This window comes from Myodes glareolus, chromosome X (assembly GCF_982192425.1).
Source record: "Myodes glareolus chromosome X, mMyoGla1.1, whole genome shotgun sequence".
Taxonomy (NCBI): domain Eukaryota; kingdom Metazoa; phylum Chordata; class Mammalia; order Rodentia; family Cricetidae; genus Myodes; species Myodes glareolus.
This window is the reverse complement of record NC_142053.1, coordinates 52916608-53031074: the sequence shown is the minus strand read 5'-3', so window position 1 is coordinate 53031074 and position 114467 is coordinate 52916608. Positions and strand designations below refer to the sequence as shown.

Sequence of the window (114467 nt, the reverse complement as noted above, 5' to 3'; positions counted from 1 at the left end):
GGTTCACTTGCATTTTGGAGTTTCTTGAGTTTTATTTATTTTTTGTGGTCATTGAAATGTGATACGAGGCCATTTGAAAATTCAATTCTTTGATGATAAGTGACACTGTGTACATGTCCATGTTTGGTGGCCTTTTGTGTGTCTCAGGAAATGTGTAGCAGAGTCTCTCATCCATTTGAAAGCCCAGCTTGCTGGTCTGATCAACTACGGTCACGGGGAGACGGCAGGTTCAGCTGGTGTCACGTGTCATCTGATCATCTACCTCTCTTTATTGCATCTTTTCCAATCAGAGTGTCTGATTGCATGAACCCCTGCAGCCCCTCTGCACATTCAAGCCTCTAAATACAATGGCTTGCACCAGAGAAATGCAAATCTAAACAACTCTGAGATTCCAAATTACACCTGTAAGAATGGCCAAGACCAAAAACACTGATAACAGCTTATGCTGGAAAGGTTGTGGCTAAAGGTAACACTCCTGCATTGTTGTTGGGAGTGCAAGCTGGCACTGCCCTTTGGATATCAGTATGGCTATTTCTTAGAAAATTAAAAAACAACCTTCCTCAAAATCCAACAATTTCACTTTTGGGTATATATCCAAAGGATGCTCAAGCATACCAGAAGGACATGTGCTCAACTATGTTCTCATTACAAAACATGTGCTCATTACAAACCAATAAAAAATGGTTTTTAATATCTCACTTAACTCAAACCTCACCAAGCTAATGTTCTAATCTACACATTTTTAAACTGTGCGCTGTGTGACTCACTGTGTCACATTACAGCTTCCACCATGAGATTTTTCTCCGTTTTTCTCTTTTCTCTCAAAGTTTGTTCTATTTTACTTTACTGGGGGAGGGTGGAAGGGCAGAGGGCAGATAAGAAGGGATGGGGAAATGAATGGGATGGACATGTGAGTGGTGGAAGACATAAAAAATAACTAAAAAGCTTATTAAAAAACTGAACTCTAACTGTATAAGTACACTGAATTGTGTCAACGCCTGGAGAAACATTTGCATGCAAATCCTAAATACTGGGTTATTATCTATTTTCTGTGAGATTCACTTACCAATGGGGATGACAGGTAGGGATCTCATTGAGCAGCTTGTACAACATATTTTACTATGTGAAAGCACAAGCGCTCCTGAGTTACCGAGGACCGTGAGCGTATGAAGGGGAAAGAGCAGCTTCAGTGGAAGCTCTCTGCTGCAGTTCTACTACTTTAAAATGGTGTGGTCATGTGGGAAGGTGGAATGGTTGTGGGCTAAAGCGGTGGGTCAGAGGGGTGTCCCCAGTCTGTGAGTGAGACACCTCTGAACCATGAGGAAGGAACTGGTCCACTGAGAAAATGATTTCCCTCTACAATGCCATTTGCTCTAGCTTTGAACTTTCTGTCGTCAAGACGAAAGGAATTTCATAATTTAAGAAAGCTGAGACTATAATTGTATGCAGATTAACACAAGTATTTTGGATATACATGTGTCGCGAGCCTTATTCCTGAGCGGGCATTCTGCCCTTACTTAGAGGTCTGCAAGTAAATACTCAGGATGACCACAGTGTTTGTTCTAGAAACAAGTTTATTATGCCAATAGTCAAATCTCCAATTGTTAGCAGGTATGGGCAAACATCAAAACTATAACAATCATTTAAATCCCTAATTATTCTTATGTCAGATATAAGTAAACATCAAACCTATAACAATCCTAGTCAATCAATCACATCACACCTTCAATCACATCACACATTCAGCAAGAGTTCCTATGTGTCCTAGGCTAGGTCTTCTATCCTATCTTACTGAGGCATTGGTGTATACGACCTGATAATGGTCCGTGGCTCTCGACATAGGCCTCTGGATCAGCAAGTCTTGATCCGCAGGCAAGAGCTAGTTCTCTGGCTCTTGGAAGGTCTATCAGCAAGTCAGCAAGTCTTGATCCGCAGGCAAGAGCTAGTTCTCTGGCTCTTGGACAGTCTCAGCTGTGAAGTTGCTGGTTCGTTGGATTCTCTATGACCGCACTGACAACATGTCTAGCAAGTCATTTTGAGAATGTCTTCTGGTCGTGAGTCTCAAGTTTTTATACTGTCTGTGGCTACATTACTTTTTTTTCTTTTTAGATTAGCACACATGTCTGCTTATCATATAGTTACATCACACTTGTTCACCAGCTCAAACTCTTATCACCACTGCACACATTGCTTCATGCTTTTTAGTTTCATTTTGTGTGTCACTTAATTTTAATACTCCTGGACTTGTTTGTCCTTGCAAACTCATAACATTTCACTTAATATTTTCTCTTAATACTCCTGGACTTGTTTGTCCTTACAGACTCATAACAACATGTCTTTGGAAAACATACATTGTTTTCAATTTCATGTAGGGGCAACATGGATAAAAGCGAAGATTTGCTCCTATGAGTGTTCATATCCACGCATGGGTGAGGAGGTGATTGTGTCTCCTCTAGCATTGCACATTCCCAGGTGCAGTTTTCCCCATTAGAGAGTGTACAGGGGCTTCTCGGTTGAAGGTAGACATCCTGGGAATGGGTGAATCCCATAAAACGGTCACAACTAGTGATTAAAAACATTCTTATAGCTCAGACTGACACCATTCCTTCAGTTCCTAGTCTTTGTCTCAGTCTCCAGACTACAGACAGAGTCAGCAGCTCAGACTCTCAGAGGGAAAATCCTGACTCTGGCCACTAGGGGGCATCACGGCTGTTTCCTTTTGAGTTGTTCTCAGTTAACTATCTTAAATGTTCACTGCAACATGGGTTCTGTGTGGCAAATCTCCATACACATTAAGACAGTTCTGTTTTCTCTTGATCCCAAATCTGCATTTCATTCAATAGCTCATCGTTTTCTCCCCTGGTGCAGACTTAACTCTGCAAATGGTAGTGTGGTGGCATTTCAATTTTATTTTAATAAATACAGACTGCCTGAAGATCTGAAAGTAAAACAGCCCCACTAGTCAGCCTTATAGACCAGGTTATGATAACATACATCTTTAATCCCAGTTGCCACAGTTGCACACACTTTTAATCCCAGTGGTGCATGCCTTTAATCTCAGTTCTAGAGAGGCATATAAGACTGGGGGAGACAAGTCTCAGTCACACATTCTCGTTCTGAGATTCCTGGAAACAGGGTCACCATTTCAGACTGAGGTTGAGGTAAGAGCCAGTGTCTGACTGTTTTGCTGTTTGGATCTTCAGGTTGAACCCCAGTTTCTGACCCTGAGTTTTTATTAATCATGCTTCACTGATGAGATTTCTCTCCAGGAGTCGAGTGTGGGTCCTCCAACATCCCATTCTTTCACGAGGTTCTCCAATCTCCTCCAGTCCCTGGAGTCTCTTGCTCTCCTGTGCGCTGTGCACACAGCTGTCAGGTCCTGAGCCAGCATCTCCATCTGCTTCCACGAGTTCCTGCCGTCCCTGGCACACGATGTTGATTCCCAGTAACTTTGAGCTACCTGGTGTTTTATAACACGGACACTCAGAGCACATGTCTCTAGCATGTGCTCTGGAATAAGGCTTAGACATTCTCAAGTGACATGTTTGGTGAATTTTTGTTGTCAAGGCAACACTACTGGGAAGTGGTAAGTCTTGATAAACAAGGCTTTGTGGGAGGCCCTAGTCCTTTGGAGTCGTGCCTTTGATGGGATGGATACTGCAAACCCAGGCCTGTGTCTTTTAGCCTATGCTCCTTAACCACGAGAGGGCTGCTTTTTCTCTACCACGCACTCAAACCAAAGAATGCTGCCTCCCCAAAGATCAAAACCAACAGCCTCAGACGGTCCAGGACTGGGGACTCTGTCCTACTAGAAAAACTCTGCTTTTGCTTTATAAGCCAATGCTCTAAGGTATTTGTTCTTATAATGGAAACCTAAAGGACACGGTCTTCCCTTACACCTATCAGGATTTTCAGAATAATTAAATTCTGTATTTAGGTTCGTTAACTGATTTAAAAAAAAAAAAAAAAAAAAAAAAAAAAAAAAAGACAGTCTCACTGTGCCCTCCATGACCTGAAACCTGCGGTAGAAATCAGGCTGTCTTGGAATTCACGGACATCTGCATTCTTATGTATTGTGGACGTTGCAATAAATTTATGTAGCATGGTACCTGGCCAAACTGGATTTTTAAGGAATTGTGCTCATTTTGTGGTATGGGGAATCTAAACCCTGTCTTTGTAAATTCTAGCTAAGCAAAGTCTCTGCTAAGGAGTTACATGGCCATCTCTGAGTATTTCTGCTGTTGGCTGTATCCATGTCAGACAAGAATTCTACCAGGGAGTCTGTATGTCCTCAGATCCAAGACTTTTCTTTATAGCTAAGTGAATGGACACTTATTTCATTATAGTGCCACCTTGTGGCGTCATCATGAAGTGCAGCCAGAAGACAACTGAAATTCTGGGAGGAGGCCTAGGTTTAAAACTTTAAGAGAGTGAGCCCCCAAGGTCTAAATGAGGAGCAGAAGGAGGGAGAACATGAACAAGAAAGGCAGGACCGTGAGGAGTGCGTTCACCCACTGATACAAGGGCACTGATCTAATGAGAGATCACCAAGGCCAGTTGGACTGGGACTGAACGAGCACGTGATCCAACCAGATTCTCTGAATGTGGCCGGATTCTCTGAATGTGGCTGGCCCGGAGTCTTTCTGAAAAGCCATTGACAATGACACTGGGACGTGTTTCCTCTGCATATACTGGATTTTGGGGATCCAGTCTGTTTGGATACTCACCTTCCTGGATCTGGAGGGAGGGGGGAGGAACTTGAACTTCCCACAGGGCAGGAAACCCTGACTGCTCTTAGGGATGGAGAGGGAGGAGGAGAGGGAGTGGGGTCAGTGGGAGGGTGTTGGGAGGAGGGCAGAAATGGAAATTTTTATAATTTAGTAAACTTTTATAAAAAAAAGGTAAAGTTAAAAGAGAGAGAGGGGAGAGGGGGCACTGGTGGCCTCCAGGGAAAATTAAGGTAATTTCTGCATCAAACAGAACATTCTGTGCTACCAGAAGTGAAAGATTTTCCATCATTTTTATGTCCTGAGACCTTTGCACAGAGATCTGTACAAATAAAAGTGATCATGTGTTGTTTTTTACTTGCTGATGTTAAAATCACAGCTCTCATACTGAAGGGAATAAGACATAGTTTATTCTGCAGCCATTATGAGTGGCCACAGTACAGGAACACAGATTGAGGGTACCCATATGTTCCAATGAATAACCAGTTTCATGGTTTTTAATATGTTTACACACACACACACGGAGAGAGAGAGAGAGAGAGAGAGAGAGAGAGAGAGAGAGAGAGAGAGAGTTGCACATTAAGGCAAGTTTAAGTTACATTGATAGGTACACCAGAAAAGTCAGAAAAAGAATACATTGAGTTTGGGAAAGCTTTTTCATAGGCCTAAAACATTGTCTGATGACATTTTTACTCTTGGATTTGTGGAAGCAGGGCTAAGTTGGTAGCTTCTAAGTGCCTTTTATTTACGATCACAAGATGTTAGTTCTAAGGTTGCAGCTTCAAAGAAGATTTTCTTCTCAGAGGTGGAAGTTCAGAAGCAGAGTTGGGCATGGAATGGCTATTCCTGAAGGTACCACTGGCCCAAGATAAAGTAGACAGCCTGTAAGTTCAATGTCTCCAGAGTGCAGAATTTCCACTGTCCTTCAGTCTCCGTGATCAAAGAGGCTCCTTCCAGGGTCTACGTATCCATGGTATGACCTACCTTCTGAGCAGGGATTTCTTTACCAGACTCAATGACAAGGTGTGTTAGCTCTTTCCAGGACCATGTTTGCGTGAGATTTGATTATCTGGCACCATTTCAAATTTTGTTGAAATTTCAGGTTTGTGTTTTTTGTCAACAGGGATCCGTACTGGGATATGTTAAACTCTGTCTCATCATCCCCCAAGTGATGGGAATTTTCCATCGTCATAGTTTCTATTTCCTACAATGGTACAACTTGCAAACACTTGTCTATACTGAAATCTTGAAGGTATTCTTTCAGAATCATAAAGTCTGTATTTTTATTATCCTTTACATTAGAAAGGCCATTGACAAACTATATTCCTGACAACACTGTGTGGAAGTGCCTGCTCTCCCGCACTGGAAATCCTGTGAGGTGCCGCTGCTTTGACCACCTACAAATCATCTTCCATTAGTTTTTACTAGAATCTACTTTCTGCCATTAGTTTTACTATAATGTGCTCGCAAACCTGCACAGAATTCTGTGCTGTGGATATGACAGTCAGTTTTATAATGTCATGTTATTTAGGATGTTATAACAGTCCCAATGACCTAGAGGATGGAGCTGACATATTTTCCACATCTGTACACTGCTAAAGAGCCTAGTTCCCCCTGTTACTGGAACCTGTGGCAAACCCTGAGGTGGATGCTGATTGGTACTAGGGAAATTGGAATGGCCTATGTTGAGTTCTTAGTCTTGTAAGAAAATTAATTGAGAAATGGAGTCAGAAGGAACCTGAAGGACAATTTTTACTGATTTGAGAGAAAAACTGTAGGGTTGGCAGCCTGTGGATCTTGGCATTTGCTCAGAGAGGGAAGCTGGAGAAGAGGGAGAGTTATTTGTACACTATTTGTAATTTGTATGAGGTCACACGGCAAAGGGAGCAGACAACTAAAGAGACAGAGAAGCTGTCAGAAGCCCAGAAGCCCAGGGAAAGCAGGCTCAGGCTTTAGGGGAGGTCTGGAAACTGAAAGGCATCCTTGTCTGAGCAGATCTGCAGGGCTGTGGGAGGAAAACTCTCCATGTGTCTACACTGTGGAGGGCGGCTTTCTGAGAGGGACAAGGACCTTGTCTCGGTGTGCAGAAAACTGTTCTTCCCTTCTCCTTAGCATTGCTCCAGGAAAATCAGCCTGCATGAGGGGCTGTTGCTTCACCAGATGACTGAAGGACTCTGCTTTGCTAACTCTTAAGAGACCATCGATATGAGAGTCTGTGACAGTCATTCTTCAGAGCCATTTACAGTCACGTCACCAGCCAGCCACAGCCAGAGCTGCATTCCATTCTTTCCATCCCGACAAAGTAGCTTTCCCTTAACGCAACTCACCAGAGCTCTGGTATCCATCCTCAGTGACCTCCCAGGCTGCTACTGTCACACATACCCTGAAGACTCCCTAAAATCATGTAGGAGAGGGGCTAGAATTGGAGAATAGATAATGGCAAGTTCACCATGAAAGCCCAGATCCAGTGACAAAGGTGTTCCCCAGCAGGGACAAGTGTCCATCCTTGAGTCTCAGTCACACTTCCCATGTCCTTCCAGCAGGGGCTCTAATTTAGGAGGACATGAGAAGCTTGAGTTCCCTTCCGGTATTCTGACCAGAAACCAAGGACATTTCCTACTTCTGGGCATGGAAAACAATGGAACATTTTTGTGGGGTCTCCTGCCCCTAAACTGCCTGATCAGTTTCTGTGTTGCCTTCATCAGGAGATTTCGTCTGTCTGTTTGCACAGGTGATCTCTGTTCTCATTGAATGCACTGCATGCTCTGGGAGAATTTCCTGGCCATGATAATAGAACCTGGTTTGTGTACATGTGTGTAAAAGCAAGCGTGTGCCACACAAAGAAGCCTATTTCTGTCTACTTGCTTCTGACAGGTGGCCACTTGGATGGGTCAAAGGTTTAGTCCACTGGACAGAGGTGTGTGATGCTGGAGTTGACCATGTCCATATTCCCAGTGTTCTCTTCCTGTATCACAACTTGTAAAACATTGGTTTTACACCTTAGCCTGGGAATTCAGAGATGGAGCAGAGCAGGGCTGTAACACTTTTGCCGGGGAAGCTTTCCTCCAGCATGGCAGAGTTTGCTGGTGAAGTCCTTTCCTGCTGAGCACAGCTGTTACATTGGGGAAACCTTTCCCTAGAGCAGGGCTGTAAGCAGCCATGCTTACTGTATCCTGTGCTATTATTCTCTGGCTCCAGACTGCCAGAGCAATGTTCCACTTGAGCTGTAACACTGAATGTTCTCTGACTCTGTACTGCCAGGACGCTCTACAACTCCAGCTGTGACACTGAGTGTTCTCTGACTCTGTACTGCCAGGATGCTCTACAACTCCAGCTGTGACACTGAGTATTTCTTGGCTCCCAACAACCAGGATCCCTTTCCATCTGAACTCTAACACTCACAATTGGTACTCGGGAACAGAATGATGACAAAGACTAAAAAAAAATGGGAGAAAAGATAAAGACTAAAATGTGATAAATGAGAAGTCATTCACAGTTCATACACAGTAAATCTTCAGTGTTTCAGCACTGTGTATAGATATTCTGTGAATTGTATATTTCCCTATTGCCTGATCCAATAGAAAAAACATAATTGTAATATTAGTCTAATGGAGAACACCTTTAAAACTTTTGGAAATTAAGCAATACAGGTGCTGTGTCTGTAATGAACTATTGCAAAGCAGACAGTCTTTATTCTCACATTGCTTGGTGGTCAATAAAACTTTCCAATTACAGCTGAGCTGCCATGTCTCATCGGCATAATTTTCTAAGATTGCTTTCTCCAGTCGATGTTTGCTTGTATCCAACACTGTATCTGAACACTGTATCTCATGATTCCAGCGACAACCTTATTTTTCTTTTCAAACAGTCTCGGGTCTTTTTAGCTCCAGCCACTTTCCTGAAGCTTGAGCTCACACTGAAATGAAGCCTGTTACCAAGGGAACAGTGTACAGCACTGGGAGCTGTGATAGATGCTTCTGCAGCTTCAAGAGCAGGTCCATCTCAACAGAGAGAGAGTTTCTGAGTCATTGACTTATACAGCTACTGCAGGCATTTGGTTGCCTTGTCCCTTAATAGCAGATGATGGAGGATCCTTTTTGAAAAACATACTTACCTGTGAATCTGCCTCAATTAGGGAGCAGTCAAAAGTCCCCATTACTTGTTCCAGGATACACGAACTTATAAATCCTAGTAGATACCCCCCAAATTCCTATGCACCCTTATATGCCATTCTCAATGGAGTAAGGATTGTTATCATCAAAGGATAGAAACAGATTTGGTGCTAAAGGTGTGGGAATAAGATCCATTAATGATTCACTTATAGTTGTTGTGTGTTCTGGTGCTGCCATGATCTAGTTATACGACACTAGAGTATATGCCAATGGACTCAATATCCCACTGCACAGATACATGCCTGCCCACATTCACATCTACTTTATTCACAACAGCATGAAAAAGACTCCAGTCTACCCATGGACGTAGATACATGAATTGATAAGAAATATGGATCAAATACACAACTGATTTTTATTTAACCATAGGAAAAAAAAGAAATCAAAGTCTTTTCAAGAACATTAATAATTAATTATTATGTTGAACAACATATCCCAGACTTAGAAATTCCATATTTTTCTCATGTTTGTGTCTTAAATCTCTCTCTCTCTCTCTCTCTCTCTCTCTCTCTCTCTCTCTCTCTCTCTCTCACTGTGTGTGTGTGTGTGTGTGTGTGTGTGTGTGTGTCTGTGTTTACATGTGTATAACATTCTCTGCACAGGTCTTGAAACCAGAAAAGGTTAATGACAATTGTAAAGAGGTGTTAAGAAAGTGTTGAGGGGGAGTTAAAGAGGCTACTATTGTGGGGGTCAGCCATGATAAGCTATGGGCAGGTCACCCAAAGGAAGTTCTTCCCTTCCAACCATTATCACCTGCCAGAGTAGAACTTGGCCATCCATAAATTTAATAAGAAGTCTGAGTCTCAGTAGTACCCTGAGGCAGTGCTTGGTTGCAGGAGGAACCACATGCTGAGATTACCAGACTAAGGCCCCAATACAGACCATTCAAAGGAAATGCCTAACATTCCAATGCTGTAGATAGGATCACCTGCCAGGGCACATTCACCAGGACACATCTAGACAAACGTCAGCCAATCAGGGGTCCTGAACCTCAGAAACCCCTCACCCCCACCTTTACTACTATATATTTAAAAAAAAACAATTCTAATTGAGCTCAAGGCTCTCCATCTATTTCAATATGTTGGGCATGTGGAGCGACCGAGTTTGCAAACTTGATTAAAATAAAGTCTCTTTGCTTTTACATATGGGACTTGGTATCCTTGTTGGCTTTTGTGGAGACTTCGCGGATTTGGGCATAACATGTGACATGAAAGCCAAGGGTACACTACTGTGAGAAGAAAGGCACAAGTAGGAACTGGAGAGGGAATGGAGGAGCATGGTGCACAGAGGATCAAAAAATAAAGCGCTATTAAAACGTCAGAGTGACACTGACTATTTCATGTGTTAATTTTTAAAAAATAACTCTTTATTGATTCTCTGGGAATTGCACATTATGCACTCCAATCCTACTCACTTCCCAAGCCCTCCACATCTGCCCATCACCCCTGCAGCATTTCCCTAAGAGAACTCCCCCATGAGAGACCCAGACCCCAGCAGATCTGTAGCCATAGCAAAATCCCTGAGCACCCTGACTCTGAACCCAGAGCCAGTGAAGGAAACACCCAGGATCTGGAATGTAAGCCATTCCTGAGAAATGTTTTATCCTTGAAGCCATAGCCAGAGAAAAACACCCTGACCCTGAAATCAGAGTCAAAGAAACATGAAAAAAACCCCTAGAATCAGAGTCAGTTAAAAAATATGCTCTGACCCTAAAATTAGAGCCAAAAGGCTAAAAAGAACCAGTGGAAGAAACACAATTTGGCCCTGAAATCAGAGCCATCTCTGCCTGGGACCAACTGAAGCACAAAACCAACCAATCCCTGAGCAGGGAAGTAGCTGTCTCAGGTCTAAAGGTGACCTCACCCTGTCCTTAGCAAGAAGCAGCCTCTTCTAGTCCAGGTGTGACTGCTCTTGACCTTTCTCTACCCTTAGTTCACACACCAAGAGAGACCGATTAGGAACAGGCAACACCTCACTGCACAGGGAGAGGTCAATCGGAAACCAGTAAACAACTCCAGGTGTTCTTATGCTGAGAGAACATTGTTGCAATTGCCCCAGATCTGTAGCAGCCAATCAGCTCAGTCCAGATACCCCTAGTCAGTGTTTGAGACAATTCCAAGTCTGTAACTATGTACGTTTGGAGGACTTGAGCCAATCCTGAATCTGTTGCTAGGCAGGTTTGGAATGACCCAAGCCCTCCCCTTTTGGCCTGCCCACTATAAAAACCTCCTCCCTGTTCCCTGCTCATGACTCTCCTGCACTGCTACTGCTGCCGCTTTGGATGAACAGAGAGACACACGTTAACCCACAATAAAGACTATTTGCTTTTGCATCGGATTCTGTCTCATGGTGGTATTTTGGGATCCAGACTTTGTGCATAACACCCCAAATTTATTTTAAGCAAAACAAAACAAGCAACAACAGCAACAAAAAACACCTTGCTCCTCATTCTGTCCCACCCCTGCAACACCTCTACATTCATCCTAGCGGCACTGAAAACTGCAGTGTGTCTCACAGCCCACCCTTTTGTCCAGTCCGCACCACCCAGAAAACATTCATCACAATGAGTCATTGCTCTAATTCTAGACTCTGGCACACCATCATCAATGGACCCTCACTGGAACTCCTCTCCGAGAAGGTGCTGTTGTCCCTAGTCATGGAGATCCTGTGGCTATAGTTCCACAGGACCAGTCCCTTCACACTCTCCAGCAGGCCATAGATGAGGTAGATTTAGGGTCGTCTAAACAAAAACCCAGGATGTGGGCCTGGGTGACAGCTGAGTCAGTCAGTTCAGGTCGCTGGAACAGCCTGGCCTCAGACAAGGGTCAGAGCCAGCTCTCCCACAGAAGTTGTAAGGAATAGGAACATCTCTGCCATGAGGAGTGGGGCCAGCTCTCCTTCTGCAGTATCCAGCCACAAAGCCAGCTATCCCAGAACCAGTGAAGGGTGGGGCCATCGCAGCATGCCTTGGAGTTTCAACAGACATAGTTCCTAGGGCCCCCTGTGGTAACACAGGCCACGGACATCAACACAGATCTCAATTGTAGCAGAAACACTGACCTCAGTGGCAGCTCAGGCTGGGACATCACCATGGCCCCGGTGGCAAGCACAGGGCACCCATATCAATATGGCCCAGGTGGCAGGGTGTTCTTTAGACACCAACATGGTCTCAGGTGACTGACCAGATGGCAGGTATCTGCACAGCTCTCAGTGGTAACAGGAGCCATGGGCATCAACTCAGACCCTGGCTGCTGTCGGGCCACAGACCCAGACATGACCCTTGGCAGCAGCCTAGGTACAGATGGCACCTTGGTCTGGGCTGGCAAGCAGGATACCGCATCAGCCTGTTCCTATGGTCTTTGCTTCTTCAGTTCTGCCCCTTTCCACAGCACGTGATTCTATCTGCTTCTCTTTCTCTCCCATTTCTCCACCATATATTTGCTTGTCATAAGGGCACCTGCTCAACAGGTGCTGCTGAAACAGACATGCGGATGTCTTCAGCCAGCCCGGACTGCGAGGACCCACCCTGGCCCGTGACTGCCTTTCACCCACTTGGGCCATGAGAGAAGAGTGGGGGAAGAGAAGAGAGGAAGAAAGAGGAACAGGAGCCATGAGGTCAGGAGTGAGTCAGGAGACCAAGAGACAGGTATGGCCCATATGACTGGGTTATATAAGAATCTGAGAAGCTTGGGAGGGGAAGCCCAGCCCAGGAACTGAGTTGGAACATTTAGGGTAGGGGAAGTATATGCCAGCCGGGATGATCCTGTAACAGGGAGGGGCCAAGCGAAAGTGGCAGCCAGAGTCTACTTTGATGTGTTAAATAGGCACTTCAGTTAGCCATTTGTCCTGAGTTTGAGACCTAACACATAGATACATATATTAAACAGTCTCTATACACACCTTTAAATATTTTGTTAAATACACAGTAGACCCAAGTATATCCTTTCGTTTAGTTGGGTTTCTATTGCTGTGGAAAACACTGTAACTTAAAGCAACTCAAAGAGGAATGGGTTTATTTCATTCCTCAACTCTCAAGTCATGCTACATCAGTGATGGAAGTCAGGGCAGGAACTCCAGCAGGGCAGGAACCTGATGGGAGTCAGGGCAGGAACTCCAGCAGGACAGGAACCTGATGGGAGTCAGGGCAGGAACTCGAGCAGGGCAGGAACCTGATGGAAGTCAGGGCAGGAACTCCAGCAGGGCAGGAACCTGATGGAAGTCAGGGCAGGAACTCCAGCAGGACAGGAACCTGATGGAAGTCAGGGCAGGAACTCGAGCAGGACAGGAACCTGATGGAAGTCAGGGCAGGAACTCCAGCAGGACAGGAACCTGATGGAAGTCAGGGCAGGAACTCGAGCAGGACAGGAACCTGATGGAAGTCAGGGCAGGAACTCCAGCAGGACAGGAACCTGATGGGAGTCAGGGTAGGAAGTCAGGGCAGGACAGGAACCTGATGGAAGTCAGGACAGGAACTCGAGCATGACTGGAACCTGGAAGCTGACACTGAAGCAAACCATGGCAGAAGCTAGCTTATTCAATTACTCTTCCTGGTTTGCTCGTTAGGCTTCCTTGTAGCACACAGAACCACCTGTACAGGGATCACATCCCCCAGAGTGAGCAGGGCACTTCTACATCAATCAGTAACTGAAAAAATGCCTCCACAGACTAGCCTACATTCAGATGGAGGAATTTGCTCAACTGAAGTCCACAGATAAATATAGCTCATGCCAAGAGGACACACACACACACACACACACACACACACACACACACACACACACAAACAACTTTACACTGGACATCTTTTAAGTTATTTTTCCTTACATTATTTAAATTGTGCTTGTACCACATGCACACACATGTGTCAACCTGATGATAACTTGTATAAGTCGGTTCTCTCACTACAACATAGGGATTCAGGGATTTGGACTCAGGTTATCAGGCAGGGTGGAGCTGACTTTATACATTGAGACAAATCTTGCCACTTTCTAATAGGTTCTAAGAAGTTAAGAATGCCTTCGATGTAAGACAGTACAGACCTATCTGGTTTGTGAATGGGTAGATAATCAACTTATGTGTTCATGTGTTAGAGGCCATCCACGCTTTGTCAACCTGAAATAACTCTGGAATTGGATTCTCAACATCCATAATCAAGCTTTGAAAGTGCTGAGTCCCGAGTCTACCACTAGGGGGCGCACAGTCAACACTGCACTATTCATGTTGTACTTGGGCCTGACTGAGAGAGAGAAGGACCTCGGAAAGGGGGAAAACAAAACAACCAGACTAGCAGCAACCCTAGAAATCCACCTCCCGTTTATTTTGATTAGGCATGGCAGGAATAATTTGAATAGTCCAGTCAGAATAACTTCTGAGTGCTGTTAGCTTCAAAAATGTGAGCTTTATTTTTTTATCTTTATGTATAGACTTTTATTATTCCTTTTTAAGGTCTCCCTTTCAAGGAAGGGATGCTGCAGCGGCAAAGGATAATATGGAGGAATTGGGAAATGAGAGGGATTGAGGTGCATGTTGTGACATTCCCAAAAAATTAGTAAAAATGTTTAAAAATTTAATAAGGTGTGGGTAGGCAAGGCTTAGTGGTTAAGGGAAACATCTGTTCTTCCAGAGATCCGAGGTTTTGATGTGGGAGTCCCCTATGTGTGTTGTGATTACCATTAATGAATAAAGAAACTACTTTTGACCTACAGAAAGGCAGAACTTAGGTAGGCAGGGAAAGCTAGGCTGAATGCTGGGAGAAAGAAGGGCAGAGTCAGAGAGAAGCCATGGAGTCACCAGAGTCAGACATGCTGAAACTTTGCTGGTAGGCCACTGCCACATGGTGATACACAGATTAATAAAGATGGGTTAAATTAATATGAAAGAGTTAGACGTTAAGAAGCTAGAGCTAATGAGTCAAGAAGGGATTTAAATAATGTCATTTCGGTGTGATTATTTCAGGTCTAAGCTAGCCGGATGGCCAGGAACCAACAAGTGGTTCTCTTCTTCAACAAGGTTTGATGCTCAGCACCCTTATGGGAGCTCAAACCCACCTGCAGCTCCACTTTTAGAGAGTTGATGGCTGTTCCTGGCCTCTGAGGGCACTGGGGCATAGGTGCATAAACATACATGTAAGCAAACACCTACACACACATAAATAAATAAATCTGGGACAGCACTAAAATGGTGAGGCTATATGTACGTTAGTCGGCTATTTTTAGGAACTCCAGAGGAAAACTGTGTTTTAGGTTAGTGGCTCAAATTGGTGACTTCAGCAACAGTTAATGCTAACTGACTTGTTCCAGGTAATCACTGTGTGATGGCTGATGTGAACTGCTTCCCAGAAACCACCAATGGGCAAGCTCTTCCTTCACAGGTGTCCTAGGAAGTCCTTGAAGCAAGAGGCTGGTGTATCTCAGTGACTGGGCTATCTAAGCTTTATGCACATCTCCCAGATGAGCTGTTGGAGACCAGAACAAGCCATGATGATTGTGTAGTCTTCTGATGTGGTTTCTGTGATATCCTGAGGCCAGACACCCTGTGCCACCGTTGTTGAACCTCTACTGTCTGGAGTCACCTAGAAAGGACTGGAAAGAGCACTTACCTCTTCTCTTTGGTGTCCAGGGAATGAGAATGTGGATAAATCTCTAATAAGACGATTGCTTCAGCCATCAACTTTGTAGGCTCCATCAAAACAGTTAACATGGACACAGATTTCTACACATATGTTTCTACACATAGACTTCTCTAAACAAAATGCACACAAATCGAAATATAAGAAAAATGTTCATCTTTATCCCACAATAAAACCAACACCTGAGTGTTAACTCCAGCATCAGACAGCAGAGATTACATCAGTTGGCCCATCAAAGTGACCCAAAAAGAGTACAAACGGCTTTCAGATACAGACACGGAGTTAAAGATTAAAGGACCTGTACGTGGATGCCACCCCAGGCTATGGGGAAAAGCAAGCAGACGGGCTTACTGCCAAACACAATCGGACATGGCCTGTCGCATAAACAGCTGTCCAACAAAAGGAAAAGGCCATCAAAAAGAGAGGACTTGCCCATGTGCCGTCTTTACACATTGATACTGAGGGCACATAACAAACCAGGGTCCATATGGCATGAGAGTAGGGAGGAGAGAAGAGCATCAGGACCAGCAATGAAGAAGCCAGTAGGCAAGGAAGACTGAAAACGCTGTCTGCCTGTACAACAGGAGCTTATGTGGGAAAGCTAAGGAAATACAAACAATAGAGGGTGCTGGAATCAGCGCTGAGAGTGGCCAGGAGCATATGACTCCCCACTGGGCACACTCCAGGAGTGTTCCTTTTCTTACCAAAATGTCCCTATCTCTAACCAGGATCACCTGTTCCATTCCTTCGGTCTGAGGCGTACGACCCTTAAAGCTTCAGCAGGTCTGCTGCAAAGTGATGCACAGCTATTCCATAGAACAGATTTATCCAGCTCAGAAAACCAAAGGCCTGCTTTGTGTTTCACGGCTGAACCATGTTAAAATCTCAAGAGCATGGTCCCTTTAGCGGCTCCTCCTCTTAGACTTGAAGGAGACATTGTTTTTGCTGTGGGAGATGTAGAGGGGATAAAGAGGGAGAGAGTGTGGGCAGAAGAGTGAAGAGAGGAGAAAGGAGTGGAAAGGGAGAAAGAAAGAAAGAAAGAAAGAAAGAAAGAAAGAAAGAAAGAAAGAAAGAAAGAAAGAAAGGGGGATCTTCCTGCCAGCCAAAGCAACTCCAGAAGCCCAAGCTACATCCAGAACTTGAGCAATGTGACACTCCCCAGCCAGGAATTTGCCCTCTACCTGCCAAGGCAAATCTGGAATTGTGGAAGTAGACTCTGATTGGTTTCCCGGCTTCTGGCTACATCAGCCACCCTGGTTATGAAGTCATGATTCTGCTTTCTGTCCCAGATGTGACTTTCTCCCCCGAGTGCCGTTCATTCACTCAGCAGTCCCTTCCCCACCACCATGTGACACATTCAGTAGCCAACCTTAAAGCAGGATGGTGGAAACCTCGCCAGAGAGGCTGGTTCTTTTACTTCTTGGTATAAATGACTGAACAAATGTTCAAAATAGAAGACCCAGATGTATGTGATAAATACAATTGGCCAACTTAAAATAAATGAGAGCTATAACTCATAACTAGAAAGAAGTGATCCGGGACCTAATAAAAACCCCTACTGTCTCTAGATGGCTACAAAAACACCTACTCTGGCTGAAGTTAATGCCCCGGAATGCAAAATCATATACAGAATGGATTCCATATTAAAACTGCTCCTGATATCAGGAGAAGTTTATAAACTTTCATTGGAAACTTAGGCTTCCATTTACTAAATCCAAATCATTCTGCTTCCTAGAGCATGTATTTAGGGGCAGAACAGAGGGGACAAAGTATGGTTAGGGCTTGCAGAGAGGGTGAGAAATCAAAAGGCATGCACACCTTTTGCAAGCCTGGAGTCTTGAGATCTCCTGACAGCTTCTATTCCACAGGAAATGCACTGGCAAGTATTGCTGTGACTCTCCTCTCTGTGTGAGGCCAATGGAAGATAAAGCTTCAAATGACAGCAGTCCTCCTAAGAGTCTGTGCCTTGCTCTGGCAATACAGACATTGCAGGTATTTCTGGCTCCATGATTGAAGGACCACCACGTCAGAGCCGGAGATGCTCTCCCTGGAAGAAGGAAACCTTCAAGTACACTTGGCATCCAACTTGACAATCACCATTAGTGGGACGGAGCCTGGGATGAGTCAGGAAGTCACAGGTAGAACCATTAGTATTGTTGTAGAGAATGGGACCTCCTACTCTGCTCTTAACTCTCATCCCTGGCAACAGACCTCCAGCTCTTGTAAGGTGACGGGTCCTAATGGATCTCCTCTGGCCATGCATTTTACTCCATCCTCTTGATGTCTGTGGAGTGACTTGCTCTTTGCTTTTACTTTCCTGCTGATGAATTTCCCTTTATTTTGTAGAAAGTCCCTGGGAAAATGATGTTTCAAATATTGCTATTTATCTCTCCTCCTTCTGTATGCCCTCCCCATTTTTCCAATCTTCTCATCATATCACCTGTATCATGTTAAGCTCCTATGGTTCCCCCTATATTCACATGGTTTCTATGGTCACTCTAAGAAATGTACTTATATCTGAAAATCTAGAGATAAGTGTGAATTTTTGGCTTTGTATTTCTAGGTCTGGGTTACCTCTCCCAACACATCTTCTAGTTCAAAGCATTTGACTTCCCAGTTCATGATTTCCTTTTTCTTTACAGCTGAGTAGTTTTCTGTTGTGCACAAGTACCTAACTGCCATCATCTATTGATCTGTTGAAGGATCAATAAGATGAAGGTTGCTACCACATCTTAGCTCTTGAGAAACAAGTGGTGATGAACAGGGCTCAGCAAATACCTGTGGAGTTGAATGCTGAATTTTATGGGCGCAGGCCTACCAAGGAGGGGAATAGCTGGGTCATGGTCACAGGGCATAGTTATTATTAGGTTGTTGAGAATTCTTAAACAGCACATTCTAGTAGGCACAGCAAGAAGGAACATGGTGAGCCATCTGGTGCTTTCTGGTGAGTATGCAGTGCCACAGTGTGACTGCCACTTGGTTAAACCAGCCAGTGCTAGATTGGCAACCATGGAGACAACAACATTATACTATTACTGATGACACCAGTAGGAACATACTTCATCGCGTGTTCCTCCCATTTCTGTGAAGTCATGATCCTCCTGCCTCAGTTTTCAAAGTGTTGCATCTCTACCTCATGGAAAGTTGAGAGGGCATGGCCAAAACAACACTATATCTGCCCATTGGTTATATCTTGAGCTCTCCCCGTAGCAGAGTCCTGTCTGTCTTCTATAGGAGCTAGGCCATTACCGTACATACTCTGTGTGTCAGTGACAGACCCGTCCTCCACACAGATATGCACAGTGGGCCAGCCTTTGTGTAGGATGACCATATGGGAAGATTGTCACTTTTCAGCAGCTGGAATATCTATCTGTCTTCCTGGAGATGGGCTTGGTCTGTTTGATGCTGTTAGGGACCATCTGATTTTCCATGGTTCTCTTTCTGACTCTTGCATGCTTGTTTGTCCCTTCTTTCCTAGCAGTTTCCTTTGAATTAAGGTCACGCTGTCGCCCGAGCTAGCTAGCAGTTCTCGATGTTCTGCGTCAGTTTTGAAGTGTTGCTGGTATAGGCATGTGTCACCACATCTCCTCTATCGGATTTGTGTCCAGTTCCCAGCTTTGTTCTATGTTAGGAATAGCGGCTCTCCTTGTGATATGAACAGTAGACGTTCTCTCTTCACCTGTGAAATGTCTTGACCTTTTAACTTTCTTTCTGCCGCTTTCTAAAATTTCCATGAGTGAAAATAAGTACACATGTCACTGCTCCGACTGTTTTACTTAGGGGTTCTGGCCCTTGTTCCATATGCAGAAGCCTTTCTGCCTCCATTACAAATGCTTCAAGTCAGTCTGTAGTTTCATTGACTGTGTACAGACTGAAACCTATCGTGGTTTATTTTGAGATATGCCGAGAAATTCAGATGCATTTGTCTTTTTCAGATATCTGTGTAGCTTTTCCAGTGTGTTGGCCTTGACCTGTACCCAGAACTCCTGGGAAAACAGAAGTCATGCTGTCCCCACCCTGTGTTCTAGAATCTACTCACTGCAAAACCTCCCTCGCAGCTTACAGCAGAGTGATAGCCTTTTCATCTGAGACAGCACCGGGCTGAGACCCTCCATCGACTCACACTTGCATTCCCTGGAGGTGACCTGAAGATCTCCTCCTCACTGAGTCATCAGAAGAAACAGCCTAGGAGCTGAACTCGGAGCCATCTCTCCCCCCAAGCCTTCAGAAGGGCCCCACTGGACCTGAGAGCAGCCTTCCAGAAGAGATTGTCCTCAGGAAAGCATTTCCTGCTTCCATGCTGTCCTGAAATCCCTGCTGCCAGTGTGCACACGCTGCTCTTTTAAACTACCTTCACCCACAGTAATCAGGCCACATGTACTGGCGCTGTGCTTTGGAAGCTGCTCTTCTTTGTGGGCAGAAGACTTGTGGAGTAGCTGCTGCTACCAAGCAGGATGGTTTCCCAGGCACCCAGGGCTATAGTCCATCACTCACTAGCTACCTGGAAGAACGTTCTATGCAGATGGGGACACAAATCTAGATTCCTGTGCATGACAAGGACTCAGAAGTCCAAAATGAGGTCCTAACTTCATTTCTTCAACTCCTTTCCAGTTGGAGGCCTAGGCCAGCAGATTGTGTCTGAGGAATGCAAAAATCGATCTGTAGAAATCGGTAGGATTAAGGGATCTCTGGTGGATTTATGCCCACATTCAAGCTATACCCTCTGCTCTGCACCCTTGTTGCGGGGGGTTCAGGCTTAGAATTTCTAGGTTATGAGACAGATGGCTCAAGGTCCAACCTTGCCACACCTCCCCTGGTATCCCCTTCTTCCATACAGTGTGTCACTTACTTCTGGGCCTCCCATTCTCCATTTCTCTTCCTGGACAGGAGTCAGGAGCTCTTAGTTTCCTAGACACGTGAATCTTGAAGTTTCATTTAAATAGGACTCCAGGTCTATCCACCATGGGTATGATGTGTACTGTGGGACAATGGTCTTGTACACTGTAAAGTTTTGTCAGTTGTACTGGTTTAATAAAATGCTGACTGGCCAGTAGCTGGGCAGGAAGTATAGGCATGGCAACCAGAACAGGAGAATTCTGGGAAGAAAAAAAGGCTCAGTCTGTAGCTGTAACCCAGACACAGAGGAAGCAAGATGAGACCACTTCGCTAATAAAAGATACCAAGCCACATGGCTAAAACAGACATGAATTATGAGTTAATGTAAGAGTTAATAAGAAAACCTGAGCTAATTGGCCAACCAGTTTATAATTAATGTGGGGCTCTGCGTGTTTCTTTAGGACCGAACGACTGAGGACCTGGAGGGACAGAAACCTCAGCCAACAAATGGTGTCAACATAGACAACTAAATTCACTTAAGACCTGAGAGAGTTTGGCAAGGAATTCTAGAAGCATGGCTACTTGGTAGCAGCATTTGCTCAGGTGACCTCAGTTTGCTTGAGGCAAACAGGTCTCATTTAAAAGAGGCTTTCTGACTCAGCTTTAGCTGGAAAAACCTTGCAGCTCTTTTAAGAGGTCCTGCCACCAAAAACTTAAATGGTGTTTATGAATAGCTGACAGCATTCTTCTTGGTGGTTACAGGATCCTGAAACTCTATAGAGTTGTGGCAATAAACATGGCTCCCATCAGTACCTCTGCCATAAAGCTAGACTCTCGGAAGCTAAGGAACGGGATGGATCCAGCCATCAAAGCCACAGCTTAATCCTAGCCATATCACTTAGGAAATTAAAGACTCATGTGACCAGAAAAAGAGAGATATACAGTAAAGATAGAGTCAGACAAAGAAAACCTCTAAACAGTTTACAATGCATTTAAAAATATATGTAGGCTTGAGAGAGAAATGAAAAAGGATAAAATTCCTTTAAAAAAGAAAGAGAATAGTTGGGTGTGGTAGCACACACCTTTAATACCAGCATTTGGGAGGCAGAGGCAGGTGGATCTCTGTGAGTTCAAGGGCAGCCTGGTCTACAGAGGGAGTTCTAGGAAAGCAAAAGATACACAGAGAAACCCTGTCTCAAACAGCCAAAAATTAAAAATAAAAATTAAAGAAAGAGTTTAAAATATAGCCATGTGAAGATAGAAAATACACAGAGAATCTGGATACTGTATGTTATTTTGTTGTCTTTGAATTGTTTGATAGCTGAGAAAGCAACAGCTGCTAAAAGACATTCAATTATAAATGCTGCTGGTTTAATCTAACATCTATATTTTGAAAATGCCTTGACTTCAAAATTCAAATCAAAATATATGTTACTTTGGATAAGAGGTTTTGTTTTTGTTTCCATAGGAAATGAAGAGCTGTGGATTTATTCTAGCTTAAGAAAAATCAGGTTTGATCAAGGAAGATCCCCTGAAAAAATCTCCAGTATGAGGAGATGGCCCAGATGATCCACCGTTTCAGAGGAGCTCTGTTAGATTTTTCTCTGAGTTCTACATCCAGAACAGCCTCAAGACTGTTGGTTGAGATGACCAAGCCTCACAGAACATTGCAGTCAGAATTTGGTTATAATTCTAAATTATAGCCTAATTTTCTTTAGGTCCCCTTAAGATTATCAGAGCCCACAGTCAGCAGGAAGTAGCCTAGAAAACTATGACCACATTCCAAAAAAATGGATCATGGATGTTTTTCTTTGTTTAAAGTGTTGGTTACAAGTTGTTATGGATAATGATCAGGAAGAAAGCTAAACAAAGGAGATCAGATTCAGAGTTCTTGCTTTGAAAAAAAAAAGTGAAGAGCTGTGGGACAATGGTCATGTACACTGTAAAGATTTGTCACTTGCACTTTTTTTTAAAATGCTTATTGGCCAGTAGGCAGGCAGAAAGTGTAGGTGGGGCAATTAGAACAGGGGAATTCTGGGGAGAGGAAAGGATCAGTCTGCAGTTGTAACCCAGACACAGAGGAAGCAAGAAGAGAATGACTCACTTATAAAAGGTATGAAGCCATATGGCTAACACAGACAAGAATTATGGGCTAATGTAAGATGTAAGAGTTAGTTAACAAGAAAGCCTAAGCTAATAGGCCAACCAGTTTATAATTAATGTGGGGCTCTGTGTGTTTTTTTGGGACTTAAGGGCTGTGGGACCAGGTGGGACAGAAACCTCTGTAAACAGTGTGTGAATCACACAGCTCTTTCAGAGTGATAAAAGTCAAGAGACTCCTAGGATAGAAGGGCCAAGTGTCCATTAGGTTCAGTCACTACTGCAGACATTGACTTATTATCATTAATGCTGGTGCATTTGGGCAGGGAAGGAATGGTCGGGCAGGTTCCTGATATGTCTACAAACTCAGTGGGGTGAAGTTCCCTTTGACTTTCTGATACATTCGGTGCCTGGAACTCTTGCTCAGATGAACTTAGCTCCAGTCTACTTGACTGCTCTTATCTATCTGTGGGACACGGTCAAGATACGTGGTCCTTTCCCATTCCCCGGTTTCCTAGGTTCCAGCAGAGGCTGCAGGCACTTTGACTGGTTCCTTCCTGTCTGATAACCTCTGAGGTACAGTGTCCAGCAGAGATCCAGGTTCTAGGTGAGGCAGGCAATCTGGTTGGATTTTTGACGTCAATGTACAAGAATTTGTGATGACATGTCAGGCCAGCCACTTCTTCCCTTTTTAGCCAAAAATGGGAAGCACGGGAAAGGAGTGATTACAGGGTCTTCAATATCCTTGAGATACCTGGGAGAAAAATGGACTCAGTGGCCTGAAAAGTAGAGTGGTCACTCCACCCAGGAGTGGAGTGCCCTGTGAGCTATGCTCAGAAAAGATGCCTCCTTTGACTTAGGCCAGCCCCAGGATTCTCTCCCAGTTGTCTTTGTCTGACAGCTCCTGTGTGAGGACATGAGTGATACATTTCAGCATCTTTGGCTAAGGTCAAGAAATAAGTCTGGCTACACTGAACTTATTGAATGAAAAAGTGAGTTATTGTGTGAATGGGTGGGTATGAATAAGTAGCGGGTGAGTGCCTGGATAGCGGGAGAGTGAATGGAGAGGCGGGAGAGTGCATGGATAGCGGATCAGTGCCTGGATAGCGGTGAAGCCTATAAGGACAGGGAACATTGGGCTCCTCTGTACAGACATGCCCGCCCGGGCACATTGGGTTCCTCTGTACAGACGTGCCCTGGCGGGTCTGAGCCTTTTGGGGATGTTGTGATCTCACACAAACCAAGTCCCTGCTATAGAAGAACATCACTGTTCAAGGGGAAAACAGGCATGGATGGTACTGGGGCGACAGGTGGATATAGAGCCAGTCACCCGCTCTGCCTTGGCCTGCTATGGTGTCCTAAGCAGGTTACTTCACCTCCAAAATGGGCTCAGGGAAGAAAGTTTCAGTAGGATTTGATACTGTGTGTTGTTTGAAGTGTGGAGGGAGAATTCCTGGCATTTTGCAAGTGTGTACATGGAGGATTTCTCTGTGCCAGGCACCACTAGCAGCTTCTTGAAACATCAGAGTAGTTCTCTCAATCAGTCTGGAAGGCTGTGGCCAGGCAGCCTGTCATGTTCTGAGCATGACTTTGGCAGCACCCCCTCCCTCCCCCATTAGCTTCACTGACTCTTCTGAGTCCTTGCAGTAAAGTGCTGTCTCAGGGCCTTTGTTCTTGCTGCCTGGCTCATAATCATCTCTGTAGGATTCCTTCAGCTGTACTGTTGAACTGACAGAGTTGTCCCGTGGAACTACCAGCCACCAGCCAGAATGGCCTGTTCCAACCCTTTATCCCTCACCATCTTGCCTGTACATGGCCTGTCCTTTCTCTCCTTTTGTCTGGGTGTCTCTGTCACTGGATACTCTGCCTGGTCACAGAGGGTGCTCTCTGATACTTTAACACTTCCTACACACTCAGGGTACATAATTTGTGAGAGATAAAGGAAAATAAACAGGACTGAAAGTTATTTTACTGAGGGATGAACTAGTGGGTCAAGATGGCCAGTCTGGAGTTCCAAGGGACAGGAAGTTCCCTGCAGTTACAGAGCTTTGCTGGGAGGGAGGTGACAGGTCTGGGCAGCCAGAAGAGTAGGCTCAGGTTAGAAATTTAGTGCTCTGGGCATTGTCCTGAAGACAGCAGGGAGCCCTGAAGGTCTGATGAAGAGCCATTTTGAGACCATACCTCCTCAGGATAGGATGGCTACCTAGGGTGTTAGTCTGGGATACGGGAGATGACAAGGAGTTGGCTCTAGGAGATTGGCCAGAGCAGAGCCTGCAGCGAAGTGTGTTCACATGTTGAGATGCTCACTGGGAGAGGAAGGCCATAGTCAGTGCACTCTGACCCTGCTGGATATAAGACATGAAGTAGGCCTCATTGCTTTACTCTGGACAGTCCCTGGGGCCACCACGTCCTAGGCCCATATGATTCAGGCATGACCCTCTCTGCTTCCCTGCAGAAGGCAGATATCTGATGACAGAACCAGAAAGAGGGCCTGAGGTCCCTGCTCTGTGTCCCTGTGTGTGAGAGGGCAAGAGAGCCAGAGGGAGATGGATGGGCACAGTGGTTCTCCTTGGTGGATGAAATCCTCGGCAGGACGAGGGCACTTACCAATCAGAGACGCAGGGGGAGCTTGAGCACAGTTGATTTGGGCTGTGGTGGCAGAGAACTCAGCTCTTTCTGGGAGGGGTGTTCTAACATGCACCTATGTGACCATATCTACTAACAGGGCCAAGCAGAGTTCAGGCCATAGTATCATGAGGGAACCAAGGTTTGCAGAGGCAGAAGTGCATTGAGGAAATGTCCAGAAAAGCAAAGCTATTCTCTGTGTTCTCAGCTTCTAGCACAATACATGGATACAGAGGGGAAGAAAAGTTTCAGTTTTTAGAATGCATGAATGAATTCTGTCTCCATTGCTGGATCTGCTGAGTCTGTATTTCCTGTAATGAGTGTGAATCTCCACAGCGATTGTGATGTTCTCTGTGAGGGGCCAGTTCAGTCGGGAGTGCTTCCTGGAGGTGGCATGGAGGGTGGACATGGCTTGGTGTTCTGGGTAGTGCTAATTGTCACCTTGAATCACTTGAAAAATGTGCCTCTGAAAATGTCTGTGAAGTATTTTCTTCATTATATTAATTGATAGGAGAAGAATCGTCTTAATTGTAGGCAGTACCATTCCTTAGAAAAGGGATCCCGGGTTGTATATGTGAAGAAAAGGAACTGAGCAGTAGCTGCGGTCCTTGCTCCCTGCTCCTGATGAAGGATGTGATGTGAGTCACTCCCTCAGGTTCCTGCAACTCTGATGCCCCACTGTGATGAACTGTAGCCTGGAGTGCTGAAGCAAAAGAAACCCTTCCTTCTCTAACGTGCTTTGTCAGGGTTATTATCACAGTATAGGAAAAGAAAGGAAGACAATTGATCACCATGCCTAAGGGGCAGAGTCACCTCCAGGACTTGGGTCTGTAAGTGTAAACCTTAGGGAGTCCCAGGTCATTTAGCTTCATGCTGAGTCTTTCCTTGTTCTTTGGGTCTCACCTCAGAATTTTGCAATTCAGTTAGTCAGAAGGGCTAGGAAGGAATCTCTAGGCCAGTCTTGACTACACAGGCAGGGGCAAGGATCTTAGTTACTTTTCCATTGCTGTGAAGAGACACCATGAGCAAGGCAATTTATAAAAGGAAGCAGTTAATTGGAGACTTGTTTATAGTTTCAGAGGCTGAGTCAAGGGTCATCACGGTGGGAGCATGGCATCAAGCAGACAGCTATGGGGCTAGAGAAGAAGCTGAGAGCTTCCTTCTTTTCCACAAGCAGCAGGCAGAGAGGGAAGCTGGGAAAGGCATTGGCTTTTGAAACCTCACAGTTCTCGCCTAGTGACATACTTCCTTAAACAAGGTCATGCCTCCTAATCCTTGTAGGAGACAGTCCATCCACTAGGGATCAAGCATTCAAATACATGAGCCTATGGTGCCATTCTCATTTGAACCACTACAGGACTGCTACCCACAGGTCACCCACGGAACTCCTTGAATCAGGTAACTAAAGTAGAATAAGACCAAGGGAGGTTGTTCAAGTAAGGAACCAAACCCAGGCTGAGGTGCCATGGAGCCAGTTCTGGCAATCTGTCTGCACACACAACTATCACCAACACTGGTTTTAGTTATAGCACATTTCCAATCTACCAGTGTGGATTTGCCCTCTGGGAATCAAGTATAAAACTCAGAGCTCTCCCAGTCACTGTCCCTGGAGGTAATTATTAGACATTTAGCAGTTTATCACTGGCAGGGACTAAAACAGAAACAAAGCAAGAAGTCCTAGAAATGAAGCGTGGTGGGGGGAAAACACAAACAGATACGTGCAGATGCTCAGACATATAGACAAATACTCTCATAATAGCATCCAGACAGGCAAGCAAATGGACTTCCCCACACAGTTCCAAAATAGAAACACCCCAATGTTCATAAACAGCTTGTACTCCAACACATCCGTGTACAGACACAGTCCTAAACGTGCACAAACTCTCAGACACACACACACACAACTACGTGTGTGAAAATGAGCAGGTGAGTTTAGTCCACTCTGTCTTTCTTCTTTCTGCTGTCTGTCTCTAGTGGGGTGTGCTCTGACAGTCAGCCATTGAACCCAGGCTACATGAACTGGTCCCTGTTCATTGTCCTCACTGTGTTATGACGGACAAATGGATGCTTGCCGCAGTTTGGTGCTCTGATGGACTCTTTATTAAGCATCCCCTTACACAATAAACACTTATCTCTTATGCCTCAGACATTCTTCCCTCCCACACACTCACAGCTTCCTTAAACCATCTTCCCACTTACCCATTCATCAAACTATCCACACAGCTACCCACGCCTACCTCCAATCATCCATCCACTGCCCAACCACCCATTCATCCACACACTAATCCATCTCTCTACCCCTTTACCACTCATCCACATCTAAATGCATATTTATTCCTCCATCATTCTTACCCTTCCGCCCGAACATCTGTCCCCTTCCTACGAACTCCCCTGGGAAAATACTGTGTTGTGTCTGGAGAAAGCATGCACTCTGCTCGCTTGTCTGTAAGTGCTCCCAAGTGAGTGTAGAAAGCAGCTAGTATCTGCAGCCTTCTCGGGTGAAGCATCCTCTGGAGGTCTGGGCATCGCCACACCAAGAGCTCTGCCCACAGATGTGTGTTCTGTGGTGAATGGAATTTGTCTTGTGCCCATTGTCTTTATCTGTGTTGTGCTCGGCATATTTGTGTACGAAGTGCATTATGTGTGTGGACACACATGTTATCTATCAATCATGCTGTGTGTTGTGAGAATGCTATTTGTTGGGCAATGTATACAATATGTGTGGATATGATGATATGTGCTGTGTGAATGGTATATTGTAGTTTCAATGTTTTCTGTGTATATATTTAATGATAAGTGGATTGTAGTAGAGATGTTGCGTGTTGGATGCTGTATGTGTGTTGAATCTACAGGCTTTGAGTGACAGGAATGTGCAGACTCCTGTGTCCGTTACCTGGTATCTAGGCATAAAAGTCACTTCCTTGGACTGCCTGGCATTCAGGTTGCCATGGAAACCATATGGAATATGGGTAAACAAGCACATAGGCAAGTCCTGGGCATTAGCAGAAGTGTTTCTTCTGCCCCCACCAGGCCTCTCTGCCACCTCCATACAGAGATTTGTGACTCACCAGCCCATGCTCCAGCAAAGAAAGCAGTGGAACTGACTCAGGTTCCCCCACCAAAAGCACCAGGTCTCCCCACCATGTCAGTCCTGGACAGTCCCCACGGGGATGGCTCTGCGTGAGAGGCAGTGTATACCGTTTATGCAGCAGGGATGCCCATATAGGCTTGCACCCCACAGCTCTCTACGCCTCACCTCTTCAGTCTGTCTGTCCTTCTCAGCCACAGCAGACTGCCTCTTACCCAGGTGTCTGCCCAAAACACTGGTCCTGCAGGGGTCTACGCTGAATGGCTCCTAGCTGTCTACCTCACTGCCCCTGCCAGGGGCTGTGTGGCCAGAACTCCCACTGTGTGGAGGCAGGAAGGGAGCCTGCACCTGCTGGAGTTGTCCAGATGTTAGGAGAGGCCTGGAAGGGTCTGGGTTCTGGGTCAAGTTTTACTCTCCTCTCACCTGACCTCATCTTAGGAACTGACTGCAAGGGTCGACAGAGAAGCCTGAGTTTTGCTGGAACCGCAAACTGTGACTGTGGCTGTGGCCAGAAGCTTTCAAAAGGCTGTGAACCTAACACCAAGCTTACTGGCTACATCTCCTTAGGTTGTAAGGCTCCTGCTAGTGTTTGCTCCCTCCCCCAGGAATAGGCCCACAGCTGGGAAGGCGGTTCAGAGGATAAGAACACTTGCTGCTATAACATGAGAACCTGAATTTGAGTCACTTGAAGCCATGATAAAAGCCAGGAGTGGCTGCATCCATCCTTCTAATTCTAGCTCTGGCCGTGCCAGAGGTTAGATATTGGAGGATATCTTGGAAGTTTTGGATCCCAGCGAGGCTTTATTTCAGTGAGAGGACCCTACCTCAAGAGAGGAAACTGTACAGTGATTGAGTGCGACACCCATTGACGTTCTCTGAGTCCCGCATGTGTGCATCCTCTTAAGAAATGGTGGTGTAGACCTATGTCCCTGATTGTAAGTGCTATTTTCCTAGGCATGAGGGAAGAAGTAGAGAATTCTGTCAAGGATGCTATAAAGCCTTCCCAGACATCTGAATACTATGGGATGCTATGGCTGTAGCTCACAGGGATGTTGTCATCAGGGAGAAAATATATTTTGTGGCTGATCTATACCTATGGTCTCTGTTGAGAACATGAGTACCTTTGCTAAGTTCTTTATTTATCTATTTTTTTTTCAATTTATGTTCTGTGGATAGAATTTGGGGTCTTTTGCTTCTGTCCTCACTGCTAAGCACCATATCAGCATTACAGGTCAGAAGATCAGGAGTGGTTGAAATTAATACACGAGGCAAAAGCCTTGCAATCACAGGACTACCTCAGCCACCCAGCTGTTGCTGTTCACGTGGTCACGTGCTAAGCTGCCAGTGGGCGCATGTGCAAGTCCTCCCCCAAAGATGTTGAGACCTCTGAACCCAGACTGAGCATGTCCAACACCCACGCCAAGCCTGCTCACTGGGTTCAGGTGGTCATGTGACTACGCCCCCTCCTTTTAGCGTCAAGAATTCAGCTAGGCCCTTTCTGTGTTTGCTGTGGATTCACACTCCAGCCAAGGAAAACCTTCAGAGTTCTTGCCTGGCTGTTGCCCTTGCTAAGGAAAAGGCTTGGTCAGGTTGTGGCTTAAACTCCCTATGTGTCCATGACACATTAAGGTACTGCAGTCTGACTGTCTAAGCCCTCTTTTTGGTAGGAGGGCAACCAGCTGTTCTCTGGGATTTACTCCGGGGAGGGCTTAAAGGGTAACCATGTAGATGCTACACACTCTGAGGAGAGGGCTTTCTCTATGCTGCTGGGAGGACTTTCTGACGATGGTCAAATGTTTAAAAGCCTGACTCAGAACAAGGGGCGTGTGCAGCCTTCCTCTGACCCTGGTCTCAGAAGAGGTCCCATGGGGAGTCATACCCAACAAGGCAAAGCTTGAGAGGGAGGTTGAGAATGAGCACCAACCAGCAAGGGCTTAAAGCAGGGCAGGACTCCTTAATCCAGTTAGGATCACCCTTCCCTTCCCTTGCCCCACCCCACCCCCAACTGTGATTATTGCCCTGCCAGATTTTCCGCCTGTTCTGCAATGAAATGCCACTCTTCTGTCCAGAAGGAGGCTTTCTACTTGCCAGTGCCCATAGAGTTCATTTCGGGAAGAGGAAGAGGACTTCCTTTCCCTGCAGCCTCTCCCCTTGCTGCCGCTATGCCCTGGCTTCTTTTTTCACCCAGCTTCCTGAGCTCTTCCCTGGGATGAGCAGGGATCTGGAAGAAGGGATGGTCAGAGAAGGGAAGGGAGGGTGGACGCAAAGGAGACATTGGACTTTTGTAAAGTTTGAGATTTTAATGAGCTTGCCAACATGGTGACAGAGTAGACATTCTGAATTCCTTAATTTGAAACTCATAGTTTTCAAAGTGGTGGTTGACAGAGGTTTCCTCATCCTCTAGTGTTCAAGCTCTCCTTAGGCCAGTGACACACTGAGATTTCCATCTTCTTTACTAATCATTGTCCCTTGGATCCCTTGTTCCGAGCTCCCATTTCATCCTCCAGACAAAAAGTGGTAGTGTGAACAGACCTACAGATGAAATCTTAAGGGATGCCTTGGGTCCATCGTGAAGGGCGTAGTAGACAGTACAGCTGAGTAGGCAGCAACATGGCGCCTTCATGCCTGGGGGTGAAAAACATGATTTTCAGGTGCCTGAAGAATGTTGTCGTAGTTTGTATGACATAAAGCTTAAGTAATCTACTCTTCCTTCCACTTCTTTTCTAAGCTTCTTCAGACTACAAAAGCCAAGAGACAAGAAAGATGGACTCCGTTGAAAGGAAGCAGAGGACCTACAGATACATAGGTAAAGACAAGTCTTCAATGCTCTTTGTGCTTATGTAGTAAGCTCATGGCAAACTGTAGCTGTCACGGTGCAGGTGGACTAGCTGGTGTGTCAGATTTTTTTAATTTTTTAATTCATTTTTTTGTTGCATGCCTGGGTGTGTGTCTGATCCTCGTGCCTGCAGGTGGCGTTGGAAGCCAGAAGAGGGGGCCAGAATCTCTGGAGCTGGAGCTTCCAGATGGTTCTGAGCTGTCTAATATGGCTGCTAGGAACTGAACCCAGGTTCTCTGCAAGAAAAGCAAGTGCTCCTAACCACTGAAGTCTCTCTCTGGCACCAAAATGGTTTTTTTTTTATATTCTTGCTACCTATCACTTTGGTTCTGGCATCACCACCGCTAGCCAGGGATGGCAATATAACCAGAGCATTCAGGAAGTGGATGGGCACTAATGTGTTTTTGTCCTCAGTGTTCCTCCCCATAGAATTCCTCTGTGACTGTTAGCTTTATATTCTCCGTGTTCAGTGATTCACAGTAGAGGGCCTTGCTGAGGATGATATCTGGGACTGTGGCCATTGGAAAGATCAACTTTAACCATGTTCCTCAGTAGAAGTGTTTTTGAAGTAGTCTTGGGTCCCATACAATGGTTTGGAATCATCCTACTCCATATGTGGGGCACAATGCATCCAGAACATCTAGATTTTTCTCTGGTTTCTCACAGTCTGCTATTTCCCTCAGCCCACCACAGTTTTTTAACTTTGTGGAGTCACAGGTGAGATGTGTAACTTCAGGTTCTCATGAATAGGAGAGCATGGCTTTTGTCTCTACTGAGCCCAGCTCTTGTCCTAGCCCCACTTCCAGCATATATGGTTCATGTTTCTTTGCCAATTGAACTTCCATGAAAAGGATCTGGCTGGCTAACATTCACCTAATGCCACCTATCAAGTTGTTTTAGTCACTGTTTTATACACACACACACACACACACACACATGCACACGCACACAGACACACACACTCACACACACACATCATAGACTCAAAGATCTTTAACACGATGGGCTTCAAAGTTCAAAACCCAGTTGCAGAACTTTGAAGGAGGGACAGGCAAGATTTGATGCTTGCCTTACAACAAAATCAAGCACTCTTACTGATGTATGGAAGACAGAGACTGAGACAGCATGGGAAAATGCAAAGGTAGCCTTGGAATAACTCAGGAGACAGTTTGGGAGACCTGGCCAGGGTAACACCCATGGCAAAGGTGAAAGGAGGTAGTTTCCAGCGGTGTTTTGAAGGTGGAGCCAGGAGAATTTTCTTAGCACTTAGATGTAGCCTATGGAACAGAGAGAAGTCCTTTATAGTCCTCCTGCCCTTCTTCTCCTAGAACGTTTGTCTGATTATATTTTGAATTTACATCTCTGCTAATTAAACTGATGTGTGGGACAAGCATTATTTTTATCTCATGTTGTTTACAAATAAGCATTTTGTAGTTCCAGCATGATTTATTACAGTGACTATTTTTCTACTGAATACTTTAGAATGCTGTAAAAAGTTTATATAAACATTTTTATGGGGCAATTTTGAGTTTTCCATTGAATTTACCAATATGCCTGTCCAATCTCAAGCATCATATAATTCTAATTGTTACAAATGCCCTGTGAAAACATGCAGCCCGATTTTTCTGTTCAAGCTTTCTAAAACTTGTTTTGGCTTTTCTTTTACTCTACTTTTCCATATAGATTTTGGAAACAGTTTATTAATATCTACAAAAATCTCTGAGGTTTTAATTAGGACTACATTGACTCTGTGAGTCACTTGGAGCAGAATTTGCGTCTCCATACTATCTAGTCTTTCAAGTATTAGGCACAATAGATTGTTTATGTGCTTGATACATTTATCTTATCAACATTTGATAGCAAAGATATTTCATTAGATTTGTATCCAATTGTTTCCTTCTAGGGGTGTAATTATTAATGTTCCTTTAAGTGAATTAAAATTTAATTGTTATTGGCATGTAGAAAGACCATTGATTTTGATATAATAAAATTCTGCTCATCAACCTTTAAAAAAAGATTTATTTATTTATTTATTTATTTATTTATTTATTTATTTATTTATACTGTTCTGTCTGCATGTATGTCTGCAGGCCGGAAGAGGGCACCAGATTTCATCACAGATAGTTGTGATCCACTATGTGGTTTCTGGGAATTGAAGTCAGGATCTCTGGAAGAACAATCAGTGTTCTTAACCTCCGAGTCATTTCTCCAGCTCCCTCTGCTCAGCAACCTTGCAGAGAGAGAGAGAGAGAGAGAGAGAGAGAGAGAGAGAGAGAGAGAGAGAGACAGACAGACAGACAGACAGACAGAGACAGACAGAGACAGACAGAGAGACAGAAGGCTGTTCTCCTTCAGTATTTGTGGCTATCTGGATGCCTACCCCAAAGAATCTATTCATCTTTAGATTCATTTCCACTGCCAGCTCAGACACAGGGAAGCCATCACAGTGTGTGATGGGAAGGTCCTGATAGTGGGCACATGCTGAAAGTGGCGGGTTCCCTAGTAAAGTTCATCTGAGCTGTGGCCATCATAAGTTTGTTGGGAGTTGACTCCAAGTGAGCTAATTGTCATATAATTGTCCTGAGGCAATTGAGGGATAAGCAATGAGCAAAATATATAACTTGGGGATCAGAGAGAATCTTTTACTTTGGGGTACACAAGAATGCTGCTCTGAATACAAGCCACCAACATCACTTTCTGCTGGCACATAGTTTTTTTTGCGTGATTGATAATACAAATGTCTCTGTTGAGTATACTTTAGGGGCAAAAAAGGGGGGTACCATTATTTCAAAAAATAATAATGAAAAAGAAAACAAAATCTGTCACCTCAGTGAATCAGAGGTGTAGGAGGAGAGTTTGGTGGGAGGGTATGGGCTGGAGAGGTGAATGGGATGGCAGAAACAACTCCTGGGTGTGAACATGGAGGGGCACACAGCAAAAATACTTTAAAAGCACAAGTAGGGCTGTGTTACCAAACAAGGCTGCTCTTGTTCCCCATGAAAGACCAAGTGAGGCCTTCCTACCTCCTGAGAACAAAAATGGAATCCTCCAGCACTCCAAGTGTGTACGAAACCAATAACAGAGTCTCAGAGTACTCTAAACAAATGCTGATGGATAGCAAAGGAGAAGTATGTAATGCAGTGGTGAGAGGTGAATCTTGTAACCAGTGGAGCAGGTCCTTAGCACTGAGGAGATGTGCAATCCCAGTCATTTCTGTGACTGTAATGGGCACAGACTAGAGAATCAGTAACATCAGGATCGCAGTCCAATTGGAAACTGTATTAGACTCTTAGCACTCCACTTTGTGTTTCCGAGCCCACTAACACAAGTGTGGGTGTAGGGAGGTTAGTGTCCTGTGCTCAAAAGTACTGTAGGTGGGACAGAGAAGACAGGGCTTCTGGATAGCTCAAGCTGAGAATCTGGGAGGGCACACGGGTTACCTGGTGACAATGTAAGAGGCTACTGCCTCAGTCTCCACTGCCATCAAGGGAGTATACAGCTTGGTGAGTGTGGCAGGGTCAGTTCAGTGAGTGACTGAATTGCTGTGGTGAGGGGGGAGGCTCCCTGGCCTTTGTGTGGCTGTTACATTAGAGAATCCCTGGATGGGGCCAGGTTAGCTTAGCTTCCTGATAGGTGATTTGTGTCTGATTCACACCACGGGTCACGTACACTCGTGTTCATCACAAACCCTGCCCTACTGTTTTAAAATTGTCCAACAGGCCCCTTCTTCTTGCAGGCTGTCTGCTGTGACTGTGCCAGGAGTTTGTCCCCTGGGTGTTTTTGATCTGTTCTTTGGGGAAAATTGGCACATTCCTTGTGCTCCCATGGTGCCATTCCCACAGTGCAGCATGTGATAACTGGACCACTGATATCTTTTCTAACTTTCATCCTTTCCCATTTCAGAATCCTACAGTGGTAAAAACCGTGTTCTTCTGGGAAGAAAGAGAGACCGCGTATCTTCACTGGGTTATACTGGCAAAAGGAAAGGTCATTATGAACACACTGGGTATGTGCTCCAGCCTTCAAAATCCTGAGGTGATGGTAGAAATGTGGAGATAAGAGATGTTCTCTGGGACCCTCGGTAAGATAGTAAGTGACCAGGCAGCCTGGTTAGTGAGTAGCAGCCCCTTGGACTGTGCAGCTCTTCTATCTCCTCTTCCTCTGTGGTCTTCTCTCCCTGAGAAACTGGAGATCCAGTGCTCCATAGATGAGGGATGGTGGCTGAGCAATCCTAATTGTGTGCTTGCTATCAGTGAGGGGTATGAGGATGCATGAAAGAATTCCTTAGTGTTTATCAGCACTCCCTAACTCTTCCATAGCACACCTTATGCTGCGCGACCTAAGAATAGAGAGGACCAGCATATGGAGGACCAAATCCAAATCACACTGTGGAGAGATGGCAAACCTCAAGAGAGAGAAGTGGAGCAGCACAGAGAAAATAGAACACTGGGGAGCTGGTTCAAGGTCACGGTGAGTGTCTTCGTGCCCACTGCATTAGACTATTTTGAAACCCAACAGAAGGAAACTCACAGTGAACCAGACAAATCAGTTGCCCGGAGGGAGGAGAGTGACTGAGTGGGCAGAGTGTGCATCAAGGAGATCTGTGTTGGGCACGAAACAAAGAGCAGTGCCAGAGGCCCCGTGGCCATTCTTTGGAGCTAGCTAGGTCAGGAAAGAACATCAGCAGTATGTTTGCTCTCCTCCGGGAGTCAATGGTGTCTCTCTTCTGTCTTGTTCCTTGTTTGTAAATTTAGATTCCGTGTGGCAGAAAGTCTGACAAGACACAGCTAATGAAATCCATCCACAGCCTCTGCAGCGTGCCCTTCACCGCAGTGGATGTAAGAAAAGATGGTGAAGTCAGCTAGGATGGCTTGGGAGGTGGAACAGACCAGGTTCAGCAGGGAACAAGGGCCTCTTACCACTTTCCCTTCTTTCTCCCCTCTCAAGTTCCAGTGTGACAGGCACCAGATCCGGTTCTTTGTCCAGGATGCTAGCACTGCCTGTGCCTTGAAGGATGTCAGCTATAAGATGTGTGACGAGAACAGTTACAAGGTGTGTGCTGGAGACATTCTCTGTAGCTAGCCCTGGCACAGGCCCAGTGCTGAGAGTGCCATCTTTGGGATTAGAGTTCCCGGTGCTCACTCTTTCTCTCCTCCCCACAGATACCTATTTTTGTCAATCCCTCAGAAGTACCCTACTCTGTGAAAAACAGGCTCACACGAGTACAAATGGAGCAGCTAAAGGTAAAGCAGTCCGAAGGCAGTGTGTGTATTCGCTTCCCAGACCCAGCTGTCCTTCTCCTCAGTCCCCGAAGTTCCCAACACCATGACCCACAATACAACAGAGCCACCCTCTCCATCTGTGTCTCTGCAGCTGGCCCTGAGGAAAAGATATGATGTTTCCCAGCATGCTCTGGACCTCCAGAATATCCACTTTGACCCAGGTATTGCTGGAAGCAATCACTGTACGCTCCAGGTCTGCCTGGGTAGAAGACATATGTGTGGTAGCCCGTGGAGGGGTTTGTTCTGAGGTTGATTCAGACAGACCCTTCTCTGCCTTCTGATTCCTCCTTCTCCTTCTCCTGAAGACTTGTTGGATAACAAAATAGACATGGTTCTGCGCCGAAGAAGCTGCATGACTGCCACCCTTCAGATCATCCAAGAGGATTTCCCTGAGGTGTTGATGTTTGGGTAGAGGGCCTGAAAGGACGGGGTGCAGGGCAGAAGTGTCTCTGAGGCTCTTGATAGTAACACTTACTCGGTAACTCTTGTTCCCCAAAGCTGCTTTCCTTGAACTTGAGCTGCAACAGACTCTTTCGGTTAGATAGCCTGTTTGATGTGGTAGAGAAGGCACCCCAAGTCAAGATCCTGAACCTCTCCGAAAACAAGGTGAGCAGAGGCCATTGGGGTTGAAGATGAGGCAGACAAAGTGGCCCGTGAGTAGGAGCAAGGAGACACGGGTCCTGAACTGCAGATGATGGCTGCCTTTGCCTGGGACCCCTTTACCGGCTCTCCCATTCTTTCTCAGCTAAAGACAGTGTGGGAGTTGGAGAAGGTAAAGGGGCTGAAGCTGGAAGAGCTGTGGCTGGAAGGGAACCCCTTGTGCAGCACCTTCCCAGACCATTCTGCCTATGTCAGGTACGTCATGCCAGCTGACACCTTCCCCTACAGGGATACCATAGCCTCCTGATGGCCTGAGACACTCTCTGTGGGAGGAGGCAGGCCTGGACCTCTGGGAAGGCAACATGGCCCCCCTCTCCCTTCTCTGTACTTGGGAGTGCCCACGGGCCTCCTTTGCTTCTGCCCTGCCTGACCCACCTCACCTAGTGTGGGCAGTGTTTCCCTTGAGTGTGTTTTCAGTCTCCTCCAGCAGGCCCTGCCATGCCTCATCTCAATAGCAGATCTCTTTCCTGCTCCTAAGAGGAGGCGCCGGATCTTGTTTCTGAATGGTCCCCTCATTTGTCCCAGGCTGCCCTAGAGGTTGTCCTGTTCCAGACTGAAAGCTGAGGTCCTGGGTGAGGCTAACATGGACCTTGCTTCCTCTGGACTACTGCTGGGACCTCTCTCTTCCTTTGGGGAAACCTGGGCTCTCTGGGTCAGGGATCCAGGAGTGGGCCATGACTGGGGAGCTGAAGACTTCCTGGGTCCGGAAGAGAAGGCAGAGTGCAGCAGAGGTTGAGGAGGCAGAGGACTTGCCTCCTTGATGCCTCCTTCCTTCCTTCCTTCCTTCCTTCCTTCCTTCCTTCCTTCCTTCCTTCTTTCCTTCCTTCCTTCCCCGTCTCTACCTAGGGACCAACCTACGTGGCTCATCATCCTACCTAGCCTATAAGAGGAGCCTTGGGGAGCCTGAGACAAGCAAATTGATTCCTTAGATAAGACCGTAGCCCCTCCATTCCATGCTGAGGTGGGGACTCACATATCATTTCTTCTGCTTTTGGAAAATGGTTCATGCCTTCAAGGAGGCTCTTAGTCTCCAGCTCACTGAGGAAATAGTATGGGGCATGTTTCCAGTCCTACTTTGGATCCCTGGGCTAGCCAGGCACAAGGGAAAGAAATAGCAGCAACACGGGGATCCCCCTTTTCCTCTGTTCCACCAACCCAGTACACCAGGCTAGACAGCATCCCTTGTTATCACTTTTGCATTGTTTACTCTGGCTTCGTTGCCTCTCTTCTCCCATATCTCTACCATATCTTCCTTGCTCCCCTGATTCCCTTTCTGTCACCATCTACCACCCCCTACCCACTGTCTTCTTTGTGCATTCTGAGCCCTGCCTCCCACACGTTCATCTCTCTGCATCTCAGAGAATGCTGGACACCATTCTAAGTGGTAGGGCCCTGAGATCCTGTTCCTTTAATGGTCTTCTGTGGACCTTTTTGAGACTGGGAAAAGAAGCAGGGAGAAGAAAGAATCCCTGAATACTGGGCTTCCAATGTGACTCTTTGTGACCCTGGAAAAGGGGGGCAGTGCTGTATGAGTGGGAGCCACCCAATGGTTGGGCAGCAGGGAAGGGGCTAGAGGAGAACTGAATGAAGAATCAGAGAATCGATGGTGGGGTGGGGACAGGGGATAAATCATTCTTAAGCCAGAACTGTCAATCACTTCTGTGACCTTTTCCTTTTGAACAGTGCTGTCCTGGACTGTTTCCCAGAGTTGTCTCGCCTGGTATGTTCCTACCTCCACCATTGCCTTCTCTTCCTCCACTTTTAATCCCAGTCCCTCTGTGTCTTGCCTACATAATGTGTTTGCCTAAGACAGTCAGACATTTTCAATGGTATGGATTCCACAAAAGTAATCTGAATTCTGTCCTATAATTATACACACAAACAAAGCATCCCCAGTTACACAAACACTCCTACAAAGCACACGTGATAGAGACTTACAGTACCCCATAGTACAATACCTGTTATGGTCTCACAGCCCAAGGATTTTCCTGATCACTTTACACCTTGTCTCCGAGTCAAGGTTCCCCTTGGGGCTCTTCATCCCATGCACATCCAGTGCTACCTCTCTGGCATGCATTCCCAGCCTCCTCCTTCTCTTCTCAGGATGGTAAGAAGTTACCACTTTCAAGTGTAATGGACACTGAAGAACCTCAGCTAATAAGGCCCTGCAAGGTGAGGAAGAAGGACGAAGAGAGATTTATGATGTTGCCGGCAATGCTCTTAGTAGACCCTGCATCTGAAATGGCTTTGTGTTTTAGGAGAGCTTTACTGGTTCTGGGACCATAAGCAATCAAGTACAGCAATTCCTACGGGAGTAAGTACACGTGGAACCTGGAAGATGGAAGGGAAGGAGTTTGTTAGGCTGAAGCACCTTAGCACAGAGCTGCTTGGAGATCTTTACAGGTCACCTTTGGTGTCCAGGCCAAAGATATAGCCCATCCCACCCACCTCCACACACCACAGGTATTACTTGATCTATGACTATGGAAACCGCCAGAATCTCCTCAGCGTTTACGATGAACAGGCCTGTTTCTCCCTGACCATTCTGTGAGTATCACAGCGCATGCTCTGTTCTGGGACAGTGTGACTCCGCCTCCCACTCCCACACCAAGTAGACATAACTGACCCCCAGGAAGTGTCTGCACTGGCTGGACCCCCACCTCTTGTTCCTCTTTCCTCCTAGGAGTGGCATGTGTAAGTACTTGAAGGATGAAATGGACGTGAAGAATCCCAAGGAGTTCCGTAAGTGTGTGATGAGGAGAGTGGAGAAACTGGGCGTGTAGAGGAGGTAATCATAGAGGCCATGGACCAGGACATAATAGACAAATCCCTGACCTTTGCTTCTTCACACCTCTATAGACCTTCAGAGACAGGTGCTGAAGTACAGAAAACAAGACATTGTGGACTTTCTCGAGGCGTTACCGCAAACCCTGCATGCCTTCAGTGCTTTCCAGGTGGACATGTGCTTCCAGACGGTGAGCACCAGCTTCTGCCTCGGTGCAGGTCCTTATGTGGTTAGTCAGTTTAGCAACATCCTGAGCCCAAGCCTTCTTCCCTTTCAGGAGACGATGCTCTGTTTTTCCGTCAAAGGGTTATTCAAGGAAAGTGAGTGTCTACAGAATCCCCTCTCCAGACCTTATCTCATTCCCTGTCCTGGATGTGGACCCCTGAGAACTCCCCCAGGTCCCCTCATTGTGTGTCTTTCCTCCCTTGTGCTCTCCTGCTCATGGCACCCTGCCCACAGACCATCCCGGTGTGACCCTGACGGAGGGTTGTGCCTGTCTACCCCACAGCTCCTGGGTGAGGGAGGACACGGGAGCTGTGGGGTTGGTGACTCTCATTCCAGATCCTTACTCTGACTTTGGGCCAGTTGCTTAACCTCTGCATTTCCACATTTGCAAATGGCGCTTATTAAACTGCCCCCCACCTTCCACCCCTGTAAGGGAGATGTGAAGCAGAGACCAAGTGAACACCAAAAGTGATGTTTACAGGGTCCAGCATGGGGTAGGGGACCCATCAACAGCAGTGGATTATTCCCCATGTTGCCTGCCCCCTCCCCATTCTCAGCACGGAGTCCTGACTCCAAGTCAATAGTTGACCAGTCCTGAGCCCTTTTAGCATAAGATCCTGACTGGGGACTGTTCTGTGAAGGTGCAAAACATGCATAACTCTAAGGATGATTTATTGTTTCTTGCCCTTGAAGTGAAGGAGAGCTCTCAGGGATGCATTCACGCCTTCATGCGTACCTTCATTGCTACCCTTGATGGGAGGAATTCAAAGTAAGTGCAGTGTTGTGGGTGGAACTACAGCTTGGGGCCAGAAGCAAGACAGTGCAGTGATACCATTCTCTGGGGGTAATCTCACAGTATTGGAAGGTCAAGAGGTAGATTGATCAAAGGATCAGCATAGCCTAGCAATTAAGAGCTAGGGCACCAGGGTTGGAATACCAGTTTTCTTTCTTATCCTAACAGTCATCTTAACACCATTAACTGAACTATCCAGGAGACTTTGATTCTTCCTCTAAAAATGGAAATGAGGGGAATCAGGTTCTTTTCCTGTTGTGTGGGGTAACTGCATGGTGGTTAAATCTCTCCAAATCCAATGGCACTAGCGGACAATCTTTCACAGGGGTTGGTGGCAATGTTCTCTGGGCAGCAGCCAAGAATTTGACTAGGCAGATCAAACAGGCACATGGGGGTGAGGAATCCAGTTGCTGAGTAGCAGTGGAGCCTGTCTGGGGCAGTGGAGGGATTGTCCACCAGTCCAGCCATCTCAGGGACTGACTCTCCTCCAGCCTGTGCATTGTGAATGACCAACTTCTTGTGAGGAATCCAAGCTCTGATGAGGCCCAGGGTGCCTCTGAAATACTCTTGCCTACATCATGCGCCAGCTTCAAGCTCGCCCCCTCTCAAGAGCAGAAAAGAATGGCACAGGATTTCTCCATCCAGTCGGGGATGAAACTCGAGTGGTCTCAGAAGTGAGTACTTGCTATAAATGTGGGCAGGATGGGTCTGGGGCTGAGGATGGAAATGCATAAGAGTGAGTAGTGGAATCTCAAACAGCATATGAAAAAAGAAACTGCCTATATTTTGCAAATACCCCTCAAACAAAACTTAAAATAGGAGCACCCTGAAAAAGTGGCATCATTTTGGTGTAGGGTGTGTGAAAAAATTTTAAGGATAGTCCATTTTTACCATCCAGAGGATTCTCCCATTTCCTTGAAATCTCTGCCTAAGTACCAAATGGTTGCTTTGAAAAACATGACATAGAGGGGCTGTAGAGTTGGCGTAGCCCTTAAGAGTGCTGGCTACTTTTCCTGAGGACCCAGGTTCAGTTCCCACCACCCATCTGACTGCTCGCAACTGTCTGTCCCTCCAGTTCCGGGGAATCCAACACCATTTTATGGCTTTGGTGGGTGCTTGTAGGCTGGCGGTGCACAGATATACATGCCGACAAAACACCCATACACATAAAACAACATCAACTTTAAGCATTTTCAAGTTGACATGGTGATCCCGAAGTTCTTGTGGAAATGCAGTGGGCCTGAACTACCCCAGACAGTTTGGAGTGAAAAGAACAAAGTTAAAAGAGGCACAGCTCCCAGACAAAAAGCCATTTGCAAAGCTACATCGAATAAGGCTATATTCTGCTTGCATGAGTGGCATAGGTTTGGCGTGTACAGAAAAACCTCCCACACTGATGGTCAGTAGATAGTATATAACCAAGACTATCACACTGTCATTACTGCGGACTAATGTAATAGTATCTTTTCAACACATGACACTGAGAGAACTGGGTGTTCACTTCAAGAAATAGTGAACTTTGACACCCCCCCCCAACAACACCCACACACCCTGTGCAAACACCAGCCATGCGTAGAGACGGTCCAAGATTAAGTGTTACTCCAACTACAGTACCCAAGGAACAAAACATATGTATAAATCTTCATGGCCTTGAATTAGGTTGCCAAGTATTGTCTGTGACACCAAAAGCCAAAGCAGCCAAAGAAATGATGGCAAATTTGACTCTATCACAAATTAGTGCAACAGCAGTTGCCGCCAGGGAAGTGCAAAGGCACCAAACAGAATGAGAGAAAGACAGGCACACCACATATCTGATAAGAATACAGAAAGAATACCCTTAGTAAACCACAGTAAAAAGGCAAACAACACAACTGAGATTGGGGAAAGGATTTGAACAGATACGTGTTTCTCCAAAACAGATGTGCAAATGGCCTACAGGCACATACATTTTTTTTCTCATTACTCTTAGTTATTGGAGAAATGTAACTTAAACTGTCATGGTTTATCTTCAGTGTCCCCATGTTGGATGGAGAGGTACCTAGGAGATTACTAAACCACACTGGAAGAGGGAGAGACAGAGAGACAGAAACAGAGAGGGAGAGGGGCGTGGGTGTGGGGTGTAGGATCTGTCACATCATTCCTCAAAATGTTAAACATGGAGCTTCCACATGACCCAATAATCCACTACAAAGTACAAACTATGAACAGCAAAACTATGTTTCATCCAAAACTTGTATGCTGATAGCAATGTTATTTATAGTGGGCAGAGCAACTCCATCGTCTTCTTGCTCATGGATGGATATTTATATGGTATTTATATATGATATGGTATATATTGCAATAGGATATTATTCAGTCATGACAGTTATTATGGCTCTGCTGTGTGTTCTCACATGAGTGAAACTTGGAAGAACTGGGCTAAGTGGATGCAGCCAGTCTCCCACGGCACTGCATTTTATTCTTTACAGAACGTGTATTTAAACAATTTAGGATGGGAAAATTGGTAGAGATTGGAAGCACAATAGAACTTGCCAAGTTCTGGGACACATGGGAGAGTAGGGTCTGAGCTCCAGTAGTTCAGGAGTTTCCTTGTGCAGCAACAGGGCTGTTTTGGAATTAGTTGAGATTGTTAGAGTCTTGTGAATGTGCTAGAAAATGGCTGAGCAATGTGCACTTGACATGGTAAGCACCCTGAGATATGCCATACATACATCTTCATTTAAAAATTAAGGGACAGTATTTGTTTTTGAATTTCCCCTTCCTATTTTTTTTAGTTTCTCTTTTAGATGGGGTGTAGGGTGAGGGGTATTGGTATTGAGCTGCACTGTTCGTTGGAATACCTGTGTGTTTCTGCTTTGGATTCTACGGAGCATGAATTGTGACAGACATTGTGGGTTCTGCCGGGTCCTTCTCCACTATTACTAGGGTGCTGTATCTGGCACACATGTCCCAGCAAATGAGTAACATAGGTTAAGTGGTAGCATTCATGGCCAGGGGATCTGTCCTGTGATAGTAACAGATAGAAGTCTCCTGTCCTTCTCCCATCTCAGGTGCCTTGAGGACAATGGGTGGGATTACAAGAGAGCTGCGGAGGTCTTCACTATGCTCCAGGTGAGGTCTGGGTATCAAGATGGTTGTCTCTGGTGCCTTCATCAAGATGGAGTCTAGGTGACCAGGGAATGGAACTCAGGGCACTGGGCTCTTCTGACATCCTATCTCAATTGCTCCAGGCCGAGAACAAGATCCCAAAGGAATTCTTCAAATAGATGGCATAAAAGGGGCCCCTGGATGTCATCTTCCTCTTATATACACTTCTCCTTTCTTTGTGTGTTTCTGAAGCCTTACCCATGACTCCAGCAATAAAGGTGGCTGTCCACAAGACCAAAATTAACATGTAGGCCAGGTAATAGAGCCACCCAGGAGTCGACTGCTCTGTGTATTTCCCCCCAAATCTGCCTGTTTATTCTATAATAAAGAGTTACTTTGCACATTGTGTCCTGGATTCTTTTTTGCCCGTGTCAGCCATGAGTCAGAGGTGCCAGGACTGAAGGACCACATGACTACCTGAACCCAGTGAGCGGGCTTGGCATGGGTGTTGGCCATGCTCAATCATGGTTTGGAGGTCTCAGCATGGAGGGCAGAAACAACAGACCCCAAATTCTATCCACAGAACTGAAAAGTGAAAAAGAATAAATAGATAAAAGAAGAACTTAGCAAAGGTACTTGTGTTCAGCCACAGAAGTTTATTTTCTCCCTGATGACAACATCCCTGTGAACTACAGCCATAGCATCCCATAGTATTCAGATGTCTGGGAAGGCTTTACAGCATCCTTGACAGAATTCTCTACTTCTTCCCTCATGCCTAGGAAAATAGCAATTACAGCCAGGGACCTAGGTCTACACCACCATTTCTTAAGAGGATGCACACATGCGGGACTCAGAGAATGTCAATGGGTGTCGCACTCAATCACTGTACAGCTTCCTCTCTTGAGGTAGGGTCCTCTCACTGAAATAAAGCCTCGCTGGGATCCAAAACTTCCAAGATATCCTCCAATATCTAACCTCTGGCACGGCCAGAGCTAGAATTAGAAGGATGGATGCAGCCACTCCTGGCTTTTATCATGGCTTCAAGTGACTCAAATTCAGGTTCTCATGTTATAGCAGCAAGTGTTCTTATCCTCTGAACCGCCTTCCCAGCTGTGGGCCTATTCCTGGGGGAGGGAGCAAACACTAGCAGGAGCCTTACAACCTAAGGAGATGTAGCCAGTAAGCTTGGTGTTAGGTTCACAGCCTTTTGAAAGCTTCTGGCCACAGCCACAGTCACAGTTTGCGGTTCCAGCAAAACTCAGGCTTCTCTGTCGACCCTTGCAGTCAGTTCCTAAGATGAGGTCAGGTGAGAGGAGAGTAAAACTTGACCCAGAACCCAGACCCTTCCAGGCCTCTCCTAACATCTGGACAACTCCAGCAGGTGCAGGCTCCCTTCCTGCCTCCACACAGTGGGAGTTCTGGCCACACAGCCCCTGGCAGGGGCAGTGAGGTAGACAGCTAGGAGCCATTCAGCGTAGACCCCTGCAGGACCAGTGTTTTGGGCAGACACCTGGGTAAGAGGCAGTCTGCTGTGGCTGAGAAGGACAGACAGACTGAAGAGGTGAGGCGTAGAGAGCTGTGGGGTGCAAGCCTATATGGGCATCCCTGCTGCATAAACGGTATACACTGCCTCTCACGCAGAGCCATCCCCGTGGGGACTGTCCAGGACTGACATGGTGGGGAGACCTGGTGCTTTTGGTGGGGGAACCTGAGTCAGTTCCACTGCTTTCTTTGCTGGAGCATGGGCTGGTGAGTCACAAATCTCTGTATGGAGGTGGCAGAGAGGCCTGGTGGGGGCAGAAGAAACACTTCTGCTAATGCCCAGGACTTGCCTATGTGCTTGTTTACCCATATTCCATATGGTTTCCATGGCAACCTGAATGCCAGGCAGTCCAAGGAAGTGACTTTTATGCCTAGATACCAGGTAACGGACACAGGAGTCTGCACATTCCTGTCACTCAAAGCCTGTAGATTCAACACACATACAGCATCCAACACGCAACATCTCTACTACAATCCACTTATCATTAAATATATACACAGAAAACATTGAAACTACAATATACCATTCACACAGCACATATCATCATATCCACACATATTGTATACATTGCCCAACAAATAGCATTCTCACAACACACAGCATGATTGATAGATAACATGTGTGTCCACACACATAATGCACTTCGTACACAAATATGCCGAGCACAACACAGATAAAGACAATGGGCACAAGACCAATTCCATTCACCACAGAACACACATCTGTGGGCAGAGCTCTTGGTGTGGCGATGCCCAGACCTCCAGAGGATGCTTCACCCGAGAAGGCTGCAGATACTAGCTGCTTTCTACACTCACTTGGGAGCACTTACAGACAAGCGAGCAGAGTGCATGCTTTCTCCAGACACAACACAGTATTTTCCCAGGGGAGTTCGTAGGAAGGGGACAGATGTTCGGGCGGAAGGGTAAGAATGATGGAGGAATAAATATGCATTTAGACGTGGATGACTGGTAAAGGGGTAGAGAGATGGATTAGTGTGTGGATGAATGGGTGGTTGGGCAGTGGATGGATGATTGGAGGTAGGCGTGGGTAGCTGTGTGGATAGTTTGATGAATGGGTAAGTGGGAAGATGGTTTAAGGAAGCTGTGAGTGTGTGGGAGGGAAGAATGTCTGAGGCATAAGAGATAAGTGTTTATTGTGTAAGGGGATGCTTAATAAAGAGTCCATCAGAGCACCAAACTGCGGCAAGCATCCATTTGTCCGTCATAACACAGTGAGGACAATGAACAGGGACCAGTTCATGTAGCCTGGGTTCAATGGCTGACTGTCAGAGCACACCCCACTAGAGACAGACAGCAGAAAGAAGAAAGACAGAGTGGACTAAACTCACCTGCTCATTTTCACACACGTAGTTGTGTGTGTGTGTGTCTGAGAGTTTGTGCACGTTTAGGACTGTGTCTGTACACGGATGTGTTGGAGTACAAGCTGTTTATGAACATTGGGGTGTTTCTATTTTGGAACTGTGTGGGGAAGTCCATTTGCTTGCCTGTCTGGATGCTATTATGAGAGTATTTGTCTATATGTCTGAGCATCTGCACGTATCTGTTTGTGTTTTCCCCCCACCACGCTTCATATCTAGGACTTCTTGCTTTGTTTCTGTTTTAGTCCCTGCCAGTGATGGATTGCTAAATGTCTAATAATTACCTCCAGGGACAGTGACTGGGAGAGCTCTGAGTTTTATACTTGATTCCCAGAGGGCAAATCCACACTGGGTAGATTGGAAATGTGCTATAACTAAAACCAGTGTTGGTGATAGTTGTGTGTGCAGATAGATTGCCAGAACTGGCTCCATGGCACCTCAGCCTGGGTTTGGTTCCTTACTTGAACAACCTCCCATGGTCTTATTCTACTTTAGTACCTGATTCAAGGAGTTCCGTGGGTGACCTGTGGGTAGCAGTCCTGTAGTAGTTCAAATGAGAATGGCCCCATAGGCTCATGTATTTGAATGCTTGGTCTCTAATTAGTAGACTGTCTTCTACAAGGATTAGGAGGTGTGACTTTGTTTAAGAAAGTGTGTGACTGTGTGAGAACTGTGAGGTTTCAAAAGCCAATGCCTTTCCCAGCTTCCCTCTCTGCCTGCTGCTTGTGGAAAAGAAGGAAGCTCTCAGCTTCGGCTCTAGCCCCATAGCTGTCTGCTTGATGCCATGCTCCCACCGTGATGGCCCTTGACTCAGCCTCTGAAACTATAAACAAGTTTCCAATTAACTGCTTGGGGCTCCCCAAGGTTTACACCTAGAGGATCAGGTTGTAGAGATGGTGCTGCCCCTTGGGCATGGTTACCAAGTGCTTTAGTCAGATTCTATTGCTGTGAAGAGACACTATGATCACAGCAACTATTCTGAAACAAAGCATTTCATCGTGGACTTGTTTACAATTCAGTTTAGTCCATTAGCATGGTGATGGGCACGGCAGCATGTAGGCAGGTCACTGGAGTAGTAGCTGAGAGCTTTATCTTGGTCCACAATCAGGGATCAACACTGGGCCTAGCAACTGTGACACACTTCCTCCCACAGGGACACACTTCATCCTTCTCAAATAGTGCTGCTCTTTGATGACTAAGCATTCAAATATGTGGGCCCCTGGGGGCCTTTCCTTTTCAAATCTTACCTTATCCATTCTTTAGCCCCCCACATGCCTATAGCTATATCATAATGCAAAATGTATTTAGTCCTACTTCAAATGTATGTAGTCTTTCACAGTCTTAACACTGTTTAAAAAATCCAAAGTTCACAGTCTCTTCTGAGAGTTGAGGCAATCTCTTAAACCCCGTAAAATCAAAATTAAAAAGCAAATCACAGACTTCTATCATATACTGACACAGAATATACATTACAATTCAAAGTTGGGGAAACTAGCATAGTAAGAAAATACTGGACCAAAGTGAGACCTAAAACCAGCTGGGAAAATTCCAAACTCGGCATCTCCACGTCTGATGTCAAAACACTCCTCTGCTCTCCAACTCCTTTCAGCTTTGTTGATTTTAACAAACTTCTTCCTCTTTTGCTGCTTCCACACCCGGGTCTACAGCTTTCTTTGGCAGGTATCCCACAACTCTGCCATTTCCAACATCTTGGAATCTCAAATGAAATACAGGTTGTATCTTCACAGCTTTACAAAATGACTTCTCTGGGCCTCCATCCTGGAACACCATCGGCACACACCTGGCCTCAGTGGTTTTTCTTAGTCTTGGAGGGAGATTCCACAGCCCCTTTTGTGTATCCTTGACTCTAAACCCAGAACCAAATGGCTAAATCTGCCGAGTTCTGCTGATTGATGGGTCTGGAACTTGGCCCCCTAATTTAATTCGTCCGTGTCAGTTTTCTGTTTTCCTTTACTGCTCAGGTCAGCTTTTCTTTAACCCTTTCCACAAGTTGGAAGCTTAGCTGGATGGGGTCTTGCTCTGAGTTCACCACTCCCTTTATTCCATTTAGCATCAGGCTTTTCTTTAAATACTTTTATCTTCTTGACCTCTATACTTAGCTCGGTTAAATTTTCTTTTCTCCTTCTTCCTTTGCTACACTTACTCCTTTTCATACAGATCTGTATAAGTATAGGCCAGTAATAACCACAAAACAAAGTCAATACAAGGCTGTCCTAAAATCTTCTCTGCCAAGACCATTAATTCAAAACTCTACAATTTAGCCTCAGGCAGAGTTTTAAGACAAGTTTTAAGATAAAGACAGCCATTCTTTACCAAAACTCTCACAAGAATGTTCCCTAGGCTACTTACTAACATCTTGAACTGAGCCCCCACAGTCACCCTCAGTACTCTCCTATGCTCCTACTAAGATGGCCCTGTAAGCCCTGTTTTAAGTGTTCAACTGTTTTCTAGTTCAAAGTCCCAAGGTCTTTCATATTCCTCCAAGAAACATCATGGTCAGACCTGCCGCAGCAATGCCCTATTCCCTGGTTCCACTTCTGCCTTGTCGCTGTCCTACTGTGAGGAAAAGCACCATGAACAAGGCAAATCTTATAAAATAAAGCATGTAATTGAGGTCTTGTTTACAGCTGTAGAAGTCTCGTCCATTATCGTCATGTCAAGGAGCAAGCATGGCAGCATGTAAGCAGACACTGGGGCAGTAGCTGAGAGTTACATGTTGGCTCACTGGGCCTCATATGGGATATGAAACCTAAAAGTTCAACCGAGTGCCACACTCCCTCCAAAGAATCCTTCTCAAATAGTGCTTCTATCTGATGACTAAGAATTCAAATATATGGGACCATGAGTGGGGCATTCTTATTCAAACCACTGCACACTGTTTCTGGGAGTGTGTACTACTGAATTCTCTATGGAAATCTGTTTGGATGTCTTTTAACAACCTTGGAATCAATCTATCATATGAACTAGATGTACCCACTCTTAGGTATATGCACAAAAACATTTATATCTTATTATAGAGACACTTGTAATCCACGTTCCTTGCTGCTCTATTCCCAATAGCTAGGAAATGGAATAAACATGGATCTCTATCAACTGATGAATATATAATGAAAATTTCTAAGCTCTAAATGTAAGTGAACTAAAATTTGTACTTAAATGAGTGTAACTGGAAAAATTATAATAAGCATGGTTATTTTATCCACAAATAACAAAGAACTCATATTCTTTCTCATTTATGGAACTTATCTTCAAATTATTTGAGTATACAGAGAATACATGTGGAAACTAACAGAATGGAAATGGGTCATTGGCAAGAGTGATGTAGTTAATGATACAGATAATTTTATATAGGTGAAGTTAAAGTACAGAATATGAATATTGGGAACAGAAAGGTTTGAGTGGATAGTGGGGTGGTGGTAATAGGTAAATACAGGACCAATGGAAGGTACAAACCAAGTGTGCGGCTGTTGGAGCAGGTTGCTTGTTCTTCCCGACCTCCCGGCTAGCTTAGACCCAAAATAGTCACACAGAAACTGTATTCAGTAAATCACTGCTTGGCCCATTAGCTCTAGCTTCTTATTGGCTAACTTTTACATATTAATTTAAGCCATTTCTATTAATCTGTGTATCGCTATGAGGCTGTGGCTTACCAGGTAAAATTCCCAGCATCTGTCACCTGCTGCTCCATGGCTTCTCCCCCTCTGCCTTCTTCCTCTCAGAATTCAGTCCCATCTTTCCTACCTACCTAAGTTCTGCCCTATCAACAGGTAAAGACAGTTTCTTTATTCATTAACCAATAAAAGCAACACATAGACAGAAGGACTTCCCATATCATGTGGCTATGTTTTTATTAACACAGCTAGAATCAAGTTGAAAGAGTAACCTCCATCAGATTAGACTTAGGGAAAACTGTGGAACATTTTCTTGATTAAAGATTAAAATAATACCATCCCCAACACAGTTCTTTGTTGAATGTAGTGCTTGAAATGGTAGATACCTTGCTGTAGTTTTAGTCTGCATTTACTTAATGTCTATTAAAGTTAGGTATCTTTTAAATTAAAAAAAATATTGAAATGAAAAGGATAACCCTACTGTGGGCAGTGCCACTTCTGGGCAAGCAGTTCTGCAGTATATAAGAAAGCAGACTGGACAAGCAATGGAGAGTAAACCACTAAGCAGTGTTCATCTGTAGACCATACTTCAGTTTCTATCTCCAACCTTCAATCTTCAGGTTCCTGCTTTGACTTCCTGTCCTGAATTTCCTTCTTGATGAACTGTGATTGGAATTTGTAAGACAAATAACCCTTTCCTCCTCAAGTTTCTTTTGGTCGTGATGTTAAAATCAAACAAATCAAAAGCAAATGAATACATAAATTTGTGTCAGAGACTGAATTATTGCTGTGACAAACCTGTCCATGGTGTTTTGGGCAGGATTGCTGAAAGGGGTCTAATTTGAACTAGAAGATTCATTAGTGGTCAGAGATTAATGTACTGTTTGGAAGCTTGAAAGATAAGAATCCTGACAGCATCGCAGTTAATGGAGTCCTGACTTGTGACATTTCAGAGGGACACTTGAGAGTCTCTCAGAGTCTTTAATCCTGTGATACTTTGTATTAATATTCTATAGCTTCTGGTCCACTTGGGACAAAGACTCAGCTGTTATTAACCAGAGACCAGCATCACTGAAATGAATATTTTGCTTTACTGGGACAATAGATCTTAGTTATCTGGAGATGAAAAATCAGAGCAGCATTCTTGGAGTGAACTATTCTGAGAATGTTTTGTCAGTGTTAGCCCATAGAAGCTGTGACTCAGTGGGGCTCCAAAGCTGCATCCCAAGCTGGAAGCCAGACTTGATAATGTGTAACAATCTCCCACGTAGTATTTGTTTTGGTAACATAAAAGTTACAAGATTGAAGGGGTCATGAAGAGCTTGGCATGTTGAGAGGTCAGTAGAGGCAATTGATGTAGGTGCAGTGCGGAGGGGCGGGTGTTCTGTGTAGCATGGGTCGGTTGAAAAAAGAAGGCACTCCAAGATGAGATTGTAAGGCTTATGTGGCAGCAGGAAGGGTCAGACCTTCCAATGGCCTGAACCCCGAACAGCCGTACAAATCATTTGTTGCTTATTTGTTACACAAAGTTGGTTTTAGGGGTAAAGTATTTCCTCATATGAAGGTCCCTAATCCAATCTCTATGTCTCTATAAGGGAAAGCATCTCATGCCCTCAGGACTTCAGTCCTTTGCTGTGTATCATCTGCGATACAAAATAATCCAAGAGCCTCAGGTGTGCCTTTGGTTTGGTGACCAAAGTCATGTGAAGGCTGCAATGTCCCTTCAGTAAAACAATTCTACAAATCATGGAGAACAATCATTGTTCCCCACAGATTCTTTACTGTTTATCACAACAATTTTTCAAGGTCAAAGTTCTTCTAGAAAACAACTATTCATTCAAAAGTTTACCCCAGATACAGGAACTCTGTTAAATTCCTGCAACATTGCAGCCTCAGTTGCAATGGATGCCCCAATATTGAAGGGGTCAGGTTTCAGAAGCTAAGACTTGGCACCGTGTGTCGAGATTTGAGTCACTGAAGAGAGGCCAGGAGAGGTTATTGGGGAAAACATAGCCTCAGCTGCAGTGGAGACCCTAGGACACTGGAAATGCCAGGACTGCGGGAAGTTCACCAGGGACAGCAGCAGTCATGCGGGGGAGCCAGCCTGAACCCATTAGACATGCTGTGTGTGCTGTGGATGGCAGAGAAATGAAGCTTCCTAGAGCTTTAGAAACCCAAAGACTGTGAGTGAATCACAGACACAGCACATTGAAATGTACATGGTTGTATTTTAAATCTGCTGTAATTTGATGCAACTGTGCCTATATTCTCTTTTAGAATAAAGTCTACAACTTACTTTTTTATTTTATAGGGTTTTACAGTTGAGAAACTTATATACTTTTGAAAATGTGTTGATAGCTGTTTCAAAGAGAATGAACTTTTAGTGTGTCTGGATTTTTTGGTTTTGTTTTTATCAAGACAGGGTGTATGGTTTTGTGTCTCAACTTAACACAAACTAGAGTCATCCAAAAGGAAGGAGCCTCAGTTGAGGAAATGCCTCCATGATGTTAGGCTGTAAAGCATTTCCTCATTGTTCAATGGGTGAGGGCCCCACCCATGGTGGGAGGTGCCAGCCCTGGGCTGTTGGTCCTGGACTCTATAAGAAGGTGGGCTGAGCAACCATAGATAGTAAGCCAGTAAGCAGCCCCTCGCCATGTCCTCTGCATCAGCTCCTGCCTCCAGGATTCTGCCCCGTTTGAATTTCTGTGCTAACTCCCTTTGAAGAAGCAAAACAAACTCCATTTTGAAAAAGAACTCTATTTTAGACAGAACCAAACTAGGGGGCTGAATGCAGTCCAGCAAAGTCATGAACATTCCCAAGAAACTGTGTCTGTCCTGGTCAAAGTGACCCACCAGGTACTCAAACAACATCTGTTCTCATCTGCTTGTTTCAAACGCCCTTGTAGGTACCTGATTAACCAACTGTTTTGCCCCTGTGGTTAGCACAGGGTCAGCAGATGTCTGGAGGACGTAACCAAGGGGGCTGTTGCTATCCCCCTTAGATACTCATCAGGAACTAACAGCTGAGCTTTGCCTCACTTTTAGCCAATTGTGATAGAGGATAAGTAATTTTGTATTTTGAAACTGTAACCTTGTGACTGCTTTGTGGTTTTTGTCTTTATAAACCCCTTACAAAAATAGATGGGGTCCTTCTCCCTCCATCTGCTGTGTCAGACTGTGAGGCAGAGAACCGCCTGTACTTAATAAACCAAACCCTGCTTTTGCATTCAGAAGGGCTCCGTGGTGGACTTTTTGGGGGTTCTTGAACTCAGGCACAACACCTTCAGTGATGAACAACAAGGCTAATGTGTAAGCCAAATAACCCCCTTTTTCCCCAATTTAATTTTTGATCATGTTGTTTCATCACAGCCATAGAAACCCTAACTAAGACACAGGATTTCTCTGTGTAGCCTTGGCTGCCATGGAACCCACTACGCATGGCCTTGAACTCACAGATCTCCGTCTGCCTCTGCTCCCATGTGCTGGGATTAAACGCAAACACTACTGCCGCCTATACCATGAAAAATAAAAACCCAGAGACAGGTATTGGGGTTCAACCTGAAGATCTGAAGAGCAAAGCAGTCAAGCACTGGAAAGACCTTTTATCGCTACCAAATCATCAGACTGAAAGGGTGAGATCCTGTCTCCAGGAATTCTCAGACTCCACTGAGTTCCTGTCTCTTCCCTTTTATATTCCTCTCTCTGCCCACCCATGTTGCTCCTGTCTCCAATCTCCCTAGTGCTGGAATTAAAGGCGTGTGATCCCAAATGTTTGGATCACCTTTGTGTAAGATCTGTTTCTCTTTTAGACAGAATCAATCTTGTATATCCCAGGGTGGCCCTGAACTCACAAGGATCCACCTGCCTCTGTCTCTCCCAAGTCCTTGAATTAAATGTGTGTGCCATCACTCCCTGGCCAGTTTAGCTGACTAGTATGGCTGCTTTGCCCTCTGATCTTCAGGTAAGCTTTATTTATTAAAACACAAATAATATACCATTATAGCCACCCAGCTGGATTTAAGTTTTTTAAATACTATGGGATTTTAAAAATTATACTGCTATAAATTGTGACATTAACATAAAATCTTGGGTATAAAATGGGGAGTCATGGTTTAATAGTGATGTATTCTTGTGCCGAGTTAACCAAGAGTCAGTTGTGCTGGTTAAGTTTTGTCAACTTGACATTACTAAAGTCGTCTGGAAAAAGGAAAGCTCAACTGAGAAATAGCCCATCAGATTGGTCAGTAGGCAAGCCTGTGGGACATTTCTTTGATTCATGATTAACGTGGGAGGAACCACTCCACATCTGTGCACATGGTCTAGGATTGTATACAGAAAGAAACTGAGCAAGTCATAATGAGCAAACCGGTAGGCATCATTCCTCCTCGGCCTCTACTCCAAATCCTCTTTCCAGTTTCCTGCTTTGAGTTCCTGCCCTGACTACCCTCAGTGATGGACTGTGATTAAAACTTGTAAGCCAAATAACCCTTTCCTCCCCAAGTTGCTTTTGCTTATGGTGTTTTATTACAGCAATAGAAAACAAACTTGTGAACCAAGTAAAACAAAACAAATATACATAGAAATGATAGAACAGAAGGAGAATGTAGGGAGCTAAAAGTTCAGGAGGGAGATGGAGACAGGAACAGAGAAAAATGAGGGGTGAATTGTGGGTTAACCAAAACAAAGGATAGATATAGAACCCTTACCTAACTAATTTGTAAGCTAATTTAACAATGTAGTTTTTAGGGCATTTGAGCAGAAGTACACATTAGTGAATAGTGCTGATCCCAGATGACATGGGTTACTTTAAAAATCTCAGTCATGGTAATAATTGACTGTAAATGGTCAGCTATAGATGGGCTATCCATATCAAACTGCACCCCAGTGGTTCAAGGACCAACATGGACTAGAGCTAGAAAAACAAATGTAAGACCTGAAAGATGGGGACGAGTGGTGAAATGTCCTCTGCTCATGACAAGGCTGTTGCACACGGGAACCCTACAGGAGTCTTGTGCAAGACCTGCACATGACCAAGCCGCTTAAAAATTTCAACATAGAGGGGGGAGAACTTCGTGAACTATTTGCAGTCAATGACTGCTGAGGAAGGAAAAGGCAATGTTCTTCAGAACTAGTAGGTTCCTCATGCCCTAGTAGATGACCCCATAGCCATGTATACGTATATGCAGAATTAATTGAACTCGGTGAGTCAAAATAAATACATAATTATAAGAGGACCAACGTTAGAAGGGAGATCTGATAGGGTCCTATAGGGAGATCAAGAGGGAAGTGAGGTGTGACTATGTTCAAAATACAGTATACACATGTGCGAAATTTTAAAAGAATAAATAAAAACTAAAATGTTAAAACGTTTTTAAGAGACTAAAATATACTATAGCACACATTAAAAAACAAAATATAATAAAAGCTCATTAGATTAAAAAATGTTGCATCATTCAGCATTGTTTACTTTGCAGACTCCCTGTGAGGTTTCATGTAGCAAAAATTTGCAATATTCGGACCATGGTGAAATGACTTACAACTCCTGATCCTCTTGTCTCGACCTACAGAGTCCCAGGATAACAGGTGTTTGGCATCATGCCCAGCCTAAAAGCTTTCTCCATTAAATGTTCCTGCTATATCCTCCCATTTGAGCCATCCCTGCATGTCTCTACAACAGACAGTGTCTGTTATTGCCCATCCACAGCTCTACCATTAGCAAACTTCTAAATTTTAGAGCATTTGTACTGGCCTGTTATTGGTGAGCAGAACATTTCTCCATTGTTTCCGTGTGTGTGTGTGTGTGTGTGTGTGTGTGTGTGTGTGTTTCTGAGGAGTGAGTGATCTTAGCTCACTTCCCTCACTTATATGAGGCATCCAAACTTGGCCTTTATTTGTAATTGTACGTGAATTTGGGGTCTCTATGTCTGTAGTAGTGTAAATCTTTAATGCTACTGCTAAAGTTATGTACCCATGGCTCCATCTTACTCCTTTCTTTATTAGAGGGTCTTTTATCATCTAACTTTTCCATCCTATGTATGCTGACACATGACTTTGAACAAAAAATATCCTTTTCAGAAACCTATACACACGGGGGATCTGAACTCGCTGGAGTTTTTCCTGCAACAGTTCTTCATTTCTTCCCATAATCTCTCCAATTTGTGTTTATTGCCCCAACAAATGGTAATAGAAAGGTTTGTTTATAGATTATCAGTCAAGTCTCGGGATATGGTATCCTTAACAATTGCTTTTAATCATTCCTTATCTAAAAAAAAATCACTTAAGCAATTTTTCAAATTGGCTAGAAGCAAATAATCGAAAGCTACCTTCTTGCAAAAGGAATAAATAATTCCATTGTCAGTACAAGAACGGTATTCCTAATTATCTGTTCATTGTGTGTTCTCATTTTCTTCTCACAATGTGGTGACAGAGACAGAACTATAGCATAAAAGAAAACACTCAAATCTTGCTCCAATTGCTCACTCGCTAGTATCATCCTACTGTTACACTGGTCAGAATGGGAGAACAGTATATGTAGACAGGCTAGTAAGAGCAATATCAGAAAAAGTATAAACCAAAAGAAATGTTAATTAACAGGGGAGCAAATGCTAAAAAACAAAAAATGTTGCTAACACAAGCAATATAAAACAATTCTTCATTATATGAACATTTTTGTAGCTTTTAAAAATTTTGTGCATCATAGTATCATAATACAATCAATATGAAAATTATGAATAAGTCACTAACTTTTCATTTGTTTTTTTTTTAAATATTTGAAACGTTATATCAGTGAAGCAGGCCTGAGACAGCGAACTCCACAGAAGCAAGTACAAGGGAGCAACCACTGAAGGAGTAGGCCTGAGCCAGAACCTCTGCCAGAGCAGGCCCAATGCAGCAACCTCAGCAGAAAGAGCCCTAAGCAAGCAATCTCTGTGGGAGCAGGCCCGAACGACCCCTGGTATTGCAGAGCGTACGCCAGGAGCCCAGAGCAAACCCCGGGAACACCAAGCCACTCCAGGAACACAAAGTGACCAGTGGGGTGACTGGAACGGTAGCCCTTATTGCACCACAAGGAGCAACCCTCTAAGCCTTGCATTGACTGGCCCCTGGAAGACTCATCACCAGAGTCACAGACAGCCACAACTACACCAATCAGAGGAAAAGATGAGTAGATGAGGTAAGAACACATGCAATACCACAAAGAGCAACACAACACCAGTAAACACTAGTGGCCCTACAACAGCAAGTCTTGAACAACCAAATATAGATGAAGGAGAAGAAAATGACCTAAAATATAACTTTAGGAGAATGTTTGAGGCCCTTAAAGAGAAAATTTAAAAAATTCCCTCAAAGAAATGGAGGAAAAGGCAAACAAAAAAATTGGAAGATATCAACAGATCCCTTAAAGAAAACGAAGAAAAAGCAATCAAACATATGAAAGAAACTATTCAAGACTTGAAATCCGAATTAGATACAATAAAGAAAACACAAACCAAGAGAATTATAAAAACAGAAATAATGAGAAAATAATCAGAAACAAGAAATGCAAGCATAAACAACAGAATATAGGAGATGGAAGAGGGAATCTCAAGTGCTGAAGATACAATAGAGGAAATAGATTTATGGGCCACAGAAAACATTAAATCTGACAAAAGCTTAACACAAAATATTCAGGAAATATGGGACACCGTGAAAAGACCAAACCTAAAAATAATAGGTATAGAAGAAGAAGTTCAACTCAAAAGTACAGAAAATATATTTAAAAATAATGGCTTTACATTAGAATTCAACAGCAAAACTAATTCCAGAAGGCCATAAACACATGGAAATTAAACAATGCTCACTTGGATCATAAATGGGTCAAGGAAGAAATCAAAGACTTCCTAGAATTCAATGAAAATGAAAACACAACATACCCAAATTTATGGGACACAATGAAAACAGTGCTAAGAGGAAAATTCATAACACTAAATGCCCACATAAAGAAGCTGAAAAAAATCCCACACTAGTGAATTAACAGAACATTTGAAAACTCTAAAACAAAAAGAAGCAAACTCACCCATGAGAACTAGAAGGCAGGAACTAATCAAATTGAGAGCCGAAATCAACAAAATAGAAACTAAGAGAACAATACAAACAATCAATGAGACAAAAAGTTTGTTCTTTGAGAAAATCAACACAATAGACAAATCTTTATCTAAAACAACCAAAAGGCAGAAAGAGAATATACAAATTAACAAAATAAGAAATGAAAATAGGGACATAACAACAGACATGTAGGAAATCGAGAGAATTATCAGGTCATCGTTTGAAAATCTGTACTCCAAAAAATTGGAAAACTTAAAGGAAATGGACAACTTTCTGGATAAATTCCATTTACCATAATTAAATCAAGACAAGATGAACAAATTAAATAGACCTGTAACTGCTAAAAAAAATAGAAACAGTCATCAAAAGTCTCCCAACCAAAAAAAGTCCATAAACAGATGGTTTCAGCACAGAATTCTACAATATTTAAAAAAACTAATACCAATACTTCTCAAATTGTTTCACATAATAGAAACAGAAGGAACAGTGCCAAATTCATTTTATGAGTCTACAATTACCCTGATACCAAAACCACACAAAGACATTACTAAGAAAGAGAATTACAGACCAATCTTACTCATGAACATTGACATAGAAGTACTCAATCAAATACCAGCAAATTGAATCCAAAAACACATCAGAACCATCATCCACCATGATCAAGTCAGCTTCATCCCAGAGATGCAGGGATGGTTCAACATATGAAAATCTGTCAATGTAATCCACCATATAAACAAACTGAAAAATAAAAACCACATGATCATCTCATTAGTTGCTGAAAAAGCCTTCAACAAATACAACATCCTTTCATGATAAAGGTCTTGGGGAGAGCAGGAATACAAGGAATATATTAAATGTAATAAAGGAAATATACACCAAGCCAACAGCCAACAACAAACTAAATGGAGAGAAACTCACAGCAATCCCACTGAAATCAGGAACAAGACAAAGTTGTCCACTCTCTCCATATCTATTAAATATAGGTCTTGAGGTCCTAGCTAGAGCAATAAGACAACAAAAGGAGATCAAAGGGATACAATTCAGAAAATAAGAAGTCAAACTCTCACTATTTACTGATGATATGATAGTTTACACAAGTGACCTAAAAAATTCTGCCAAGGAACTTCTATAACCCATAAACACTTTCAATAATGTAGCAGGATACAAAATTTTCCCTTATAAAAAATCAGTAGCCCTCCTTTACACAGATGACAAATGGGCTGGGAAAGAAATCAGAGAAACATCACCTTACACAATAGCCACAAATAACATAAAATATCTCTGAGTAAGTCTAACCAAACAAGTGGAAAACTTGCATGGCAATAACTATAAATCTTTGAAGAAAGAAATTGAAGAAGACACCAGAGAGTGGAAAGATCTCCCATGCTCTTGGGTAGGTACAATTAACATAGTAAAAAGAGCAATCTTACCAAAAGCAATCTACAGATTCAATGTAATACCTATCAAAATCCCAGCAGAATTCTTTACAGACCTTGAAAGAACAGTGCTCAACTTCATATGGAAAAGCAAAAAACACAGGATAGCCAAAACAATCCTGTACAGTAAAAAAAAAAACTTCTGGAGGCATCACAATCCCTGACTTCAAATTCTACTAGAGCTACAGTACTCTGAAAACAGCCCGGTATTGTCATAAAAACAGACAGGAGGACCAATGTAACCAAACTGAAGACCCGGATATTAATCCACACACCTTCAAACAGCTGATTTCTGACAAAGAAGCAAAACATATCAAATGGAAAAAAGCATATTTAAAAAATGTGCTAGCATAACTGGATATTAACATGTAGAAGAATGAAAATAGATTCATATCTATCACTATGCACAAAACTCATGTACAAATGGAACGAAGACCTCAACATAAAGCCAGCCACACTGAACCTCATAGAAGAGAATGTAAACACATTGACACAGGAGACCACTTCCAAAATATTACCCCAGTAGCACAGACACAGAGGAAAACAATTAATAAATGGGACCTCCTGAAACTGAAAAGTTTCTGTAAAGCAAAGAACATGGCCAACAAGACAAAACAGTAGCCTACAAAATGGGGAAAGATCTTCACCAACCCCACATCGGACCAAGGACTGATCTCCAAAATATACAAAGAACTCAAGAAATTGGTCATCAAAAGAAGAAATAATCCAGAAAAAAATAGGGTACAGACCTAAACAGAGAACTCTCAACAGATGAATCTAAAATGGCTGAAAGACACTGTAGAAGGAAGCTGCTGGTTTGCTCCGGCCACCCAGAACCAGAATAACCACACAGAAACTATATTAATTAAAACACTGCTTGGCCCATTAACTCTAGTTTCTTATTGGCTAACTCTTACATCTTAATTTAACCCATTTCTATTAATCTGTATATCGTCACGTGGCAGTGGCTTACCAGCAAAGATTCTTATGTCTGACTCTGGCAGCTCCATGGCATCTCTCTGACTCTGCCTTCTTCCTCCCAGCATTCAATCCAGTTTTCTCCACCTACCTAAGTTTTTCCCTATCAATAGGCCAAGGCAATTTCTTTATTCATTAACCAATAAAAGCAACAAATAGCCAGAAGGACCTCCCATACCAAGACACTAAAGGAAATGCTCAACACCCTTAGCCATCAGAGAAATGCATATCAAAACAACTCTGAGATTCCCTCTTACACCTGTAAGAATGGCCAAGATCAAAAACACTGATGGCAGCTTATGTTGGAGAGGATGTGGGGTAAAGGGAATACTCCTGCATTGCTGGTGGGAGTACAAACTGGTATAGCTCCTTTGGATATCAGTATGGTGATTTCTCAAAAAACTAGGAAACAATCTTCCTCAAGACCCAGCAATACCACTTTTGGGTATATACCTAAAGGATGCTCAATGGTACCACAAGGACATGTGCGCAACTATATTCATCGCAGCATTGTTCATCGTAGCCAGAATGTGGAAAAAAACCTAAATGCTCCTCGACCGAAGAATGGATTAAAAAAAAAATTCGGTACATTTATTTAGTGGAGTACTATGCAGCAGAAAAAAATGACATTTTGAAATTTCCAGGTAAATGGATGGATCAAGAAAACATATCGAGTGAGGTAACCCAGACCCAGAAAGACAAACATCATATGTCCTCTCTTATAAGTGACTTTTAGACATAAAGGAAAGAAAACTGGCCTACAATTAATTCACAATCCCAGAGAACCTAGACAACAATGAGGACCCCAAGAGAAACATACAAGGATCTAATCTACATGGGAAGTGGAAAAAGATAAGCTCTCCTGAGTAAATTTGGAGCATGGAGACTCTGGGAGAGGGTTGAAGGGAAAGAGAGAGGAAGGGAGGGGAGCAGAAAAAATGTATAGTTCAATAAAATCAATAAAAAAGAAATACTATATCAAAAAGGAAATGCTACATGTGAATTAAATGTCATTTGAATATGTCATTCTTCCTAACTTGGAAATGTAATCTGTAATTAATAAAACTAGAACCAGTAAAAAGAAATTTATATGACTTACTTGATCTCTTTAAAAGTTTACTTACTTGATCTACATTAAAAGTTTAGTATGACTACTAAGAGCAGGTCATTCAACTAACAATGAAACAGTTGAAATTAGTTTAACAGTTTTTCCAAGTCGTTCTGAAATACATCATGCTGCCCTTTAATACAAAGATAATATAAAGCTGGCATTTATTGTTTGAACTTTTTTGTCTTTAAGATGCAGTCTACAATATCTCAACAAGAAAGCACTATGCAATAACTATTATGAACTTCCAACTATTTTTCTTACTATGCCATTGAAATGCAATGGTGTTGGCATTTCAACTGAGAACAAATATTAAGCTTATGTATTTTTGCTATGTCTTTGGAGTGCATTGTGTTATGATATCAACACAATGACATCTTTAAACTACTAAATACTGATTTTATACTATTTGCTTCTTACTAAGTTTTGGTTGTCTAGGACTCCTTACATGTAGTAAGAATGTAGATGGCTGATAAGGCAGCAATTATCAAAAAGAAGTAATAGTGAATACTTAGGGGATGGTCCATCCCATGTAGAAAATGCATCTGATGCATTGAGTGACTGAAATGGGTAGAAAAGAAATAACTAGAAGAAGCATAGAAAGTATTATGGATGGACTTCTAAGTGTTCTCTTTAAAGTTCAGGTGATAAATCTCGGTCCCCACTAATGACTCTTTGGGGTGAAGTAGAAGCTTTGTAGTGGGCCTATTCAAGGAAATAATTCATTAGACGTGCGCTTGACTTACGGTATACTAGTATCACATTTTTCTCTCTGCTTCTTGGCCCTCGTGTAGTGAGACCTTTTCTCTGTACCACAGACTCTCTACCATGTTGTGTCTACCTTGCCCAAGTCCCAAAATGATGGTACTAGCCAATCACAAAATAAAACTAAGACAAGTAAGAAGTAAACTTTTCCTCCTTACAAGTCAATTGTCTCAGGTATATTGCATGTCAGAAATCCCACTAATGGACATGAGAGAATAAGTTCTTAGAGAAGTTGAGAGTTAAGCCACAAACTATTGGATAGATATCCAACAGTGTGATGTTTACTTTGCATTGAGCAGAGAGCATCACAAGAACAAGAAAAGCAAAATTTAGGGTTCAAAATGGTAAAATAATTTTGCTAAGTGGCAGTCTAAGAAATGGCAAAGGACAAATAAAATATATACACACCTGGATTCTGAATGGTTTCATATAGGAAATTTGTCTTATTTACATTTAAATTCTCAGTATGAAGAATAATATCCAAAATAGATATTTGATGTATGAAATAAAGAAAAACTGTGCCTCAGTAGTCTGAAACTTGGGAAAGGGTAACAATATAGCTGAATGAATCCATGTGTTATGAGTATAGAGTATTTTCCTCACTCTTAATTCCAGATGGCACCATAAAAAGATCCCAAGAGAATCTGACATATGAGAAATCAAAAGTAACTTGGTGGGAAGGCAAAAGGCTTTGTCTTCAAGGACACCTCCCAGTAGACAAACGCATTCAGGAAAAGTTGCAATGGTATTACACTGTGTTAAATATCCACAAGTGAATGAAATAGACAGTATACCATGATGTAGCCATGGCATATCGTATACCCAATATCTAAGTAGTAAGATGAAGTAAGATGAAGAACAAAAAGAGACACACACAGGAATTCTCAAAGTTCTCCATTTTCTTCTTAGCGTTACTGCTTTATAACTATCAGTTACATGTCCCTATTTCCTAACTATAGGTTTCTATAACATAGGAATCTTACATATGATTGTGGGAGCTCCAGAAAAGAACATTGAATGTTTAACAAGTAACATATTAGGGGTGAAACTGGGTTGAACTTGGAGATTTACTGAGAATAAGTGATCCAGTTCATGTCACTCCGCTTTGCTGCTTGTAGCATCGCCTTCAGTTGCGCTTGGACATCAGCAACCTTCTGCCGGTCTAAGCTGCCATGAACATGCCATTGTTCATAGCAATGTAAAGGGATAGGATAAATCACATATTTCAGCTCCATCAAGGGTGTTAAGTAATGAAGGATTCTCATAAGCATCGGCATCGTAATGGGGTTAGAGACAAAGCTAATCACACGGAGATGGGAACACTTAGTTAGGGCTGGAAGGATAGCAGCGAGCGCAGCATCTGTTAAATGGCAATGATTTATAGCCAAGTGCTGCAAGGTATCTGAGAGTTTCTGCAAAAGAATCTGAAGGGGCCCACAGTCGTCCCAATACATTGCGTTGTTACTAAGATTCAACAGTTTTAGGTGGGTGGCCTGAGGGCTCTGGGACAGAAATTTGAGATCTCGGTAAGAAATTTCACAGAACGGCAGATACAAGAAATCCAAGTTAGGTGGCAAGGCTCTGTGGAGAGAAAAGAAAGATGGAACGGCACTCAGATGACGGGAAATCGTCTGAGGAATCTAACTGTTTCACACACAATACGTAGCAGCAGCTAACAATACAAGCTTGAATTCAGTCAACAGATTTGTGACCCTGAAAAGTTACTTTTCTATTCTCACATGAAATGTGTATTCTTGAAAATTTTAACAGTATGTTAATAAAGAAATTTGTGCCAAAGATTTAGTGGAAAATATTATCTACTTAGTAATTACAATGTAATCAAAGGGGGAGCTAGTTCACCTGTTCAGAAAGAGGTAGGACAGAAGGAGCAACCTACTGGAAGCTCCCTTTGTTCAGACCATAAATGACAGCTTCTCCGGTCATGGTCTGAAGTTTGGAGAATTTCTTAATGATGGGACATTACTGTCTATAGTTATGTGAATATGTGCACCTCTACCACAACATAAAATCTTTCTCTCAGTTCCCCCTCTTCATCTCTCGATGGCCAGAAGGAGGGCTGCCTTCTTTTTTTCACCTTGACGCTTCTGGAACAGCACCCCTCAGACTATGAAAGAGACTTTTTGGCCAGAGACAGAAGGCATAAAGAGTTTTAAGAATCTCAGGACTTCCCAGGATTCCTTTCTCCCCCGTGTTAAGAGACAGGAGGTTCAGGAGACCTAGGTGCATACCCCACGTCTCACCTGAGTAGGCTGGCCAGATGATCTGTGAGGCTGAAGGACGACAAGTTGAGCTCTTTCAGGCAGTTCATGCGCCCTAGATAGCTGAGAAACACTCTGAAGACTTTCCCGTGCAAAGACCTACAAGTGATTTTAGACAGACTAAGGCTGTCCAGATAGATCATGTGAGCCAAAAGGGTAGTGACTTCACTCAGTGAAGCCTGATCAACTGCCAGGTTGTGAATGCATGTCAGATCTAGAAACTTCAGAGTGTTTCTGGCGTATGAAAATTTATCAATCTGCAAATCTCGACAGCAGAGGTGCAAGGACCCCGAGCTCTGCTCAACTTTATTCAGAAGCAAAGCAAAAAATTCCCTTTCTCTCGAGGTGCCATCAAGGGATAGGTCCACTAGTAATTCCATAGGCTGCCTTGAGGGCTGACTCTCAGGTCTTGAATCTACAATGCTGCACTGACTTTCTAACTTCAGAATAGAGTGTACAGAGTGAGTACAGCCATGAAAGCAAGTAGGTGATCTGATACCAAATTCGGGGCATGTTGTCCTGCAGTCAATACCCTGCCTTACATCTAGGATCCTCAGTTTAGGGCTCCTGTAGGGAAAAGAGGAGACAGAACATCTTAGAGGTATGCAAATTTTAATGTAAACCTACAGGGTCGACAATGACATGTAGGGACTTACTCTGCATTCTTGATGCCAAATGCCAAACAAGTTCGCTATCATGAGAATTTAACATCTTTTAATTAGTTTCCCCATCTTTTATTATCCTTAAATCCTCTCCAATCTTAAAGTTGGGGTCATTCTCCTATGTGTAACACCTGCTATGTAACTCCATCAATAGTACCCTCAATAACATGAATTTCATAATGAACATGGTCTATATTATCAGCCTTTAGTGTTTTACCAAGTATTGCGCCAACAGCCTCACACATAAATCTTCAGCATTCACTATTTACTACCTTTGAAAGAGCAGCAGGCTATGGTGTAACCTCCCGTGTCTCGCCATGTCTCTATTATACAGGCTCTTACCTAGAAGCTGAGTTTTGGACAGGTAGGAACTGAAAACTTTCCACCATGGCTTTCAGGAGTTCACGCTGGGGTTCCTGCACACTCAATGTTCCAATGTGGAGACAGGTAAAAGGCCAAATTTTCACCATGGCTGTCAGTGTCTTCCTATATCCTCCCATGAAGGCAGCAGAGAACAATGGAATAAAAAGCTCCCTTGGGATCTCCTCCAGGGAATGAATTGCAACAGGTTCATTGCTCAATAGACTCTGTATAGCAAGATCCAACAGTGAGGATGGGTCCTTCTCTTCCATCATCATATGCCTGCATCAGGATGGAAGACACTTAGAAGTCCTGAGAGGACACCCTCAGACTCTTCTTTAGAACAAATGAGAGCAATGTAGAAAATATATTAGTCGCATGCAGAATAAGTTTTTATGAAACTGATAACTACTTCTAGAGATGTCTACTACGGACATAGATTAAGAACTGATTGTTTCGAGTATACATGTGTGTGTGTGTGTGTGTGTGTGTGTGTAAATGTGTGTGTATACATGCATATGTGTTTGTACAAATGTGTATGTGTGTACATGAAAGACTAATGTTAGAAATAATCAGTTAGGAGAAGACAATGTCTGTTACCTATCTACCTGGCACTGTGTATTTCCTCTCAAAAGGTACAGAGCATTATAAAAGAAATTGTAAATATTCATAATATTGCTATAATCATCATTATCTTGGAAATAAACAAACATCAAGGTGACAATTATCGAAGAGAAAAAGACTGCAATTGCAGCCAGTTCTACTCCATCACCATACAACAGGTGTAATGAAGCAGACAAACAAAAGCTGCACGGGACAGAAATGAAGAAATATCATTAGGGGCTTGAACTCAACAGAAAACCTCAGAGAAAAAAGAGGTCTCAAATAAGCCTAAAATATAAAAACTATTTCCTAATGCTAAAGGAAACAGCTACCATTTTGAGAATGGACTCCACTTAAGGGTCCAATTTAAATCCTTAATGTTTTTTTTTTCTAATATTCCAAAACCAAAAAGCAATCAAACTGAAAATAGACTGGTGATTCATTGGGTGTGGAAAGAGTGCCAAGCTGAGGACGGACAGTGAGAAAGTGTATTTGTATATGATAAAAGTAAGTTAGAAACAGTTGTGCAAATACCACAGTGACTCCCACTCAGATGTATAATTCATATGTGGTAACAACTAAATGAATGGCATTAAATGAGGGATATGAATCATTTGAAGCCTCAGTGTTTGAAGCACAGAGCTTATGGGGAAGACTGGAAACAGAGAGCTGAGAGAGGCATTGCCAGAAACTTTGGTAACGATGAGAAAAGAAACAAAAGCAGGCACTAAGACTCTTGTAATATATAAGAATCAAAATCAGAGTATTCAGACATTTTCTACCATAAAAAAAATGGCAAAATGAACTAGATGGCGCTAAGCGCCAGAACATAGAATGATAAAAATAGGTATATAAAACAATGCAATATCATACAAACGAGTAAAATTCTAGGCAAAAACATTAAAAAAATCAGAAAACAAAATTCTGTTTCTTGTCACATACCTAGTCTAGGGCACTTTACTATGAGCCCGTACACACTCAGACACGGTCCTGGGAAAGAACAGCTTGCCAACTGAGATAAAATTTACCCTGGTCAAAGGCAAAGAAGAAGAATTACATCAACTTGAAAGTTCTTAGGACTGCAGTCTCAGGAGACAACATTCAAGTAATCCTGAAAACTATGTTCTGAGGTTCTGAAAAATGGGTTCCTTTTGCAGCATGAGGGGCAAGAGAGTTTAATTGCATCCCCTTTGTCAGGAACTGCAATTCTTTTGTCTAAAGTAAAAGTCAAACTTGCTTGTAAGAAAGGGACTGGGCAGACTCACACAGGAAAGATGATAATGTCACAAACTGTTACAAACACTAGTGAGATTTGTTTCAAAAGTTGAAGTGCATGCTAGTATCCAAAGTCAGCCTGTTCGTGGGTGAATATGTAAGTACTTAGACAGTGTAGTTCAAAATATTAATTGCAGACGCGCCTGAAGTCTGGTTAAACAGGGGTTCAGGATCCCATTTTCAGGGTGCCAGAGCAATTTTATTTTCCCTGACAAGTTCAGTATCAAAAATATGTCTGTTCTCCCTGAGCTGATATTTACATTTAATTCAATTGCAAAAATACCCTCAGATATTTTTTGGAGTTAAGCAACTAGGTGGTAAAATTCATACATGAAAGAATACATAAGAGGCAACAAGTGAGAAGGAAGATGAGAAAGGACTTAGACTAAACAAAAAAGCAACAAACTCTAGAAAACTGTATTGATAATATCACATTACTTCTATATGAATAGAAAAATAAGAGCTGAAGAGATGGCTCGGCATTTAAGTAAGAGAGTTTGAAAGCTGCTCTTTCAAACTCAGTTTTGATTCCCAGCATCCACATGATAACTCAAACCACTTGTGACTTTAATTTTAAGGGATACAATACCCTTTATGACCTTCATGGGAAAAGATATGTACAAGTGCACAGACATGCAGGCAGGCAAAATACCCAGTCACATAAAGTTAAAAAAAAAAAAGCTGAAAGACTAGACAGTCCAATGGAATAGCCTAAACAGCCTAGAAATAAAGTCAACACAAATGGAAATTAGTGCATAAAAATGGTGGTATGCAAAACCACTAGAGCAAAGGGGAGCATGAAACAGTTAGAACAAAATTTAAAACAGATCTATAAAATTGCCTATAAAATATATATCTCTATATATTTACATATATAATAATAACATAGATTAAAGAACTAAACAAAAAGTTAAACCAAGAGCTAGAGATGGTTGAACAGTGGTTAAAAGTACATGCTGCTCATCCAGAGGACTGAGTTCAGCTCCTGACACCCACATAGAAGCTCACAACTGCCTGTATAACTCCAGTTCCATGGATTCCAACATCCTCTTCTGGACGCCAATGGTACCAGGCAAACACGTAATGCACATGCACACATACAGGCAAAACACTCATAAACATAAAATAAAAATAATTTTAAAAGAAGTTGTACCTCACAGCTTCTTGAAGAAAATATGGCAGCTCTTCTTTAACCTCACTATAGGAAAGGGCTTTCTAAATATCACACAAATTCTGGAGGCAAAGAAAGAAGCAATTTGGTCACATAAAAATGAAAGTATTTCAAAGAATAAAAGTCACAATTATATCAAAAGGCAATTAAAAAATTTCAGAGATCAGTACACATATCAGACAACTGGAAAATGTGCTAATTATCCACACATATTTAAAACTGAAAGACAATGGACCAGAAATTTGGTATAAAAATCAGGAAAAGATGTGAAATAATAATCATACAATAATGTAAAAATGCAGTTCACAAATGATAAAAAGCTTAATTTTAATGACAATTAGACATGCATATATAAAAACAATTGTGGGACTATCAGTTAGTGTCAGGTCACCTACAGGCACAAATGGTTAAAGTAAAGCAGCATAATTCTGTTAATGGGGATGTGAGAAAACAGTGATTCTCACACATGGCTAGTGGAAGTGAAAACTTAGAAAAGTCTTCCAGGAAAAAGTTTCAAACTGCCTAACAAAACTACATATGATATTAAATTTGACCCAATAATCCTGCTTCTGGGCCTATGAAGATCTGCTTCCATAAATACAAAAATACACATGCCTAAAGATATTCATAGGAGCATTATTTATAATTCCAAACTGTTAAACATAATAGGTGAATATTTAAATAAAAATACAGTATGGTCATACACATATACCATAAACAAACGTAAAAACGAATAATGGAAATTTCTATGAAGTGGCAAGGTGTCATTTCTACAAATGCGGTTAAATGAAAACTAGAAGGATGATGTATCTTATGTTACCTTTAATTAAGAAGACAATATAACATAACACGTAATTTCTCCTTTCTGCAAAGTACAGGAAAGAGTCCAGACTGAATGCACTGGCTATCCCTACAGGGGGAGGACAGGAAGGAAACGGGAAATAAGAAGAGGGTAGAAGAGAGGAGTGGTACTTCCCCCAGTATAGAGACTTCTATAACAGAGATTTAGGAATAATAGTAATCTTCACATAGCCAAAACACAAACACAATTGCCCTCTTGCACTTTTAGTACCCTATTAACAGATTCCACCCAGCACTGATAGAAAATATTCTGAAAAACCTGTCTGCAATGGATATGGACAGGATGTCTTCTTGCCTCTATTCCCTAGGTAATATAGCACAATAATTCACGTAGCATTTACACTGAATTGGAAACTCTAAGTAATTTATAGATGAATTAATGTACAATGAAGAACACAGTACCTTATATGCCAATACTATACCATATGATACAAAGATCACGAGCTTCTACAGAATGTCAGTGAAAACTCACTGACAGATTTCTGGAACCAGCACACTGTTGATAGCAAGGAACAAGTAAAACAATTTTAAAGAACAGAATATGGAGGTAACTGAAACATTAACAAATTTAATTATAGTTTTGGGGGTGCATGCATGTGTATGTATGTGCATGTGTGCATGTGGCAGACAGACATTGACATCAGTTTTCTTCCTCTGTCTCATTCCTCCTCATGTTTGACTATAAGGTTTCTAACTGAGACTGGAGCTCATTGATTTGGCCAGGATGACTGACCAATGAGCACTTGGCTCTGTCTTTCTCTCATTTCCCCCAGCATAGGGAATTATGGATGCTCTCAGCCATGCCTAAATTTTACATTAGTGCTAGAGATAAACTTAGGACCCCTCGTGCTTGTGTGACAAGCACGTCACCAAGCCGATCATATTCTCAGTCCTTAAACTAACCATATAGTAAATGAACATAAACACAATAGAGGAATGACTAAGACAATGGTTTGGGAAGAAACTTTGGAAAACACTGAGTTAACTTTATTCTTCAAGATAAAGACTGAGCTCCTCTTGGAAGTGATGAGCATGGTATAAGCGGTTTCTCTTCATTTCTCCCTTCCTCAAGCCCTGTTCTCTGTTTCTATGGACTTATCTCTTCTGGATATTTTACCTGAGTGGTAGCATAAAATGCCTTGTCTTTGCATTTGACTTGCTTTTGCTTAATAATGTTTTAGAAGTTTAGCCAAGCGATAGCATGTATCAATACTTCATTCCTTCCTATGGTTGAATAACATTCTATTGTGTGTATATTTTTAAAAAGATAAAGACCGAAAGAACTATACAAAAACATCTATCAATAAGTCATTTCTAACAGGGGTGTTGGCTAGTAATTGTGAAACTACCCTGTATATATGAACTAGGAATGAAAAAAATTAAGATATATGTCACAGATGATACAAAGCAGATCAGAAAAAGTAACTTACAGATAAGGCTAGAATAGATTGGTATCTCATGTATTTGAGTCCTAAGTTTTAGTATCAACACATACAGCTAAATGCAGAAATATATAAACATGTGTTAATATAAACATGGGTAAGTAAACACAATATGCATCTCACCTCTCTCTATGGACAGAACCTAGCACAAGTGAAAGCCAATTTCAAATGAGGATATACAAAGGCATTAGTTTCTATCATTCTTAGAGGAGGAAAAAAGACTCCTTCAGAAAGTAGACTTAATCTAAGACCATGGTGGGAAAATGTAGAAGATGGCCTTGAAATTCTTATAGTGACAGAAAATGAGTGTAAGAAAGAGATGTGGGTATAAAGCTAACGAAAAGGCAATCCCAATGACCAAAGCTAGAACAGTTTAAGGAAAAAATATATTTTAATATGATTATAATGTAAGGTATATTAATTACTCATAACCATATATTAATAGAAATAAATTAAACAACTAAATGAAGGGGTGAAGAAAAGATAGCTCCTTCTTTAAAGGAATTCCAATCAATGTATCTGGTAAGAACGAGAAAAGCTGAAGACCACCGTTAGGTGACATTTGTTTCAGGTTAGGTCCCTAGAAACTTTCTAAATGTAGTGAGTCAGAGTCTGAGAAGACAAAGGGTATTTTATATCTGAAACTGTTTCCTTCGCCAGGTTATTTTTTTAAAGAAGATAACAGTAGCATCGCACTGGAACAACATAAATATTACATTTAATGATGGAGTTAAAGTAAACTTTATCAGTAATGCTACATATGTATGCGATATTACTGCCCAGATAGGAAGCAAAACAAGGAACAAAATCATTTTTGTGGCAATGTGGTACGAGATTTAAAATGAAATACCAAAAATATGCCTGCTTTGCCATCAGAAGGAAAAACAAAGTGGATTTCTGCAGAATGAGCTGTCCTCCGCACCGTTCGCCACAGAAAGATGATCCCTAGCTAAAGTAGCCTCTTTACTTATGACGTGCACTGCAACACACTGTCTATTTATGTCTGAGTAGCAGATTTCAGTTCCACACAAATCCACAGTATTGTTCTAGCAGGCAAATCATCTTTGTATTAACCAGGTTATTCGGTTGCCTCGTTAGTACTAAGATTGTCCACACAGTGATAGCTTGCTTACTTTCTTCCACTTTGTAGGTTTTCTTACTGTGTGATATCCACCAGTCTTAGACTGTATATGTTACTAGTAAGCGTCTGTGTAATTTATCTGTTCAGTGTCAGGCATCATACACTTACCAACCCAATGGAAGGCATCCCTCTTGCATAAGTAGGATGAATGAGAGGACAGAAAAACAGGTAATTTTTTGGCAAAAATGAATAGTTTCAATCAAACCATTAAAAGTCATGAAAGTCAGGGTGAAGCTGGCAGACTAGAAACTGCATTCGTGTCAAATCCTGAATTAAAGAGCCAGTATAAAAGCTAGCCATGGTGGCCTACACTTATGATTCCAGCATCTGGGAGGTGGAGACAGGAGGGCCAGGAGTTCAAGGTCATTGTTGACCACATAGGGAGTTGGAGGTCAGCCTGGGCTACATCAGACGCTGTATCTAAATAAATAAGAAAATACATATAAAAAGAAAGAGTCATGATAAGAAAGAATGGACTCTATTTAGAAGACAGGATAAGAGCATTGAAGCAGCAGAAATTAGCAAAGATGTTACAGGACAGCTGAACAATTTGGAGAAACAGAAAGGCCGGGAAGCCCAAAGCAGCTAGCTCCTAAAAACTTCAACATCAGCTTCCTGTCAGGACTGGTAAGGGAAAAGACTCATCCTAGTGGAAAAGAGGAGACCCCAGGTAAAAAGACTGATATTTCTATTTTATTTTATTCTAATTTTGTCTTGTGTGTGGATGTTTTGCCTGCATATATGATTGCTCACCGCACTTGTCTCTGAATACCTGAGGAGGCCAGAAGAAGGCACCGGATCCCCTGGAACTGGGGTTACTGACAGTTGTAAGTCACCAAGTGGGTACTGGATTTGAACTCAGGTCCTCTGGAAGAGCATATTTTAACCATCGAGCCAGTATTTCATCCCTCAGACTCGGGATTCTAGGGACAGGACATGCCTACCATTTTCACAATCCTTAAATTGAGCTGGGAAATCTGGGATGACACTGGTTTCATATGCGTGACAAATGATCATGAAGAAAAGAGTCTGATTTTTTTTACTCCTAGTGTTCCAGAGTTTGGTCCTTCCAGGTGCAATCTCGAGAGCAACCGACTATTTAAGACAAAGCTACTCTGGTAAATAAGAACTAGAGAGAGGCTGCTGCACTATCTTCATGGGGAGACACCTGTAGAAGGCAGTGATGGGTTGGGTGAATGACAGGCAAGGAAGCGCTGAAAAACACAGGCAGCAGATCCTCGGGTACTGAAGACCCCAACACTCTGAGGTCACACCACTTGTATGTTAATGAGCAATCTCTGCCACCTGTGAGGACACTGATGATCCCAGGCGTGAGGTTGGGGAGCAGTCCTCCATCTGAAGCCACTTACCTTTGGTTCAGAGCTGGTGAAACTGAGAATCCTGAGTTTCCGGTTCACGTAGGCCTTAGGTTGCAGCAGCCTCCTCCCTGTCACAGATGGTCTACTGTTGGGTGAGAAGTGAATGCGCTAAGACAAAAATCCCAACACACATCTCAGTGTTCTATTTCCTTTTCCTAGTCTTAAAGGCCACTTGTGACATACACCCTGACATCGACATTAGCACACTCAGAATTTATAAACCGGAGAGTCTCTGGAGAGAGGGAGAACCCACTCTTCTCAGAGACAGCAAAACAATGTGTGGCCCAGAGGTCCCTGGGACACAAAGAAGGGATGCTTAGAAAAGAAAGACAGCTACATTAGACAACTAAGTTTGATTGGTAGGGGCTTCAGCACCAGCCTAACAGTTACCAAGGGTAAAATGATCCAAATTCTGAGCTGGAGAGATGGCTCATCAGCTTAAAAATGGACTAATCTCACAAAAAACACTGGTCAGATTTGGTTCACAAAGCCTACTTGGCAGCTCGCAACCATAGGAACTCGCTCCACTTCTAAACTCCACGGGCCCCTGCGCACATGAATTTCTAATGCAAGGGCACACACATTAAAAATAAACAATTTCCAGAAAGATAATCCAATTTTAGTTCCCCACCAAGTCCAACTGGCAGGCTCCAATATTAGTGGACCTGGAAATAAGCATCTCTAAGACTTGGACACTTAAAAAAAGTTTTGGTCTTGCCCATTGTGTTACCTCTTTTTCTTTCTGCTAGGCTTCTGTATCACTTACACCTTACAGCATTTCAAACCTCGAAGCTGCTATTCCTTTCCGTACACTGTCCTCATTTTGTTCACACGTTTGTAACTATGCATGCCTATCATTATCTCTTCCTCTTTCCCCTCCTCTTCCTAACATGCTTCCCTTCTTTTCGTCTCCATTTTCCTTCTTGTCATTCAACATTGCTTCTTCTTAGGCTCCCTCCCACCCTGCTCAGTTCATTTACTTCATTGACTACATATCCACTTGGAGCCGTGTTCCATAGTTCACTGCACACTATTTTTGATCCTGTTCTATTCTCATTTGTGCTGTGGTAGTTGGATTTAATTAATTTTATGTCTCTTTATAGTCACGGTCTATATTGGTGTTACAGCTGTTATAGTATTTATTTCTGTCCTCTCTGAACGGTAGGCTGCTCGCTAGCCTCACCCAATGAAACTTGAAGAGAAACCAACAGGAACTGATGTAGAAATCATAGCACAAGTAATAGGAAAAGCAGGGAAAATAATCATAACCGCTCAAATGATGAAACTAAAGGCAATGAAGTGATTGAAAGTCTGGGCTAAGAATGCAAACTATGTGTGAAAAAAATTTCAGTGATTTCTAAGAAGATTCCAAGTAACGTGTGAAGGAATCCAACTAAAGACATGAAGATGCAAACCAAAAACTACATGAGAACATCAGCAAGAAATTGAAAGTCTGAAAACAAACAAAAAATATAAATATTAATAGTACAAATAAAACAATCAAACGAAAAGCCGTGTAGAAAGGTTCACCAGCAAACGGTATCAGTATCAGCTCAGTTAAAGACCATTAGGACTGAACGAAAGAATCAAGCAAATTCTACATTTAAACATCAATAACATAAAAATAAATAAATAATGAAGGTGAACTCTGAGAAGACTTAGCTCAACTCAGGTCATGCAGTATGCTCACCAGTCCACATTAAAACCTTATGATTGCCAGGCAGTAGTAGCGCTGACCTTTAATCCCAGCACTTGGAAGGAAGAGACAAGCAGATGTCTGTGAGTTTGAGGCCAGCCTGGTTTACAGAGCTAGTTCCAAGACAGGCTCCAAAGCTACAGAGAAACCGTGTTTCAACCCCCCTCCAAAAAAGCACAATTAAATTGGTTTCTATCAGGGTCAGGGGTGATTGAAGTTACACAAATCAATAAAGGCAAGACACCACATAAATACATTCAGAACTGAGACCACAGGGTGGTCTAAAACATGCAGAAAAATGTGCTTGCTTAAGCAGGGCATTGCTAAAACTGGGAAAACATGCAGAAAAGACACTGAAAAAGCTAAAGACCTGTTCATGACAAAAGTCCTGAGGATTCTAAGAACACACCTCAATATAAAATGGTTCTACATAACAAACCTATAGCTAACATTATACTAAATTGTGACGACTAGAAACCACTTTATCTAAAGCCATAGAATAAAACAATGGGATCCACTTTGTAAAACCCTTTTCAATATGCTGCTTGAAGGATTTGCCCACAACAATAATGCAAAAGAAAATAAATGGGATAAAACAAGAATGGTGTGGGAGAATTGTCTGTATTCTGTCAATCATATTTTAATAAAACGCTGATTGGCCAGGCAGGCAGTATAGGCAGGAAAGCCAGACAGGAAGTAGGGGTGGAGCAAAGAGACTGGGAGTATTCTGGGAAAACAGGAAGCTCCCTCTGCCACTCCTGCACATACCACCGAAGCAGCAACATGTAAGCTGACAGCTGAAAAAGGTACCAAGCCATATGGCTAACATAGATGAGAATAATGGGTTAATATAAGCTATAAGAGTTAACAAGAAACCTGAGCTAATGGGCCAATCAGTTCATAATCTTATGGAGTCCTGTGTGTGATTTTCCTTTGGGGCTTGCCGGCTGTGGGGTGGTGGGACAGATACCCCAACAAGCTGGCCCCCTCGGGTTACACAAGAAGCTAATTCCAGGCCTGAGGAAACAGATGGTACCCTCCCAGAGTTTTTGATCTAGGGAGGTCAGAATCAACCAACAGCCCAACCAGCAAATCAATCAGGTGCCAGCATACCAAGCACTGCCTGAGTTTTCTAGGCCCAGGCACAAGAGAGAGTAAAGGCAACAGCTCCGTGCCATGCCTTGTGGCTGAGGGCAGGCAGTACTCAACCAAGCACCACCTGTGACCCAAGCAAGAATCCCAACCCTGAGTGATCAGACACTATTGCAGTGAGAGAGTGCAGGGTGGGGAGGTGGAAGAGTGGGAGATGGACTGGCTCATGGGCTGGGGAGAAAGGCAGATCTGGAGAGGTGAGGGTGGTGAAGAGCGAGCTGATATGAATGGTCAGTTGACCACCTGAGTCCAGGGAGATGTCCAGGCCTGGGCTATGAGCAAGGGCCAAGTCTTGTTCTGGGGTCCTGGAGCAGCCGAGGGGAGTTGAGATGAAGTCTGTGGCTCCTGTTGGGGCTGGGGGCTGTGCAGGGGAGGGGCATGTGATTTGGGCCACCACCTGAGGCCGTGTTGGTGTCCAAGAGCCATGCTGCCACAGGAGCCATGCTGGTCCAAGTAGCCTGGACTGCCACCTAGAATCATGGGTACAGGCTGCTGCCTAGGAACATGTTGGGATCTGTGCTCCTACCACAGTCAGGGTCTGAGCTGTAACCTACGGCCATCAGGGTGTCTGAGAGCCATTCTGCTACCAGGGACATCATGATCTGAGTGGGTGTGCTGGCACCCAGAGCCATGGTATTGTCCAGGCCAGGGTTGCTTGCAAGAGCCATGTCTGGGTCCTTGTCCCTACAACAACCAGAGTCTGGGTTGATGTCTGGGGTTCCTGTTACCACCGAGAGCCAAGTAGATGACCGGACACTGGTCAGCCACCTCAGACAATGTTGGTGCCTAAGGACCATGCTGCTGTCAGGGCCTTACTGATCTGGGTGGCTGATACTGCCACCTGAAGCCATGGAGATGTTTGGCACTGGCCACTGCCCAGGGCCATGTCTGGGTCCATGATCCTGCTGCAGCTGGGGTCTGTGAAGATGCCTATGGCCTATGTTAGCAGAAGGAATCATTGGAACCATGCTGTGCTGAGCAAGCCTCACCCTCCACTGGCCCTGGGATAGCTGGATATTACAGCAGGGGAGCTGGCTCTACCCCTATAGGGAGAGCTCACCCCAACACAGGTAAAATGCCGCCCACCGCCACAGGTGTGCACCTCACCTGGGCAACACACTATAGCTGACCCTGCGGTCAGGAAGCAGGATTGCTCACCCTAAAGGCATGAGAGCAGGAGATCTAATCCTGCCTCCTCTCATCTGTCACATGGTGGCATGGGTGAGAGAGAGAATGATGCCCTCCCCCTTTACCAGCTTCAGGTGAGCTGACCCTGAGGGCATGAGAGTAGGAGACCTGACCCTGCCTCCTCTCATCTGTCATATGGTGGCATGGGTGAGAGAAAAGTTCCCTCTCCCTTCACCCATTACCACCTGCAGCAGGTGAGAGAACTGTCCCTGGGTTCACGAGAGTGGGAGAGCTAGCCCTAACCCACAGCAGCTGTAGTGTAAGAAAGAGCAGGCCCTGCTCCCTGTCTGGGCAGCACACTAGAGCTGACTCTGTGGTCTGGGACAAAGGTGAGCTAACCCTGAGGGCCTGAGAGCAGGAGATCTGACCCTGACCGGCCTCATATGTCCCCTACAGCAATTGGGAAAGAGGGCACTGCACCTTGCCTGGGCAAAACATTAGAGCTTGCCCTGTGATGTGAGTGTGGGAGACCGGATCTGAGGCCCCGAGAGCAGGAAAACTGGCCCCTCTCCTTGCTGCAGGCTGCATTGGGTGAGCTAGCCGAGGCAGTGTTGGGGAGCTTGCCTGGTAGTGCTGATGAGGGAAGGAAGGGGCGCTGGCCAATCCAGCTACCAGTCCCTACTCACCCCCAGGCCCAGAACCAGCACTATGAGTTAGCCCACCTCATTTATGAACCCATCCACCTTATCTATGAACTTCTGGAGCATGTGAAGGGGATGAACCTACAGATCCAAAACAGCAGGCTCTCCAGAACCCAGGACAACTTCAGGATATCCAAGAGGAGTCCCAATGAGAGCCCATTATCAGTGGTGTAGCAGAGGCCAGAGGCCTCGAACCAGACCAACAAATTATAGCAGTGAACACTTAAATGATGAATGAACTAAAGGGTAAACTGTGTGACTCAGTGGGCCACACTACAGCTTCCACAACAAGATTCTTCTCTCTTTTATTTATTTATATTTTGTTTTGTTTGTTTCTTTGCTCTGCTTGGTTTGTCTTCTAAATTTGGTTTTGATTGGGTGGGTTGCAAGGGCAGAGGGCAGATGCAAGGGGAAAAGGAGATAAGAGGGATCGGAATGCCTGATGAGAAACCCACAAAGAATCAATAGAGAGAAATAAAGCAAATGAAAAGGAGATTAAATAATCTCTATTAACAAGTGGCATGTTTATGTGATTAAAAGAATACAAACATTCAAACATAAACACTAAGATGTGCTGAACCCTTTCACCATGGAAGCAGGGTGCACAACAACATAAAAAAAACTGCCCATTTCATAGTGACCAAAACCCCTAATACTGAGAAATAAAACAGAAACACAAGCACAGTAATTGGTTTCAAAAATTTAAACTACCTAGGAATAAATCTAACTGATGAGTGAAGTACTGCAACAATGAAAGAAATTTAGAGGCACTAGAAGAGTAAGAAGCTTCCCATTCACATAGATGAACAAAATGGCTATGTTACTGAATGTTATGTACAGATGCAATGCAATGCCTTGCAAAATCCCAATTCTATTTGTCTCAAAAGAAAACAAAGTCCTAAAATACAGGGACAAGAAGAAAAGAACATAAGTAGCCACATCAATGTTGGAGGTGGCACAACACCTGCTCTCAGATACACTATGGAGCTAGCAAAAAGAAAAAAAAACAAAAAAAATCCTACAATAACAACAACAAACCAAATTCATCTACAAGAAAAGATATGTAGACTCCTGGAATAGAAGACTCGAAAATGTAACAATACAGCCACAGCCACTTATATATTTTTCAAGAAACCAAAAAAATAAATATGAAGAAAACTGCTTCAACAAATGGATCTGGTAAAATTGGCTAACTAGATCTAAATGTATGATCATTCATTTCTGTCCCTCACTCCTCCAAAACTAAATCAAAATAGATTAAACAAAGATCCTAATGAATGATGGGACATGCTGAAATCTCTAACAAAACATGAGGAAAATACCTGGCGCAGCAAAGACTTTTTATATTTATTTATTTATTTATTTGATTTTTCAAGACAGAGTTTCTCTGTAGCTTTGGAGCCTGTCCTGGAACTAGCTCTTGTAGATCAGGCTGGCCTCGAACTCACAAAGATCCGTCTGCCTCAGCCTCCCAAGTGCTGGGATTAAAGGCCTGTGCCACCACTGCCAGGTTGCAAAGACTTTTTAAAGAGGACTCTGTAAACATCTCAGGGAACAACAATCAAAAGTGATATTAAAAATATTCTGTAGAAAGGGCTGGAGAGATGGCTAGGTGGTTAACAGTACTTGCTGCTCTCGCAGAGGACCCAGGTTCAACTACTGGCACCCAGGTGGCAGCTAACAACAGTCGATGTCTCCAATGCTAGGAGACCCGACACCCTTTTCTGGCCTCTACAGAACCAAGAACACACACAGTGGGCAAACATACGTAAAGGCAAAATACTCATCCACATAAACAATAGACAGCTTTTTGAAAAAAATTTCTGTAGAGGAAACAAGTAGCAGTGAAGTGACAAATCTCAGAACAGAAACAATCATTTCCAGCTACGGACCTGACAAAAATAATAACTACAATCTATAAAGAAATACAAATATTAATAAATAAAGGAACCAACAAATAATGAATGAAGTGGAGAGTTCTCGAAGGAATATGGCTAATAAATGCATTTAGAAATGTTAACTACCCATAACCATCAGATAAATGCTCATATAAAGCATACTGAAATTGTACCTTCCCCCATCACAATGGTTCCCATCAAGAAAACAAATAACAAATGCTGGGTAGAACGTAGGAAGAAAGCACAGTCACACACACAATTAGAGGTTTTAAGAAGACAAATACTGCAGTGCCTTTTTCTACAAGTCCCCTTGCTCCACTCAAACATTCTTCCTTTTACTTATATTATATTATAAGACATATTGTAATACACATAAATATAGTGCATATAACATGCAATATGCAATACATAACATATGGTATATAATATATACTATAACATACAATATGTGATATATAATATATAACGTATAATATAGTGTACAATATAATGTACAATGTGATATAATATTATATAATATGTAAATATACACACATAGAACACATATGTATATATACACATATAAATATGACATATATAATATATACATATATTTATATACTTTATATACATATATACAAGTATATGTGTGTGTGGTGTTTTGTGTAAATGTCATATGAAAACCTTGCACTGTGTACATTATGTAAGAAAAGTTGAAATGAAATAAAACTGTCAGAATTTTGAGAAAAAAAGTGACTGACCAGTAATCTTCAGATGTGTCAGAGTTGTGAATCCAGAGAAGATTGAAGACCTGCCAATTTAGATGAGACTATGGAGAAATTCTGGACAAATTCAATGAAGTATCTGGACTAATATCCTGGAATACAAAGAAAACATTACTTAAGTAACTCACTAAAAGCAAATGAAATCTGTAGTTAACTTATCAGCACATGAACCATGTTAATATCCTAGGGGAGGGTAATCTTACACTTTTAAGATTTTAAGTCTAAAATCATTTCATAAAATCAGGATTAAAATGGTAGGTCTGGAAGCATACATCTGTAATCCCAGTATAAAGAAACAGAAAACCAATGAGTAGATACACAGTGACACTGGGAGCAACCATCTGTCCTAAAGAGCCCATTATAGGAAATGAAATTGCACTTATTTACAGCAGGTAGGTGGGCATAGATTTTAAAGTATTGAATACAATAGAAATGGAAAGAAATACCTATACAATTCAGTCCTTGCTGTTGGAAAAGACCAACACATACAAACTAATGGTCTAGCAAACTAAGATATTGAATACAATAGAAATGGAAAGAAATACCTATACAATTTATTCCTTGCTGTTGGAAAAGGCCAACACATACAAACTAATGGTCTAGGAAACTTAAGATGTAACTATGGAATATGATTCTTTTGAGTTAAGGTCTCACCACGTTCGCTATCCCAGTTGACGCAGACCTCAAAATCCTCTTAAGGCCCCGGAAATGCCACCACGCCTGGCTCAGGAATATAAATCTTGGAAGAGGGGGTGAAAGGATGTATAGAGAACTTTAAAGAGAAAGTGGGAGATGATTAGTTACATACTTGAAGAAACTGACCCCTCACACAGGCTGGGACCACTGAGGGATCCGTCCAGATCATAGACTAACCACTCTACCCTTGCCATTTAGCCCCAAACAAGTTTAATGAATTAAAAGAGACTATTAGAGTTTACTTACCTTGGCGGATCCGGAAAGTTTTCTTGACTTATCCACTCCCTCAGCAGTGGCAGCCGTTCATTTCTGGAGAGGAGTTGCCGGTGGTGGGCACGCCATAGTCTTTGGTGGCGGCTGCCCCTCAACGGTTCCTTCTCCTATTTAAAGCAGCCGCTGCAGTATTCTGATTGGCTTTGCAGGGTCAGCTGACTTGTCTCGAACCCTTCCACTATAGACTCTACCTCGAGGCTCCTAACTTCCGCTGCACCTCGAGACCAATGACCAGACCGCAGTACCAGCAGGTTTAGATTATATGCTCACTCACCTGCTTTGGGGATTGGGGATTGGGGTAGGGCTAGGAGTAGGGGTTATGATTAGATCTAGGGTTAGGGCTAGTGTTAGGTTATGGAAAGTGTTAGTTACCAGCAAATAAATAGGTAAATCTATGGCCAGTGTCAGACTTAGTGGACAAAGCCCTAATCATTTATTGTTTAACTTTTATCCCACAATACTGATTATATATTTTTTTCTTTTTCTTAGTACAATCCAGTCGAACACAGTACCCTTTATTCACATCCTACTGGTTATTTCATTGCCCATCATTCATGAAACAAAAGTTTAAAATTCCAGGCAGGTAGAAATTTGTGCCTACCACACATTAATGCATCCCAATTATCTATTTAGGGCTTGGTTGAGTGGGTATTTGGAATTTTTCTCTTGCCCCAATGCCCCCTTTTTCTTCTTCCATCACTAACTACCCATCTGTAGTTGTAATTATTTGTGTTTTCCTGAAAAGCCTCCCTGTATGATCTCCGTTTTTGACTGCCATCTGTAGCCACTTTGCGGTTATGGCTTACTTGTCTTCCTGACATTTTCCATGTGACCATAGTGCTTTTCTGTTTTGTGTTGCTGTTGATTTCTTTCACAATTTTTTCCCTTTACCTAAACCACAACCCCTGAAGTTTGCATTGCACGTATTGAAAATGGAAATGCAAATCCCTTCAAATTGCATAAGACTATGAACAGGCTGCATTCAGATAATACAGGAACACTTTACAATGTTGAAATATTACTGATTATAATAATTATCATTGGGTACATGTTGCTAAAATACTAAGTAAGAAAGTCTGCCTTCTCATTTTCTACTTCTTGACATTTTTTTCTTTTTATTTCCACATAGTCACCTGCAATCTAAACACCAAACTATGACACTGTCAATATTAACTCTCCGAAGAATTTTGAAGAAAATATATAAATGTAAATCACCATGAAATGGTATTAGCTTTTTACTGGATTAAAGATAGTAGAACTGCTTAAAGTGTGCATGAAAAAAATCCCTTTAAAATGTACTTAAAGCCAGAAGATGAACTGAGTAAAAGTGTTGAATTCTTAGGCTGATGGCTGGAATTTATCCCTGAGAGTCACAGAGTAGAAGGAAAGAAACTGTTCTCACACACTGTCCTCTGGCCTACCTACTCAAAAGGACACATACAAACAAATGAATGGATATTTTTTAAAAGGTATAATTAGTTTTCTTTCCTTTCTTCAAAGAAAAGGCATTAATCAAATCTAATTTCACTGCTTTTCCTGGTGAATTCCAAACAGTAAAAAAGAAGACAGTACGAGCAGAGTAGAGACCCTTTTTGCTGAGGTCCATCAGAATCAGGAGACTGATAATGTTTAAAGGTGTCTTTACGTGGACCATTACTTGGTGCAAATGGAACAACACAGGAAATTTTGAAAACATGGGATTTCCTCCATCCAACCACTAAGAACTCCTAGGCTAATTGCATAAATAAGCGACTATGAATGATTTCACGAGAAACATTTATGTGCAAGTATTTCTAAAGGATATTAATTTAATATACCTCAGGGTTCATAGCTAGGAATGGACATTTATTCAATTATAAAAGAGAGTGAAATCATGGCACTTGTAGAAAAAATAAATACAGCTGGATATAATCACCTTAAAAAGTCAGACTCAACCATAAGACAAATATCTTGTGTTTCCATCATTTATGGATCCTAGGTTTTATAGAGATATGTAAAAGCATATACACATAAGTACAAGTGAGACTCCCATAGAGAAGCAAAGTTGGAGGGGTAAGAAGAAAGGTATAAATTTGGAGGAATTAATGTGATTAAATTATATGAAATATGAAAATGCCTCTGTGCAACCCATTGCTAAGTTCAACTACTACCTTCCAGTAAAAACTGCATTTACAAAAGCAATATAGCTACCCTTGAAAAATTAATCAGGGGCTTTTGATAATATTTTTCTTGTTCCCATGGCTCTCAAAATAATTTATTTAATTTTATTAATCTTCTAATTTTATGTGTGTGGGTGTTCTACCTGCATATATGCCTGTGTACCACATGCATGCAGCAGCCAAGGAGACCAGAAAAGGGTGATAAAGCCTCTGGGATTGGAGATACAGAAGCCTGTAAGTTAGCAGGTGAGTGGTGAGACTCCAACCCTGGTCCTGTGGAAGAGCAACAAGTGTTCTTACCTGCTGAGTCATCTCTCTAGACCCTCAGAACAATTTTTGAAAATAGCCATCTGATATCTTTTTTTCTTTTTTTGCCAAGGACAATATCATGTGCCACATATTTTATTGTGACTTCATTATTTTTTTATATCTTGCTGCAATAAATATAGGTCAATGGCAAATTGTCAACAGATTACTTTTTTAGAAAACTAGTCCTTGTGAAAAATGGCAAATATGGTTAAGCTATCCATTTTTTGTTTTTCCATTTTTGTATGTGTATAGAGTATCCATGCCTGTATGTATATTTTTGAATGTGTTTGGGTTCACATATGTGTGGTTGCATATGAACTTGTATGTGTGTAAGTGGAGGCCTGAGGTCATTGTCCAACAGAATTCCACCTTAAATAAGCTGAGTATATCAATCAAAGCCAGAGTTTGTTGCTCCAGGGAATTCCCCTGTCTCTGTTTCTTAAGGTTGGAACTACAGGTAGCCTGTCATGCCCAGCCAGCATTTGCATGGATGATGGGGATCTGAACTCCCACCTTCAAGCTTATGAGGCAAACACCTTAACTATTGAGTCATGTCCTCAGTTCTAGAGCCATTTTTTGCAGTATGAAATCTGACTTTCTTTCTCAATTTGAATAAATGTATAGTCAGGTATAGCAGTACTTGACTTTAACCCCAGCAGTGAGGAGGCAAAGACAGTCAGATCTCCTTGAGTTTGAGGTCAGCGTGGTCTACATAGTGAGTTTCAGGCCAGCTAAGGCTACATAATAAGACACTGTCTCCAAAAACTAAACCAAAACCAAAAGTGAACAAATTATTGTATGACAATATCAGAGATCTTGTCTGAACCCAAAATATTTGGTGCATTCTGACTTAGTAAAATAGGTCCATAATATGCCAAGTACTTGGGAGACTGAGACAACAGCTTTAAGACCTGTTTGGAGCGCAGAGTGACCTCTAGACCAGCCTGAATAAATTAATCAAAACCTTATCTTTAAAAAAATGAATTAAAAATACTTGGGTATGAACCAATCTGGGAAATAGGCTGCCTAGTACGTGGGAGATCCAAAATTCAAACAACAACAACAACAGCAAAAACATGACCACCATCAAGTAGCAACATACACAAAAAGGTAAACAGGAGAAGCCTACTTTTCTGCTTCAAAACTGTGGCTTAGGTTCTCTGTAATTTCAGTAAATTATAATAAATTGCCTAAATCTGCATCTGCAGCTTCAAGAGGTCCATCATTTTTTTACAGTATAAAACAAATTCTTTTAGTCAACTAAGCTAAAAACCATCGAAAGTTTTGACCCTCTTCTTGCCTCTAGTAAGATGCAATTTGGTTTGTGCCTTAATAAACCCTACAGTGCTTTGCTTAGGACCAAGAGTTCCTTGTGGCAGGAGCCTGCTCTTGGTCATCAGCTTTAAACAATACTTTTATTTTGCCTTGTGGTGGTAAGTAACTTTCTCATGTGGACTATAACAATAAATTAGGAGTTTCTTTCTGTGGGGGCAGGGTGGGGGGAATGCACCATAGATTCAGAATGAATGGGATTTTTCCTTTCTTGTCTTTAAAAATATTTGTTTTAATTTTAAAATAATTGTAAATCCACATGCAGTTATAAGAAGCATTACATAGAAATCCAATGTGTGCTTCGTCCAATTTTGAAAAATGCTAACATACGCAAAATTATTATATAATAACCAGAATATAGTTACCAATGATAGATATTGATCTGAGTTTAGACATTTCCAGTTTTACCTGGATATGCTTACATACAGTTAGTTCTATAAAGTTTTAGCCTATTTGCAGGTACCTATATCAAACAATGTATGTTAAACTACCAAAAATAAGCAAACACATCACCCCATTAGAAGTATATTCTACTCTCCATTCTTAACTACTGGAAGCGTGTATGCTAGAGGTGATACTTGAAAGGGAAATCACATTTTCTCATTAAAGGACTAATTATTCTTCCAATTGTTATACCCAGATCACAGAATTCTCCCCACACACAAACAAACCAGGAGACCGAGTCCTGTATGTAAAAACAAAGAGCCTTTATTCTTACACAGGTTTGCAAACTTGGTCTCTCCAAGTGTCCAACACACTGAAGTGATTGGAGAGCCCCTAGCTCAGTTAGAGTTGGGTTTTTATAGTTATAGTAGCAAAGGTGAAAGTGAAGGATTTCTAAGGTTTGGGACCCCTGATTGGCTGACATTTGTCTAGGGGTGTCGTGGTGAAAAGTGATGGGTGTATGCTGGCAGGTGATCCTATCTACATCAGTTGGAACTTTAGGAATTTCCTTTGGATGGTCTGTTCCTGGGTAGCGCCTGGGTGGTCTCAGTTTGTGGTCTTTCTCAGAACCAGGTATTGCCTCAGGTAAACTGCTGAGACTCAGGCCTCTATTGAACTTGTCATGACTGGGTCCCATACAATCTCTGTAACAAGGCTGAAAGTGAACCTGTATTCCTAGGGTTAATCCCTTAGCCAAACAAACTGCAATGTTAGTCTTTATCCAAGTCAGCAATTCTATTTCCTTGACCACAAGTCTTCCCTTAATAGGCCTTTGTTGTTAGTCTAAGATTCACCCTTCTGAAAAGGTAGCCCTATGTGGCAGTTTGAATGACAATGACCTTCATAAGTGCATATATTTGCATACTTAGGCCCCAGTTGATGTGCCACCAGGAATTCAGCAATAAGCTGTGTGGCCTTTGTTAGAGGAAGTTTGCCTCTGGGAGTAGGCTTTGAGATTTCAAAAGTCAAACTAGGCCCAGTGTCTCTCTGTGTCTCTATCTCTTCTTCTCCCTCTTTGCTTACTATCTGTGGATCAGGATATAAAGCTCTCAGCTACTACTCCACCGCCATGCCTGCTGCCACACTTCCCACCATGATGAAAAAGGACTAAACCTCGGAAACTGTAAACCAGCCCCAATTAAATGCTTTCTTTTCAAATAATTGTCTTGCTCATGGTGTCTCTTCACAGTGATAGAATAGTGACTAGAATAGTCCAGAATTATTAAGGAATCAGATGAGAGTTCAGAGGCCCTAAACATTTTTAGTATCTCTGTTAAGGACAAGGTTGTTTCGAGGCCCAGAACATCTCTGGCTTTTAGTCTAAGGGGAAAAAAACCAGGTTGCTTCTCTTTTAGGGTCTTTTTTTTTTTTTTTTACCATAAACTGCCTAGTTAGTTTCTGTCTTCCATTCTCATTATTTCCTTCTTAAGTGGTAACCATAACTGCTGTTATGGAATTGGGTTGATGAACCATCTGGCTTCTTCCAGCTGAATGTGGACACTGATAAGGCAGTCACAGTTGTTCACTGAGCCTATCTAAAAGGCTGTGGAAGTGCATCAGTGGTTTTACTTATATAACTTTATCAGATGTATGGGTGGAAAGGGAATCCTTCACTGCTTCTTGGATGAAGATGTGTGGGAGCAATGAAGGAATGTCTTATTAGAAGTTCGAGGTGTAAGTATCTGTGCTTACTTACCCAGCTGATGTCACCTAATATGGCCATGAGGAATGAAACCAGGCTTGAAATGGAGGGGCTACAGCAAGACTGAGACCGTGACAGTTTTATTGAGAATGATCAGATGTTTTACACTTTTATCAGTAACAGAATATAATAGCAAATGCCAAGATTGATACAATTATAGTTGCCAGGACACCATTAAGTTTGCAAGCCATACAGGGTGCACAGATTAATGTCTAAGACCAATTGTTCTGTCATGCCTTCATGCTCCCATGACTACTAATGGAACATACAAAGAAACACAAAGTGGCCTGAATGTTTCATTGCCTAAGGAAGTGCATTGATTCCTCAGGAACTTGAAGGCACATTGTACCCCAGGAACCATGAACTCAACTTGAAAAGCCCATGATGCAGCCTCTCAAGGAAGCTAGGCTAAGCCAACTCCAAGGTTCCCCAAAGAAGGACTGGCTTAATCTTGGGCAGGAAACCATAGTTTCTCTAAATTCATGAGCACACCAGTCCTGTCACATCAAGGAGACACTGTTGCCCTGTTCCCTCCCAAATTTGACTCTGACATTCCTTTCTTCCCCTTTCCAATGGTATTCCCTGAATGCTACAGAAGGAATAACACTCCTCCCAGAAACCATAGGTCGTGAAATAAAAAGCCCAGTGCCCAGTGTGGGATACCTTCCACAGAGTTATTCATCGAGGTGTCAAAGAAACTCCCAAGGAATACAGGATATTGTCACTGTTCTTGGCTGCCCACCAACATTTAATAGTAAGACCCTACTGCTAGCGTACCACATACTTTTGTCTCAAGACAGGTATGACTCAAGCTTCTTATCTCTGGTTAGCTTCCATGGTATCAGAAGGTGCTGTTTAGACTGCTGAGATAGAAAGGTGGCCAACAGTTTTACCCAGCTGTGAGCCCTTCTTAGCTATTATTGCCCATGGGCAAAAAACTGGCAGAAATGTTGCTGTGATGACCAACTGCTTTCTGGTTGGATTTTAGGTCTATTCCACAGGAGAAGACAGAGCCTGATAATGTGACACTAAGAACCCATGGCTCAGGAGTTCATATGTCCCAAGAGGGAACCTACTACTATTATATTGCTAAATGAACAAACATATTATTGAATTGTCCTACAAAGACCTTTGTCTTTCTAGACCTCACAAGAGAAGATTCTTTGAAAAGTATAGAGTGGTTAATGCCGAAACTCAAAGCCTATCGAAGTGCTGAGAATAGTGTTTTTTAGAGTTATCAACCATAAATGGTACATCTATAGCAAATACTTACCCACAAGGCTCAGTTTTTCTTTCCAGTCTGTTTTTACTTTGGTAATATGAAACCATTACTCTTTAAATGAATGTTTTCAACTTTTTTTAAAAAAAATATATTTTGATAACGTTATTGCTCTCTCCTAACTCCTCCCAGATCCTTCCTGATATCCTAAATCACACTCCTATCCTCTGTTCTTCTTCCTGGAATTAAATAATAAATACTAAATTCTGCTTATAGGTTCTCAATGGGACTTACAGTTTTTAGTTTAATAATTTTCACCTGTTTCTCTTTATAACCTGTGTGTGTGTATAATTTAACATAGTAAGTGAACAAAAGAAGGAGACAAAATAATTATCACAAAAGACCCAGTGAATAAAGGTAAGTACGCACTCAGGTAGGCAGAAGGCATTCAAGAGTGGGCGGGTACTATTACAATGAATGATTATGTGATAGAGAGGTGGAAAAGATAGAACAATAGAGCAGTGCATGTGCTAGGGAAAAAAGCGGAACTACAGACATGACGACAGTGACAGATGAGGAAAGGGGCTGAGGCATGCTGTCATTGCCCAGTAGGGTTTGCAGGATGGTGCACAACATCCTGAAATTTATGTAGACACAGACTCAGCCCCTAAACCTGTCACCCAGTCATGGGATCACCCTGGCTCTGGGCAGTGATGGAGGCCTGATATAAGGAAAGTTTCACTCTCTGGATTGGATCTCCTCAAAGCACCACCATGTTCCTCGATACCACTTTCCTGATAAATTGTTCTTTTAATAATTTATAATGGCATTTGCTATTTCTTTTTACAGTTTTTTTTTTATTTTAGATTTGCTTTCTCTGATGAGTCATGTCATTATCAAAACTATGGCCTGAACTAGGGGTCACTATGCAAAGTGAAATAAACCAGACAAAGAAAGGCAAATACCACATCATATTACCTCTCACTTTCAGTAATTAATAAATCATTCTTGAGGGAAAACAGAATAGTTGTCCCTGAATAAACTTGGAAGATGAAGTTGGGGGAATGGTTCAATTAGCTGCAATAACACACATCTAAACTAAAGGGTAGGATCCTAGTTCTTTAACATGCTCAAGTAACTACTAGTTGATATATCTATGATATATCTCTTAAATCACTATAAGAGTATGAAATTTCCAACATTTAATTGTTGAAGGCACGGAAAAACATATTAGTCTGATTTTATTATTATATACTATAATCATACATTGAATTACAATATTGTACCGTATAATGGTATGTTAATATTCCAAATCAATAAGAAAAAGTGCATCACTCTTTTAATTGGCTGTCATCCAGTTGGAATCTATCTCTCAGAGAAATCAATTAAGTCACTGTGGAAGTAATAGAACTCAGATCCCATCTGATATTTTTCTTGAATAAATCAAGTTATATTCAGCCCTCTCACTCTCAGAAATAGTAAGAATGTCTTTTCACAGAATTGGGATATCCCATTAGTATTATTCTTTGTTGTTTTTTTTTCATTCTAATCAATTCCAACCCCAAATCTCACATTTTTCTAATTTTCTATGTAATTTTTGTCTGTTTCACTTTGCCTGTGATAGGGTGAATCTAATCTCAAAAAATAAACTAAAGTCCTTATGAACCTATAACATTTTTGATACTAGTTTAGTCAATGATCATAACTAGCCCTTAAGAGCCCAAGAACAAAAGCAGTAAAAACAAGGTATTCAAAACCTAGAGATATGGAAACAGAATCATCATTACATTTTATAACAGGAACAAGAATAGACTAAATACAAGTCAATAACTGATCTACCTTCCTAGGTGTGGGTGACTATCAGGGAGTCCAATCTCAATCTGTAGCAATCTGTAGGATCACTTTAGAAAGAGAAATCCTATGGTAGTTTGTGGCAGAGTTTCCTGTTGGCCTAGGACCAGAGAGTTAGCAAGCACACCCTTGCCCTCCTCTGGACCATATCTGGCCTAGCTCCAGAGTTAGCACTCAGCCCTAAACTATACTTTGTGTGACAGATACCTTTTGTTGTCCTATATGAATTTTTTCTGAGAGCTTCTCGTGGATACAAAGCCTATGCAAAAACTTGGTTGGGGGACAACCCAGAAAACTGCAGTAACTCCTGAATCAGGTATTTGCACTTGCCATTGTATTTTTGGAAGCTTCATTCAGGTTCTTTTGAGCATATGGAAATCTACTGACTGAAGTGTAGATATGGTAAAATATAAAAATGCTCTCAGCTAAGGGAAAGTGCTTCAGTCCACTGTGTTTGTAGACCCCTGTGGCTGCTAAAGCTAAATTCATTCTCAAGTATCTCTGAGTCTTCATTTCATAGACCCGCATGAACTCACACATCTGTGTCATGACATCCATGACATTTTGGTGCCCAATGTGGGGCCTGAAGAAGGACAAAGGATCCACTAAAAGAGACCAGAGAAGCCAGTCACTTTAAAAACTGGAAGGACAAGTGCCGTCAAGGTAATGGGACTCCAAATTGGCAGGATCATGGAAAAACTTCCCATCTCAAGAGCAACAGTATATACAGTTATTAAAATGCCTGTTAAAATGGAGTAAAAGTAAAGAAAAACAGCTCACAGAGCTTTGGGTATTAATTAAACAGCATTGTCATTGGTTTCAGGCAGCTCCTGATGTTCAATTAAAACTAAAGGTATGAAACAAGTTATGAGTGCTTTGAGGAGAGTTCATCAAAAAGGAGAACCTATATGTTGTAATCTACTGGCCCAGTCTGCCACCTGAGTACCCTGTCCCTTTAAGAGACAAGTCCCATCCATTCCCACCCTCCCCTTTCCACTGAGGCAAGCAGATGCCCAGCCTCTCTCTCTTTCTTCTCCCCTGCCCCTCTTGCCCTTTCTCCCTCCATAACCCACTAAATAAACTCTATACCCAGATTCAATCTGCATGGTACATTAATCTGTCTGCCTCCCAGCACCCTCAGGCCACCTGCCAGGGGACCCACTGAAGCCTCTGGTTACCTGTCACTGCCCTTCATGGGGCTGGCTTTGGGTCACCAGTGTTATAAATGATAAGACTATACCCTTAAAATTTTGGTCTTTATGTAATTTACAATCAAATGCTGTAAAGCCGTTGCAAAGTGAAGAGTCACTTAAAGCTGTATCTAAAGTAAACCAGGAAAATGAAAAAGACACTCAGGCTAAAAACTGTCAGTCAACAGAGAATGTCCCTTCACAGATAAATAAAATGCTGTTTCAGAGGACAATAAACTGAAAAAAAGACAGGACACTGGAGATGAATGTCCTCCTTCTTCATCAAATAAAACAGATTTAGAAATTAGAAAGGCTGAGCAATTAACTGCACATTTAAAAGGATAAGCGCTCCTGAGACAAAGAATGAAAAACAGAAGACTTTCAAATAAAGAAAAAAGAAAATCTTCCCTATAGAGAAGAGAGAAGGAAAGGAAATCTCTCAAAGAAAAACAGAAAAAGTATTAATTAAAAAGAGTTTTCCCAATAAAAAGGGAAAAATATTGAATCAAAATTTAGAAATTAAAAGGCCCTATGGGGATAAAAGAGGGGGAGTATCTTCCCAGAAAATACAGAGAAAATAAAAAGCACTCTTTCCAATATAAAAAATTGAGGATAGTTAAAAATCAAAGTGCTCTCTCTCTCTGGCTGCAGTCCGCCTATCTGCAGAATTTTGTTGTGTTTGCTTAACTTTGGTTAAAATTTTGTTGTTACTGTTTTTCCCTCAGAGTGAGAATAACTCATTGTCAATGGTCCCTTCATGGGAGAACGGAGGATTTAAAACAAGGCCAGTTTCTATGGAGAACAACTGAGGTCAGGACATAAAATACTAAGTCAAAGTTATTTGAATTTCCAAAGATATTAGTAATTCATTGTATGGGAGATGTTCTCTCTTAACTGTCTAATTAATGTTTAAATGTTTAATTTTCATCAATCTTGGTCTCACTTGAATGTAAGCAGACGGCAGCAACTTTCATCTTGTTCTCATTTCCATGATGTTTCATGATGCTTCAAACTACATCCCAAAATAGGTTGTAGTAATATTATCACTATGTTCTTTAAGTTTATAGGAAACTTTGATAGCACAATTGTTGCTTTGTATTCTCTTTCATTTTATAATTAAATAGGTTTCTGATTTCTTAATTCTAGATAATTTTTAGATTTCTTATACCAATCAAGGAAACTTTTTTCAACTGAAGAAAATAATATTAATGTCATTCCCTGCTGCCTATTCAAGCTACCATACTAAGAACTGACCTACTTATAGTCATTGCAGGGAAACTGAGATCCCAGTGGTTTTTCTAATAGGAGAAAGGGGCAAGAGACATGGCTTTAGTTGCAACATAAAAGACACTGAGGTTTTCTTGCAGCTCAGGAATTTATTAATGAAGGGGATTGGGCCATTGGGTGTTTATATGGTTGGCCCCTGCAGTTGCATCCTGGCTGTTAGTGAGGATGAGGGCTGCTTGTAATTGTTGGTGACAGATGATGTTATTCTGGGAGTATGATGAGTCCTCTCTTCAGATTCCTCATGCCAGGACTAGGGACCAGCATTATCAGACAGGTTTTTCTTCATTTTTTTCCGCATTTGGTGGAGAGATGATATTTTTTAGGATCTCAGCATAGTATGGACTAAATACATGCTGGTTGTAATGCATCAGATTGACAAACTTCCACCCTAGTTCTGCCAACTCTGGCTCAATGAAAAGAAGTCCTCCAGGGAAGTCTAGAAGAGATTCCCTCATTCCATGAATCAAACAGCATTTAAGAAACAAATGTATCCGTTGTTCTGTCAAAGAGAACAAAATAAAAAGTAGAAAGAGGGAGTTTCAGAATAAACTCAACAGTCACTGCCTGCTCACAAAAATTTTACATTTTTTTCACTGTGGCGGTTTGAATAAGAATGGCCCCCACAGACTCATATATTTGAATGCTTAGTTACCAGGAAGTGGAACTGATTTAAAGGATTAGAAGGACTATGAGGTGTGGCCTTGTTGGAGCAGGCCTGTTACGGGGGATGGGCTTTGAAGTTTCAAAAACCCATGCCATGTTCAATCTCTGCCTCTCTCTGCTTACAGATCAGTATGTAGCTCTCAGCTACTTTCCCAGCACCACTTCTGCCTAGCGCCCTGTTCCCTGCCATGGTGATAATGGACTAAGCCTCTGAAACTGTAAGAAAGCCTCAATTAAATGTTTTCTTTTATATGAGTTCCCTTAGTCATGGTGTTGCTGCACAGCAGCAGAACAATGACTAAAACACAAGTTGGTCCTGGGAAATGGGTTATTGCTACGTCAGGCCTAACCATGCTGCTTGTTGGTAGAATATAGACTTTGGGACTTTGCATCAAGAAAGCAGTTGAACCCATGTCATGAGAGTGAGCCCATCCATGGTATTGCCTGGAGCACCAGGACCCAGAGGCTGGATGGCTCAGAGACCTAGAATGGAACCAAACATGATTGGAGGAAAAAAATGTCATGGTAATGATGCCTATCAATATTCTGCTATACTCAGAGATTGGTGCCTAGCCCAATTGTCATCAGAGAGGCTTCATCCAGCAACTGATGGAAACAGCTGCAGACCCACAGCCAAATATTAGGCAGACTTCAGGAATCCTGCAGAATAGGGAGAGGAAGGATTGTAGGAGCCAGAGGAGTCAAGGAAAGAAGAAAACTCACAGAATCAACTAACCTGGGTTCCCAGGGGTTCAAAAGAGACTGAACCAACAGCCAGAGAACCTGCATGGAACTGACCTAGACTCTCTGTATGTATGTTTTAGTTGTGTGGCTTGGTCTTCTTGTGGGACTCCTAACAGTGGGAACAGAGCTATCTCTGACTCTTTTGCCTGCTTTTGGGACCCTTTCCTCACATTGGGTTGCCTTGCCCATGAGGAGGTGCTTAGTCTTTCTGCAACTTGCTATGTCATATTTGGTTAATATCCATGGGAGACCTACCCTTTCCTAAACAGAGACAGAGGAGGAGCAAATTGGGGGACACAGGGGAGAACGGGGAGGAATTGAGAGGAGAAGAGGGAGGGGAAAATGCAGTCAAGACATAAAAATAAAGCAGTTGAACATTTTAAGCTGGGCTTAGTGGCTCATACTCGTAAGAGTGTGGAAGATGGAGTTGTTGAGATCAATTTGGACTATGATGGCCCAGCTCAAGAGGTTTCATAGGAGAATATTAATAATTAGTAAGTGACCTAGAGATGATTTTGTGATATTTTGGTTTAAAAGAGTGGCTTCTTTTTGTCCTTGTACTAAAAATCTGGATGAAGATAAAATGGATTAATGTCATTGGCAGAAGAGTTTTCAAGACAGCCTAGTATTGACTCTATTGTATGGTTATTAATAGTCACTCTTGTGCAGCTCTATAATGAAAAGGAGCAAACTGATCAAGGAAAAATATAAAATGTATAGTTTGGGGAGAAAAAGAACATCAGGAAATGTAATGGAGCAAAGGTCAATACTGAGTTAAAATATTTCAAGAAAAGCCGGATACTCAATGAAATAAAGGGAGTGGTGACCTCAGGGTAAGAGCCTGCTCAGCTAAGCTTCCAACTTGTGAAAAGGAATAAAAGGAAAAACTAAGCAGTGAAGAAAATCATCAAAACCAGAAATTTGATGCAAATGTAATTAATTGTAAGAGGGGACCTTGTTCCATCTCCAGCAAGCTGCAGAACTTGGAAGCTTCAAGAAAAGGGTTCTGGAGTCTCCCTCCCCAGCTAAGGAAAGTCACTGAGGCCAGGTGTGTAGCAGGAAATCCCATGAATGGAGGTCCAGAGAGGCTACTGTGTGTGGCAGTGAAGATGAAGCCTGGGTGATGTTGGAGATGCCAGAGTAATGGGATACTTACCAAGGAAGGTTGCAGATTGGATGTGAAACTAGCCCAAGAGAGAGAAGCATACTGTAGTCATCAAAACTAACAGGAATTGAAGTTCTGAAAAGTACATTGACATCAGATGTGGAGATGCAAACTCTGGAGTTTTCTCTGCTGGGTTTTGAATTTGCTTTGAACCAGTATTTCCTCACTACACTCCCTTTCCCCACTTTTGGGGTATTAATGTATATTCTGTGATATTATATGTTGGAAGTATGTGTTTTTTAATTTTAATTTTACAAAAGATTACAGTTAAGGGGTTCTCACGAGTCCCTGAAAATTTGAACTCTGGACTTTTTAGACAGTGTTGAGACTGTGATAGGCTATGGGAACTTTTGAAGATGGACTGAATGATTTTTTTTGCATTATGATATGGCTATATAAACCTGTCTGGGCCAGGGAGTGGAATGTGGTGGTTTGAATAAGATGGCTCCCATAGGCTCATATGTTTGAATGTTTAGTCACCAAGGAGGGAAACTTTTTGGCAGGATTAGGATTTGGAGGTATGGCTTTGTAGAATGAGAGTTTAACTTCTACCTGGCATATTACTACTATTTCTTATACTTGGGGGACTCTTACTAATGATGGTACGAATGCAGTTCTCCTTCTTGGCAATGTTCCGGAGTTGACCTACAAGTGATGCCCTGTTTTCACTGCTCAGAACAGCGAGGCCGGTGTCCTTGAGCCCCTGATGGATTTCCTGAGATATCTGATCACTGACACTGAGCATAGACTCTTCTGGCCTGGAGAATGAAGAAAATAGAGTTTTCCAGAAATTAGGGTCAAACCCTAATATGCCCATCCTAGAAGTAGGCATACCCAAGAATAATTGTGACCCTCTCACCATCAATAGACAACATGAATCAATGAGCACATATAAGAGTTTTGTTATCTTTAAGGTACCAAATTATTCATGTAGTAGCATATGCCAACTTTAAATGGAACAATATATATTGGGAAAGGGTTTGGTTGCATCATGAACATTAGAATATTGTTCTTAGATATTTTACATAGTATTCTTTCCTACTTTACAAAAATGCAAGTAAACTAATAAAATTGCATTTCTAGTTCCTCTTTCTACTCTGATATAGAATCTCTGCATGCATGGAACTGGCAATCAATATTTATAACTAAATGATCAATTTCTGGGTATAAATTACAAAAATCCACCGACCCCTGATGAAATACATAGTGTCTCACTGATAGAAAACATAATAATGAATATTTTAACAAAGTAACCACTTTATCCTCCTTCTGGGTAGTAAATTGTTATTCTTCTCTATGCCAAACCTAAAATACCAACAATCTTTTTGGCTCTGGTTCCCAGAGGGCCTTTTTGTGAAAAATAATAGAATGTTGTATTGCCTGTCTATGGCCTAAATGGCACTGTAAAAACATGAAAGAGCTGGAAAGCTCACTTGAAACATGCTTGCCACACAAAAATGAGAACCTGAGCTTGCTTCCACAGTACTCACACCAAAAGCCAAATGTGATGATGTGTGACTGTCATCACAGCACTATGGAGGCATAGGCAGGTTTCTCCCTGGAACTTGCTGGCCAGCCAAGACTAGCCTAATTAGTTAGCTGCAAGTTCAATGAGAGACCGTGTTTTAAAAAATCAGGTGGAAAACAAGAGAAAAATCCCTGCAGTTCACCTCTGGCCTTGACATGTGCACACACTTGCACAAACAAATGACTGTGTACATACATATGCATACATACACACATACACAAATGGAAAGATCGATAAAACATACTTGGAGCTAAATTCTTTTGTTAAAGCCTTGCACAAACAAATGACCATGTACATACATGTGCATACACACACACAGAAAGAACGATAAAACATACTTGGAGCTAAATTCTTTTGTTAGATCCTTGGTTATGCTCTTCAGTTTTTCCACAAAATCCGGTGAACTGAATAAAACACCACAACAGAAACTTCTTGCAACAAGTAAAACGGAAGCAAGAATCGTCAAGTGGTGTAATTTGGACCTCATGGCCTGCAGTCGTGCCTTATCCATCAGCATAGTCTGGGTAGGCAAGAAAGAACAGACTGTGAGGAGGGCCGCAGTGGCGCTTATGAGTAAGAGGGTTACCTCTTATTTATCTCGCTAGAGATAATGCCTCGACACACATTCCTACCTCAGGGAACTCTTCATTCCCATGGTCCCTAAGAACGAGGTTTAGATAGCCTTGGTATAATACTGTCGTAAGACTAGGCGGCTCTGGGTCAGTGGCTGGAAATGGAAATAAACTGATGCCAGAAGAGGAGCTCGGCGAGACAGATGTGCTTGGCAGCGGTTTGGTGATATCTGTGGCAGCTCTAGTCATCCATTTGGTGGTGCAATCAAGGAGATCTATGGAAGAGAAGGGGCAGAATATGTTTAAACTGTAAAGCTTAAAGTTGGAGACTTCAAGCTGGTCTCTTGGTAAAGAAAATAGCAATTTTAAAAGGTGTAATGGAACAGGGTATTTCCTTCCAGAACCGTTCTCACAGTATAAGAAGATGCCATGCAGGCATTGGGTGGGTGACACACCACCAACCTGCAGACCCTGTCTCCCACAATACCAACATTTCAGGCAAGATCTGCAAACTAATGCAATGCCAACATGATCAATATGGGGGTAATCAATAACTTTCTGATAGAATCAGGGACACACTCCATAGGAGGGAGTTCATGCCTGGCTTTGTAAGCCTGGCAAAGACCATGTCTGAAGAGTTCATAGTCCCTAGGAATGAGCCTATTGCTTCATTTTTCTAACTAGAAACGTTATCAAACAACCTCTAAATAGTTATATCCATACTCATACGTTGTTCTCAGACTTTTACAGCAATTAGTGCAATGATTTGTGACTGGACAAAGTGCTAAGAGTAAGTAACTACTGTACAGTCAACTCTAAACAGAACATCTATCGTATCCCTTCCAAGGCTCAGGGAACACCATACAATAGACGGCAGAGAGAGGACAAACGAGGGATGACAGAGAGGAGGGCAGTGAATTGTTATGTTCTGGACATGACATGGCCTTTGCAATCATGATCTAAAGCAGCTGAGACAGTTAAGTTATCCTGAGTCTGAATAAGACTGCGTCTGTCAAAACCCAGTCATGGGAAGGGAAGGGGCTCATGGGTCTGTGCCATCCTTGAGGAACTACCTGGAGGTGGCTTCCAAGAGAGGGAGAGTCATTCAGTGATGTACCACCAAGTGAGTTGTTCCTACTGCAGTGGATGGTTCCATACACACAGGATGATGTGAATAGATTTCCAACTCAGGTGGAACTTCCCTTTAAAGGGGGAGTTGTGGGAGTGGGAGAGCATAAGAAAGGCTGGGGTTGGGAGTGATCAGATTGTACCGTGTACATGTATGAGACTGTCAAAGATTAAACTTATTTTTTAAAATGATTTGTATAGGTCTTTCTGTCTTAGAAAATTTTGCTTTTCTTCACTCCCGATCCAAGAAGTAAACTTTCTACTCAAAAGTAAAAAAAAAAAAAAAAATCATTGTAAAAAAAGATAAAGAAAATCAAAGACCAATTTTCCCCTCTAGTTAAATTATAAACATACTGGGCTGCTTGTCAAGGAGCTCCTGGAATTTAGCTCGTTCATATTGGACAGAATGTTCTTGCAAGTATGGCCGAATGTTCTTGATTGTATAGTTCACCATGTCCATTTTCATCAGGCTAAGAACATGGAAGATGCCCCTGTTACAGACAAAAACAGACTATTTAAAATTTGAACAGAAAACTAGTGTTTGGGAGGGGAGTTCAAGGAAGAAATAATAAAGTCCCAGTATTTAGAATAAGAACGGGCCTGTAAAGTACTTACTTCAATCACAGACTGCTAGTGTTGGAACATATACTCCAAAAAAATATTTAATTGCTTTGAGTAGGAACCTAATGAGAGGTATTTATGTCATGAGGGCTAAGTGGATTGAATTATAAAAGAAGGTGAGGCTAAGAATTTAATGTTGCTCTATATGACCAGGTAATGGTTTCCATCATGTTATAATACATGAAGAATGTCTTCATCAGATGCAGTTACTTCATATTAGATATTCAATTCTTCTAAGAAATGAATCTATGCATTTTAGAAATTGCTGAAATGTGAGTACTTTGCTACAGAACAACAGATAAGGAATAAAAGTAATACTGAAAATTAGGACTGTTAATCTAGACAATACCTGAAAATGTGGGAAATGGGTAGAATATGAAAGAGCTTGAAGAAACAGGCTATAAGAAAGGTTTGTTTATGTGAACAGGGCATCAAGAATGACTCAGGTGAGGGAAAATATCTGTAGTATATCAGATATTCTTGGACACTACCAAAGTATTCATGATCAAAATGTTGGTAGAAATAGATAGTAAAGGTGAATATAATGAAGTTTCCAGTGAAAATTAAGAGTCTTACTGGGAACAAGAAAGGTTTATCTCATGGGAAAGTAGAGTAAAAGTCATCCTTTATATGAACTCGCAAATACCTTGAATTAACTATGTCCATAGTCAAAGTGTTTTAGAGAAGGGAAGTTGTAAGAACAATGGCCTGAGATAGTTGTAAGAACAACGGCCTGAGATATTAGGGAATTTAAATTTCTCAGTACAATACTGAAGGAGTTACATGGCTGCTTTAAATCATGTACAGAAATACATGAAGAAAAAAATGATTCAAAGATGAGGATCATAACTGAAATGTGAGGAGAGCAGAATAACTTGGAAAATTAAAGCCTGGTAATGTAAATAGTAAAAAGTCATCAAGAACAAGCCAAATGAAACCAAGTGGGTTGCTTTTATTGGTTAATGATTAAAGAGGTTGGTTGCTTTTGGCCAATGACTTAACAGAATACAGCCAGGTTGGAAAAGATATATACAGAGTGTAGGCAGAGTCAAAAAGACGCCATGTAGCTACCACAGGGGAAAGATGCGAGCTGCCAGCTGGAACCTTGCAAGTAGACCATGAGCCTCGTGGTAAAATATAAAATAAAGGAAATGAGTTAAATTAAGGTGTAAGAGCTAGCCAATAAGAAGCTAGAACTAATAGGCCAAGCAGTGATTTAATTAATACAGTTTCTGTGTGGTTATTTCAGGGCTGAGGAGCCAGGAACAAACAAGCGGCCTCCTACTACAACCAAGTAAAGTGATTAGTATGGATCTAAGGAAGTAGTGTGCTGTTTATGAAGGCAAAGGGAAAAATCCCCAATGAACTTCAAAGATCTTCAAGGGAAGTAAGGACCTTTAGTGTAAGATTACAGACACACCCAAAGAATGTCAAAATTGCTTCCCAAGAATACTAGAACTCTGCTCCCTGAATTTCTGTATATTGTCCCTCAGCAAACAACACACCAGGGCAAAAAAGCTGAAGAGTAACTTGGATTCGACTGTAACACCAATCAAAAGTCTGGAGAAGACAATGGTAAGCCTTAGTAGCACCCTTGTGGGACTAATTTTACAAGCATAAGAATATATGAGCTTTGAAACAATAGCAGTCTCTGCCTCTATTTCAACACACACACACACACACACACACACACACACACACACATTCTGGGGGCCTGGGCAGAAATCTGCCATAGAGGTAGAGTTGACAAAGAGTACCACACATATGGCAATGTCTAGTGGAGCTGAAGTGAAGCGTCCAAGATTCCAGCACTGTATAACTTCCCAGTACAGAAAGCTGCAGATAAGAGGCTTGAATTCATAACAATTTCTTATACAAGATGGGCCCAGTAAAACTATGGAAGTTGGGCTGACCAAGACTATTCCAATATTGTTTAAAAAACATTTTTTATAAAACAGATAAAGAAAAATGCACCATCCAGGGACCAAAGGCCAGGAGGTAAATTGATAGCAGAGCTAAAAACAAGCACCTTTCAACAGCCAGTCGAGAGTTCTTCGCACTGTAGCTATTGGCTATGTTCAGAACAGGGCAGAGAAGCAAGGGGAACCACGAAGGCACTAACAATTATCTATGAGTGGTCGTAATGTGGGTGATTAATTTCCAACGCCTAAATAAGTCATTTTTTCTTCCTAGTCCTTCTAGCTGTGAAACATTGAGAGTCTTCACTTCCATTTCTGCACAGAGTTTAGGCTGGGAGAAAGAGAACGACATTTGAGATGGGATGGGTGGAAATCTATAGAACTAGTACTATACTTAAATGTCTTAAGAGCATCACATTAAATTTTCATGTAATGGACGGGATTCAAATGGCCATTTTAAATGGCATCAAAATAAACCAGAGATACTGTAAAAGGACAAGGAATTAAATGATGTAAGTCAGTAGTGTGTCTCAGCTTGGGGCATAGAAGATGCTTTGTACACCGCATAACAGTTAAGACTGGTCAAAGTGCTAAGAATAAGTGACTGGTTAGTGCCCAGACATGAATAGGACATATATCTCATGCCCTCCACGGTCCAGCAGACATCACAGAAGAGAGAGAAGAAAGAGTCTAAGAGCTGAGGGATGAAAAAGAGAGCCAGGAAATGCTGCTGTCTTCTGGATTTCGCAAATCCATTGCAATCACGAACACATGGCAGTAGCAGCTGCCTTCACACACCCTGCATGAAATCAGCCACACATGTCAGAAGAGGAATAACTGGGAAGATGGGAATCAGCAGGATTGGAAGAGAGATGATAAAGGATAATATGTATGAAGCTGTCTGCAGATAATGAAAAAGAGAAGCTGGAGAGATTTCTCAGTTGTTAAGGGCACTTTCTGCTCTTGCAGAAGGCTGGGTTAATGCCTAGTAGTAACATAGTGGGTCACAAACACCCATACTCCAGTTCTAGAGGAGCTACCATCCTCTTCTGGCCATGGCAAGTACTACATGCTGTACATACATACATTTTGGCAGGCACAGTGTTTGTGCACATAAAATAAAATAAACATAAATAGTTTGTTAAAAATGAAAAATAAAAGTAGAAAATAAAAACGTGAAAAAAATATTAATCAGGTCTTCCACACAGGAGGACAACAATTAAGACAGAGGTCTATCATAATATCTGGCTCAAAGTTTTCTTTCATGGTACATAAGGAAGATTTCAGGAGCAGCGTGTGCTATGGTTTGAAAATAGCTTGCTGATCCAAAACTAGGAAACTTTAAACCCAATTGTGAGATACTGAGAGGGTGGAAAACTTAATGCAGGTACAGAGTTTATGGATGAAGCCTTTAGACCGTCACTAGGATTACACTAGAATGGCAGGCTAGAACTCATGGGATTGAAAACTAGACACACCCACACAGGCTCTTTCTTTCATCATGGGGTACTCTGTACCACCTCAAGACTCCATCAGCAAGAATGCTTTCACTGGACACAGCCCCTCAACCTTAAACTTCTAAGATGGGAGCCAAAATATTTTTTTCTCTTTATTGTTAACCCATGTTGTGATAGCATGTTATTAACAACAGAAAACAGATAAAACAACATGACTAGATTCTTGCCTCAGCAACTCTACTGGATCTTTTATGCCCTCTAGGTTCTGTACAGCTTCATCCCGAACCGGTGCACACAGGATGGCCATCAAGTTGAGAATAGAGTTCGAGAGATGAGGGACATTCAGAGCCCCATGCTCGGTTTCTTGCTTTAGGAGATCCATGTCCAATGCTTCTTCAATTTCATTTTTCAGACGGTTCTGACGTGGCAATAGCAGTGACACCAGAATCTGCCACAAAAGAAAATCAGAAGAGTCATCCATATTCTGCTTAGATTCCTAAACTTCCACCCAGGCTGAAGGCGTGTCAGACTCTGTCTTCTCAGGGTCAAATTTCACAGAGAGTTATTTGTGTCGGGGGGGGGACGATTATAATTCTAGGCTTCACAGATACCATTTATAGCAGTAGTGATTATTCTTAAAGCAGAATGACATAAAAACATAAATAAAAATAAGAGTAGGCAACAAGTAAGTACAGGTTACAACAACATATGCACCTCCACAAAACACAAAATGATAACACATTCTGAGAAGTTAAGTGCATTTTTAGATTATTTTGCTCCAAAGAGCAAGGGTGAAATAAGCAAGATAATCTTAAAAATTCACTTGAAATAACTTTTTGACTCAAAATGTAAATTCCTTGTGGACAAGAGCTTGCATTATTTTCTGTGCTTCTGGAACACTTAAAACTTAGTGGAAGTTGAGTGAAAATATGTTTTATTGACTGATACATTATGTTATTAAAGTATTAAATACTCTAACCCTCAAGCTATGTCTCATACAAATAAAATTGGAGTTAATTCATCTCATATGCATTCATAAAGTAAACTACTTAGAACATTATAATATTAAGAATCTAAGGTCTAAGGTCTAGAAACATTGCATCAACAGAGAGAAGGGTGGCTACTTACCTGTTTTATGTTGCTTATAAGTTCAAGAGCACAAGAAAAGTCAGGAGGAGTCTTTGACAGCTGATCTTTCAAGTGGTCCCAAAATGCATTGTACATAGTCTCCACAAAGTTGCTTTCCAAACTACTGAGAAAGTTAAATGTGTGAAATGATTTTTACCTCGAAACTTGATACAGGATCACAATCCCTCAGAGAACATTTGAAATCACAAAAACCATTCAACTGATAGGCCAGAGAGGAGCTATGTTTAGATTTGAGAAGTGCCGAATAAACTTCAGTCAGTCTCAGATTTAAAAAATAAAACCACGGAAAATCACAGGTTATCACAGAAAGATAACAGAGTGCAAGTCAGTCTCTGTCTCCCCACACATACCCCACTCCTTCCCTCCTTCCCTCTCTCCCTCCTTTCCCCTCCTTCCAGTATCTCCTTGTGTCTCTCTGTCTCTTTCTACATGCCCCTCTCAACAATACTCTCTCCCCTTCTCTCTCTGTCTTCTTTCTCTCCTCTGTCTTCTCTCTCTCTCTCTCTCTCTCTCTCTCTCTCTCTCTCTCTCTCTCTCTCTCTCTCTCACACACACACACACACACACACACACACACAAAACCCTGTTCTTCTCTCCTTTCTCCCCCTCTACTTCTCCCTTCAGAAGAACCATAAAATAAAATTTGATTCAGACTTAATCTTAAGTGTCTCTGGAATCCATCCTAGCCAAACATCTGTCCATTTACAATGGTCTAAAAAGTGAACATCTTCCCCCAGAATGTGACACATCCTTGCTAAGAATCAATGGTTTTTTCCCAAGATCCAAATCCACTCATCATGTCTTGTTCATCTAATGTCTTTCAAGAGCTCCATAACAGACTCCAGATACATAATCTCAGTGACTCAGCATGCCACTACTCTGTCAGCTCTCCCTAACACTGAATCCTTCCTTCTCCCAACACCTTACACTGAAGCAATAGTGATCTGTTTAGAGTAAGCAGTAATTATTTTCTACCTCTCTATGCCTTTGAAGAGACATCTTTAGTGTACTTTTCACAAAAGATCAGCTAAAATGTACCTATTGGGAGTCAACTCAAATTTTATGATTTCAAGACAGTCTTCCCCAACAGTCACCCAGGCAGCTGCATATTAATAAAGAACTCCATTCATTATCTAAGACAGATGCATTCTCTACACACTAGCTCTTGGGTTATCTGTTCTACACGAGCTTCTCAACAGCAAAGAAATCTTACTTACCTGCGTGTCCTCAGCATTCAGCACTCTACTTTCTACCTAGTAACTACTCAATAAATGCTTGGCAAATGAATGAATGGCAATGGTGTTTCCATTAATTACTGGAATGTAAATCCAGAAAATAAATAGAACTCAGATTCTAGGGACTATGAACTGAATGAAGAAAATTCTAGGTTACATGTGTTTTGGTAAAAACTCCATTCATGGAAGGTGTACTTAGCATGTTTCACTATTAGCAACAAACAGAATAAAGCCAAGATACATGAGAATACCAAGAACCAAAATAGAGCATGGTGCTTTAGTAGCAGAATCCTTAAAGTGGCAAAATAATAGAGGCATTCAAGATGAGAAGTTTAAAAAGCTATAAAGTAACATTTATGCCAAAAATGAATTCTTTTAACTCTTTATACTTACACTGTGTATGTATGTGTGTGCATACACACAAATGAGCATGCACATGTACCCCATACAAAGTGTCACAGAATCTGTGTGGAGGTAAGAGATTAAATTGTATGAGCTGTTTCTCTCCTTCCCCCATGCGAGTTCCAGGGACCAAACAGATTATCAGGGTCAATGGTGAGCACCTTTACTTTCTAAGTCATTTTCCAGCCCACATTTACCAGAAAAGATCCATTAAAGGCATTGAATCTATACTTATTGAATGGCTGATTTATGCATTTTAATATCAATGTAATTATGAAGAACTCCAATAAGACACTTCTTTTATTAAATCAGAAAATATAAATGCTCTGAAATTTCTTACTCGTGACAATATCATTACTAGAAAAGTTATTTGTCGGGTCAGAGAGATGACTCAAGGGGTAAGTGCACTCGTTGTTCATCTCCAGTGCCAGGGTTTGAGTCCCAGGAATCACATGGTGGCTCGCAACTGTCTGTAACTGCAGCCCTAAGATATCCAATGCCCTTCTGTCTAGTCTTCTTGGGCACTGCACACATGTGGTGCACAGAGATATATGGAGGCAAAACAACCATACAAAGAAAATGAAATCAAAATTGAAATGTTGTTTATCTGCATCTGATGTACAATTAATAAAAGCTCAGAGAGAGAAATTGGGGTTCAACATAAAAGTCAGAAAAGCAAAGCAGCCAGTCACTGACTGTACTTACTTCTACCTCTCAGTCCAAAATGACGATCCTGCCTCCAGGAATCTCAGAATGAGACTGAGACTGAGAGTGGTCTCATTTTATATTCCTCTCTAGTGCTGTGATTAAAGGTATGCACTGCCTGGTTTCTATGGCAACTAGTGTGACTACTGGGATTAAAGGTGTGTGTCACCACTACCTAGTCCGAAAGGCTGACCAGTGGGGCTGTTTTGCTCTCTGATCTTCAGGCAAGCTTCATTTATTAAAATGCAAATGAAATGCCACTCCATGCATCCACTGAATTTGCAGACAATTAAGAGGAGCTTCTGGCAGCTATAACCTCCAAATCTATCTGCAAGGATCTGAAATTCTTCACTAAAATTCAAGAATTAACATTCTGACAATTACATTGATTTATTTGGTATTTAGGTATAATTTGATATTCTGACACTTTGTGTGTCTGTTTATGTGCGACTGTGATGTGTGTGTACAGTCTATGGGCTCCTTTGAGGATTCACATATAGAGGCTGGAGAAGGATATTAGATGCCTTATTCTGTCACTCTGCACCTTATTTCCCTGAGACAGCCTCTTACTGAACCTGAAGCCAGGGTGGCAGCTAGCAAAGCCTAAAGATCCCTTTGTTTCTGCCCTACATATTACAGGGCATGAGTGCACAACACCACACCATACTTTTTACATGGTTTTGGGGATTTGAATTTAGGTCCTCATGTTTGGGCAGTAACTGGTTCTAGCTACTGGGCCATCTCTTCATCCCCACTACTAGATGGTTTCTCTTTTCTTTCATTTTTTTTCAAGACAGTGTTTCTCTGTGCAATCATAGCTGTCCTGGATCTCTTTTTGTAGACCAGGCCGGCCTCAAACTTAGAGATTCACATGTCTCTCCCTTCCAAGTGCTAAGATTAAAGGTGTGCATGGCCGTCACCTGGCAGAATGCTTTTAAATTAGATAATGATATGGATTATTCTGCTGTTGCATTTGATGCTCTTTGAGGCAGACTTAATCAAGCACTGCATGTTTTAGTAGAAAAAAATCAAACATGACAAAATATGATACTGGGACTTGTTTCCTCTGCATATACTGGATTTTGGGGATCCAGTCTGTTTGGATACTCACCTTCCTGGACCTGGAGGGAGGGGGGAGGAACCTGAACTTCCCACAGGGCAGGAAACCCTGACTGCTCTTAGGGATGGAGAGGGAGGAGAAGGGGGAGGGGGGGAGTGGGAGGGTGTTGGGAGGAGGGGCGGAAATGGAAACTTTTATAATTTAATAAAATTTACTCTCAAAAAAAAATCTAACCTATGTAACCATGTCAAGATGAGTAAATAAATAAGAATATTTACCTGCTTTCAGAAAAATTATTATTCTCTTTTACCATGAAATCTTGGTTTACTATGGTTTCATGTGCAATACTCAATTTGGAAACTTCATTAACTGCCTTTCTATCTTCAGTAGAAACGTCTACGGGCTGGCTCGCTGGAAGAAAAGCACAGTAGTCATCAAAAGAAGAGCCCACACATATTTGCTATTAGAGAACAAACTATACACATAGATAAAATCATACTAAGAAGGTGTGTAGTAGTAGAAAATTGGACATAATAAAACACATCGATTGGATTTGACATACATCTACATAATATTCCAGGCAACAGACAGAGAATAGACAAACAAAGTCTCTAAAATTGACCACAATAGGGATAAAGCAAACCTTAAAAATACTACAGTTAAGAGTGATGAATGTAGAGATCCACGGTTACCCAAGACACTGAGAATAAATGACAGTTGAGGACTCAGTCTTAAACAAGACATCTATATCACACCTTCTAAGGCTCAGAGACTACTGAGGAAGAGGGGCAAAGAAATGTGCAAGAACTAAAGATAGGGTGAGAACTTTGAAATATCATCCTCAAATTTGATATAGCCATTGCAAATAGGAACTCCCAGTAACTAGGTGCCTTAGTTCCTGATCTATTGCTGTGAAGAGACACCACAACCAAAGCAACTCTTATAAAATAAAGCATTTAGTCTGGGGCTTGCTTATAGTTTTAGAAGGTTATTAGTCCATGATGTTCATGGCTGGAAGTAGACAGGCATGATGCTGGAGCAATAGCTGAGAGATTTACATCTTGATCGATAGAAAGAGAGAGAGACATACACATACACACAAACACACACACACACACACACACACACACAGAGAGAGAGAGAGAGAGAGAGAGAGAGAGAGAGAGAGAGAGAGAGACTGGTGTGAGCTTTTGAAACCCCAAAGCCTACTCCCAGGAGCACATCTCCTCCAAAAAGGTCACACCTACTCCAACAAGGCCACACCTTCTAATCCTTCCCAAACAGTTACAATCCCTGGTGACTAAGCATTCAATGGCTCCATGGTGTGCATTCTCATTCAAAATACCATGAGAAGGCCAGCAGAACTGGGCTTGAACAAGACTAGCTCTGTAAAGAACCTGTCATGAAAAGCAGATGGTGATTAATGTGACCCTGTCTTCTACTGCTGACCAATTTAGCTACTGATAGGTTCGGTTAAAGGGTGAGTTGTTTTCTTCACTTTTGTACCCACTGCTGAGCCCATCAGTTCCAAGAGATAGTGTTCCAAACCTATGGTTATACAGATGGCCCTGGTTAAGCTCCATAGATCACAAAATAAATCAAATAAGCATAATATTGAAAAATCTTTTTAGAGAAGTAGGTGAATAGACGGGTAGTAAAGAGATGGAAAGGTAGGGGTATGAGGGTCACAGCACATGTGTAAAGTTTTCAAACAACAAATTTAATAATACTAATAGATAATTTATTAAGTAAAAGTTCTAATATAAAAAATTTGAAAAAGAGAATCAAAGTAATTTCTTAGATATTGTCAGAGTATATTGAAATAAAACAGAAATCAGCACCAACCAGAGACTACACAAACACTTGGAGACGGAAAAAATACACTCTTGACTGAATAGTAGGTCACTGAAGGAATCAGGATTTTAATATTTTTCATGTTTTCTGAATAATCTCTTAATTCATTATGATCATATTCATCTCCAATTACCTTTTCCCTCTCCAGTTCATGCTGATCCCCCCCTTTTTTCCCAACAGTTATCCCAGCATATCACAAAATGCCACTGTGTTAGCCTCCCGGTTGTTCCTTCTACAGAGGCTATTCAACTCCCCACCATGCCTTCTGAGACCTTGTGCCTCTGTGTTCTACCAGGCAGGTCCCACTTATTTCTCTTCCAGAGACTGGCCAACTAGAAGCTTCCTCCTTTCTAGTTAATGTTAATAGTGCCAGGATGTGCTATACAGGCAGAGAAAAGGAAATTCTCAGTGGTCATCACTGCTGAGAACCCTCTATGATATAATACCATCTTAGTTGCTGTAATAAAGTACCCTGACAATGGCAACTTAAGGGAGAAAGGGCTAATTTTGGCTTGGACTTCCAGGGCGATATAATTCATTGTGGTGGAAAATATGGCAGCAAGCAGGAAAGGAAGTGAACAGAAAACAGGGTTGTAGTGGTTTGAAAGAAAATGACCCTAAAGGGAGTGGCACTATTAGGAAGGAGATGTGGCTTTATTTAAGTAGGTGTGGCTTTGTTGGAGGAAGTGTGTCACTATGGGTGTGGGCTTTGAAGTCTTTTTCTCAAGCTTCACTTAGTGTGACTTCTTGCTGCCTCTGAGTCAAGATGTAGGACTCTCAGCTCCAGCCTCATGCCACTGCCTTGCTCCCTACTGTGATGGCAGTAGACTGAACCTCTGAAAGTATAAGCGAGTCATCCCAACCAAATGTTTCCTTTATAAGAGTAGATGTGGTCATGATGCCTCTTCATAGCAATGAAAACCCTAAGTAAGACAGGGACCATGCTACACTTCAAGGCCTTCCCTCAGCAATTCACTTCCTTGATTAAGACCCCCACTAAAAGTTACACAAGCTTCCCAAACAGCAGCAACAGCAGGCAGGAGGGGAGGATCACATGTCCAAATATAAGAACCTATAGCAGATATTTTGTACTCAAACAAGAACAAATATCTACCTGACAGTCAAGATACTTCCTATGGTACAACAATAACATGGTTGTTATGGGGCAAATCAATTGCTTTGTGATTGGAATTGGGGTCTATTCCATAGGACAGAACTCATGCCTGGGATTATAAACCTGGTCAAAAGCCCACAGTTAGGGAAGACACAGGCCCAGTGGAATATCTGCTACAGTTATTTTGCTAAATGGATACTGTCAAGATGTCTTTTAAATATTTGTGCTTATCCCCAACATAAGTGCTGCTCTAAGCCTCTGTCAGAGAAGTGTATTTCTACAGTGAATGGCAGATGAGGCAGAGACTCGACTGTTCCAAAGGCTGAGAGTGAGAACTGCATGCTCCCCACTAAATGGAGCATCTTTATCACCCCCTCCAAGGACCAGAGAAGTGGGTGCGGAAAGAATGAAAAGTCAGAGACTGGCAGGGGTACTGTGAAATACTATCTTCTGCATATGGTATGGCCATTGCAACCATGTACTCACCTGCACAATATCCACACAAAATCAAGCCTATCAAGTTCCCTTGGTAGATGGAGGAAGAGCTCATGAGGTTCCACTCCAATCTGGCTGCCAGCGGTGGGGTACTTCTTTTCCACAGTGATGTAAGCCACTGTTAAGATCCACCCAAATATCGCTAAATAGCCCCACCCATCCTCATTCAAGCAGCTCTCTTTAAATTTATGTAGTCATAAAAGTGAGCATGAAAGCAGGAGGGGAACTAGTTGGATGGAAGAGATGGATGAACACAAGGAGGGGGACAAGAAAAGAATAAGTTAATCTGATAAGATACACTGTATCCATGTATGAAATTGTGCATAAAACCTTATATTTTATACATGCATGAAATTGTCCTAATTTTTTTTTGTAAAAACCAGCAGTTATCCTAGGTATCACTAATGAATTTGGAGAGAACGAACTCATGAATATAATCCCATCAAAGTAGTCGGAAAAATGCCCTGCCTGATTATGTGTTAAGATCTCTCAAATGAGTATTATAAGATGCTGAAAATACAAATCGAATATGCTAAAAGCTGGAAAATCTTCTCTTCACGAATCAATAGATGATGAAAACACAGCTGAGGAGCTGAGGAGCTATTGATAACTGAGTATGTAGTCATCCACTGGAAAGTGGTTGACCTATCAGTGGCAAAAAAAAAAAAGAACTGGCTCTCCATTTCCCAGAAGCTATCAGTTACCATAGCTTCACAACTAAGGCTGGACTTTGTTTTTTTTTTTAAAGTAATTTTATTAAATTATACAAGTTTCCATTTCCGCCCCTCCTCCCAATACCCTCCCACTCCCCCCACTCCCTCTCCTCCTCCCTCTTCATCCCTAAGAGCAGTCAGGGTTTCCTGCCCTGTGGGAAGTTCAAGTTCCTCCCCCCTCCCTCCAGGTCCAGGCAGGTGAGTATCCAAACAGACTGGATCCCCAAAATCCAGTATATGCAGAGGAATAAAGTTCCAGTGCCATTGTCAATGGCTTTTCAGAAAGACTCCGGCCAGCCACATTCAGAGAATCTGGTTGGATCACGTGCTCATTCAGTCCCAGTCCAACTGGCCTTGGTGAACGCTCATTAGATCAGTCCCCTTGTATCAGTGGGTGATCGCATCCCTCACAGTCCTGATTTACCTCCCCCACCAGTGCTGAGAGTTTGTCTAGCTTGAGCTTGTACAGATCTTGAGCATGATGTCACAATGACTATGACCTCATAAGGGCAACTGCCCTGTTGTGTCTGCTATATATTTCCCCTGTCTTTAAGTGATTCCAACACTAATGAGGCTTCAAACACAGAAAACTATACTTTGTATCTAAAATTTAATTCTAATTTCACTTACCAAGCAAGGCCCTAATCCCTGTATGTAAAGCTAAAACTAGCGTCCAGACAAGAAATGAGTACAAAAGAGGACTGGCAGAGCAACATAGAAGAAATGACTCATTGCCAAAGGCTTTTTCTCTATATCCCTGAAAGGCACCTCTGCCATGGATTTTTTGTTAGATTTTTCATGACTGGGGCTCGCTTTATAGACCAGGCTGGCCTCAGACTCCCAGATGTTGAGCTTAAAGGCATGCTCCACCACACCTGGTGGTTTCATGATCTTTATTACCGACCCACCTGAAGAGGAGCCCTCTGAACTGGTATTATCTTTATGGTTCTTGCTTGGTGCTTTAGGCTTTTGGATCTCATTTTCTGACTCACGGGAGTCATTCTTGGATGTAGTTTTCTCGGTCTTGGGCATATTGATGGTATCTGGAATGGAAAGGAAAAGAGGGCAGGCAATTCATGTAACATGGGTCTGCCTCAATGACAAGGTGAGAGGAGCTCTTCAACTGCTGTCCTGGGCCTTCGTGACTAAACTGTCATGAGGGAAAGTGCTTCTAGGACCTTCAAGAGAAAGAACCAGGGTTCTGAAACATACCTTAAGAACGAACAACTTGTGACTAGTGGAAGTTCCTTTAAGAAAATTAAAGATTAGCGTTAGCGTTAAACAAGCAAAAGTGAAACCGTGATCTAAAACTGGACTCACTAGAAGGAAGGACAAAACACCTTACCAACCAAACTAGAAAAAGATTCTTCCTCTTGAACTATCGTTTCAGGTACACCTAGAAGTTTGGTATCCTAAACTTGGACAACAGGGAACATTCGCACACAAATCTTACCTGGTTCCTTGACTTCTTCTGGTCCTTGGTGTTTGACTGCCGTCCCCAAAATGGCTGCTTCTACTACTGAAACTCCTTCAGGTTCCGCAATCCAGGGCGTCCCTGGACCATACCATAAAGCAGCCAGGGAGAGGGGATACCATCAGGAAAGGCTTTGACAGAATCATTGAAACGTGGTACACACCCCCTATACATGATGCTAGTGTAGAGAGTCCAAACTGAGTCACAAAGGATGGTAGACTGCCTGGGCAATAAACTGGGTGTCACTGAACTGTGATGGTGCATGCCTTTAATCCCAGCACTTAGAAAGTAGAGACAGGCAGATCTCTCTGAGTTCGAGGCCAGCGTGTCTATAGAGCAAGTGCCACGACAGTTAGGGCTGTTAAACAGCGAAACCCTGTCTCAAAAAAAAAAAAAGACAAAACAAAATAAAAAAATAAGTTGGGGGTTATTTTACACCAAGGGTACCCCAAAATACAAAGCAGACAGGCAGGCAAATATGCTCAGATTACTGTACAATAGAGGCAGGAGGCTAAAATTTCCTGTTTAGGACCTTCAAGCAGCTATCCTTTCCAGATTAGAATTAATCTCTAAATTTCAGTTTTGTCTAAAATCAAGAAACCATCCAAAGCTTTTAGTCCCACTCCCCCAGATAAAACTTATAGCTTGCAAATTATTTATGAAGGAAACGAACACATTCTTGTTTAATTTCATGCTGTTCAAAAGTTACTTTCTCTTACATAGATC

At 42.2% G+C, this 114467-nt stretch overlaps 3 protein-coding genes across 4 annotated transcripts; 1 reads left to right on the top strand and 2 right to left on the bottom strand.

Annotated features, from left to right (window-relative positions):
• The first annotated feature begins 34050 nt into the window (after positions 1-34050).
• Positions 34051-44173, top strand: LOC125396420 (nuclear RNA export factor 2-like). Its single transcript, XM_087902546.1, has 21 exons — positions 34051-34162; positions 34916-35018; positions 35332-35482; positions 35767-35850; positions 35960-36064; positions 36175-36255; positions 36386-36455; positions 36600-36688; positions 36793-36900; positions 37040-37149; positions 38638-38674; positions 39058-39126; positions 39213-39268; positions 39418-39501; positions 39638-39696; positions 39814-39929; positions 40017-40059; positions 40658-40733; positions 41249-41431; positions 43808-43868; positions 43988-44173. The coding sequence occupies exons 1-21, from the start codon at positions 34051-34053 to the stop codon at positions 44021-44023; spliced, it is 1833 nt and encodes a 610-aa protein (XP_087758672.1). The 3' UTR covers positions 44024-44173.
• Positions 44174-63667: 19494 nt separating this feature from the next.
• LOC125396409 (melanoma antigen preferentially expressed in tumors-like) lies at positions 63668-82341 on the bottom strand. The gene is made up of 11 exons (XM_048428192.3): positions 82224-82341; positions 81936-82053; positions 81258-81373; positions 73934-74027; positions 70383-70476; positions 69940-70029; positions 69102-69181; positions 67616-67702; positions 66053-66352; positions 65031-65615; positions 63668-64350 (listed from the first exon to the last, which is right to left on the bottom strand). Exons 9-11 carry the CDS (start codon positions 66346-66348, stop codon positions 63837-63839), a joined length of 1395 nt encoding a protein of 464 aa, XP_048284149.1. The 5' UTR covers positions 66349-66352; positions 67616-67702; positions 69102-69181; positions 69940-70029; positions 70383-70476; positions 73934-74027; positions 81258-81373; positions 81936-82053; positions 82224-82341; the 3' UTR covers positions 63668-63836.
• An 11452-nt stretch (positions 82342-93793) lies between these two features.
• Positions 93794-113818, bottom strand: LOC125396407 (T-complex protein 11-like X-linked protein 1). Of its 2 annotated transcripts, none has more exons than XM_048428189.3 (10): positions 113721-113818; positions 113176-113310; positions 108370-108502; positions 104669-104792; positions 103768-103988; positions 99898-100034; positions 98476-98690; positions 98182-98363; positions 96910-97073; positions 93794-94242 (listed from the first exon to the last, which is right to left on the bottom strand). In XM_048428189.3, the coding sequence occupies exons 2-10, from the start codon at positions 113297-113299 to the stop codon at positions 94010-94012; spliced, it is 1533 nt and encodes a 510-aa protein (XP_048284146.1). In that variant the 5' UTR covers positions 113300-113310; positions 113721-113818; the 3' UTR covers positions 93794-94009. The 2 variants fall into 2 exon arrangements, with proteins under 2 accessions (XP_048284146.1, XP_048284147.1); XM_048428190.2 differs by having other exon boundaries at positions 104669-104789.
• Positions 113819-114467: the final 649 nt, after the last annotated feature.

What these genes read in the sequence shown, in the direction of transcription:
- LOC125396407 (XM_048428189.3), bottom strand. Translation starts at nt 113,299, where the DNA reads ATGCCCAAGACCGAGAAAACTACATCCAAGAATGACTCCCGTGAGTCA. An exon ending in AATAATTTTTCTGAAAGCAG is followed by an intron (nt 104,793 to 108,369) that starts GTAAATATTCTT and finishes TAACTTTCTCAG; the next exon opens with TAGTTTGGAAAGCAACTTTG. An exon ending in ACAAAAGAATTTAGCTCCAA is followed by an intron (nt 97,074 to 98,181) that starts GTATGTTTTATC and finishes TTCATTCTCCAG; the next exon opens with GCCAGAAGAGTCTATGCTCA.
- LOC125396420 (XM_087902546.1), top strand. Translation starts at nt 34,051, where the DNA reads ATGGAATCCTCCAGCACTCCAAGTGTGTACGAAACCAATAACAGAGTC. An exon ending in TGCCCTTCACCGCAGTGGAT is followed by an intron (nt 35,851 to 35,959) that starts GTAAGAAAAGAT and finishes TCCCCTCTCAAG; the next exon opens with TTCCAGTGTGACAGGCACCA. An exon ending in AAACTCGAGTGGTCTCAGAA is followed by an intron (nt 41,432 to 43,807) that starts GTGAGTACTTGC and finishes CTCCCATCTCAG; the next exon opens with GTGCCTTGAGGACAATGGGT.
- LOC125396409 (XM_048428192.3), bottom strand. Translation starts at nt 66,348, where the DNA reads ATGATGATGGAAGAGAAGGACCCATCCTCACTGTTGGATCTTGCTATA. An exon ending in GTCCAAAACTCAGCTTCTAG is followed by an intron (nt 65,616 to 66,052) that starts GTAAGAGCCTGT and finishes TTTTCCCTACAG; the next exon opens with GAGCCCTAAACTGAGGATCC. An exon ending in CATCTGGCCAGCCTACTCAG is followed by an intron (nt 64,351 to 65,030) that starts GTGAGACGTGGG and finishes TTCTCTCCACAG; the next exon opens with AGCCTTGCCACCTAACTTGG.